The sequence below is a fragment of the Centroberyx gerrardi genome, chromosome 1 (genome assembly GCF_048128805.1).
Source record: "Centroberyx gerrardi isolate f3 chromosome 1, fCenGer3.hap1.cur.20231027, whole genome shotgun sequence".
Lineage (NCBI taxonomy): Eukaryota > Metazoa > Chordata > Actinopteri > Beryciformes > Berycidae > Centroberyx > Centroberyx gerrardi.
The window spans coordinates 13,088,207-13,216,350 of NC_135997.1; the positions used below are offsets into that span (position 1 = coordinate 13,088,207).

The window sequence follows — 128,144 nt, forward strand, 5'->3', positions numbered from 1 at the left end:
AAAACTCCCTGACATAAGCTTTTACCTTCTTGTCAATGCAAAGCTCCCTCGCATCCTCTCTGTATGTGTTTTTTTCTCTCTATCCTTTATACCAATCTGCTGGATCCGGAGTGGGTGTAAAATAAATGATGGTGAATTTGAAGACGTCTGTTTACTGAGGATGTATCTAACGACCGTCCACTAATCGCTCCCAGAACGGCTCCATGAAAAAGCCCGAAGCAGCATTTGGCTGGCAGATGGCTGAACTTAGGAACACGGGCAGAATCTGCCACAATAAAACTCGGATGCCCTCCGGGGTCAGATGGAGACGTACAAGGGACATATTCATGTGACATGGTGAAAGTGCAAGCGTTGGGATGCTTTGGCAAGTTGTCTCAGTGCTACATTCAAGTTTCAGGCTTCATCCAATTAGTTTTATGGCAGAACCCAAGGCTCCATCCCAGTTCTCAGTAATACGTTCAGCACAGGCTTCTTTCCCTGAAATCAAAATTAACATCTCATCAGGGTCTTTTTTCAGAGGGCTTTAGACAACTTTTTTGTCATTTAAAAACTTTCAGTTTGCCTAGTGTAAAAGGAATTTTTGAGTAATATGTTTTGATGGTCTAAATAGTTAAATAAAATCCAAATTAAAATGCACTCACCCTCACTCACTCAATCACTCACTCACTCACTCAGATGCACGCACGCACGCACACACACACACAGTTTCATCTGCTTATCCACAAGGGCTTCCTGTGTTTTTTTGATAGAGTGGTTACTATTCACCACTTTCTCCTACGGTGCATTAGTATAGCTCTATTAATTCAAACTGACTCCAAATTGGAGCGAGGCAAGGGAGAGAAGACAGTGTGCAACATTTCAGGGGAACCATTTAGTGTATTAGAACGGTCTAAATGCTGCCACCGCTGCCTGCCATCCTGTGTAATTAGGGAGCTGTGAAGAGACTCTATTATGGCTTAGGGCTCTGGGTTTTTATAACACTGTCAGTACTACTATATGAGCACATGTAGACACACGGATGCACAACGCATGCACACACACACGCACACACACACACACACACACACACGGGATTCTTAATACATGCACATTCATCAAGAACATGGGAGCACCACACACAAAGCTGCAGGAATACTGACATACACAATTCCAGATCAGCCTCCATGTTTGCATTGTGTGTGTGTGTGTGTGTGTGTGTGTATGTGTGTGTGTTGCCTCTGTCTCCCTCTTCCTCAGAGGCCTGTTATTCTCTGACTTGACCCAGATGGAGAGGCTTTAGTGGGAGGTGTAGCCTACTGCCGACTGAGATGGGCCCCGCAGGACCACCTGTCAGGAGCTGCTAAAGGAAAACAGAGAGAGAGAGAGAGAGAGAGGCAGTGTGTGTGTCAGACAGAGAGAGAGAGAGAGAGGGAGAGAGAGAGAGAGAGAACAGGGCGAAGAAATGCGTGTACGTATGTGTGCATGTGCATGTCAGCTAAGGAAGACTGAGCGAGAGGTGGTGTTTCGGGGTGGAGGCGAGACGCACTTCTCCGACATCAGTGGAGAGGCAGGGTACAAAGAACAAATCTGCAGGAAATGTCGAGCCGCTTCAAACGGAAGGAAAGCACTCAAAAATAGCTTTGGGAGACGATTACTCCCATTCACTCGCTTTTTCCAGTTCTCTGTAGGATTTTAGATTAGATTTTGTTTCCTGTTCTTTTAAGTTGGTAGGGGACCAGGAGGAAGAGAAGCCCCTGAAACGAGGGTTAGTCTGATGTAAAATATTATGACATAGCATCTCATTGCAGCAGTACTATGGGGATATACACACACACACAGTGTAAGAGAGAGTTCAACCAGAGCATCTTTTATTATTGAACTTTAGTGGTAACATAGTCCACTTGTAGATAAAAGCATGTTTCTGTCCTCTCAGGTCAGGAACACACTTCCAATAACACAAACAATCAAGACGGCTTCTTTGGACACGCTTGTCTCTGCTGTCACATGGGCTCTGGTCTCGTTCTCCAGGCTCCAGCACCTGTTGACAGAACAGGGACAGATGTAGGGGAATTAATGAGAATCAGGAGCCCTCCTTCACCTCTGTCTGTCTCCTGAACAATGCTCGACCTCGCCGCTTTCTTGCCACACTCATTGAGATCAAATTTTCTGTTTGTTTCAATCCTTGTTCTGTATATCGCAATTCTACACAAGCGATGTGCCAGTGCCATTAAAATGATGGATGCAACTCCCTTAACCAGCACACTCACCTCCCTACAGATAAACCTCCCTTTTTTACTCCAGCAAAAAGTGTGACTGGTGTATCAGACACTCGTTTACTACTGGTCCTATCACATTTTTAAATGTTTTAGGGAAATTACATCAGCTACCAGTGTGAGCTATGTTGACCTGGTGTAAATATCTGCAGGGATTTGACTGGGGTTTTGTCCAGTTGGCTTTGATGAGGACAGCAGACAAAACCAGCAGACAAACAGAGGTGGTGTTCGCTTAGAAAGAGGGAGACAATATGTTGAATGTGATACGAATGCTGCATTCATGTTATATGGGAAAAGGCATAAGAATGGGATGACATCTTGTTGCTACAACTTGGAAGCGTTCACATGTTTAACTCGTTGGAACGGCCACATTCAAAATATTTGTATTTATGAATTTAAAATCAACCATAAATGAAGTGCAGCAGTCATTACTCACTTTTTGTATGTATACGTGATTGTATTACTGTGACAATAACTGATCATTTTGATTTTTATTGTCTTAGACTGCCGAAATAGGTGGATTCCCTGCTATGTTTAGCACTTGTGTTGACAACACTTCTGCAATTAATGATGCCAAGTCGGAGGAATCAGAGACAGCAAAAAAGTCCCATTTATTCTACTTGTAATTACCACTAGGAGGTTGACGTGAACGTTTTTTCCCAGTCGGCGGGTCGTATTTACGGTAAATCCGATATGACATGAACGCAGCATTAATTGATCCCCACAGGGAGATTCTCTCTTTGCTCGCTTCACTACACAGGGAGGTCAGAGTGCAGGTTCAGCTGCAGTGCAGCACTCACAGAGCTGGTAGGGATTCAGTGTCTTGCTCAGGGACGGGACAGTTCAGCAGGGTGGATGCTTGCCAACATGGAGGCTTGAACCTGGACACTCCTGTTGAAGGATGGCTAACCACAAAGTGAGAGAGAGAGAGAGGGAGAGAGAGAGAGAGATAATTATTTCCTTTTACACTAGGCAAACTGAAAGAGACAGAACAAAGAGAGAGATAATACTTTAGTGTGTGTGTGTGTGTGTGTGTGTGTGTGTGTGTGTGTTTCAGGAGTCTGTTCCCTCTGGTCACAGTTTGCTTGCCACCTCTGGTCAGTCTGCATTAGCACTGCCACTCTCTATCTCCCTTGGGCCACACACACTGTTCCCCAGATCTCCTCCCCTCTCCTCTGCCTCATGTACTGCATATCTACCCAACATTCATTCAAATTACCAGGTCTGTCATATTACTATATATTGGTATTATTGAAAATATGCAGAAGAAAAACAGCCGATCTAAAATACAGAATAAATGTGTAGGGTATCTTTGCTCCACAAACCAAATTGATTTTTTAGCTGGAAGTGGGAAGAAGGAGAGACAGAGTGATTAAGGAAACTACTTTGGACCAGTGATTGCCACCCATGGGAGCATGCTCACATCCCCCAACCCCCCACCCCCCCGCAGTATGACTCTAGTGTGAGCTGTGTCAGCTAAGTGGCTCAGCCCCAGGCAATGTGGTGCTTAGTCTTTCTGAGAGACTGCTGTCTCACTTTTGCAGTAAGCTGTCCAAAAACGGTCTTTCTCTGTCACTGTCGATCTGGCTCTCTGTCTCTCTCTCTATCTCACAGTTTTTTTTATTACATCAAAAAAGCTTAATCAAAGGAGAATTTAATGAAGTTTACATTAAAACCTGAAAAAAGCACTGCAGCATAGGGGACAGGTTGAATTACAGGCTGATACTCATACTGAGTTTGGCTGGATCTCTACCTTGCTGTGTTCATGTTGCATAACGGAGTGATGCTGAGGATAGGCCAGAGATATATAGGCCTATATATAAAGAGAACGAAACAGATATGAGACACGATCTGCTCCGTATGGTAAGGTAAGAAAGAGAAGATCCAGTCTGCTGTTTCCCACACAAGATGTCCTCCTCCAGGCAATTTGGGAAGCTTTCTGAATCTCACTGTATCCTTCTTCCTCTTGATTCCTCTCCCTCGCATTTCTATTGTTTTGTTTCTCCTGACATACAGGCACTCACACACACACACGCGCGCACACACCTACCTGTCTTTGTTGCTTTATTTCTGTCTTTCACATAACGCTTATATTGTGTAAAATGAGAGGAAGTGAAAGCCAGGAGGGCAGACAAAGGGAAGGGCAGAGTGTGAGAGAGCAGCGCTGGCTGGCTGCAGGGCAGAACGGGAAGCTTTCGGCTCTGAGATAATGCCTGATGAATGATGTCCTCCCCTAGAGCCCTCTGAAGCAGGAAGTGTGGCTCCATATTAATTAGAATATGAATTAGATAGACCTCCTTATCTGATGGCTCATAGGAGAGAGAGCGGCATGATCCAGGCCCTAGCAGCAGCAGCAGTTTCAGCAAATAGTTTCAGCTGGGGTCACATTGCTCTCTTTCAGTCATTATGACTATTGTCAGATGAAGTTGAAGATGAAACAGAAGTTGGATGTTGTTATTTTGTTCCTTTTAAGCCAAAGTCTAATGGCTGGCTTGTTTGGGGATGGTTGATGGCTGAAATCACAATGAAACAGCATTTTGAGAGCATCTTGCGTCCTTAATGTGATTTATTTCCAGTTGAAACAGGATATTAGAGCGGGGCATAATAAACCAATGGGATATCAGTTAGGGAGAGAGAGGCAGTTTTATTTGATGATAGGGGCGGAGGGGCAGGATTGTTCAAAAATCTGTGATGGTTTTATTGGTGGGAATTTTTATGTACACCTCCTGGTACATGATGAAGTCACCAATAAAGTGTTTCTGTTCTCTAGGAAGTAAAAGTAATGAGATTTTGATATAAAAATACAATAAAGTGAAATTTTTGCCTTTTTGTGGCATGAATTGTCAAATAAGTGTATGGTATGATAGTTAGAATGAGCTAAAGGGGAGAAAAAAAATTCACTTCAGTGTGACTTTAATGTAAGCGATTTGACAGTGTTTTACATCATATCAGAAAGTTCTGGCTATTCCCCCGTGTGATGTGAGTACCTACTGGGACCAGGTTCATTATAGGCCTGTCTCATTACAGCAGCCCCCCCACCACGGGCCCAGGAGGAGCAGAGAAGAAGGCAGAGCCTCCTTGTTTTAGCTCTTAGAGGTCAGTGGCTGATTAAAATGTTGAGAAGTGGAGGTTAATCAGGTACTGACCCCCGGGGTGATATTGTCTTTCATGGTCTGTTTTAATCAATAAGTGTGAGCACTGGCTCAGGGATGAACTCCTCTACCTCCTTACCCACACATACATCTGTCTACTTGCCTATCTATCTCTTCCTCTCCCTTTCCCTCTCCTTCTCTATGAGGCTGTTGGGAAGTAGCGGGCTGTACTTCCAGCATGAGTGCACGATATTAAAATGTCAGAAGGTTAAAATGTGAAAAGTACTCCAAGTGTAAGATGTAATTTATCACTGTTGATGCCCGGGTTTCATGTCTCATCTGCCAATAAAAGGTGTTGGATTGCAACTTCCACATGACGCCCCTAACCCCAGGAGCTAACCATTCACATCCTGTAGAGATGCAGTCTGACATGCTGTCACCATGACTGCACATCAAGGCCTGCAAAGGCAAGAGGCGAGGTCTTTTCCACTCTACCAGTCAACAACTAAAACCCGCATGACTGGTGCGCTTATCTGGCTACTTAAGACACGGAGATATAGCCAGCAGGAGGCTCAGGTGTGCCGACACACCACAGCCTCCTTCCTTACTTCTAGTTTTAACGCTGTGAATAAAGAACAGACTATATCACAGAAAAATGAGCTGAGCGTATGGGTTTCAAACCTCTGCTGCAAGTAAAAGCTACAATATACTTGATGCGGAAGCAAATTTCGAGAGGTTCATACAGACAATAGGACACGTTTGCTTCAGACCCTGAAAGACCATCTGCAATTGGTGTAAAATATCACAGAATTTGCTGTGTTGCCTTGTGGAAAAGCATCTCCATTTCCTATTCCAGCTCATTGCCTCTGTTTACATCTCTGTGCTAACAGCTCCCTTCAGAGTGAATTGTTTTGAGACTAGTTTTGCTGAGCTTCTTAGAGGATTTCTGCACCTTTACGACTTTTCAGTGCAAGATATATTAAAACGGCTTCTGAATCCTCAGTCCTGTTCCCTCAGCCGCATTTGTTGTTCTTCCTCCAATGTTGTAATTGTGGTGAGTTTTTGTCACCGCTGCTCCTGGTTTCCCTAGGTTACAGTTACCTCTTTAATCTTCATGCACTCCCACTGGGTTGGAGTGTAAATACATGAACAATACGACGCCTCAGCGAGTATATAACAAATTTGTATGCGGCGCCGTGTTCAACTGTGTTTCTATTTCGGGTAAGTTCGACTTTGTTGTTAGTGTACCGCCACCTTTAGCATTTGTCTCTATTGGGAAAGGCGTGTTTTATAGTGTTGAGTTGACCTCCATGCTCAAAACTGAACTGCATTTACTTGGATCCTCATCAGCGTCTGTGTCTTTCTGTTGATTTATGTGCGTCCAAGTCTCGCTGAACACATATCGGTACATGAATGAGGGTAAAAGTGATATGCGCTCATGTGATGAAGCGATTCCCCAGCAGGATTAAGGGTCTGAGGAAGTCGTTACGTCTGGTTTAGTGTGATGTCCCGCGGGTTCTGCTGCTGAGATTTAGTATCAACACCTCCTCTGTTTGTTTGGACCAGCGCTGTGCTCAGGGTCACACCACTCCTATCAAAGCTAATCCTGGTGACGAAGCACGAACACATGAACACACACACAAATACACACACATGCACGTACACAAATATACACCCGAGCCCTCGGGGGGGAAAGGGAGCAAGGCAGAAAGGTACAGAGTGAACTCAGTTAGCTTCCATCACCTGCTATATGTGAAATGTGAAGCAGCTGTTGTAGCCCTGGGCTCCCCCGGCTAGCCACACCTTTATAAATCTACCCTAAACACTTTGTCTCCTGTGTTTATCAAGTCAGTAGAAGGAACAGAGTGGAAAACAGAGGGAGAAATTCTGTTTTCTTTCCTGATTCGAGGTTAGGTTGTGTGTATTTTGACATTTTCTCCATGAGTAGTCATAGCAACTAGTCTTAGCAACTAAGCCTGTTACTTTTCAAGAGTCAAAAAGTCGACCATAACTGAAAGTTCATAATGCTGATATTGCAACACCTATACCACAGTCAGAGCATTGTCTTCCTTTAGCCAATATTCAATAAAATATAAGCTCTCTTAGTCCTTGAAGTCCTTAATGTGTCGTGGTGAGAGGTGTTTCTAGGCGCTGCAGAGGCCTGAGGATGGATTTATCAGAAGGAAACCAAATCAGACGGGTTGTGATCTGCTGGGCAAGAAGAAAAACAAAACAACATTGCCCCCATCTCTCTCGGCTAAGGCATAATTGAAAATAAATAGTGTCTTGTCGCAGTGCTGCTGCAGACTAAATACTAATTTGTACTGCAGTCAGAGGATACAAACAGTGTTTTAAAGTCTCCCTTTACACTCCTGTTAAAACAGCAAATTCCCCAGCCCTTCCAAGCTCCCCTGTCCCTAGCCCCTCTACCCCCAAGGCACATATGCCAAGGGGCTGTTATTTTATGACTTAACCCCAGTTTTAGGCAATTACGCCTTTTCTTGGCTTACTTGAACCTTGTCGTATCCGCTAACTGTGGGGTCATAGTTGACGATGAGGATTGCAGCAGGCTGTCTGCAGCCTCGTCATCGCACCATATTAATATGCTCTGCTGAATAAATCATGTACACTATATACTTTTGTGGTCCTTTATAATTCAACAGGTACAGCAGGCCGCTAACATTGCCAGGTTTAGGTGTTCATTTCCCACCCATGCTAAAATTGTACACATTCATGATACTGTGAGGTGAATCACATAAAACTGTTCACTAAATAGCATGGGTGTTACACCCTGCATTTTTGATACATCTTGATAAGCATCTTACCATGCATGTGTGAATTTCATCCATCTGCCTTAAGACACAAAAGGAGATAATTTGGGGAACTGCTAAACGTCTTACGCATCAAGGTTATTTTAATACATCTGTATTTCAATGAGCGTTTGTGTTTGTCTGCCATACAGTCTGCATGTAGCCTACTAATGAATGTGATGGGCTGCTGTATGTGTATGTAAACAGTGTGCAATGCTAATGCTCCCTCATCAGTGTAATTACCATGGTCTGTGACACAGAGCAGAGCTTGTGTCAAATAATGGGCAACCGCAAGGCTTTCTGTACCCTACACCATTAACATGGAGAGAAAAAAGCTTTCCCAGCTTCTTGCAATGTTTATGTGTTTCAGTATTTAACAGTATATATTTCACACCATACATGCTGGTGCATTCTCTGCATGTGAGTCAGTAGATGTCTTGGGTGCTTTTTCTGTACAACACACTTCTACACACCTAGACACCTCTGTACGTATGTAGGACCGCTGTAGACCTGTTAATGTGAATATGAGCACATTTGTACACATCCTGTGTATTTACTGCAATTTTCATATAATGTTTTTCTCTATATTCTCTTGTTCCATATTCCATTATCAATACATATTGCATATTTTCATATTTTTTATTTTTTCATCTCAGTATGTTCTACTGTTACTACTGCTGTTATTTTCTACACCCTCTTAAAGCTGTAATCCATACATACTTAATACTTTTACTCATGCTTTTTTTACTTCAAATATGTGCATAATATATAACGCTCCATTTCCTCTGTTCTTATTTCTGATCTGTTTTTCTTTGCTGTTTCCTATTCCTACTTGCTGCTGCATCAGCACAATTTTTCCCACTGGGATCATTAAAGTTTCATCTTATCTTATCTCATCCCCTGACTCGTGCTTCTTCAAATAAACAGAGGTGACGAATGAGCTTGTTTTTTGTTTGTTTTTGGTTTGTGGCATTGACAGATGGCTAGAGTTATAAAGTAGAAACACGTTATGCGTTTGAATTAAAGGCATCTAGGCATTGTTATTACAAGCTGGACAATAATTAGTCCGCCAGCTGCCCAAACAGGAAACTTTCTTTTTTAAGAAGTCCATTTTAAGCAGCTATTGTTGCCTTGGAGCTGTGTGTTTGTTTAGACAAGTTTGTTGAAGGCAAGCCATAAACATTTTGTTTTGTGTTTGATTGGTGATTAGTTAGATCTAGGTAGGCTCGTTCTCCTTCGAGACATGCTTGTGATGAAGGGCTTTATTAATAAACTTGACTTGAAACATAATTAATGGATATTTTGTGTTACTGTGAAGGAGATTATTTCACAGAGAGACTTAAATCTGATCTCTAGATAGACATCCCTACTGTACCTCGGCCCGAGCCTCTCACTCTGGTCCAACCCCTTCCTGATTCTAACTGCCTGCATACGGCTCATTCAAAACATCTGCTTTTTCTGGGGGGCTGGATGAAGGATAGCAAGTGGCAATGCCAAAGCCAAATGATTTTCACCTCAACGACTGTTATGGAGAATAACAATGACACACATGAACCTTGGGTCTTATACTGTGATCTATGAATGTGTCTCGTGGAGATTGATGGTCATGGTATCGCGGTGTATTGTCCTCCACAGCGAGTGCTAAACTGTGATGATGACATGCAGTGTAAATCTGCCCTGCCTGCTACAGCAACTGAGTGGCGTATGCGTGGCTTTGTGTGTGTGTGAATGTGTGTGCGTGTGTGCGTGTGTGTGTGTGTTCCTCTTTGGCATGCAGAGGGCAGCGCAGCAGTAATTAATGACTAGCTGTTAAATGGCGCTATGTGATCCTACATGGTAATGAGAACGCATTGGTGTGGGGCCAGGCATGACAATCAGTTCAGCAGACAGAAAGCGCAGGACGCCGAGGTGACACACGGGGCGCGCGGGCCTACAGGGGACAGTCTGGATATCAAAAGGATTTATTGTGGGACTTTTTCACCATTGTTGAATAAAAATGAGATTTGATTCATGTGTCTGAATCAGCCGAATAGTAATTCAGAACCAATAAGGTTGGTGGCGCTGGCTTTGATGGCTTCATGGTTGTATGCTCTTTATTGTATCCGTTGATTAGAATAAAGGGAAATTGTAAGATCTGACACCGATTTCAGTAACAGTTATGCAAATACACACAACAAAAGGTTGAATGTGCTTTTATAGCAGCATCATTCTGTGGCAAATTACTCCAGCAGTCATTGGAGCTTTGATTAAGAGAGATTGTGTTTTCTCCCCAGTTGGAGTTGCAGCTGGTTATTGTTTGGGATGGAGCATTGTGTTTGACTGGCTGTGCTCAGCTGGCAATGAGGCAAACCCAGAGAGGTTTCATTAAAATACAACTTATGGCTGGTGTGATGGGAAAGGACCGTTCACGGTCTTTGTTTTCTGCATTCCTCACCATTATACTCATTGTCCTGGCATCATTCAAGCCTAAGTTAAACAGTTCTGCGCTCTCATGCAAACTAATAAAGATATTTTTCTTTCAGCTTGCTGTTCACTTCTGTGGCATGGTGTTGGATGAATGTGTAGAATAGCACACTGAAAATGTTGACTGTCACTGCCACACTTTGTAATTAATAACATCTAAGGTAGGCTGGATTTTTTTCCAGCATATGGCAGCAAGCTGCCATAAACTTGTGGTGAGGCACACACAAACACACACACACACGTACACACGTACACTCTCTCTCTCTCTCTCTCTCTCTCTCTCTCTCTCTCTCTCTCTCTCTCTCTCTCTCTCTCTCACTCTCTCTCTCTCTCTCTCTCACTCTCTCTCTCTCTCTCTCTCTCTCTCTCTCTCTCTCTCTCTCTCTCTCTCTCTAGGTACATATTGCATTATGGGATCAGTGGTATTCTTTTGCACCACCAGATTGATTTACATAATATTATTGAAGTGCATTCAGGTGTGCTGAATATATATTGCATACAAACAAACAAATCCAGGTTGGCAGGAGAAACCTATTTGAATATTTTTTATGTGTGAAGACATCCTTTCCTTAGCAATATTTCATGCCTCTTGATTTTCATGAATCTCAATTATATTTTGCCCATATAATCATCATGGACCTGTTTTCATCAGTTAAGCATCAAAAACATCTGTCACCATAAATTAATGTAAATTGTGCTATCTCTGTTAGATTTCAGCACAGTACCGTCAGTCAGGGAGAGAGAGTTCAGTCCTCAATACCTAGGTGCTACTTCATCACAGTTTACAGAGAATCATTTTCTACAAAAATGTCCTTTTCCGCAGTAACTAATTAAGAAAATGAAGTAAAAGTTGTATTATTGTGACATTCGCTTTAGCTAATCTGCATTTTAGCAGCAAGTTTTCACACAACTCCCTTAATCCTGTTTTCATACACAAATCACATTCACATGATGTCTTGCGACGCAAGAGACACAGCGATATATGGCTATATATTTGTAGCTAAATCATTTAATAATAAAGCACACTATTGTATAAGCAATGCTTCTGTGTATACTGTATATGTAATATGTTTACAGCTGCATTAGACAACTTCACACATAAATGGCAGCGAGAGGAAACTGCTTGAAATTGTTGAACTTAAGTAAACAACACACATCATGCTCTTATGTACCAAGGGACAGGAAAAAGATCCAACCTTGCTGAGTCCAGCTTGCTCTGTACACTCACTGTTGTTTAGGAGACAGTTTGCATTTTGCTCTTAAGTATTGATTTATCACTTTCTGTGGGTGGAGAAGTGCACATGTCCAGCACCAGAATTTCATTTGGGTAAATGGGTGAATCTACGGGTTCTCAAGTACAGCAGCCCCACTTTGTGATTTAAGCTGATAAGACGGACGTATTTTCACATAAAAATCTTGCCTAGTGAAGCTTTATGCTATGTTTACTAACATTAACTAGCAAGCCAACTAGCCTGACGTTATTGTATTCTCCATATTAAAGCAGCTGATCAGCTAGGGAACCAGACAGCTGAGATCATATTCAAATTAGGTGCTAATTAATCAGGTTTACACGTCATCACAACAAATGCACCATGGGACTGTGCATAGCTTGTCCTTGTTCTGTCTCTCTGGCTGCCTGTCTCTGTTTCTGCCCATTTCTTTCGCTGTCTGCTAATTTGATTGTCTGTCTCCCTTTTTGTCTTTCTTGTCCACATCTCTCCTCTTTCTCTTTCTCTCCGACTCTCCCCCTTGCCCTCCAACGGGGTTCTCCTCGGGCCCACCCATCGGCCTCTCAATCTTTCAATTTTCTACCACGGTGAAAAGCACTTAAACTTATCGCTCCATCTGTTTATTGCATCCCACCTCCAGTTCCTTCCATACTCCGCCCCCTTGTCCCTCTCTCCTCCTCTCCATCTGTGTGTGTGTGTGTGTGTGTGTGTGTGTGTGTGCTCGGCAACTTTTATATCAGTGAAGGCTCCTCCTGCTCGTGTCCTCGGTGTCCTCCACCCAGTGTTTCAATGTTTTTATCTAGCGCTTTGTAATGGGCGGGTTAAAGAGATCGGTCACACAAACTGCTAATTACAGTGATCCATGCTTTTAATTTCCGTTGGTCAAAATGAATTCCGAACTTGAAAACTTGACAAAAAGAAAGGTAGAAATCAAGCTGAACTATTCCGCTTGCCAGGTGTAGCCATTATGTGTCCATAAAGCCAAGAGCTGTGGAGGTACAGACAGAGACAGTATTATATTGTACTGTTATATATTATATTAAAGGGACTTTGGTATAGAGTCAGTTCTGATATACAGCTCTGGGGCCTGCCTTGCAGTCTACAGGAGAGGGAAGGCTGGTTGTCCACAGTCAGCTTTAATACCCTTCCCGTTACACTTGAACAGTAATTTAAAGCTCCTGATATGGTATGATCCATATTTCTGCCAACAGGATTGATATACACTGGAATGTCAGGTAGAAAATACAGAAAATACTTCACCCTGAGGACCGGGAGGCCAAGGGGATATTTGGAGTGAAAGCACATTACAAGACACCAGAGACCTAAACCATCAGCTCTATCAGCTTCGAGGTCTAGGGAAAGATTGGAGTTGTGTAGAGATTGGTGTGTGTGTGTGTATGTGTGTGTGTGTGTGTGTGTACATGTGTGTGTGTGTTTTACACTGACCATCACTCTATAGGTCTGAAAATGACATTAGCCGCTACAGGACCGCTATAATGTCAAGGAAAGCGTTGTAACTACTGTGAAGATAGAAAAAGGTCACCATGAGTAGAGAACTTTCGTCTGCCAATAAGTCTCTTTGTTGTTTCTTGTGTTGTTCTTGGAAAGCTCGGCCGTAATTATGATTTCATTCGCCCTCAGGCCTGTGTGGCGTGAAAAGAAACAGGTTATTGATCTCTGTTGACGTCCGTGCTGGTTTCCTCTCTGGTGATCTTGTGAAATCAGTCAGTGACTATTGATTAGTAAAGTACTCTGTCTCTGGTAATGCAATTGCTATCAAACACAATAAAAATATCAACAAGATAAAAGCTGCTGAGCGCTGAATGAACGGTAGCAAGCAACAACATTTTGATATTGTGGTTGATGTTCTCTCTTTCTCTCTCTCTCTCCCTGTCTGTCACAGATCACATTCTTCATGCTGCTGTCGGCAGTGTGTGTGATGCTGAACCTGGCCGGCTCCATCCTGTCCTGCCAGAACGCTCAGCTGGTCAACTCCCTGGAAGACTGTCAGCTGGTGAGACCGCCAGGACCTCAATCTTAACCCTCATCCCCTCTCCTACTTTAACCTCTACGCTGCGAAAAAGTTAATCTTGGGTTCTAAAATCTCATACAGACCCCATGAAATGGCATCTTTGCTTGATTGATTACCTTGATTTGATGCATTTCCAGGATGTTGGGGCGGGACATAATGCAGTGAGGGATCCTTCAAAAGTCTAAACCAGAGGAATGTGAGTCAGGGACAGAAAGGCAATTTTATTTGATGGGAGGGGTGCAGAGGAACGGGGTTGTTTAAAAATCTGATGGTTTTATTGGTTAGAAATTTATATTTATGTCTACTGGTGCAGCATGAGGTCACCATGAAAGATACTCTGTTTTCCAGGAAGTAAAAGTAATGGAAGTTCATTTCATGGGGACTTTAAATCTCTCTGCCAGTTTCCAATGCAGTTTGACTTCCTTCTATAATCAAGTTACTAGTTAATGTCAAGTTAATGTCTTGAAATAAGGTGGATTGTTTCATTAGTATTATGATGATCCAGGGCTGCTCAATCTCTTAAAATCACTATTATCCCTCCCAAAAAGGAGTTTGTTCCACCCCTTAATCTGTGACGTTGCACTAATGCACAGCTCTTTAGAGAATGACGTACAAAAGATGGGAAAGTTAAATGTGACGCTACATATGAAGATTTTCTGGGCACAGTGGTACATCCCCTGGTTTGTAATTGCTGGCACCAGCTTAAAGACAAACCAACAAACATCACATCATATGAATCCGTAAAGCTAATCTCTTGCTCATTGTCAGTGGAGTAGCTCCAGGATTTATATTGATACGACAGATTAGAGTTTGGAATAGAGTTCCCACTTTACACAGACAAAAAACACAAGTGAATTCTTAAATTGAATGGTATTCCTTTTTAATAATTATCTGCCACTTTAGACTAATGCCACCTATCATTTTCTTGGGCTTTATGGGGATAGATTTCCTGAGAAAGTTGTATGCAAAATGTTCATCCTGAGGCATTTGCTAACCCTATCGTGGGTAAAATCTCTCCATCTAGTAGAGTGCCTCACAGATCAAATAAATATCCAGCCACTCTGCCACAGTCCTATTAATATTGGGGCTCACTGCCTGTCTGTCTGACTGATTACCCACTGGAGCTCATGCTTTAATTATTAAGAAAAACATATTCATCCTCCATCTGGAGAGAGAGCTTGCTGGTTCCATTTGTCTGGTTTAGTAGTAGTTTTTTTTTCAACGCTGCTTTTATTCTGTTCATGTCACGTCAATGTCTGTGTCAAAATGTTTCATACAGCGGTGTCTGCCTGTTAGTTCACTTTGGGAAGGTTTTACATGAAAATACTACACACTTGTCTTGCCTATTTAGAATTTCATAGTAATAGTAATTCCCTGTGAACTCAGGGTGAAATAGATTAATACCAAATCTCCCTAAAAAGCCTGTTTTCCATTCATTAAGGACAAGCTTTTAATGTGCTGGCCTCTTACATCTTTTCTGTCTTACACTTTTTTGTCCATGTAGGCTATTTATGTGTTTTTGTGTGTGTAGTGCAGGCGTGTGCATTTCTGACATCTGCCTGTGCATGTGTGTGTTTATGTAAATGTGTGTAATGCATGCATGTAGCCACATGGCAGGCTGACAGGCAACACAGGCTGTAGAATTGAGTCAGCATCAAAAGTGAACTGAATTAATGGGCCGTGAGTGACTGCTGATGATTCATGAGTATCACTACCATCCCAGTCAAAATCAAAGATGGCTAAAACACAGATTAACAAGCTGATTAGCTGAAGTTTGATTTAATAAAATGTTTTTCATCAGAGTTTTTCACCAGACTTGAGAGACTGTACGCCCGGGTGTTTTCAACAGCGTTTTAATGCTGTTGAGAAAAAAGGGAGGGATCCAGCACACTTCAAAATGAGCTTATAAAGCTGATGATCATGAATAGTTAGACATAGAAAAGTCTTCACGTTCTCATAATGATATACTAAGCTGATTTTTTAAACCCCGAATTTACAGTGCCAAGGGTTCCCATCTTTTTCATGACTCAAGAAGCCTCTTTTTATTCACAGAGCATCCGACCCTACCATTTACACATTAGAAGCAGCTTTTCAGCATCCTATCGACTTTCTTGACATAAGTGAGACCAGCCGAGTCGACCAACTTCACTGCTTTATGTGGCTCCCCGGAGACCCTCCCCTAGTCGTGACTGAAATATTAATGTGCCTCATCTCCTCTCCCCAATGTAATTAACCCATACTTGTTGGGTTCACGTCCTGCTTTCTCTCAATCTGGGTCGCACAGTAGAGGTATCCTCTACCTCAATCTCTCCCTTGGTAGCTCCTCACATCTCACAGCCTCTCTCTTGTTGTACGCTTTTGATCAGCCATGTGCTACTGCCTCTCTCATCCCCTATAATATGGTGAGACATATCTCAGGTGTCATACCATCATATATCTGTCTTTCATCTTATGATTAAGCATTGTCTCTTCTTGCATTAGAAATATGTTTCATGTCAGGAGTAGATATATCCGGCACCACATCTTCTTTCAGGGAAAAAAAACATCAGAACACCAAGCTAGAGGCCCAGGTCTGATTTGTGTGTGTGCGTGTGTGTGTATGTGTGCTATATGTGTGTGTGTGTGTTTTTGTGTATGTGGCGTGCATGCATGAGTGTGGATGTGTGTTCTCCCCTGCTCTCCCCCAGCTCAAGTTTGACAGCGATGGAGTGTGTGTGTGCTGTGAGCTGCAGCAGCAGAGCTCTAGCTGCAACAACCTGGGAGAGACGCTGAAACTGAATCCGCTGAGGGACTGCAACACCATACGCCTGCGCCTCAAGGTGAGTGGGAGTGAGCATGTGTTTGTGTGACAAGATTACTGTTTCCACTTACAAAATACAAAACTCATTCTTCCCCAAAATTGTCAATAAAAATCGTTTTGTTACCAAAGTAAGTGCCTTACAGTAAATGGATGGAAAGTGTTATTTGATCAACTGAACAATGGATATTCATGTCTTGCTGTGATGGAGTGAGACATTAGCCGACATTTAAAATCAATGTAAATATTGTAAAAACAGGCCCACATTTATGATGTAAAAATGTAAAAAGCTTTATTTGCATCTTAACTTTCAAGATTTTACTTGATGTGCATGATATACATGATCACATTGACTTTAATAGTAGCTAATAGTCAATAATAGTCCTTCCAAAATAATTTTCTTTAAACTGTTAAAATCATCAGTTAAAATCTAAACTGATGTCCCTATGTTTCTTCTCCTGTAGTGTAGCATATCCGATCTGAGAGCTGATATGCAGCCAGACGAGGTAAAATGCAAAAGCAGTGCGAGTGTTCAGGCTCAGATTAATTGGACAGGAATTGGAGAATGGAGATAGCATTTGTCTTTCCCTAAGAGAAAGACCTTTTAGTATGCAGCGTGTATCTAGCCTGGGTTGGCTGTAGTTTGCTAGTGCATGATCTCCGTAGATTATCTTGACTCACCGTGTGTGCCAAAATGATATACAGTATATGCTACTGTGTCTTTATTGGATAACGGCAATCAAATGCATTCATTTCATGTCCCTGATTGATTATAAAACATTGATAACCAAATAAAAGACTTCTTAGGGTGAAGCATGGTTATGAAAAGAGGAAAGATCAAGCACATTTGTCATTGTGATCATAGCTCATTAAAGAGATATGGGAATTAGTGCTATAAAACTTTATTAAGTGCCAAGGAAGTCAGATGAGTTGAATTATGTCTGATGTTAAAGAGAAAAAGGTGTCATATCTCAGTCCCCAGAGTCCACGGCCATTTCAGACGGCTGTTAGGTTGTCGCTGGATCCTAATGAACTCATGATGCAGCTGCCATATAGTTCCTCTGGCACTAAAATGCCGAGCATATGGGGAATGGGGAATAATCAGTCAGAAGCAGGCCATTAAGACATCTACTAGGTAATAGTCCAGTTAGTTTCTACTTCACTCACTTCACAACAGCCGCTCTTTTCCATTTGGAACTTTTGTTTTCATGATAGCTTTCAGCACTATCCACATTTTCCTGCTCGATATTTGCAGTTCATTCTTTTCAGACACATTTAATTTCCATACCTTTTTTTTTTCCTTTTATTGCTGTGGGGCATGTATAATAGGTGTCAAGGAGTATTGAGATAATTTGTGATTTCCTGTGAGGAGGTGGATGTGTAACCTTGGCGGCGTAACACGCTAACCTATGAGCGGCCCGGGGCAAGGTATCGTTTGGAGGTTAAATATCCAGTGAAAAAGCATGTTAAACAGTTTCCTTAGAGGTGTTATTACATTTGTTAGCCTGGCAGGATTTATTATGCCATTATGAACATGGTAGTCACCAGGGAAATCACATAAATGTACCCTCTCACATCTGCAAGGCAGATGCATTACCACAACAAAAATGAGATCAGATGTAGCCTTCATTAAAGTTCCTATTCTTAAGTCATGTTTGCCACTCAACAATAAGTGATCACAAACCTCTTCACTGGAGAAGAATTGTTTGGAAAATTCTCCTTTTACTTTTTTCAGCCACCAGTAGGCACAAGGAATGACACAGTCGTTTGACAAACACAAGTTTGTTTCAATATGTAGTTTTAGTCCACTACATTCAATAAAGAATAGAATATAAACTTATGCAGCATAGATAGATGCACGATCTACAGTGGCTTCCATCTCTATATTGCATGCATATGAGGGGAATATGAAATACATTTCTATGAAACATTCCTCATAGCACTTGCTTTAAAGATTGGATAGAATTTTTCATACATTCACACTGTTTATGGAGTAAAAAAACATAACAATAAAACATCTTCTATCTGGATTCAACTTGCCCTGCTTGACCTGCTTAAAAAACATCAGTTCTAAGCTCAACTTGTTTATATATACTTTTGCTGCGACTGGAAAATGAGGAGTTGTTATTCAAAGGCTAGGACTTTTGGATTGTGACAGTTTGTCCCTCCTTTGAAATCATAGATGGAATCATTCACGCTGCATCCTCAATCTGTTACACTCTCAGAGAGCACGCCATTGATGCTGAGGCTTTTCTCTTTTTTACATTTCATGAACGAGGTGATGCAACAGGACTGCCGATGCAAATGCAAAGAAAAATGAATAATGAAAGAGTGTGAATAAGGACACAGGTCTCTTGTGTGGAGTGTGTTTTTTTTCATGAAAAACATCAAACACATCCTAAAAAGATGTCTCTGCTTTACAGACTGCAAAGAGGCTATCAAGTTACTAAGGAAGTGCGCTCCTGTTTGCATGCATTGTATATATTTTAATTTGGATGTTTTGGATACCTTTTAGACTTTGAAGTGAAAGAATGAGTGTGGGTAAGGATAGAGATTAGTGCCAGCAGAAATTGTATTTGAATTGCATACATTTGAATATCATGCTCATATTTAACCACTGTTTTCCAAAAAATACATTTGTTGAATTAATTAATTAAAAAATTGAATTTGTAATACACAATTTGAATTTGAATGCAATGGCTTAGAACTGTGATTAGTATTGAATTTAACTTTTCAATTCAAATTCAGTTTTCCCAATGCAAATCCAGTTTTCTTAATTCAGTTTCAGCTTCCTACGACACACATCCAGGCACAAGGGACTTTTGTTCCCTGAGTGTCGACAGGAAGGCAGCCGCCTCCTCAAAGGCTGCCAACAGTGGGCTAACACTCTTCACTTATCCAACCACGAGCCATGTGGCACTGTGCCTCGCTTTTCTCCTCAGCCAATAATCGAGCCTCATTCTCCCCACTTGGTGAAAGAGCTGCAAATCATGTCCCAGCTACTAGTACCAGGCTGCATAGAAAGCTCAGTACATCAGTTTGCTACCTTACAAACAGCTAGTATTGTTTAAAACCTGTGTATTGCGGCCTGGCAGGCCTATAGTTGTTTGCAGCATCATCATATTTGGATATTTAGCATTGAGTGTAGAATACCACTAAGGTATGTTTACATGCATAATCACTACAGCGAGGGATACAACACAGATATTTTGGAAGTAATCATGTAAATTATCACTTTTTTCAAACATTTAGCTGCCCAGCAATTTGCCATTAGCCTCTACCTAGCCAGCAGCTAGCATCTCACTATAGGACACATATTCACATGTTTAGACAAAAGTCAGTTTTAGCTTGATTTGTCAAGGTGAGATGATGTTCACTAACATATAACAAATGACATGATTTGCAACTCTTATTGTTCCAGTGAGAACTCCTCAGTAAAACACTTTCCTTGAGCCTGAAAATCATTAGATAGGAATGTGATGCTGGTAGCATGGAAGACAGAGCGGTGACAAAAGAACAAATCCACTGATTTTCTGATCTCCTGCTATATCAGATTGTCACAACTGTTTCTCTTTCTGTCTGTGTTTTGTGCAAGTGTGTTGAGGTGGGGGAGCTTGTGCTAAGCTGATGGTGGGCAGCACTGTCTGAAGGCCTGTAGCTCTACTGGCTGTGGATAATAAACTTCTTGGCAGTCATCTTGCTAATAGGCTTAACAGGCACATTGATCATTATCATCATCGTTCTTCACGGCTACCAGGTGGTCTGCAGTGGAGAGAGACAGGTGTTATATTGCTCGGGCTGTAGCTGAGATGAGAGGGGCAGGTCTAACTGGGAGGGGTTATCTTGGAAAATCGAAGGTAGTCTCTCTAATGCCAGGCTCAGACTACATGATATTGGCCCAATTTTGCCACGTTTCTGCCATCGCAGACAAATATTCTACATAGGTACAACTGAAGTGAGACTCCTAAATATCTCACTATGCCAACAGATCTGTGCAGCGTGAAGTCGTTATACTGTATAACCACCTCAAGTTCTCTTTGGAGGATAGACAGCCCATATAGCGTCCTCTTCCTCACATCCAACAGCGGGTCCATACTTGCTTTTTCTTGCCAACAGTGCCAACAGTGCCAACAGCACACACAGCACATCTTGAGAGGTCATGATAGAAAATGTTTTGATTGACAGCGGAGACCCCTCCTCCTCCTCGTTCCCTGGCAAACCTGCCGCTTGGTCTTAACAAACAGACTGCGTCGCCACCCGGAGAACTAGTGTGTCCAGCCCTTCAACCAGCACAGCGACATTTCACAAATCTGTGTGCTCTGACATAATCTAACATACATAAAAGACAAATTCTTCAAGTGGAAGTGGCTCCTCTCTCAGCTCTCATACAGCGTCAGGGTGCTAAAAGCAAAGAACTTACTGGCTTCATCCCTGTGGCGTTGCCTGGCTGTACCAACCCCCCCTGGCGGCTTTCTGACAGAGATCCAGAAGAAACTTGTGGACTTCTTTTGGTCAGGACATCATTGGCTGAGGGCTGCTGTCCTTTATAGGCCTCTCTAGGAGGGCGGTCAGGGCTTTGATTGACCTGGAGAGCAGAGTGGCAGCTTTCCGGCTCCAGGCAGCAAAGAAGCTGTTCTATAAAACTGACATCTGCTGGAGAGAACCGGTGTATGCATTGCTGCGGACCGTCAGCTTTTCCTCATGAAGTAGGTAGAGATGAACACTGCAGGTCTCTCAGGAGTCTATACATCTGTCTTGAAGGCCTGGCGCCTGCTGAGGAGAACATGTGTGGAGGGTGTAGGGCCGGGACTGTGGATATGGCAGGAGTTTCTCTTCCATAACACAGTATTTCCATTGGAGTCGGTGTATTCCGCCACCCTAAGGCAGTGCCTCATGAGAGGTGGCATCAGCAAGCTGCAGCATCTGCTATTTTGTGTCATGGGAGGTTGGAAAACCCCCCCAGGAGCTCGGCCAACAGACTGGACCTGCCGGATGCTGTGAGAGGCTGCTGGGCGATGCCGCAGAGGGGGGGGGGGGGGGGGGGGGGGGTGGTGTCCTGAGTTCCCTGTACTGAGGGTATCAGCAGAAACTGGGGGCTGGCTGGAGGAAGGGGGGCTGCTGTCCTTCGCTACTCCGAGCCTGTGGCAGTTTGGGCGGGCAGGGAGTAAGGCCGTGTACTTAGGCTGTGCTTGGTCTGGAACCTCAGGGTTTGAGAGACAACACTGAATACGAGTGGCAAGTACTGAGTGAGGAGGGAACTACAAGGTGAAGAGCCACTAAGGCGTCAAGATGCCTGCAGTGGAGGGTAGTGCACATGTGTTTTTTCAATGTCAGTGGTTTACATTTGTTCTGTACAACAGGCTAGGAGAGTTTCTGTGCAGCAAGCTTTATTCTATTCATGTCCACAGGAAAAATATGAGTGGAGTGGGTCCTACAGACCCTGTAGCAATGCTGAAAGGTCTCTGCATGCCTAAGGGTGGACTGCAGTACATGTATTTGCCTTTAAGGAATGATGTTTATGGGTGTTTGGTGGCTGCAGAATATGTATGGTGGAGTCTGCCTGTTTTTATTTCAATGTTGACTGTACCTGTGAGGGCTGCCTGCACTGTGGATATTGTTATTGTTGTGTGCCTGTGTGCAGGTGTGTGTGTGTGTGTGTGTGTGTGTGTGTGTGTTGGCATGGGAGTTGGTGAGTTATTAAAGTGATTTTAGTTACTTCCTGTAGTTTTGTTGTGAGATGTTTCATTAAAGAACATCAACCGTTAAATTCTCTGCCACATACAAACACTCCAGTTCCTCTTACTTCTCTCTCTCTCTCTCTCTCTCTCTCTCTCTCTCTCCCTCCCTCCCTCAACATCTTTTCACATTGTCAGACTGTTAATCAGAGTGATTGTATAAGTAAATGTGGAGTGACAGTGGCAGGCCGCACTACTTGTGTACTTATGTCAATGAGAATGTGAACAGATGGCAAGTCCCATGGAAGACAACAGCAAATACCTTGTGCTTGTTATTTTGGATATGTGAGAGAGCTGTTATGAATGCTGAACTAGATTACCTAGACCTATATGTTGCGCCTATATCAATAATATATTATATTGCTCATCCTGAGACGGCCATACAAGCTGTTCTCTCTCACACGTCCTGCATGCCAGATTGTTGCTATTCCGAGAGTCAATTTCTAGGCAGTTAGTGCTATCCTTCCTGTGATGTTCTTCACTGGCCCAGAAAATTAATTCATCCGGTACCGTTATTATAGGTTCATTTGGTAACAGATATAAACTTAATGTGGTTTAAAAGTAGAGGCACTTGAAGATTATTATTTTCCGCCTTCATGGTGGAATAACAAAAACAGCAGCATAATTGGAATGCAGTCATAAGTCTATTTTCCTGATTCAGAGCACTGGGCTAGTATTTCACCGGCATGCGCATTTATTTTTGCTGACAAATTCAATACTGGTTTGTCCCCTCGCTGTTAACTGCTTTGCCACAGTGTGATGCTGTATAACGACGCTTGTGCTTAACCTTGGATGTTTATGAGGTTGTTTTCCCTCTTGAGTGATGGTATTATACCTATTCATATTCATGAAGACTGAAATGTTTTGCTATCATGTGAACAGACGTTACATTATCGCATTTTTGTACATTTGCAAACTAACCTTAAGATTGCTTTATTTTCAGAAATGTGAATGAAATGGCAAGGGAATGCCAACACTGCAGATTTGATTCTCACTGAGACCAGAATGAGTGTTGTATGATCCTCCTCCTAAAGCAGCCACATATAGGAGCGTTCTCCCTCTGCAGTGCCACCCTGCTATGTGCTTTTTTTAACTTGGTTACCTTACTGATGACGTCAGTGCTGTTTGTGTCACCTTCAGTCCTTTTCTTTGTTTTCTCCTTCTGTTCCGCTCTTCCCTCTCTTTGTTGTGCTCTGGCTGAAGTAATTGCTTATATCCCTCATCTTTGCTGTTCATAATATTTAACCCTCTTCCCCTCCTCTCTCCTCGCCACCCTCTCTCCTACACTCTTGTGCTCGTTTCTCTCCATTCTCCTTCTTTTTCACAATCTCTTTTTTTATCCTTCACCTTCTCTCCCTTCTTTTGTTCATCACCCTGTTCCTCTAACAGTCTCCTCCTCTCCCCTCTGTCCTATAGGAGCTGCTCTTCAGCGTGTGCGCCCTCAATGTCATCTCCACCATCGTGTGTGCTCTAGCCACTGCCATGTGCTGTATGCAGATGGTCTCAACCGATGTGCTGCAGATGGTGAGTGTGACGGAAGGACTGAGAACAACAATGGCCGACTTTGTTTTTCTTGCAGTGACCACCCTGCGGTGGAAACAGCTAAGAAGCATTTTCTAGTCTTTATTTACAGAGAGATCACGACCATCAGGAAAGGTAAACACATGTGGCTCGGTAATGATGTCCCACTCATTCTCTGTTCCAAGATAATGTAGAGTTATGTTTGAGTTTTTTTTTGCATCCTTGTAAATATAAGTTAATGTCAACACAAACAGTGAAGGATAGTAGCCGCATAACCTCTCTCTGTGTCCTCCTGCATTTCAAAAAAATATGTTGGATTTGTGGCAAACAGCATAACGTCTCACTGGATTTTTCCTGCGAAAAGAAACACTGTCCTCAAAATGACCCTCTATTTATTTTATGTGAAACAATGAATCTGTGTCCAAAAGCTAAATGTTTCCAGCCATGAGGGAAATTAACATGGCCAAGCTCCCTTTGTTCTTCACATCAACAATGGTCTCCCAGTATAATAATTTATGCTTCTGAATAGATAACAACTGGAATGGTACAGTAACACTGCCAACTTGTTACCAAACATGAAATAAAGTTGCAGTAGATAAAGTTTATAATATTGGATACAAGTAGCTCTTACATGTTTTATGAGCTGTGCTGTAAATTTTGTAGCCCCCGAAGCGAGGAAAGGAAAGGAATAGGGAATTGCAATAGCCTGTATACTAGAACTGGAGGTCTGGGCTTGGCCCTTGTCCCGGGGCATGCTTGTGGAAATTTGATAGGAACTGATTGAAATTTGGAGCCGGAACAGCAGTCAGAGGTAGATATCATCAGGTTAAGGACTGAGAACTCGGTTTAGACAGAGCAGAACTTGGGCAGGTAGAGGCAGGACTTGGCAATAAAACAGTGGTTTCAGGACTAAGGTTATTGTTACATCAGATTAATGTCTGATCCTTCAGAGAGGGGGATTAGCTTCATTTTAGACAACAGAGTGGAAAGGCAGGAAGTCACTGATGATCACAGCTATACAATAACTGCTCATACACAAAGAGCCACATGGCTCAGACAGACATTGCATTAATTTCAGCACTTGGTTCAGTTGCCACAGCATTCACTAGGCAATAAAGAGTCATGGATGTAAAGCTTACATGCCCAAATGACTGCTGCAAATTTGTGAAGCTACATTATATCTTCAATCACTTGTTAATCTTTGAGTCAACAGGAAATGTAATGTTAAAGCATCCTGCACAATTATGATCTGATCATAATTATGGAAAACATAATCAATGATCTTATCTAATCCCTATGTTCAGTCAGTTAGTTATGTTCTGTTATTTCTTAAATAGGGCTAACTTGATAGATGCATGAATACTTTATTGATCCCTGGGGACAATTAGGGTGTCGGCAGCATACATTATAAGACACATCTTAACAACGATAAAGAGATAACAAAACTGCATCAATGAAGATTAATATTTGAACATTTAATCAATAATATTACAAGAAATATTAAGTAAGATTAATGTTTTAAAAAATATAAAGGAGCCATACAGACAATTTAAAGAAGAAAAGAAATTAGAATCTAGAAGCAGTCAAAAATTGTAACTGAAAAAGTATGCACATATTGACACAAAGACTCAATACACAGCAGTCTTCCCAGGCTTTCAGATGATCAAAGTTGTGGACAGACCGCGCTCAGCGCCTCCTCACAGGCTAAACCGACAGAGAGGACCGGAGAGATATGGGTCGATTTTGTGTACAATCCAAAACAGTTCTCAGCAGCCTCCCACTCGGCTAAGACTAATGCTGTTGCGGGAGGAGGCAGATGAAGACCTGAAGCGCTCCTTGGTGGAATGAGACACTAACTGAAGTTGCATTGACAGCAGGTCAGGGAGAGGGTGGAGGTCGCTGTCTACAGTAGCAGATACATTTTGTTAGCATCCGTTTCACCAAAACTGTTCTATATTTTAGATTTATCATTCTGCTTATAAATCTTGTTTAATCTTGGATTTTTTTTTAAGAAAGATGGTGATGCTATAGGAATGCATTTTGATCTGGATTAATTAATGACTCTCTTTTTGAGGCTTTTCACTGAGCAATGAATTGAGGTCAGTTTTCACCTCACTTTATCACAGCCAGCACAAATGTCTTTATATGTCTTTATGTCTTTGTATATGTCGTACAGACACTTAGTGACTGTATAAAAGTGGGGAATTATGTTATTTGAAAAAAACAACACATGCACACCAGCAGGAAGACATGTTTAAATCGGTGACTGAGCACAGCGGTGTCTAAGTATTGATTCACAGAGAGGTAAAGGACAAAGGAACCGTGTCTTATCTCCAACAGTCTTGTAGAGTTTCCAGGAGTGGCCTCATCTCCCATTTACCACAGGAGGCATTAACCTTTTATTAAGCCCAGCAAATTTAGCCAAGTCAATAACAGCAGTGGTAGCCTAGAGATTAGAGAAGCAGGCTGGTTGTGATACGAAGGTTGCACCGCTTGGGAAAATCTGGGTGAGGAAAGTGAATGAGAAACACTCTAGCCTCACTCGAGGTGCCCATTAGCAAGGCACTTAACCCCCAGAACAAGACTGGGTAACCCTTTAAATTATAGGCCATACATTACAGGCCATTAATTACGTAGAAATGACTGGAAATAATTAAGTAATTTGCAAGTAAAATAGACATAATAACTCTTTATAGCATTAGAATGACTGGTAATTACTGAGTATTATACAAGTAAAAAAGGTGCTTTTTACTGGGTGAGGCCCGTTCTGGTGTTTCTGTTGTTTCTGTTGTTATTTGAGTAGAGTTGCTATGGAGTACGTATGTATACCTATGTGAATATTGTACATCAGTATAGTCAGTAATTATATATCTTTTCTAAAATATATAATGTATTATTATGTGTATTCTATATTATAAGCAAATGAAAACCTAATGAAAAAACATGGATTGTTTCTGCACAGGTGTCATCATTTTCTGCAATAGATGGAAGAGAAATCAATGGAGACAGTGTGCTTCTAACTTTTTCAACTAGTTTTTGGGAAAAAAAAGTGTGTGATAGTGCCACTTATCTAATACAATAACTGGTAAAAGCAGGAACGGTAAAGCAGGACAATGCTAAAAGAAAGAGCATATGTGCTTAGTCAACTGTTCCTGGATAAATAATGGTTAAAATGATGACTAAATAACTGAGAGCTAAGTACCATGTGTAATAATGGCCTGATAATTTTTTTTTTTTTTTTTTGTTTCAGTTCATGCCTCACAGAGCGCGAGCCCTGAATGCTGACTGTATGACCCCCCACGGTACCATCCTGCACCAGACGCTGGACTTTGATGAGTTCATCCCTCCCATTCCCCCACCGCCCTACTACCCTCCAGAGTACACCTGTACCCCCTCAATGGATGGACAGAGGTGAGTGGGAAAAACACACGCAAAACATCTTTTGTCGTTGCTAAGAAAAAACCTTTGATATTGTAGACTTGCTGTTCCCAAACTGGGGTACAGATATACCTCATGGGTTATGTGGAAAGCATTGAATACACAATTTGAGCTTGACATTAGAAATTGTGTTTTACAACACCCTGTAACCACACATCAAATGTGTGTACTGGTTAGACAGAACCACCTTTAAAATATGTCTAAATATCATCTAATGTAGAATAGATTGATAATTCTTTGTTACTCTCTCATTGACGGTCTAAAATGAGCAACTTAGATTGTTGCCGCTTATTCCATGAACTGAGGAATTTATTGAAGAATCCAAAAGAGCATTATTGAGCAAGGTTATTTAAAATCCTTCAACATTTATTGAAACTATGATTCTGCTGGTTGGTGCAAGTGATGAGTTGACGCTCAATGCCCCTTCCTTGAACCGCATGCATGTGTGCGAGTGAAAGGGACAACTGAGGAGCAATAATCAGAATTGTGTACCCACATTTCCTAAATGTTCTAGTTTTACACTCACACATATGCACAGATATGATGTAGATATTTGGGTTAATTTTTCTGTAGTCTATAACTCTTGCTTGCTTACTTTCTGCCAGCCCCTCCCATGTTCTTTCACTCAAACACATAAAGTAAGTCAGATAGGCCTATAAAATCTCTGTCATAAAACTGGACTTCATTTCAGAAAATCTTATTAACAAAGTGTAATCAACCAGTATTGTGGAATCGTATTTCCTAAACTATTTCAAATGGCTCCCTGTATTTTTTATCACCCTTTTCTCCTTCCTTCATGGCCCTGCAGATAAATCATGTGACTATAAAACCTTTTGGTTCTGGTAAAACTGGTAAAATGCATAAACCAAGCAAATCAAAATGTTTGAAAAGGGTATTATCCTTGAAAAGTTTATGAACCATTGGCAATATTTTGACTATGGGTTTCCAACTCAGTGAATTGAGTGACCTAAACTGAGTCTTGCTTTGACGGCCACACCCATGACCCAAGTTTAATTAATAAAATTCAAATTAACCATCTTGAATTGTTATTTCGGTGGTATACTTAAGATGGTAGGCATAAAATGTATACTCATGTTGTCATGGAAATAGATGTGGCTTATTTCCATGACATTATAAAAATTCAACCATCAACCACCATATTTGGCACACTGAAGGAGTTTACCATGATGCACCGGGAAAAGGTCCTTTCTATTCTAATCCTCTGGCTTTCTCGGAGCTTCCCAGCTCTTCATTCCTGGCCTAACCTTGGCCATCCACAAAGCTCTTTAGTCATGGGGTAATACCCTGGAATTTGACACAAGACAAATTGAGAAGGGACATGCTGACTGAAGAAGCAAACACATCTGAAGCTGTTGGTGAGGACTCGAATGCTTGAATGACTAACTGCAGAATCTCCTTTGTCACCTGTCACTCCGTGTTTAATCCACCCACCATGGGCATTTTCTGCATTCCCTTACCCAGTGTTTTTATTAAACATCAATCCTACGGAGACTTTGTAGCCGATGAAGCAGCTGCAAAACATTACTGAAAATGTTTACTGAAGGCAGTGCATTAATATATTTCCCTGTCATCTTGGAGCATGAGATAATCCAGGGCTGAAGGAATCAAATCAAGTGCATTTTGCAACACATTTTAGACAGGAAAACAGGAGAGATGAGGAACGGGACAGGAGCTGCAGTGATTGCAGTGCCAGGGGAGGGATGGAGCGTAAAACCAAACAGACTAGGAGCAGGACAAAGGCAGGGATGGAGCACAGGACCAATAGGCTGGGCACTGGAAGACAGTTTGGAGGCACAAGCCCCCCAGGAGGACATGCAGCGATGAAAAGAACGAGGCCATTTAGTTAGCGGAGGGGATAAAAGGAAGAGGTCACAGATGAGGATATGAACCGTGGTTAGGGTAAGGATAGAGGTTAATGTCTAAAAATCTGGCTGCATAGCAAGTTACTTAAATTGATTTTTGACAGGGAACAATTGATTGGCTAATCCGGTCTTTCAGACTTCACTGAGAGATTCATATTTGAACCTATGCCTTTGTGAAAGCACATCACTTAGATGTATTACTTCTTGTCATTGGTATGGCTACTTGTCACTGGTGGGGCTTTATCAGATTCAATACAGCTTGACAATTTTTATGTGGTAGAGTGCAGTCAACCACTAGGCATTTCCTATGAGATAGCAAATGGGCTGCTGCAGAAAGCAGAATTGCCGTCCAAGGGAAAAATCAAAATCCATCACATTAAGCAGTAATGGCAAGTGTCTGATTAGGCAGAATAATCTGACTGTGATCAACACATGCAGTATTATCATCCATGGCCAGCTCTGAGCATTTTGCTCTGTTAAGCAGCTGTGACATCCATGATTCTCCGTTGTTGTTAAAGATCTGTTGAGCCCTCCCTCCGTGAAGAGCATCTCGTCCATTTTCTCAGCCTTGCGACAGAGAGTGCTGCTGATGAAGCCATTTGGCAGGAAGCCACATCTGTTTGTCAATTATGCCATAAATATAAACAAGCCTGAAGAAGCATTTATAGAGTGTCCCTGCCCAGGGCCAGGGATGTGTCATGACATCATCATGCCCGGGATGATTGGTGGAAGCTCGCAGGTTATGTTTCATGCTCTGCCACTTTAGAGGAGAATGGGGTTGTAATTAAAAGATACGACCGCTCGCATGACTGCTTATTCTTAATTGGCACCGTATGAAACGGCAGTAGTGCACATAGAATAATACAGTGTGTGTCTGAGACTGGATTGGAGCATTGGGGATATTATGGGACAAAAGGATATTTCTGGTCCTTAGTGTCTCTGAATATAGAATTATATAGAATTGAATATAGAACTGCTGTGCCAGTCCCTAAAACACAGGACTCTGCACCATTTGCTTTGTGCTCTCTCTACTCTCTGTGTCCCAGTTGTTTTAGATATGACTTGAATTGTTTTTCTTATTTGGGTGAACCTCTGTTGTTTTGTCTCTGACAGAGGTCTGCACCTGGACTTCCCTCATTCTCCATTCAGTGCCATCTATGGGGTGCCTATTAACAGCCCAGGGACTCTGTACCCAACTGACCTGCCCCCTCCATATGAGTCTGTGGTGGGACAGACCCCTGCCAGCCAGGTGAGTAACACCAGCCTGCTCTGTCTTCAAAACAGCACTGTACAGGCAACTGAGCACAGGACGGCACAGTAATTCAATATGGAGGTCAGATACCTTCAACCTTGAAACATACATTTTACATACATTTAATGTGACTTCATAGCTTCCTAACAGCTTGCCATCACAGTGCTTGCTGTTCAAATCTCCTCTTAATCATCCTGCTGTAAATTGCAGCATTTTCATGTTTGTTTTCAGCAAGTTTTTATGTTTTGAGAAGTTAATCAGTCAATCATTCAAACAATTCCAACAGCTTTCATCTAATCTGAGAGTCATCTGTTCAAGGAGGTCTCCTTTGACTGTCATGTTGAACTGATCAGAACTTTTCTCCGGCTGAAGAGAGGCTCAGATTATCACTCAATCTCATTGTTCACAGCTAGAAATAACTGGATGACTGGCTGAGGGAAAGTCTTGATCTTCAAGTGCATTTTTATTCATGTAACGCCTTTTAATCATGAACACCTTTGGACTCTTTCCCCCATATTTCCATAATACATGATAGCATGATTCATCGCTCCCATTACATACACTTTAAACAGCATCTTCTTATAAGGAGCTATGATAGAGGTCAAATCAATAGAGGGTTTTCTCACCTGCGATGGATTTGAAGTGTCAGTGGTTCTGCTGGTGGATGGCTGATGGAGGCAGGCAGTGCAGAGGGAGAGATTGATTGATTGACTGAAGGAACAGCCAGAGGGTAGATGCATCTTTGAAATTCAGTTGATTATTTCAGGCCATAGGCATCGCATGACATTACATTTGAAAAAGACAGTAATATGTATTCAGTCATACACTGTGAAAGGCATGGTATTAAATCTAATTAAAGCTTCTCATTCACCTGGAGATGATCCAGCAGTGTACCTGCCCCTTAAACTGAGGAATTGTTATTTGTTTGTGTGCTGTGGTCTTACAGAGCCCTCTACAGACCAAACTGTGGTATTGAGGGTGAGGAGCCAGACGTGAATTGTTAGTGCAAGAGTAGTGACAGAGGATATAGTGGAACTCCAGCATCTATAATTCAGATGATAGATTGGTTTACTGTCATGCCCAAGAGAGAGAGGTTTTACACTCTGTACACCTGCATTTGCCCTCAACTACACCACTAATGCCAGATGTGTGCCATAGCAGCATAATCAGCAAACAAGTGGTGTGAGACCTAAACAAACTCCTCTCCATCCTGTTCCTCCGTTTCTCACAGTCACTTCCTTTTACTCACTCTGAGCTATTGGTGTGTCCTGTAAAATGTTTCTTTTTCACAGGTAACTACCAGCATAGAGCAGCAGGCCACCGAGTCCAGTCTGTGTGAGAGGAACACCACTGCAGGACTCAGCACTCAGGGTAAAGTCCACTTCCTTTGTGTCCAACGAACGTTGCAGAGGTTTGTTCCCTTTGTCTACTGCTCTTGCTGATGTTACTTTGATCTCTGTTCGCAGCCTCAGTGGACAGTGCATCCCTGATTGTGTCAGAGGTGGCCGACCTGCAGGACCACAGCTGCTCCTCGGAGGACTTGTGCTCCCTGGAGGTCCAGGGCTCGGACTCCTCTCCCTACGGCACGCTCCACACTGCCCCCACTGATGGTAGCTGCACCAGCCTAGAGCTTTGTACGCGTGGCTCCTCACGTTGCCATCGTGGCCTACGTAGCTCTGCTGCTCGCCCCAGTGACACGGGGTACAGCGAGTCCTCCCACACCCACGAGTCTCTCGCACGCTCCCCGGACTGGTCCTCGGAAAACGTCAGCAATCTGGACCATGAGGATTCCACAGACATCACGCACGCATGCGAGGAGCTCAGGGCTGCCATGCACATGTCTGAGGAGCTTGCATCAGCCAAACATGTGCCAGAGGAGCCGCCTAAAGCATCAACACACTCCCTCATTAAAGCGAGAGCGGTGAGCCGGAAGCTCACACTCCCTGTCACTATCCCCCCACCACCTCAACCCTGCTCCCCCACCTCTGTCGCCTCCTCTGGGGGAACTTCAGCCCTCAGCCCTTTGGCCCCTTCCCCTTCCCCATCCCCTCCTGCCAGGCCACGTGGCCCCAGGCTGTGTTTCAGTGTTTGGTCGCCCTCCTCCACCTCACAACCCCCCTCTACCTCAGCCAGAAGTGGCTACTCACCCTCAGAGAGACCTCGGGGGCTCCGTGCGGCCAGGAGATACCGCAAGCTGGCACGCATCGTCCGCTCCACCAGTGACCCGATCTCCTGTTCCTCCACATCAGGAAGTAAGCATTGCAAGAATTAGAAAAGATGTTTGTACTACAACTTACATACCCCATCTAAATGTTATCAATGTGATCAACCTTTCATTGTCCATATAACAAAATAGTAGGTTCAAGGTTTCTAGCTAGTAAGAGGCAGTGTCATCATTTGCTGTCTGTAAGTTGGCTCTCTTGGCCCACATGAAGGTTCTTGTCTCCCTCTGCAGGTGAAAGTTGTGGCTGCGCCTCTGCAAGTAACCCTCCTGCTGAAGACTCAGCTCAAACGTCACCAGAGCAAGGTAGTGTTGAACAAATTGTGTATTCATGTGCTGGTGGGAAGGTCTGAAGTCAGCTGCTGAACAGCATTGCATTCACATGCTATTTTGTCTGAAAATCAAACCCAAAAGACAAACTATAAGCAAACATGGACATTCTGCAGCTTAACAAGCCAATTTAATGAACTTCATTTAAACAAATGTTAAGTTATGATGATGATGGTTAGTCTGGCAAACATGTAATAAAGGAGCATGTGTATATAAGTGTTTTCTTACTGTTGGCTGGCAACTGGATTTTTCCACCATGTTGAGAAGGTTAAAGGTTAATATTGCATCATAACTCAGAAACTCGGATAGCAAAATTTTCTCAGACTTTCGGACTTCATCATCCGACTTTGAATGGCGTTCATGTGAAATGGGAATTCATTTTTCTGACATATCCAATAGCACATGAATGCAGGGAAAGATTCCACAGCCATAGGTTATTGTGCAGTTTTAAATTGCGTTAGGACGTAGCTGATCTTGAGTGTGTCAGTGAGACCATGCTTAACTTGAATGGTTATTTTACTTTGCTCAAAACACTTCATCTATGGGACTGTTGTGTGATAATGTGTTTTGATCTAACAGACTGTTCTTTGTTTGTTCCTGGTGTGTCCAGAGCCAACAGACATTTCAGCAGAAGCAGGCGGAGCTAAACCCAGTCACGTAGGTGTCAGGAAGCAGCAAAAGGAGGGCAGAAAAGTGGATATACATCTCAAATCCCGAGCCCTGCACACACACTCCTCCCATGAGCGCCCACACTCCCTGGCTGACCTTAAGACATACAAAGACACCAAAATATTGGTGGCTAAGTTCCTGGAGCATTCAAGCTGCAGTCTACCTCCTGAAGTCCAGCAGGTTGTCAACAGCATTAAGTGTGTCATCAAGTCAGATGAGAAACACATGGAGGAGGCCATTTTCAGTGCCAATGTTATAGATCAGGTAATGCAGTTGGTAATGTTGGTAATGGAGACGTGTTTAATAGCCAATTTTGGAGAAAGTAGAATTATAGCTTATTGCAGACCATCAATGTGTATTCTGGTTTTCACAGAAATATATTCATATAAATTGGAACTAATGATGCTGATAGGAATATGGTTATAGATCTACCAAGTAATTCTCTGTAACACTTTTTGTCAAAGCAAAACAAATGAAAATCTCACACAACTGGCTTGACCTCTCCTGTGATCCCTTTTCTAAAGTCCAAATAAACCTATTCTGCTATTGGGCACTTGTGAAGCAGTTCGGGTACAAGTGAAATGCGCTTATGTAGATCTTTGGATTTTCCCTAATAATTAGCATAACATTCATATCATAGCTAGTTCCAGTCATGAAAAACAAATTATGGGTGCAGCCTTATACTGATTTTTCATGTGAGAGAACAGCATCAAAACTACAGTAGCTGTGGATTATTATGGTGATTACTATAATCCTCCATGTGTAACAAGTGACTGCCAGTGAAATTTAGAATTACATCATTTTACAAAGGCCAATACATACATACAGTACTGTGCAAAAGTCTTAGGCACCTTAGATTTTTTTATATAAATGTTGTCTTAGATGTTTATTTGTTTTCTGGATTAGTGTGTCAGTAGACCGCTCTTTATAGTAATTTTTTTTTTATATTTAGAAACTTTTCATTTCATTATTTTTTAAAGCATTTTCGCTTCACAGAATTTTTGTGCCTCAGACTTTTGCACAGTACTGTATATGGTAAAATACAACTGATTTTCATATTGATTTTCCATGTTAGTGGTGCTTGTTGGTGAATTGTATTGATTTCTCTCTATCTTTCTTTCTTTCTCTCTCTCTCTCTCTCTCTTTCTCTCTCTCTCTCTCTCTCTCTCTCTCTCTCTCTCTCTCTCTCACACACAATGTAATTCAGTTCAGTTCACCCACATTCAATTCACAATGGTAAACAATCCTGTAAACAATCCTGCCAAAGCATCTAAATACTGTTTTTTTCTCGGCCTCTCTTTCTTTCTTTTCCTGCACAGGTGATGACCCAGTCACAGCGCATCATCGGCAGTCCCAGGAAGCGCGGGCATGAGGATCTTCACCTCCAGAGCTGCGGTGCTTTGAGTTCTTCCCCTGCGTCCCTGCGCCGTCCCAAACACCCCCCACAAACAACCAGCACCTCTACCAACCCACTGGATTCTCCCTCCTCTGAACACAGCCTTGTGTGTAGAGAGACCATTCTCTGACCACTCTCCCAACAAGGACTCCAGTCAAACCTCTGAGGGCATTCCAGGGTGCCGCTGTTGCAGCCACGCTGTGCCGAGCTGCGCTGCGCCGCGAGGGGCAGCAGATTTCTGTACAGCGATTAATAGATATTCAGGCATCGTGAGATCGTTTATCTACACAACGTGACTGCAGTAAAGGCAATCTGAAATGGCCTCATATCTCATAGTGCCCTGTGAGACCGTGCCAAGACATCAGCAGAAATGGTAGCAAACTCAGACTGAGCCTGCCAATGTCTGTAGTGGCTTCTTTCTCATCAGAAAAACAACAGAATGTTCTCCCTCAGGGGATCTTTTCTACTTACTTTCATCTCTTTAAAAAAAAACAACAAAAAAAAACACAGCTGGTAATGAAGTTAGGACCTGGTGACTGGAAGACAAAGGAGACTGTGTTGTCAGTGTTCGACTTGTCCTCATCATAAACGGGAAGAAAAATGTTTGTATTAAACTGTGAACTGGACTGACTGACTGACTGGGTGCTACTAGCCATCTTTTGCAGACTTTGTGGAATTGTTACTGATAGGGTGGTGAATATTTTGTGGTGCCGCTGGTTCAAGAACTTCACAGACGTGGATTATTTAACTTACCTCAGTGTGTTACAATTCTTATCAGTGTTACAATAAAGTATGAGTTTGTATCTTGTTTGCTTTCTTTTCTTCAATGAACGGTCTGGAACATTTACGTCAATCTGCATGCAGTGGTGTTGTGAATATCTAATCAACTCATCACTATGATAATGAAGGAGAAACATATAACCTGACAGAAAGACAAAACCTACTGCATTCAGCTCTGTTGTTGCTGTTATCACAGGACACGGACTGGGCACTTAACACATTAAGAAATGTGTTAACTCTGTTCTTTGCCTCTAGAGATTAAGTGTGAAAAAATATAGAGTAGATAGTATTAGTGGATCTCACACTCTAATTATAATCATAATCATAATCATCATCTTTATTATACAACAGTACAATGTGCTACACAAACAACAAATGATTTTTTTTTTAAAAAGACAACAAGACAGAAAAAACAGTTAAATAAAACAATAGGTAAAAATTAAGCAGTTATTTTAAAGATGACAATGATTTTGCCAGTCTAAACTCCTCAGGCAGGAGTTCCCAAGCTTCAAACCTGAGCAGGATCTGAGATGTACTATAGCTAGACTTGGCTGATCAGTAAAATCTTAAAATCAAATACAAACTAACAGGCAACCATTGCATTTAAAGATTATGTGTGTTGGCATTTCTGCTTTATTGGACATTTGCTGTAGGAAAGAGAGAGGGGATGACATGCAGCAAAGGGCACAGACGGGACTCAAACCTATGCCACTGCAATTAGGACTTGAAAATGAAAATTCCCTGTAATATTCAGGTAATAATTCTATAAGACTTATTGGCTGTGGTACTTAGTAGTGACATGCACAGGTGCTGAAAGGGGCAAAGGCAAAATTGGACTGGTGGAATGGAAACTGGTCCTCTTGGGTCAGTTGACTTAAGTGCCTATATCATATAACTGCAACGTCTTGGGTTCGAAATTGGCCTGGAACCCATGTTGCTTCTCACATCTCCCTCTCTTCCATCTTTTGTCTGTTCTTGCTGTGCACTCTCTAATACAGCAGAAATGCCACAGAAATAATCTTTAAAAGGGCACTTCACCAGAAATGCTAGAGGGGACAAGGGGCATGCAAAGGAATTTTTAAAAATCTCCTGTTAAAAATGTATTTCTGAGTTTTGCATAGTGGCATGCACATACCCTTTCAAGAGAGAAAACGCAATATACTTGCATCTCTAACCTCTCACAGAGATTATGTAATCCAATCTAAAAATTACAGGTATGAAATAAGAAATGAAACACCTTCGAAATATCAAACAGAACCAACCAAAGTAGTTTCTTTGTTTAACAAGATAGTTTCCATTTTCATTTTCCAGCAACTAAAAAAAATGTTCCCATACAAGGTCATCAAAGCATTCAACCAGAATTAGTATTTATGAATGTCACTTGATTTATTAAAAGTTGCTTACGTTATTCAGTACTTGAAATTTCCACTTTCATTTATTTATTTCGTTTTTAATCTAAAAAAGCAACAGCTATTTTATCTTCACACACCGGATAAGAGGAGGCAAGTGTCTTATGATTTTATGGAGAGGATGAAAACATTCATGTACATGCTCTCTGCTGACCAATGTAAGCTCTTAAAGGTAAGGTGTGGTATGGAATGGTCTGGTATGTTATGGTAATGGCATGGTATTCAACATCAGCGTTGAATAGTCTACATATAGTGGAAATACTGTGCTATAGGCATAAATGCCCTTCAGACTGGCTATTTGCCCCTTTTAGCTCCTCAGGTGATCAGTGTCCACAATGCCCCTTAACCCCTATCTCAGTGTTTCAATCTGAAAAGGGCAGCTAGGGACAAAAGGGCATTTGCCCCCGTGTACGCTTATAGAGCAGGCATGGGCAAGGAACACAAATTAGAATCAAATGATTGTGTTTATGAATATATTTTACCGGCGAGGAAAATTATCTTATTTGTCGTCTGCAGTAGGCCTAAAGGTAAGATAATGCAAAAACAAGCCAATAGGCTGCAGCCAGCTGTAGGCTAATGTGTTCATAGTAAAATAACAGTAGGCTAGATAACAAATAAGCCATAAAAAATGGGCATGCTCGATTTAATTCACTTCATCATTTGATGAGCACATCACGATCCCGTGCCCTCTCTCTCTGTGTGTTATTTGTGTATGCAGCTATGTACAATTTGCTGTCTGCTTTTGTCTCTGTTCTTTTTTATTTTTTGTTATAGGGCCTACTTGTGGATGTCTTTGAAAGTGGTAAGCAAAGTATAATAATAATATTATTATAATTATTATTATTAAAAATGTATCATAATGGAGTATTATAACCTACTGATACCGTAGTAGAAAAAAAATACCATGAAGCACAATACTACACTTCTCTATGGATTACCACAGACCCACTGTATGTGATATAATGTCTCTAAATGGGAATATTAAAGCCTAATGATTTTTCGTTTGGGTAAATTTAACATTGAGATATTTCGTAGACAACTTGTGCACGGCTGTGGCTTCCCGTCAGGTGTTCAGTAGTTTACAGTCAATCCGAAAGCCATTAAAAGTATTTTAGACTAAATATCACAGTTAGGCTACTACTCATTCCCCTTAGCTATTTCAATTTCCACACTCCACTGATAGTGGTTCTTGGTTACCCACCCACCAGTATCTTACACTGTGCAGAGACCTCGCGATATTTGAGTCGCCATCTTGCAATATTGATTTTTAGTGTTGATCTTTACGCCTCATTGAACATTTTGGATACATAAGTCCATCATCTGTCACCGTCGTCAACCCACCGGCATGCAAACGGTCACAGTTTTATAAGTTACATGTTTTACAGCAGATCCACATCCACGTCAACCCTACACGAGCCACGCCGAGCTTGGGTGTTCCCATTCCCATTGAAAGAAAACAAAACCACATGCAGCCAACCACTGCCACCAAGGAGCTTTTGACTGCCACGCTTGCTTTGTGCTGCAAGACGCTCGATTGGACTTTTATTTTGAAGGATATTTGCTTTTTAGCAGCAAAGATCGGAAATAATGTGGACTGTTGCGGTTAGCTTCACAGCGCAGACATCAGGCTGGGCTGCGAATCAAGGAGGAGAGTGGAATAACGGGAAAATCGTGTCCTTATAATTGGTGTTTGACAGGGCTGGGTTGGTTTCATTTCAACAGGATGAAATCCGCCCTCCGTAAGAAGAGATTAGCCTTTTCTGTTTTAAAGGAAATGTGTCTCCTCTCATCTACCTAGCTAACAAGTACAGTAGTATGTTAGTAACGTTAGCTATCCAATGTACTAGCTAACGTTAGCTCGGATATCATCAACGTTGCTTTGACGGTGATGTAATTAATCCAAACGTCAGTATATGCAGACCGACAGGGTTTGCTAGAGAACCCGGAAATATATATTTTTTTTGCATTTGCACTTCTGACTGCCAAGGCTTCCTTCGGCTGTCCACGTCCAGTGTGTTTAACGTTGCCAGATGAGCTAGGCCACGTCCCTGCGGGTGTATTTCATCTATTGACATTGGATGAATGCAGAGAGGATGACTAGTGTGCGGATGGAGGAAGGAGCGTAAAGAACAGAAGAAACAGAGAAGAATGTGAGAAATATTTAACATTCGTGACTGTCTGTCTAGGTGTTTTTACATTACCGAGCGCTTGCCGCATATAAACGGCATGTCACGTAGACGGATGTGTTTTGTACTGGGAGAATACTCGTACCGAGCTCAGTAGGTTGCGGTTACAACCTTAACTACTTTCTGAAATGGTTGGTTTTGGTGCAAACCGGCGGGGAGGCCGCCTCCCGTCCTTCATTCTCATTGCCTTGATGGTGATCATCGCCATACTGTCTTTCAACTACTGGACAGTGTCCAACAAGCACGGCCGCTTGCTGGATGAGCTGGCGGAGGTTCAGACGCAGGTGAAGCGCACGGACGCGGCGCGGAGCCGGTTGGAGAAGCGGAACTCGGAGCTGATGGTGCAGGTGGACACGCACAGGAAACAGATCGACCAGAAGGATGGAGACTACAGCGTCCTGGAGGGCAAGCTGCAGGCCCGCGAAGCACTCATCAAAAAGTGCACTGATGATAAGGTATGTTAGAGCAGTGGGCCCCAGGCTGAGGTCCATGAGAGGCCCCGAGCAAAATGTGAAAGAGTTTAATTTCACTGTTCATTCACTAGAAGTTAGCACTAGGGGGGATTTATAAGAATGACTGCTCTGATCAGAGGCTGCCCTGCCTACAATATTGACAGAAAACAAAAGTTTTCTCAGATGGGGGTCCTCGTTACAAAACCTTTGCCAAAAGGTCTGTGGTGTAAAGCATTTCTATCTGGCGGAGAAGAAGTTTGAGAGCCTATGTTAATGGGAGATGTGGTTTGAACTATTTTGCAGTTGTCAAATGTGGCTGTATCCACTTAATATTCATCCACTTAATCCGTCACTGTCATCCAGTTGCACCCTTGCTCCCACCCATGACTCCCACATTGGCCGCTATCACCTGTATTCTGCTCCATCACTCCTTGCCATCTGCTCCTGTCTGTTGAATGGTTTAACCAACCTCTTTAAAGCATAACTACACATTGAAGCAACTTTTTCATAGTAATATTTTTTCGGAGAAAATCACAGCTCAAGGCTCCCTTAAGTGTTTTCAATAGCCTATCCCTTTTAATTTTGAAGGAAATCGTGTTCTTTCTATACAAATTACATCTTAGATATTGGAGTTATCAGCCCTGCTCTAGTCTTTAATAACAAGCCCCCTACTTCTACTCCCTTCATGCCACTGTTGCATATTTCAAAATGGCCTAGAGGATTGAGGCCAGATAAAACTGAAGGTGGCATTGTGCTTTGACTTATGGATCTCTGGGTACATTGGTCAATGGTATGCGTTATACATGGAGGACCTGCAAAACTTAGCTATAAGGCTACAATTTTGGGTGCATGTGCTGTCAATCAAACTCACATGCTAAATTCTGTGATGGGCTGAGGCGTAGTGTTCATTCATTCACTTAACACAATACTTAAACTAGTCAGACTAATAGTGAGTCAGTTTGTTAGGTTGGTGCACTTTTCACTCCATTGTAGATTGTGGGTTTAGTTGTTGACAAGCACCATGCTGCTACATTACTGCCACCTACTTCCCATAACTTAGAGTGAATAGAAAATATGGTCGTATTTCCATGCAACCCTATTGCATTCAACCTGTTTATGCTGTTTTGATCGTGCATTTTCTCAGCACTTTAAGCATTTGTTGGGCTTTATGTACCGGCTGAGAGGGGGGCCTCTGTAGGAACCAGAAGGCTATCTTTATTCCCTTGTGTCGTTCTGCCCAATGGCCCAGCCAGCAGTTCGCTGTCCGTCTGCTTCCCCTCTTTTGTGTCCCAACACCGTCTGATGAACACTGGTGTGTGTCCAACTGCCCTGGGAGACGTTTAGAGAACAGATGAAGGGGAGGGTTCCTCTAATTTGCATCCAGTCTGCCTGACTGACTTCTCATGGACATGCATACATGCATGTTTATTCTGTGTGTGTGTGTGTGTGTGTGTGTGTGTGTGTGTGTGTGTGTGTGTCTGTGTGTGTGTGGTTTGGCCTTATAGTCAATCCACAGCTGAGCTGCAATGAAATCAGGAAGTCCATCCAAGGGTGCTAAACTTGCACAGCACACATATGAGACACATCCAGTATAGCATAGCAGTAGCCTAAATGCCTAAATCAGGATGGAAAAAGGTAACCAGTAACAATCTCCTCTCCCTCAACAATTGCTGACAAGCTGCCCTTGAGCAAGGCGCTTCAAACTCCTTCCAAACTTCTGGCCTGGATGAGTAGTTACTTACGGCCAGCAGTATAAGATTGTTTATATTGGGCACTCCCAGATGTGGATGTGTGTAACTGTATGAATGCAAAGCAGGGCGTTGCTGGAGACGGGCATATATGCTCAGCAAACAAGGTCTGAAATTAACACCCGCCGAGTGCCAAATGCTGGGAAAATTTGTCTTGGGTGGATAAATCAATAAGGGTCACCCGCCACACTGGCTGGTGGCTTTTGCAACAACCAAGGCGTTTGACTGCCTTGGTTGTATACAGTCTTTGATCTTGGCCTGTTCTCAGTCTTTGTCCCTGCTGACCACCGAACACTCTGACCATGAGTCAGATCAAAGCAAATCTCTCTGTGTTAAACAGCCTCCTGATTCGTTGCCTGTTAGACTGGCTGTATGCAAAGCTTCAGCATCTACTAGTAAACCTTCTTTGGATAAATAAAGGTTAAAGAAAATGTAACCAATGCTTAAATATTTTAATGAAGATGGAAGGTATTGTGTGGAATAGAAAGAGTTCACACTCCCTGGTTTCCTGGTGTTAACATCAGCAGTATCCGGCTCCCTGTTCCCGTCTTAAAGATCAAGGCAGGTGTTGAATAGCAATGGTTCCACTCCTTTCTTTGTCAACAGCCCAACCCTGTTTCAACAGAAATGTATACTGCATACACACAGTGGCCTGCACTGCAGTGAAAATAGTGACAGATCAAATGTAAATGGCTTTCATACATCATAGACTTGTGCCCATTGGGTGCAGAGGATTAAACATGCTAGCTCACAGGTGGAAAGGGAGACTGAACTGTGTTTAGGCCCTGGCCCATAGTCTGTCCCAGTAGTTCTTGGATCTTTAACTGTGGCTGTGTTGTCATCCTTCTCCATATAGCCAATCTCAGCAGGCTGCAGGGAGAGGCTGCCCCACCTCTGAGCTTCTCTCTTCAAGGAGGGTAACAGGGTGAAGCTTTGATCTTCACAATGTTTGACATTGATGCTGTAATTATTGTCCCCTCTCTCCTCAGTGCATTCTGCCTCATTAAAGTCCAGGATCTATGTCTCCCTCCCTCCCTATGAGTTTTATTAAAGCCCTTGATTTCCCCCAGAGATTCTGAGGCTGCCTGATTTGATTTTGCTCTTGTCCAGGAGTTTGTGCTGCTGATGAAGACCGCATGAGTCTGCATTTAGCACTGAAACGACATTGGGTGGAAAATTCCGGCCCCAATTTGTTTCAACTTCTCTGATCTGTCTGTAGCTTGTCACAGAGAATCTGGTGTTGAAGAGTCATGACGATGATGAAAATAATTTTATGTACAGTAGGACTTTGTCAAGTGCTTTACAACAAAAAGGACAAACAATAATGATTATTACCCCGTGGTCTAGTTGAATACTTGATTTTCGACTGCGTGGAGGAGTTTGCAGTGATTTCCAATAAATGCATGGCTTTTATTATTTAAGTGGTTCCAACATTTATTGCCTAGTCACAGTTCCAAATTAGCTGGCATATGATGGCTCAAATATGTTTTCAAGTTGCCTACAAAATGCCTATGTTGACTAAAAATTCAGTTAGCAGCTTAACAAAAAAACATATTTTCTTTTTTCTTCAGCACATATTTGAGTAATGGCAAGATAGAGCTTGCAAAGCAGGTTTGTTTGTATATGTGCAGTATTCATTCAGCATTGGAATGAACAAAGGTGAACTTACATAAGCTCATCAGCCGGTTAGAAGGCTGAATTAGAAAAGGGGTTTCATTCATTGCAAAGTGACTAACTAATAACATTTACTCTAATATTTAAACATATGAATGTTTTATTCCTAGAAAAGAATGAGAATTTGGTAAAGATGACATCACATTTGGAAGGCAAGATATTACAGTCTCAGATCTATTGTCATTCATTTAACTGAAGTTGTGAAACGCCAAGCATTCCGGTTAGTCAGCTCAGTGGAAATGTCACACTGAGTACCATCAATTTGTTCTGTACCCTTACACACATGAAAACTAGATAAACCTGTCCCTCCTCATGTTTCTGGTGACTTTATCTAGCACCTAGAGAACCTGCTGTACGATGCATTCTATTGAATGGCTTGTAGTAGCTTATAGTGAGCACAGAGGCTGAATTAGAAAACGGGTTGCCAAACACTGCACTTCTACAGTAATTACAAATGGACTAACTAATAACATTTACTCTAATATTAACACATGAATGTTTTATTCATACACATTCAGAAGGCAATATATTACAGTCTCAGATCTATTGTCATTAATTTAACAGACGTTTTGAAACACCAGACATTTCAGCTACATTCTGCAAGACTGGCTAACTTTGTCTAAATTCTGCAAGACTGTCAATGATAAGTTATCTCTGAACCCCTTTCTTCTTCCTCCTGTCAGATGAAGCTGCAGGGTGATGTCACAGCCCAGATGACAGAGATCCAGAGGCTGAAAGGTAAGTGATGGAGTTGTTCAGCCTGGCCAGCAGAGGGCACTCTCAACCAGACTGCCACGGTCTTTCAATAGAGAATCAGAAATTCACTTCAGGAAGAATTACTGACCATGCAATAAACCTCAAAGAACTAAATCACCCCAAAAATGTGTGTGTGTGTGTGTGTGTGTGTGTGTGTGTTTGCGCTGCTGTGAGCAGAGCAGCTAAGGGAGCTGAAGCAGGAGTTCATGAAGCAGGAGGAGCAGCTGAGGGAGGTGAAGAAGAATAGCACCACCTTGGAGAGAAGACTGGAGTATGAGAGGTAAGGCAGATCCTCACCCCTTCCCTTTCATCCTTTGAGACAGAGAGGCTAGTCTAGTCCCCGAGTTAAAGAAGAATGTCACCATTTTCTCTCATCTCAAGAGACTAGTGATCATTCTGCATCTACCTGGTACAAGTTCAATTATATCCACTGCCTCTACAGAAGTTGAAACTTAGCTTGTTGCTCTTGCCTACAGAGACTAAAACACTTTCCCAAAATTTGAATTTGTGCTTATCTAATCATCATTGTGACAATGATTTGTTATTCTAATTGTTGGAAATTGTTACTTGAATTAGGTTCATGGGTGGAAGTGCCCCTAAATGCTGACATTAGGTCAGCAATATGAATGATCTTTTTTTGCCTATTTTGTTTTCTAAATGTGAGTAGATGCTGATCTAACAGCAACCTTAAAGTGATATTTTTAGACATTTTCAGTTTTAAGTGTACATACCTCTATAGAGGTTTGTGACACCAATAGTGACTTACTTTGGGGACCTGTTGCCACCACCGCTCACGATCGGTTTGAAAACCTGGTTTAAAAATTATACTTCTGACAAAAACAATAGACCCTGGTAAATTATTTAGTCCTCTGTCCAGGGTCATAGTTTCAATAATTCAATTTTGTTGTTCGTAATAATCAATTTTAATAGTAGAGATTAAAACGGTCCAAATTCTGGGGGTGACACTTACGGCTGTGTGTTATAATTGTAGTTTACAGTGTGGACGTCAAATTGCACAACTGAAAGAAGAGTATGAAGAAACAAAAAAGACCCTGGAGGAAGAAGCATCAAAGCTAAGACAGGTTAGTATTGAAATTGAAAGTAATAAATCTTTATGACAAAGGTAATGATTATGCTTAGGCTCCTAAACCTGCCAAAACCCGATAGCCTCCTGCCCTCTCTGGTATACATCACAATCAGCAATATAGCATTTCCTCATTACTGTCATTGAGACATTTTTGTCAGTCCAGCTCTATTGGTAATGCCACCCAATCTCCATAAAATCCCTTCTACATGCCTCTGTTCCTCATTCCTTAAACCCAATCTCTTCCTCTCTCTCCCTTTTCTGTATCCTCCTCTCTGTCTGACTCACCTTTGGTCATTCTTCAGAGTGTTCTGGACAGCAGAAAGGCTGCAGTGGTGGGTGGACATGTAGAGGGAGCGACTGGTGTGGAGGCGGTGGGAGAGCGCCACACAGTGGCCACTCACCAGCGTGACAGTCCAGATCTGAAAGGTACAGCAGCTATCACAGTGACAGCCAAGGCTTGTACCGTCTTGAGTGTTCTCCCTTCTACTACTGTGCACTCGGACCCTACATCGTAGCATGTGATTAGTTACAACATTACCAGAGAAACTATGAGAAACTGCACATAGTCAATATAAATCTTGGGGAGGTTTCCATTATGTGATTATTACTTTCTCTTTATGTACACTACCAGGCAAAAGTTTGGACACATGCGTTTTTCTTTATTTTTTTAATTTTTTTCACATTTTAGAATAATAGTAAAGAGGTCAAAGCTATGAAATAACACAAATGGAATTATGCAGTGACCAAAAAAAGTCTTATATTTTAGATTCTTTAAAGTAGCCACCCTTTGCCTTGATGGAAAGGCAAAGGCTTTGGAAAGAAATTCATACATAGGCATCAACTTCATTGTTTATATTTGTCTAAAAAAACGCGTAAAGCGTAAGCTTTTGGATCAAAATGGCTTTAAGATAATGAAAAACAGTACATTCAATCAGTATCAATGTCCCAACTTTTGACTGGTAGTGTATCTTTGAAGAGCTCATTTGCAAAAACAGATAACTCCATTTGTATTCATTTCTATAAATCTTTTTTGCCAAGTAATATCAATCAAACAATCAAACTAGTAATGTATTACACCAGGCAATAATAATACTAAAAATTTTGTGACAAAATGGGTTTCGATTCAGAAAGTCCGTGAAGCATTACAAACTGTTCTACAACAGTCTGTTCTATTTTTTCAGGAATGGTGTTTATCTGTTTTGCAAATGAACTCGTATGTTTCTCAAGAACTGCACCCTCAACTGTCTAACAGGGAATTCATGCATCCATACTAATGTCAGCTTATCATTTATCTACCTCACATTCCCTCTCCTCTTTTACAGAAGAGATGGGCAAGCCTGGCAGTGATGCTGGCATGCCTGGTATTGAGGACAGTGAGGTGGGAAAAATAGATGATGTACAATTTGGTAAGTATTGCACTTTCACTGTCATTATTGACAGTACCAATAAATTGCTGCACTGGAATGTCCTGGTTGTGCTGTACATCCACCGAAGCTGTCTTGCTGTCTAAGCTCTGCTCTCTTACTTCTGCCTCCCCCTTTATCTGCAGCCCTTAAGAAACCGTCCATCACTCAGAAGCACATGGAGGCTCCTGATGTGGTAGTGGGGGCCGGTGCCGGGCCTGGCGTGGGCGCAGCTGACGGCCCTGGGGGCCGGGGCCTGTCTCTGGACCAGCCCAGGCTCCAGCAGGACAGAGTGGATGGCCGAGCAGCAGTGGTCCCACCTCCGGGTCTCCTCCAACAGCCGCTCCCCCAGGCAGTGGCAGACAAACCGATTCTCATTGATGAGGACAACAAGGCTGGCATCCAGGCAGATGAGTTTGGAGAACAGCACAGACAACTCCGAGGTACATGATGCACCTCCCCATGCAATTAGCATAAAAAAATGTTTCTTAGCCTTTGGTCATTTATACTCAAGCTTCCTTGAAACATTAGCTATGCTGATTTTCTACTTTCAGTGAGGTTTCTCTCACTGAACATTTAGTGACTGAGGGCAAGGGAAGAGGATCGTAATCTTGGCACAGGACTCCTTGGCAGCTTCTCCATTTTTTGGGGGGGGATTTCCCCTAGTCTTGGGTGGATACTGAAGACGTACTCCTTCAAAACTGGTGGTGCCACATTAAAGACCACACCCAGTACGGCTACCACACTGCACTTTATGAATGTTAGTTTCAGTTGGGAATGCAAAAGTTCAAAAGGTATTCACCAGACATTGGTTGAAAAGTAGGAGTCCATGCTGCAGCTGATTGCCTTTTTTTCCTAGCAGGGGTGGAGGGAGTTTGGTCATTGTGCCACGTTATTGATTATTCAAACAAAGCACACCTAGAGACTTCTGGTATTTGGGCGTAGGCCACACATCCAACAGAACTTAAGTCTCTTTCTCATTCTCAGCTCCTGATAATGTGAAAGGAGATGGTGGACAGCTGAAGGGGCTTCCTCTGCCCCCCAACCCCGCCCAGGTGCCCAACCCCATCCAGCCTCACCATGCCAAAGACCAAGTTCCAGCCGAGCCGCTACACCACCGCCAGAGTGAGTGCATCCAAGACACTTAGAGGAGGGAATAATTGGCGAGGGAGGTTGTGGGTGGAGGGGCGTTTGTTGGTAACTGGTTGGTCGGTGGTTGATTTGGAAGGGGTGGGGAAATAGAAGATCTTACATTACGCGTGTCAACTGAAAAAGAGCTTTAAGCACACGTATACTTCCTGTTAGCGCTGTCTTTGTGCTTAGCTGCTGCCTCCCAGCGCTCTGTGATGTGTATCAATCCCACGCAGAGAGTAATACACAATGTGGTGTGGTGCCATCTGGTTGAATTTTGTTTGGTTTTTCCCCATTCCTAATCGGTTACCTCCCTGCTCCTGTATAACACATTTCCATGAGAGTGAGAATTTCTAACCGAGGATTTGTTTGAATGTGAGGCATGTCTGAATATGGGTAGAAGCACTGCCAGAGAGTAGAGAGAGGGCTCAGTTGCAGAGGAGAGGAGACAAACGACACGCTCCTGGCTCCCAGATGATCCTGTCCTGCTGCCTGGCTTCTGCTCTGCTCTGCTGCCTTTCTCTCCCTCCTTCTCTTCTGTTTTTAAATCTTCCGTTCTTCCCTCTCCCGTTACACATCCATCCCACCCTCTTCAGCTCTGCTGCTTAAAACATTGATTATCCCCAGTTTGCTCTGTTGCGTTTTTCCTCAAATCTCCTGTCTCTGCTTCGTTTTGTACTTACACTCAGTGGGAAATTAACTCCCGTCAAATGCATCTGATTTTTGGCAGTGGCTGGTAAATTTGTTAGGTCCACCAGCCACTGTGACGGGTAAACAAAGTTTGCTCAAACTGGGGGAAAAAAATCGAAGTGTGCTCTCACAGTGACACTGATGCACTGTAAACGTCTGCTAAGTGTGATATGCCTTCGCCTTTCCAATAACCACTCCCGGGCACCGTACTTAGCAACGTAGTTTCAAAACAAATTGTTTTGATATGAATTCTCGTTATGAAGTAATGCTTTAAATCGGGCAGCCTCACGCCCACTATGTCAGTTTAGCTTGTCCACCCTGAGGCTAAATAAAACTGTCAAACTGGAAACAGAATGTGGCGGCGACATATTGTTGGAGTTAAGCAGACACGGATAATAAGACAGGTGGTGCGCTGCAGTAAGTGAAGGAGGAGATTTTGGAGTCAAAGAAAAAACAGCGATGTTTCAATGAGAAGTGGCGACACGACAAGCAAGGCAAGATGTGCGACTGGCTGGTTCGGTTCTGCTCTCTGTACTCTCTCTGTCTTAATTTTAGATTTACGTAGCTTCTTTTAGTCATATTGTCAATATTATCTGCTTTAGGCGTTCCATCATTATCAGCATACTTGAATAAATACATGAACTATAATAGCCTATGACATGCGCGGCTTATGTTTTTATCATATTCAGCTTTTTAACATTGATCTTAAAAAATGGCTGTTAAAAACTGTGAGTGGCTGGTCGAATTTGGGAATCTGCCAGACACAGTGGCTAGTGGCTCATAAAGTTAATTTCCCACCCTGCTCACACTGAAGGATGTGAGGGGAATCACTATGCTTGAGGAGGAGGAAATGTGCTTTTAAAACTCAAGCAAAGACTTTCACAGTCCCTCATAATCACCTTGACTGACCGTATCGAAGTCCATGGTTGACTTTGCTTCCCTCATCAGAAACACTCTTGCATTACTCTTATGCCAAACTCAACCACCTTCTTGATACATCCATTCACCCATCTTCCTTATCTTTCGTCATCCTCTTTCATGCGATCAGTCATTCCCTCATGCATTCGTTATGCAGTATTCACCCATTCCTCCCTCTCTCCCTACAACTGCCTCCGCTTCCCTCCCTTCCTGATGAGGCCCTTCTCTGCCTCCTGCAGGCCGGTTCTTTGATGAGAACGAGTCCCCAGTAGATCCGCAGCACGGCTCTAAGCTGGCGGACTACAATGGGGATGATGGGAACGTGGGTGAGTATGAGGCCGACAAGCAGGCCGAACTGGCCTACAATGAGGAAGAGGATGGTGATGGTGGGGAGGAAGACGTCCAAGGTGAGCCAGGCCAGGGGACTGGACTGCCTGTCCAGATGTTTATCCACCATTCCTCCCTTGCTCCCTCCCTCCACTCCTGTCCCGCTGCTGCCCCCCTGCATTTGTCCCAGCAGTTCCCACATTAGAGTAGCTCACAGCACCCTGAGTTTCGTTCTTGAATCCACTCTTAAGAACAGAAACTACAGATATCTATAGACTTCCAAGCATTGTGACTTAAAAACACCTACAGGGTCAAAGCAGGACTGCTACGTATGCAATTCAAGATGAGTAACTGCGTTAGGCATTCATCACTGTGTAGGCACAGTAAAAAATCTTAGGACCCTGTTCTTCCATGTATGGGGGAAACCTGACCCAGGAACTTACGGTTCTGTGAGTGTAACTTCATTTTCCATCCAGCGTTTTCTCTCCTGCCTGTGCTTCCCTTTAGCTATGCCACCTGTCTGTGCCCACCAAACATCTCTGACCCACATCTAGACCAGTAGATAAATATAGCCTACTGTGTTTGTGAATGTGTCCGTGTTCTCCTTGAAAGATTGAAATGCATGCCCGTGACTTTTTTGTGATCATGTGTTATTGTTTCCTGCCATTAATTTCTAATTGCCTATTAGATTAGAATTTTAATATGTGTTTTGAGTGCTACCATGCCATGTTTTAGAGAATATTATTTGTGTGTTTTCATCCATTCAAAAACTTAATTTTAGTAATTTCAGCCCAGTGATTACAGAATGCAACTGTGATTGGTTTTGTTGCAGAAAAGCGCAGTCATTTCCATGTATTAATCTGTGTTTATTGTTCAGTCTGTATACAATGGAATTGGATTCTCTGGTTTAAATGACTAAACTCAATCAAGGATTACCTTGTGTAGGTCATATATTGATGGCCAACAGGGACGTAAATATTATGCATAAATATATTAAAGAGTTTCATCCCAAAATGAGATATCCACCATTTGAAAAATATGGCATTGTTGCTGGCTAAATTGACTGTGGAATATTATTAATATATCGACAAGATATTAAGTTACTTGCTGCCTTAAAACCTGTGCTTGCAAAATAGTAACATTTAGAGGGTATGGTGTTTTTGGAAATCCTGGTTAATAAATATCAGAGAAAATGTTCTTCCCCTTATGGATGAAAAATGTTTTGGAATGAAGCTCTTCATGTCTTTGGAGTTCCACTGTGATTGTGTTTGGTCAGCTAGCCACAGTAGGTCATAGTTGAGACGATCGATATGTAATAACTTTTTTCTATAATAGCAAGCTTACTTATGTGATAACTGAGTAGTGTTACAGTTGTTAAGAGTTTTGTCAAATACCAAATCTCTAATGTTCTGCTTGCTTTCTTTTTCCAGATGATGAGGATCGAGACATGCAAGGAGATCGAGCCGTGGATTATGGGAAACGACATCAAGCCATTGACATTCTCTGAATAGGAACTCATACACTTGTATCTCACTTTATATTCAGACCTTCCTCTATACTGGGACAGCCGGTTCTGACAACCAAGGTCTTTCTTGGCAAAATAGTTTGGACATCAATATGCTTAAGAATTTATAGGATGCATCCTTAATGGTCATGGACTATTTTGAAAAATAGACAATGCAACTAATGAATCAGTCAGTGCAGAGTAACCTAACATCACAGAATATAAGAAACAATTCATGATGGCAATGTCCTGAGCTGCTGTTAATTTGCAAATGTGGATTTAAGTTATGACATTCAACAGTAATAATGATATACTGTACATTGACTGTTCAGTTTTGTTCTTTGTTTACTGCCTCTGAATGAACATGAAGGTGGCAGATGGTTCACAATGGAGTATCTGAAAGAGCCCTGTTGACTCATCCATCTGAACCTCAAAGTCAACCTGTGTTTTGTTTTGTTTTTGCTCTTTCTTTTCAGGTTGCTGTTGCTTGATAAAAACAAACTTTTTACCTGAGAAGCTTGTCAAAGAGACTGATTGGGCACTCTGCCTCTCTCACACAATTTTGGGACATTATATGGATGCCCATTCTGCGTTTAGAGCAATGGGAAAACGTTACTGATGCCAAGGACTTTGCTTATGGCCTATTAAACCATTTTCTTTTTTTTTCTGACAGACACTAAAAAGTGCTCCTCATTCTGTTTTTTAAAGGATGCCATTGCATGCATTTGGAAATCTTTATTAATAATCAAACTGAGCAAAATACTGATGCTTAAGCAATATTTAGACCAACGTTAGTATCCTCCATCATGTGCAAAGATGAAGCAAGCACATATGAAACTAACTGACAGACACCTGCTTCCATTAATTAGGTCTCTTGTACATATGTAGTTGAACTGTTACCATTTGTACTGAGGAGACTTAATTCTTTACATTTAGGGAAATCGCTGAACATGAAATCAATTCTGTTTGTGTAGCCAGGAAAATTGATTTCTCATGGAAAGGCATATTGAATGTAATTTAATTTTATTAAAGGTGATGCTTCATGTCATTTGTCAATTGTGATACAGTGCATTGTAATCCATACAGATGTAGAAATGAGACAGGTTTCCTCCTTATTCAATCGTGTTACCAGGAATCTTATCAACTACAAAGTGAAGCATCCAGGCAACATTTCTTTCTTCTTTTTTTTTGCAATAAGCGCAACTTACATGGCTGCTGATGCTTGCAGATTGTTAGGTTGTTTAGCTTTTTAGTTCGTTTTTTTTAATTATTATTTTATTTAAAAGAATCATGTACTTTTCTCTCAAAATAGTGATAAAAACATGTATGTTGAGTATATGCCGCATGCAGTAAGAACTATCTTTTTAGATTTTATCACAATCATTCGTTGACATTTTGTCTCAAAAATTACACCTGTATGTTCAGTCATTATGAATCACTCGTACAAAAGACCAAACACGAGCAAGAAGCTCTTGGCTGCAGACTGTGGCTTGTGTTTTTGAGAGGCAAGGGGGTGTGTCTGTGTCCCATACGGGTATCTGCCTTGGAGAGAGTGAGCAGAGGCGGGAAATGGCGCCTGGTAACACAACGGAGTGTCATTTCGGAGACGGCCCTTGAGTAGCTACACAGGAAAGTCGGATCAGATCACGAAAACAACCGCTGCCTATGTTGTGGTGGTTAGTCGCTCTTGAATCGTTATCTTCAGACACTGCGGATGTAAAGTAAGTGGGTAACTAACGTTATTCGTGCAAATGGTCTTCAGCGTGCGGTCGATGTAATGTTAGCTAACGACAGAATAAATATTTTCCTTTCTTGCCTATGCACATCTGTTAGCCCGAAGCTGTTTTGCAAGAAAGCTAGGTATGGTTCATGCTAATTGCTAAGCTAACGTTAGCTAAAACATCATGGCCTATGACGGACCTGGCTAATCCCCGGAATATTTGGTTGGCTCGTTAATCTTAACGTTAGCTAATTTTAGCTTGCTGCTACGATATGTTATTTAGTAATATGCGTGCCATATAACTACTTACTAGATTGTTAGTCATTCGTCAACTGTAATAATTCATGTCGTGTTTGAACGCACAGTTACCAGTTTACATCGAGTCTTTTGGCTAGCGTTAAGGCTAACATCGTCCATTGGCATTCCATAACTTTCCAACTTTGCTAGGTTAGCTAGCTAACGTTAGCTATCGTTTTCCATCAAATATCGATGTCCCAGTGGCTAGTTAGCCAGACATGTCCAGAAATCTCTCCATTAGCGGTAGGTAGCGATAACTAGATTATCACATAAAATGGGCATCATGCTAATTTGATTAATAACTGACGTGAGGTTCACGTTCAGCTAGCGTAGTTGACTTAACGTTAACTTGGTCAGTGATCCAAGACAGCAAAGTCAAACTGCTCAGTACAGTGTAGCCAGTCAACGCTAGTTAACGTTACGCTGGTTTCGTTTAATCGCATTGTTACTTTGCTAACTAAGCTAAACTAGCTATCGTAGTGGGCTTGTCTTGTTAAAACGCTAAACGACGGCAAACGTTTGCTAACATCTCGTTCCAGTGCCGAGTTGTCTTGACAATGTATAAATGCCACTCATACAGCCTGAAAGTTGAGGGTTATCCAAAGCTATGCTGCATAGCTAGCTACATAAACTCCCGGCAGCTAAAGACTTACACGACCTCCTCGTAGTTCCTTCACGTAGCGCTAGCTAACTAGTAATGCGAGCTGGTAGACATTACTAAGCTCCCTAGTCGTGGTTTAAGTTGCATAATAAGATAACTCGCGTTGAAGCAATACAACTTTTACAAACGTTAGTGTGAACACGGTGGGGGCAATTGGCTAGATGCGCCAGCTGGCTAGGTTGTAATGTTTGGTTAATTTTTAATTCCGTGCTAGAACCACAGTTAAAACCAGATAACGTTGGCTAAGGAGTACATTTTACAAACTCGACGGGCTTCCGAGAGGGCCTTGTTTCCCTCAGATGTGTTGCCATGGCTAACGTTTGCTAGCCCGCTAATAGTCGTAGTGGCATGCATGTTCTTATTTCCCGCTCACTTGATTCGTACCTAGCTATGTGCATGATCCTTGGTTGCTGCTGATTGCAAAGAAAGATGGATATTCTTGGGTAATGATGTTGCTGTCATGCCAACTTTTGCAATGTGTGATCATATATGTTTTAGTACTTTTTGTTTGACAATTCTGAAGAGACACTGCTTTGAAATTGTAGTTATGCTGGCTACCTTGCTAACTAACCAAGTTAATAAACGTTAGCACAGCATAAATTGCAAACCATAAACTCTGACTCTGAAGATGTCATAAGTCGCAATATCTGTCACATAACTTGTTAGGATGACAGTGTTATTTAAACCAATGCTTTCAGGTAACAATGACACTGTTACATGATCTATTAACAGCTCCGAAGTGGAGTTTTATGCCACTGTTACTGTTATTTGGCCTCTTCACCACAAAGGTGTATATTTAATACATTGAACAAGCCCCAGTTTAAAACTTTCCCCTGTTCATGCCTGCCTGTTCCTTTTATGCTAACGTTCACTCTGGCACTCAGGCTGTTGAGGTGCCTCCTTTAAAAGTGTGTGTGTTTGTGATTGAGCAAGAGCATGCACACCTCCTGTGTGTTCATGGGTACTCCCCTGTGGAAATGTAAAGCAGATGTAGTGGATGAGATGTATGTGAGATCTGTGGATTGAGAGGGTGCAGTTGTGAGTTTGTGGTTCCTGACAGGTCCTGGATATGTCCAGACACATTTTCAGCCAGTTGTTGTTACGTAAGCACAAGGGGCTGGTATGCTTGACTGAAGATTTGCGCTTACTGTGAATAGTTTTATTTTTTTCTGTTCATGCACCAGGACAGCACTGACCAGTTATTTCCCTTGCTGCTGGAGAATAATGGGTGTATTTCCCTCAGATATATTTCAGTTCAGTTCAGCCAAATTTAAATCTTTGTCAACGCCTGTAATTTTTTCAGATGTTGTATTTTGTTGTCTCAAATTTACCACTGATCTTGCATGTAACTACAGGGAGTATTTCTGTGATATGTGTAGAATAAGATGTTGGGTAGATTTTTTTAGTGTACAAATGGGACTGAAGCCAGCTGTGGCTGCCATGATCCGCTGTGATGTAAGTGAAATGGGATCCTGAATGCAACCAGATGTTGGCAGCAATTTGTGTGCTAGTATTGCCCCACTACACATCCATACACCACACCAACTTCGCCATTTTAAAACAATTGAGGCCTTTAGAATAACCTGTTTGTCCACCTTGAATGTACATGTAGCAGTATTGCTTCAAAACTCGTCAACACCAAATTAATTTGTTTCCTTGACTTATTACTTAACAATTGTAACATTTTCTTCTCTTCTCTCCCATGCTCCTTACGTCTCCCTATATCTAATTTTCTACAACAGCCTTACATGTGACTGCTAAAAACAATGAGGCTGAGAATGCGTAAGGCGTCTCAGCAGCCAAACCCCAGCCTGGCAGCCCGCCCATCCCGGACCAAGCGGAGGCATTCAGAGGTAGAAGAGGACACTCCTACTAGCGGTGGGAGGGGCTTGCTTTCCACCATCAAGAAGTTCATCAGAGGAAATGCTGTTAAGGTAACTACTTCTGTGATCACCTCAATTGACTCTGCTTTTGAATGGGGTCAATTAGAAGGCGGAGTGTTGTGCCACTTCTACAATGACTGCCACTCAAGTCGTTTTGGGAGACGAGTATTGTAGCTGAAGAAGCACTCTTTCAACTCCCCATGTGGGTTAGTTTAACATTAATTCATGTAAGCTTTCCTTTGGTCAGCCACTTCTTCTTTTTAGCGCTATGTTCTCCCAGTCTCAGATATAAATCCAGTGTTTGTCAGTGCCGAGTGTCATGTTTCCCTAGAAATGTCTGGTGGAATGCTGCAGCTTGTCTGAGAACTCGGGCTTCGTTCTAATTTTAGCCACTGGCTCACAGAGTGGGTGTGCAGGGACAGGAGGTAGTAACTAGTGGAAAAGTCTAACTCAGCTGAAAGAACATTTTCCTCTCACAAAGATGGGGGGGGGGTTCTTTTGTCATTGTTTTAACTTACTAAATATTGTCATTGAATGTGCTGTAAGGGAATGGGATGGAAAGTTTTACCGGAACGCGTGCTTCTTGGCAACTCCTCGCAAATATTTCTCAGCTGTGGCTACTGTGAAATAAATTTTGCTAGACAGAATTTAGGGTCTAATGGATGCTGGTCTAGCGCACAAACTCCTTGGCTCCATTCCTGGCTGCAACTAACCCATACACAGATAGGATTTTGATTGTATTTTAATTTAGATTGTATTTTAAAGAAGTAGCCTGATTGTCTGCTACTGTCACAATACAGGGGAAAAGGGCAAATAAGGCCAATTAATCAAATGTGGCTGATGAAATTACAGGACAAAAAGGTTTTGTGAAGCAAGCTTGTGGCCAGAAGGTTGGCTGGTTTGAATCCCTGAGTCAGCTAGGAAAATCTGGGTGGGGAAAGTGAATAAGTAATGATCTCCCCTCCCTAAACAACTACTTGTGGTGCCCTTGAGCAAGGCTCTTAACCCCCAGCTCTTCCAGTGGAGCGGCTCAGTCACCAACAACAGAAGATGATGTTTATACTGGGAAGTTCCCAGGTCTGAATGCGTGTAACTGTATGAATATGAAGCAGGGTGTTGCTGGAAAAGAGTGTGCATGCTCAGTCGACTGTCCCTGGATAAATACGTTTTAACAAAGGAATTTGGGGTTGTGTTTCAAGTTTGTTATGTTGTTGTCTTTTTCTATTCTTGGTGGCTTTCTTTAAATAATTCTTGCCTCTTTTTGTTAAACGAGAGTTGCCAGATTTGAATGCCTCGGCCCAAGTCGTTATGAAGGTGTAACTCGTTTGATCAATCCAGGGTTTCTGGTTAGGACAACAGGGCATTGTTTTTGTAATTATGTGGTCCTCCCTGTATTTCCTCATGAAGTCTGTGACCACTGTTGCATTCTTCTTCAGGTTAGATGAGTCTTTGATCATGCCTTAGTCTAGAGACCTTATGCAGTCTCACAGTAGTTGTTCTGTCATCCTGGGACAGCATTGTACCATTCTAGTCACTTGTTCCTCACATTTCAACTTTTGTTTGTAAACAGGAGGACGCCACATGGAGAGTTTATCTGATTGGCTAAGAATCAGGTGGTAGGTTATAGATGTCCTTGATGGGAAAAGTACATGTAGCAATAGTCAAGAGTGTTGGCACCTCTAATATAGCATTAAATATACTGGTAGGATTTTGGCTGTGTCTTTCTGAGGTTTGCTTGATTAAAATCTCCAACTACAAAAACTCTAGCCACAGGACGGTGGTTTAGTATTTGACAATAATGTTGTGTAATTTATTGTGTGCTCTTGTTGTCTGCATGTACAGACAAGCGCACACACACACACACACACACACACCATACACATAAACTATGCATGCAACATCTCACAAACACACTTAAGTCTAGGGATGGGAGTGACTGGTAGAATCCTCAATTCCCCAAAATTGACAATGAAATTGACTTTTGACATCTGGATACTATTTTTTTTTTTAAAGAAAGGTAATGCATAATGATTACTTCACTTATTTGTTAACTTCAGTTAGAAAAACAAAGTTGTTTTTTTTCCCGACTCACTGGCTTTACTCACTTTTTCCTTCTCATGGGTCACGGGGGGCTAGAGCATATCCCATCATTCATTGGATGGAAGGCAGGGAAACACCCTGGACAGGTCGCCAGTCTATCACTGGGCTAACATACGGTTTCAGAGCAAAATCATGAACTTTACTTAAACATGTATCCCACCCAACCAAAAGCCAGAGGAACAAAAAGCATTTCCAGAGTTTTTGTGTTCTTGCCAAGCAGTACCTACCTTGCTTTTCCTGTGACCTTAATGCCTGCTGAGGGAGTGTTTTCCACCACATAGCAAGTGGTTAACAGACTGTACACGCATCACCCCATTACATAGGCTTGTTTTCCTTCACAAAAATTAGGCTCAAAGATGGTAGGGTTGTGATTTTTCCCCCCGTGTCTTTAAATGATTAAATACAAAAATAAAAAAAGATTTGCCCTTTCTGTGTAATTGGATAGTGATAGCATATAACTCACTCACATAGGTATATTCAGAGACATCTGTGTGACTGTTCTCAACTATTTGCTATTTGAACTATTCAATTTGACTGTAAACTTCATTCAGTTTCAATTTATGAAAAATATTTAATTGATTCTCTATGGTTTTCTTTGCAATAATAGTTTGTTAATGTTTAGTGAATTTGGATCCTTAAGTCACTTGATGTTGGTGGCTGTCTGACTATTCATGAACTTGAACAGAGCTGTTAATAGAAAGTGAAAATGTCCTACCAATGTGAAATATCCCTTTAAATTTAATGCAAGGGCATTTAGCTTTAGATTTAAGTGTGTACACAAAGCTTCTGCAATGAGTCAGAATGTACAAAGAATAATGTAAATCCAATAATGAATGTGTGCTGTTAGAAGTGCTTGCATGTACATTCATTTTTTATTTCTCAAATTGGTACAGTGATAGTTAAAAAACAGCTAGCATAGAATCCCGCCTGGGCTACAAGGCCCACAACTTTTATGTAACCTACTGTACAAGTTTTTTTTATTTGCTCTGAGGTATGGATACAAGTCGTTGTTATGAACATAACAAAAGTGCTTCAGAATTTTACAATGACAAGAGGCATCAGGGACAATTTCGCCCCAAGGAATTTTTCTTTGTTCTTTTGACTGTTTAGCTCTCTGCTAATTAGAATGTTACAAATGATCAAGTAATTACGTGAAGTCTTTTTCCAGCTTACTTAATTGTCTTTCTCTGCTTGCCACAATGCCATCCTTTTTTTTATTTTTTATAAATGTGGCCCCTGATGTCTGTTTCCTCCTGTTTCCTTAAGGTGCAACAGGAGAACCCAGCCAAGAAGACACGCCTCCACTGTGATGTGGACAACAACCTGATCACCTCCACACCCCACGGCACCAACAACCCCCGTAGGACTATCAACAGGGTCAGCAGGAGAGGCTCTGTCAATGGACGTGAGTGGCACATGATGAGAAAGATTAATCACTAGTCGTTATTTTACATTGTGCTCTAAGTTTAACCCTGTTAACTTTTCCCTACAGAGGCAACCAATCATGACAGGAGTAAGGAGAAGCCCAATGGGAGCCTGGAGGAGACGACAGCTGTTGAGGTGCCCACCAGCCCTCCCAGGACTACCCTTCTTGGGACCATCTTCTCCCCCGTCTTCAACTTCTTCTCACCAGCTAAAAATGGTAAACAAACCCTATGTGAAAGTGTGGCCTTAATCTTGCTTCCTGTACACAATAAATCATGGAAGGGTTTGGTCATCAGCTCCCCGTCTTTCTCCTTTCGTTAGGGATGTACCCATTGGTTGACTACTTTTCATTCTTAATTATTTGATTGATAGTCTCTAAATTGGTTGATCAGAAGAGCAGATGTGGCGACGCAGACTTGGCCAAGTTACTGATTTACACTGAGGTAGCCTATCTCACTCCTAGCTAGGGTTACAGAGACCCAGTTCCATCGAGGAACTGGTTACAATGTTGCAGAATCAACTGGATTGAAACAAGTTTGCCATATCGATTCCCAGATTTTTTCCCCCTGCTCTTTTTTTTAAGAGCAGACACGTGACAAGATGCACCGTTTTCTTGAATTGTTTCACTCTCGATTGAAACAGTTCATATTCAGCTCAATTCTCTGCACCACTGGAGCAGTTGTCATGTAGATGAAGCATGTAGGATGGCCCTACGGCGATTGTGTGGCCAATCAGAATAGCTTAAAACATCCTTTTGCCCCCTTCTTTTTTCTGGTGATCTAATGTCATCATATAAACCTCACAGTGTGTGGTTCCCAGAGAGTTTTTATCTACTGAATTTGATTTGTTGAAAGTTGGTATGCCACTAGAGCTGATATGTGACATTGTGCTAAACTCCATCTAAGATGCTTCTCTTGTTAAGTGGCTTTTTTTAAATTGGCAAACATCCTTTTCTGAATGGATAGGATCCACTGGTAAATTCAACATACAAGTGATGCACCAAGCATCAAGTCATATTTTAATATAATCTCAACTTTCTAGCCCCGATACTTGCTGTGCTATGCCACAGCAAACTCCATTCAAAAATCAGTATGTTGCCTCGCTTATTGGCAAAGGACTGGAAGAACATATTTTAAGAGCTTTTACACATCGTTAGGGTCTTCTGGTTAAGTCGACATTCATCTAATCCGCCAAAAGCACTTTATTCCAGTAAAGTATCAAATTTTAGTTCACAGTGCTTGCTACCGCCCACCACAGTGTATGTTGGAGGGAGATGACTGTGGAAATAACACGTGAGCCAAATGTAAAAGTTGAGATTAAGTTCTGTTTGGGGAATCACTTGTATGCTGAATTTTCCAGTGGCTGCTAGTGATGCATAAAAGGTCTTAAATAATTTTCTTTGATGTTTGTATCTTTTACTCATAAGTATGGCAACATTAAATTACAAGATTTTTAAATGGGGCAAGATGTTCTTTCCAAGAGAATGAAACATCTGGTTTAGTTGCCTGCCAATATTTAACTTGTCTAATCCAATGTGATAAAAAGGTGATAAAACATAATTTGCTGTGAGCCATGTTTTATGTGATGAACTCTGTATGTTTTAGAACTATAGGAAATAGCTGCTTTAAACTGCTCTCTTCTCATGATTTGACCACACAATTGCTGTAGGGCAGGCAAGTTTTGCTTTGATGCAAATATTAACTTGCCCATTTGTTTGTCACATGTTTTTTTTTTTTACTTCAAATTTAGTCAAATTAAGTTTTGTGAATATATTCTGAGTGTAAATTACACCATGTAAGTCCTCAGGTGTTTTGCAAAAAATACCATATCTTTCCCTTCTGTCACTCTGCTACTACAGTACGCACTTCAACTACAAGAAAACTCCTGTGTGACAGAGAACTGACTTGAACACATACTCTCCTCCCTGAGCTCATTATGTCATGTCACAACCTCACAGTCGCATACACATAGTTTACAGTTGTGTGCCTGTTTTGTTTTTTTTCTTGGAGAATCATATGTTTCACTGCTGAATTTGTTAAGTCTTATGTGCATTACATTCTAATCTGGAACATCTGGCCAGCCAAGTGTAGAGGGCTGAAGTTTGGACAGAAATGTGCTGCCATACAGGCTTCTCGATACGACTACGACCATAGCTATAATGTTTTGTCTGTCCTCATAAAATCTGAAGTCAGTCTGGTGGTGGCGTCTGTCTGTGTCTAGACAGATTTTTGTGAACACAACATCTCAAGAACAATGCATGATAAAAACTTCATATTTACACCACATGTACCCCCTATAGAGTAGATCCGATTGGAGCACCTTGCTACATAGCTTTGCATATTAATGAGGAAAAATGGTGGGACATGTTGGCAGCTCAACTGCATCTTGTCTTTATTTGTTTTTTTGTTCCAGCCTCTTCTGGCTCGGATTCTCCAGACCAGGCGTTGGAAGCAGAGGAGATAGTCAAGCAGCTGGACATGGAGCAGGTCGTGGAGACGCCCACCAGCACAGCCACATCCACGCAGGATTTGTGTACCGCCACTAACCTCTACTCTAGTGCATCCCAGCTCCCGCCCCTGCGACCTCCCCACATGCCCGAGGTTCCCCCCACAGCGGAGGAGGGAGAACTAGAGGCTGATGCTGACCTTCCACCCCTCACAGGTAGATGGTGTAGCAAAGGAAATAAGGCTCTGAATTGTTTGGAATTGTATGTTACATTGGGTTAGTAATAAAGTATGTGATAATTGCTTGCCATGCTCATCTTGATATTTTGTGTTCCCCTGTCTCATTTTGTTCTCCATATCAATCTCTCCTTGTTGTGGTGCAAGCTCCAGGCTCCAGTCCAGATATGGCGTATGTGGACGCTCCTCCCACTGCAGTACCAGCAGAGGCAACCTATGAGGAAGACTGGGAAGTCTTTGACCCGTCAGTATAACATTTTGGTTATAAAATGCATAGTTTCAGTCTTGTACTGAGTGGCCGAGTCACATTTGAAACCCTTGACACCTGTAATCGCATTATTGTTCATTTGAATGATTTCAGAAGAGTTAAGAGGGTTTTAGGCACTCTGCTTTACTTCATGCCGAACAAATCTTCTTAGCTATTCTGGAGTCAATGTAAAGAACGACCTCTCGTGGCTTATTGCTTAAACTGCACCCTTTATGCATTTACTGTAAGGGTGCTAACAAACTAAATTTGAAAGTCTACTGTGTCAGTCTACTGGATTCAGAATGAATGCATGTTGCATAAGATTTTGTTTATAGGATCTGTGTGAGAACATATTTCAGTCTGCAAAGAATAATGTGGTTTAAATAGCTTTTTTAATTTGACAAAATGCACATGTGATGTTTCTATGCATAGGTATTTCTTCATCAAGCATGTCCCTCCGCTGACAGAAGAGCAGCTCACTCGTAAGCCGGCCCTGCCTCTGAAGACACGCAGCACGCCTGAGTTCTCTCTGGTCCTAGACCTGGTCAGTTACCACAGACGCGGTGGCCTCACACCTCATTCCATATCATAAGATTTTTATTTGTTTGTCTGTCCTTTTGTTTTTGTTTATTTAAAGTCTGTTGTAAAAAGATGACTTCTTACAGAGGATCTTGTATTGTTTCTTCTACCAACTGTTTTCTCCCTTCTGTTCATTCAGGATGAGACGTTGGTTCACTGCAGTTTAAATGAGCTGGAAGATGCAGCACTTACCTTCCCTGTCCTCTTTCAGGATGTCATTTACCAGGTAAATGCTGCCTCACAGGCGTATTGCTCCTCTTCAGTTTTAGGTTTTCCATGTTACCACTAGAGAGGGCTAAAGTAACGTTTGTGAAATGGTGTGGAGCCCAACCAGAATCATGTAACTGATCCAAAGATCTCAAAATGTGCCCTACAGCAGTGATATGTATCCAATGTAACAATCATAACCAAATTTAATATTACATATGCAAGATGCATGTTGCTGTACTTTGTTTTAGCTCCATTCACTCACAATGATGTTATGTGCAGTAAACCTTATATTGATCAGAAATGTGTGGTTACCAATGGCCTGTCTTCTTCTCCAGGTCTATGTGCGCCTGAGGCCATTTTTCAGAGAGTTCCTGGAACGCATGTCTCAAATCTATGAGGTAAATACAAGTTCTCTGCTATTGTTCTTATATTAAACTTAATTGTGTCAAATCGGACTATTTTAATGCTGTTTTTTCCCCTTCTAGATTATCCTCTTCACAGCCTCTAAAAAGGTGTATGCAGACAAACTGCTGAACATCTTGGATCCTAAGAAACAGCTAGTGAGGTAAGCTCTTTTTTTATTAGTGGGTCATATTTACACAACAAACCCCAAAGGCAATGCAAGCGTGAATGGAAAAAGAGGAAGAGCTTAAAAAAGCTGACTAGCACCGGTGTGAGCAAAGAGGTGTCAGTGTTGTGGTTTTGTTGAATTATTGATTACCTAGACCTGGTCATTGATTTGTTTTTTTTTTTCTCCTCTGTTTTTCTTTCCCCTCCCCACTGTAACTGTAGACACAGGTTGTTCCGGGAGCATTGTGTCTGTGTCCAGGGAAATTACATCAAGGACCTCAACATCTTAGGCAGAGACCTGTCAAAGACCATCATCATTGACAATTCACCACAAGCCTTCGCATATCAGGTGAACACTTAAACTAAACATTAACACTATGGAAGGTTTAAATCTTCAACAGTAACAGTAGTTGTCACCAAATTCAAGCAAAGGGAGAAATGTTTTAGAAGATAAAAAATTGAGGGAAAATATACATATAGTAGACAGTTACTCACTTATGTCGTCGCAACTGACAATTTTCTGCCCCAACAGCTTTCCAATGGGATTCCCATAGAGAGTTGGTTTATGGACAAGAATGACAATGAGTTGCTGAAGCTGGTCCCTTTCCTGGAGAAGTTGGTTGAGATGGTAAGATGTCTTACTCACTAATGACTGATTTAGCTGTTGTAAGAGGCAGTAAAACTGCTCTGCAATATTGACAATGTTAACATCAAGTAAGATCTTAGCATTTCAAGTCATTGATAAAGCTTGGTCTCTAATCTCCTTCTCTCTTGCTGTTGATTCTCACGCCTGCCGGACTTTTCAGAACGAGGATGTGCGTCCGCACGTTCGAGACAGGTTCCGCCTGCACGACCTGTTGCCCCCCGATTGAGCTTGAGTATGGACTCTCATAACGGGACAACAGGAAAAAAAAAAGACTGAAAACAACGAACGTGTAAAAAGCCCCTCTTCGGATTACAAACTACAACATTGCCATTACTGTTAAAATTTTAGCCTTTTTTCCTCATTTTTTTAAACCCACGTTGCTTTTAAAACTACGACAACTTCAAAAGAAAAAGGTTTTTGAAGCAAGATCTGGGTGAAATTTTCTAAATATCCACATGTATAGATGAAATCGCATTTACTATGGACAAGCCCAGGTAGACTCCTCTTTTTGACTGACTCTCCAGTTGTGGAGCTGGATTTTGTCTCCATGCTAATATAAAGAGGTCTTGGTGCTGGCTGAGTGGATATGAACATGCCACCTGGTAAAGAGGATCTCCAACCTACCTAGTCCCGAAAACCCAAACCAACCCCTGGTGCTCACGCTGTTGAGACTGACTAATAATGACACTCTTTGGCTACAGACCAATTTCAACAGGAATGACTGGCCTGTAAAATAATCTGTATGTGTGTGTTTACTCCTGCCCCTCCCCCCCACACACACACACCGATTTTGTGTTTGTCAAATTTATAATCTGTAGCCTTTAAAATCATTATGCATTCCTCTGTAGCTGAGTCAAGTTTCTATTGTTGGGCTGTTTTTTCTGGTAAAACTGGTGTTTCATTCTTTTTAAACCCATAGTGTTTCAAATTGTTTTTTCTTCTGTTTGTAAGATGTGATATTTAAAAGAGGTCATCTAAGTTTATCCTAAGCCTTTTTCCGAGTCTGAGAACATGGATGGTTTTAATGGCGATAGTCCACTACATAGTCAAGTCAAATGGAATGAATCCAGGACTTAAAATCTTGTTTGTTCTTGGTCATATATCGGTTTAAAACAATGTGGTGGCTTCACTGTGGACAGAAGATGGCTTTTTAATTATACATGATAGGATTGAAAATCTGCTTACCTGTAATTTGACATATTGTAAAGGTTTGAGGGCATTCATTTTCAAAGTGGTATGTGTCAAAGTTAACCTTTTTTTTTAATAGTAGTATTTGATTTGTCATTTGTAATCAGTATTGTCTTTACTCCTAATCAAGTATTTTGGCTAAATCAGAGCTCTGTTTCTTTTTGTTGTAATGTGTAATTTGATGGCTATGTCGGTAGCATTGGAGTATGACTAATGTAGCACATCTCTGCCAGTGTGTCATGAAGTCTACCCAGGGTAGAAATCTATGGCCAGACCCTGTACCAGCCATATCTGGCACCAGCAACATACTGTTTCAAGTCAGCCTCACTACTGTGGTGTACATCCTGACTGCCCCTCTACCTGTCTGTTTTTGTTTTATATTTTTACTCTGTACTTTTAAGCCTTTTTCCCTTTTTTAATGCAGTTTAAAGCATTGCTTTTAAGAATGGTAACTATATGAATGTGTTTCTGCCCTACTTCAGCCTGGACGCCCTTGCCAAATTGACATTTTACTCCTCTGGTGTTTCAACTTAATTTATTCAATTTGTGAAAACAAACAATAGGCAGCAGTGTGAATTTAGTGTTGGTCTCCTTACAGGCCTAACTCTTGGAGGTGTAGACTAAAACCCAACCATCTGTCATCACAGAAGTCCGTTTTCTGTCATGGGCCCAACTCTACCCAATACACCGTTGAAACGGTTCTTAAGAAAGTTGAGAACAACCAGGAGTTATTTTAGCCTCCTCGTAACCATTTTGCCTTTTGGCTCCGTGTTCATTGTTGAACTGTATTTCAGGTCCTGTTCGGTTAGGATCAAATTGTGTTTTGAAGTTCTAGCAAATGTGAGTGTTTGGGTCTGCCTGGGCTGCCTGCACGGTGCCATACGATTCCTCTCCTTAGGTTTTTTCGCTGTGGCATTTCCAATGCTCTCGCCCCCAGTGTTTAGATAGAAAGAGACAATCAGGCCTCAAAGCTCAGCAGATACTGAAATGTGGAGATAATCCAGATTATTTTGGTCTGTGTGCAGTATATGTTGCAGTTGTACTGTGATTCCATTTAGTTGTGCCCCATGAATAAATTTTGTCAGGTGTTTCCTGCTGTGCCCTGCCCAAACCTCCCCTGCTACTCTGCCGGTTGTATTCAAGAGACGCTTTGCAGCTGTTCAATGCCCTCCTGTCTTGCCTTTCTCACCAGAAACCAGTAGCTCTCCAGAAACTATAATTCGTTTGTACTCAAGTTAAATTGTTACAGGGCACAATGTTGTTTATTCAGACATAATGTTATGAGTAGACATGTCCAGACTATGAATGTAAATTATACATGGGGGTAAAGTCTTAAGTGTCTTTCCTGAATTCCCTGTATCTTCTCTCCTCGCCACCTAAAACAAATTGAAGAGGAGGATCAGTTTCCTCTGGTAAATAAAAAAATAATACTCTTCTAAAAAAAAAAAAAATACTCTTCACATTTTGAAGATGAGGCAAGAAAGGATGTGCATGGAAGAGGAAAAATGTCTTGAGACCCCACCATGGTAGCTCCCCCTTTCCCCCCACGCCCTCTCACCATCCTAACTGCCATACCATCTCCAAGTATGCAAGCCTCACCTACACAGACTGCGGTGTGTGAGAGTCGGCCTATGCAGCCCATGTGTGGTCATGTCCTCAGCTGGCTTACTACTCGATGTGATTGTGAAATATCAGTCAGGGCTTGTTTTTGAAGGATTGGTGGGAGGTATTTGATATTTTTAATCCAGCTCATTTTTTATGTGCATTACCAGTTTATTGTACAATGAGTGTTGTACAATACATGCAGCTTCATGTTAAAAAAAATCCTTAAAGTAAGGAAAATCTTTTGTATTTTTGATTTCAAAAGGCATGTCATATCTACTTTTTAAATGTATTAATGAAGATTTAACTTTACATCAGATGGAGTGTTTTTTTTTTCTTACAAATATCTGTATGTATGTTTAGTTTAGCGCAATGTCACTGAACTGTTAAACTTAGCATGTAGAGAATACAGCTTGCTTTGTGGGAAAGTCCTGAATTAAATTTTAATCATGGCACTTTTTCTGCAGAAAAGAGCAATCGTGTTAATGAATTATTTTTTTTTCCAATATCTGTTAAGCCATTTTACTTGCAGGAATTGCTATTTGTGCTGAAGATGTATTTAAAAATGCTTTAAGACATCTTTGTTAGCCAACGGGCTATGCTATTGTAAAGTGTACATACAGTTACAATGAATTTCTGAAACAAAGTTTTAAAGTTAAAACCCTCTTGCATGCCCCTTGTTTTCATTTCTTTCTTGACTGTGACACTGAGATGAGGGAAGAGATGCTGGAGATGTGACATAAGCTATTTAATGCAAAGGGGAAAAATACAAGTTACCTAATGTCTTATATTTGTGCTATTTTGAAAGGCCCAATAAGAAATTTTAATTAGAATATGAATCGAGATAGTCACACCACAGGAATTTATATTCCTTTATTCCCCTCTTTCAAAAGCTGCTGTCCAGTTCTATTCACATATCCATAATTACCATCTAAAAAACAGAATTTCGGGCCTATGTTTTTCATTGTTTTAATTAAGTAAGAATAATTTCACTCATTATTTGTGGACTATGGTTTTTTTAATATTTGGAATGTTCTTCTCAACTCCATTTCAAGCAAATTCCAGTTCACAGGGTTCCTACACAGGTCTGCAAAGTTTGGAAATGTGTGGGACATTTTTTTTTAGTAATTTCCAGGTCTTGATAAGTTTGGAAATTCCACAAAAAAATTGGAAAAGTATGGAAAAATATTGTACTACTAGGCTACATACGACTTCAACTTCTCACACATTCTTCTCATTTGTCGATGTGAAGATGAATGTTCATCTAGAGTTAGTCTGTGTACTATGGACGCCAAAATCTTAAAATCACAAAATCAAGGTCTGGAAAATTTGCAATGCAATTTTGAAATCCAGACTGTGTAGGAACTCTGTTCAGGTCTTTTCAGGCTGTTCTGAGATCCATCACATCCCCTTGAGTGACCCTCCAGCATCTAAAGATAGGATCTTATGGTAACAATATTACATCTTCATTTAATTAACCCTGAATGGGGGCTGAGACTCTTTTCACCAGATGTCATGTAAAAGCAGCAGCAGTCTGCCGGGTGTCTCTGGCTCTCTGGAGGCCGGGCTCAGGTTTCAGACGGAGCACTGAGAGGAGTTAATCAACACGCTCAATTAATATTTCAGAACTAATGGCCGTGCTTGTTTGCGAAATCCGTTCTGCGTTTCACAGCCCTCATTTCGCACCTACTTTTTTACCGGTGGCCTTAATTACGCTACTTTAGACCAGGTATTGCGTTGCAGGTGGACACTGGAGTTGCCGCGCCGCCTTGCTCAGAGTGGCATGTAAGTGGGATCGGCCCGGCCTATTTGGCAAAGAGGAAAGAAAACGAGTTACAAGAGTGGGAGATAGTTTGTCACTGGGGTAGTGGGAGATCGTCGGACAGATATACTGTTGAATGTGTTTTCCTGGGAGAGGGGGAAAGGAAGCCTGTCCCAGTACAGTTCACCAATATGAAAGTCGTTATTCTGAGCCCGGTTCCTCTGCCTGAACTGATTTTGTGCTCTAAATCAACCGGATAAGCAAAGCGGACATTTATTTTGAATTTTGAGTTTTTAAGTGGGTTTTTGCCTGCTGGAACGACATTCAGGAGAGTCAAGAAAATGTGGTCGACACCAGCTATTTTCCTGGTGTGCATCCTTTTTGGTAAGTACAAAATACGAGAGGTGTGCTGTAACTTGAACTTGTCTGAATCAAAGCCATAATCATATAGACCCATATTATAATAGAAATTAGAAATGACATGACAAATGATACAGAACATTTCCATGGCATTAACAGAATTTGATCAATCATATAGCCTATATGCGTATTTATTGAGTAAAAAGTGGTTCCTAATGAAGCTGTATTAACTGTTCATGATGAGTAAGGACTGGTTGTTGCAACCTTTAAACCCTGAGACAATATTTTTGGTTATAAAAAAAAAATGCTGCTATAATAATTTTAGTTGTGACATAAATTTGAGTTCATTTTTTAAGACAAGAGTAGGCCTAATTTTTTATTTTCTGACTATAAACAATAGGAAAAAAGTAACTTGTATTTGTCATATCACATCATTGGAGCCTGTAATTTTAAACAATTTTAAAAATTTCAAAATAGGACCAATATGGCAGATGTACAAAGTTTCTCACCAATGTCATAGTGATGGTGAGCCTATACTAATATTTCCTTTTTTGTATTATCCACAGGGATTGTATGTGACGTCAAGCAGGTGTGCTCGCAAACCCAAATGGTACAGAGAACTACTGATGAGTCCATCAAATTAGACGAAGACATCCAGAAACTTATTGATCAAATTCATTCATTATCCAATGAGGATAAAAGTACACATCCAAGGGCAAAGAGTGGCACGAACCTGAATTCAGAGGAGGCCACTTCCCAGCCCGGTCCCTTTTCCATATTGGAGAGTGTTGACTTGACTGCATATTATGGTGTTCTGAGCAAATTGTATGCAGTCTTCAGGCCGATGCTGAGAGAGAGATTCATGGAGAACCTTCCTAAGACATTAGTTTGTATTTCGTCTGGGAGAGAGGACTGCGGACTGGAGGCAGAACTGACAAAGACAGTGTCTCTGGAGTTGGGTAAACCGTTTCTGACTTTCCTGTCATCTCTGAGATCCCAGACATGCGCTCCACTGAAGACGGGCAGCAGCGATGAAGAGCCAGTTAGCTTCCTGAGATCCTACCTCAGGATGGAGGAACTGCCAACGGTGGACCTAAGTGGTTTCCAGGAGATGTTTGTGACTGCGTTGTCAAGTCTCCCTCTGACTGGGAATCTGATGTCTACTCTGAATAGCGTTGCGGATGTGGCTGTGACATATTTGTCAAAGATCTTGGTGAAGTTACTCCAAGCACCAATGGACTATGTAAAAATAGGGTTACAGTTTGGAATTAAAATTCCATCCTTAGATGAAAGCGAGCACTGCCACCAAGGTAACAGTTTATTTTTCAGTAATATGATATTTTAATGTGTGTAAAATACCTTGTGTGTTTTGTTATGCCATATAATATATACCACAATTTTGTGCTGCAAATGAAATTGTTTCCTCACTTGTTCTGTAGGGGATCTCAAGCAGCTCCTAATGTGGTAAGCCATCACATGCAATCCAGCAAGGCATTTTTGTAAATGTCACTGTTATTCAAAGAGCGCTTAATCATTTCCATATTTATTGAACATCTATTTTGTATAGGGGATTGAACCACAACGTGAGCTGGTCCTTTGGTAACTCAATAGTCGACATCTTCCTGGCTCCAGAAGAGTCTCTGTGCAGCTACCCGGGTCCAGACTGCCAGACCCCACACAGCGTCTCCTTCAGCCGCACCTTCGAAGGGGGGAATAACGACAGCGACGACGCCCAAGACATCCTGTTTAAGTGCGATCGCCACAATCTGGCCGTGCTCAATGATACGCTGTGTGCTGACATCATTACGAGTTCGCGAGAGGGATCCTCCACATCTCTTCTCGCCTTCTGCCAGGCGCTGAGCTCCCTCACCCCTACGCAGTTAGAGCGGGTGTGGAGCAACACCTGTTATGCTATTCAAGCTCTGGTGTCTCCGCTCCTCAGCAGCAGGTCGTCGGACTGCAGTTTTGGGGACCCAACACCTTCCCCTGCTGTCCCCCCTCCCTCAGAGACTCGTCCCCTCCCTCCTCCTCCTCCTCTCCGGGTGGCCAGGTCGGCCCTCAGCCTCAACCAGCTCCTCTGTAACTACGTCAACTGGTCAGGAGGCAGTGAGGTGGACGCGGGCCTGGTGACGCTGTGCAGCGATAATGACCGTGAGGAGTTTGTGAGGCAGGTGTGTAACAATGGTGAGCTGATGAAGAAGCTGGTGTCAGACAAGAAGAACAGCTGGCTATGGGGATATTGTGCCAACTCCTCTGCAGACCCTGGGTATATGGTGAGTCAGTTGTGCCGCTATGAGAGCTGGATGGCCCAGGCCATGGTGCCGGTGGACTTCTCCCTACTGGCCTTCTGCTGGAGCCTGGACGGTGACAGGCTGAAGATGCTCGTGTGTGAGAATGTGGGTTTCTTCACCATGTTATTCTCCAACCCTGACAATGCAGCGCTGATTCCTAACTGTACAGAGGTCCCACCACCCACACACACCAACATCAATACCCTTGTGGCTGACTCTTGTCGCTACTCGCAGTGGCACGACGTGATGCTCATTACCATCGATGTCATGTCGCTGTGTATCCGCCTCGATCCTCACGGTTTCGTTACTGAGGTTTGCTCTAACACAACCTTTCTAAATGAGCTGCTACGTAACGATGCGAATGCCTGGCTTGAAGAGCACTGCGCCACCTCACTCAGCGCCCTACCCACGGACCCGCCCTTGGTCTTCAACATCACAGACTGGTGTGACTACCACACGTGGGGGGAGCGGCAGATGGACCCTTCAGTGGTCGGCCTGTGTTGGCAGCATGATCAGCTTGCTTTCCAGAAGAATGTCTGCTGCAACTTGCCTCTGTTTGAGAAGCTGACGCTGGACCCCCAGAACGCGTGGATGATGTCAGCCTGCACAGACAAGGAATCCATAGAGGTGATACCACAGGTTGGTATTTTAGCTAGATCACATGGATCTATGTACCTGAGCCCTATGCGTCCTGTATGCACAATAATGCACAATAATTACATAATGTTATTTTACAATCCACAACAGCATTGAATTTGTATTCTGATCTTGTATTCATAATTGCCTCTGCCTTAGGTGTGCAAGTACTCAGACTGGACCAGGCCCATCATTGTGGACATGACTGAGCTAGCTCTCTGCGCTGAGCTCGACCCACTCGACTTCACCTCCAAGGTCTGCTCCAATGCCACAGTTCTCCAGAACCTCCTGGCCAATCTGGACAACACCTGGCTGCTCCAGCACTGCGCCAACCTTTCCAGTACTGGGGGACCTTCTGCCACTAATGGGTCAGAAGGAGACGGCCTGATGGGATTCAAGCCTTCAGAGCAGTGCCAGTACTCCAGCTGGGGTGTAGCCCTTCCAGATGCAGCACTCCTGGCTCTCTGCTGGGATTATGACCAGGTCAATTTTGTTTCCTCTATCTGCCCTAATGCTAGACTTCTGTCTTTGCTAGCCCGTGAGCCCTCTAGTGTGTGGGTGAGCACATTGTGTGCCACCTACACCAACACTACCAACAGCACTATTCCAAAGTCTCGGCCCTGCCTGGCTAGAGAGCTGGTGAGGCGATTCAACTGGACCTGCTCTGCTGACTTCACCTCAGTCTGCCGGCCGGGGGTTGCTCCGCATAAGGCCCTACAGGTGATTCTGCGCTGCTGGTTGGAGGCTATGAGGCCCAGGGTGGAGGAGCTGCTGACTCAGCGTATGGCTACAGTTTTGGAGCAGGCCTCCAGCATTACTGTGGTGATCTTGGTGGCCTTGGAGGAGAGCCAGATGACCACACTGCGCATCACTGAGAACATTAGACTCAGCGTGCTAGAGTCTGTTGTTGTCTATCTTGAAAAGGAGACCAACTTTGACAACAAGAGGGTCTTGCTGCAGTGCTTTGGGGTAGGCATTTGGATTGTACAGCCATGCTTTGAAAAAAGAGAACAAATCAATCAAAATGTGAATATGTTATTTTTACAATTTTTGCCTTTGGATGATTGAATTCATGAATGAACAGGGAAATCTGTTGGGGAATGAAGACCAATGAAGTAGGTTGCAGTGGTTTCTTGGAATCAGATTAATTCAGACAGTCTGAGTAGAATTTCTTCCTCATCTTTTATTCAGAGATGAGCTTACAATACCCAGTCTCTCTGGAGAACAATTCATGGACTTTATATTTTTATCTAATTAATCATCCATATCAGTTCCCAATAGTGCTATTGTCTTGTAATTGACCTCTGGTCTGCGGCCAAGCTACTGCTGGTGTACAGTTGCACTCCTGCCATCGATATCGACATAATAAATCTCTTCCTCTGGGTGTAATCTCAACTGGCTGACACTGGATTTGACAATTAGAATAACATGTCAACATTGACTTTCAGATGATATGGCTTCCTTGTATGATTAATAGTGTCACAACTGTGTTTATGTGTGTGTGTTTTTCCCCTCTGCAGAAAGTGCTAACCAGCTTAATGCAGACAGGAAGGGATGTGACCAGTGATGGATTCTTCCTAATCAAGGTGACATATACCACACCCTTAATGATGACTACATAATTGTGTCTTCAAGATCTGTACATGTTTGGTCTTACATATGCATTCATGTTTTCATGTTATTCGTGTTTCCAGGAGTATTTCCGTATCCCACTGGGCAGTTTAAGGCCAGTGCTCAGTGCAGTTGACATCACCACTGTCAGGCAGATCCTTCAGTACTACAGCAGAAACAAGGATACTCTGCAGGTGAAGCAGCTGGCTCCATATGCAACTTACTTAGTTTTATCAGTGTTGCAGTCTGCTTCTGTTTCTTCCTGGTCTTTTTTTTAGCACTGTGTCTCTGTGCTATAGCCTCTGTTTAGTCTCAGTTGATTACACAGTACACAGTAACAGTAACAGTGTGTCCCACTCTTATTGAGACAGGACTTGTGTTTGCTTCTGTTTCCCAGCTGTCAGATGAGTACTTGTCCACCATGGTGTCAGTGCTGTTCCAGACCCACCTGGTGAAGGATGGTAATCTCTTCCCTGAGCTGGCTCCCCTGCTGTCCAAGGCCAGTCCTGCCGACATCCAAGCTTTGCCTCCACTGCAGAACAACATCAATGTGTGAGTGACAGTGCTGTTGTGTGTCAGCTAATCCTTAGCAGTGTTGGGCTTAGCACTCAAAAGAGTACTGTGTCACTCATTTCAAAAGCAATATAATTACTCCTGTGCACTGCTGTGTGAATGATCAGGATAGTCAAATAGCACAGCGCGGCAGACAGCAGCACAGTCAGAAGAAAGAATTTCAGTATCTAAATTACACATATCTGCATACATTTGCACACTTAAGAATACTTAACAATTTGGGGTGCTGTTTGAATGGTATTTGAAGTAGAATGATTTTTTTTGTACCTGCATACAATTTAAAATTGACAGCAATGTTCTTGTCATCCTTTTGCGCAACAAAATCAAGGTAGTGGGAATACTTCCACCTGGGAAAAGTGAAAGTTTCTGCCATTTGCATCTGAGCTACCTCAGTATGTGCCAACATACTAGTATGTGCCAGTATGTCAACTGAGAGGAAAACTAATTATGATGAAAAAAAAAAGTGGTATATAGCTTTTGGAAAACTCAACTTTCAGAGGCAGTGATAGCAAAAGTAACCACTTTTATTTGTAATTGTAATTTTCTTACTGAAATCAAAATAATGAATTACACTACTTACACTACTAAGAAAAGTAATATACAGTTGGTTTCTACTTTATGTACACCTCCCCATTTATGCACAGCTTTGACGTCCTCCTGGGATTTTTGTGCACTACAGTATCTAGAATTGACAGAGAATGATATGATAAACAAAACACATCCAGTCAGTGGAAGTCCTGTGTGGAGGAAAAAACATTATTGATGAGGCAGGTCAGAGGAGAATGGCGAGCCACAAGTATGCAAATAACAGCTCAGTACAACAGTGATGAGCAGAAGGGCATCTCAGAACACAACAACTTGTCTAGTCTTGAAGCAGAGGGGCTGCAGCGGCAGACGACCTTGCCTGGTTGCACTTCTGTTGGCTAGGAACAAGAATGGTGGAAGAGTGGAAAAACACTGCCTGGTCCAACGAATCCTGGTGTGTGGTTGTGACACGCCGATAACACGGTCAGAATTTGGCGCAAGCAACATGAACCCAGAATTTGCCGTAAGCAACCTGAACCCATGGATCATCCTTCCTGGTGTCAATAGTACAGGCTTCTTGAATCCATGCCTCGAAGAATTCAGACTGTTCTGGAGGCAAAAAGGAGTCCTGCCCAGTACTAGATAAGTGCACCTAAGAAAGTGGATACTGAGTGTGTACCACTCAATTTTGATCTTTAAGCTGCATTTGCCAAGAGAATGTAGTGAACAATATGATTTATTCCAATGGTGTACAATCATGCTCTCTCACTTTTCTACACTTGCTTCCATCTGAACACACCCCTGGTGTCAGGCTTCTGCAAGAAGTGATGTGTCACTGTGCCCTGAGGTGTTAGGAGCATGCATTATAGATACAAAGTGAAGGAAACTAGCTAGCTGGCTAGATTTAAATCTAGAAAAGCCATAATTTGTGTGCAGGTATTTGCTGTTGAGTCAACATGAATGAATCACAGAATATAGGTAACAGATGCCCACTATTTCCATTAAGAAACAGAACATAAAGTCTATATTTCAGTTTGATTCAGGTATGCTATTACAGCAATCTCTAGAGCAGTGCAGATGCATTCCCACCCCAGTCCAGTTTAAGTCTTTACCATCTGCTTCTAACAGAGTACAGTTCAATTCAGTTTGGTTTGCAGACAGGATTTACAGTAAAAGCACACAAAAATAACACCTAATAAAAATACAGCACATAACAGCATGATAAAACATAAAAATCTCCACAACATATTCCATACAGCCATCAGCTGATATGACTGGACAGGGAGTCAGCAGCTCAAAACAGTGCAATAAAAACTAAATTAATAATAATAAATAAATGTCTTATTTATACATGAGATGCTACATCAATTCCTGTGCAAATTAAGCAATCTGTTTGCAGTAGCGATAAATGAGTCCCTGGTTCCTTTAATCTTGAGTTTAGATACTATGAAGCGGTGCCCAGAGTGTGACTGGGACAGTGGAGAATGGCATTGGCCTTACTCATCACTTGTCTCTCAAAGATTTCATTTGTGTCTGGCTCACACCAGTAACCTTACTGGTTATTTTCACCAAGCTCCCCAGTCTTTTTATTGTTTAAACTTAAGCTGCCAAAGCAGGCTATAATACAAAAGGTTAAAACACATTCAATAAAACTCTGATAAGATCATAATTTTACCAATATATGAGACCATTGCGTCCAACCGACACCTGTCTGTGTGTATTTATTTTCCTCTAGGAGGGAGACCATTAACAGGAACCTGCTGCTCATGTCTGTGGAACAGCGGCAGGCGTTTGGCCAGTGGTACGACCAGGCTATAAGCCCCCTCAACATAACCAGAGGTGGTCCATCAGTCATCAGGGACACCGGTAACCTGATCGGCTACCTGCCCTTCCACAACTTCCAACACCTCTCACCTGCTCAGGTATCAGCCCTCTGAGCTCTGACACCTGGCTGGGAAACCCGAGAAGCCGGCGCTCTGTCAGTTCGATTAGCCCCGGGGCACAGCAAAGCTACTTGTCACACTGGTCAAAAGCATAGCAAGCCACCTCCTTCTCCGTCACCACCATTGTGTCTTATATGCTTGAGCTTGTAACTGACGTTCAATAAGTAAAGATAGGAACACATGAATTAAGAATGGCCCAGGGATACAATGGTGACTGACCTGTCAGTGCTCGCATATGAATACAAAAGAAGGTTTTAGGAATGCATCGTTCATATGATAACGCTCAAGGGCGTGAAGCAGCAGACAGCTGAATTATTTCTTATCTCTTACATTTTGACCACCGGTGAACTTGAATATGTGACCTTGTTATTGCCATGTTCAAATAGCACATACTTACTTATTTCCAAAATGTGTTCAACGTCACATTATATTTAGACAAAATTACTACAATTGTATTTCTGCCTCATGATGATTTAATGGCAGTGTTTTGTGTTGTCATGTATCCCCAGCTGTTGCAGGGGCTGGATGTGCTGCAGATCAACTCCCTGACTCCCCTCCAGCAGCAGTTTGTAGCTCACAGCCTTATAGGCAGCTACAGAAACCTGACAGCTGAGCACTTCACCAGGTCAGGAGCTATGGAGACACCTCAAACTCTTCTGTCCATGTAGACAGTTTATAACACATTAGCTCAATAGTTATGGCCTTTCGTAAATGCTTTAACACCAAGACAACCCACTGGAAAACATATTGTTATATATTTTGATTTTACATTTCTGAGTACATTCTTAGTGTATAAGTTGAAAGTGTTAAAGTTGTTATATACATAGCATTAGCATTTAGCGTTTTGGAAGGAAGCCCCTCATCTGCAGCCAGGTGTGTGTTGTTGAACTAGTGCTTATACTTTTAGGCTGGGTAAACTGACCTGCCTGGCAGAGCCAGAGGACCTGCTGGTTTACAAAGACACTGAGGCCTTCTCAGTCATCCAGGAGAACATCATGACCTGTGTCCGCCAGGGCCTCAGCCTGCCCAGCCACATGGTAGGACCAGCCAAGTTAATATGTGCTGCCTTCATTGTTTTTCATGGTGTGTTTGTGTGTGTGTATATATTAGGGATGGGACAATATATCGAAATTCAATATATCGCAATACAAAAAGAATTGACAATACGTATCGTGGGGCAGAAAAATGAATCACGATATTAGCGACATTTTATTTTGCTGTACTTGCCCATCACAATTTCACAAGCTCTCCATCAAAATTATATTATTTGCACTTTGTAATGACATTTTAAATTGTACATCCTAGCAAGCCAGTGCCATTCCTAGAAAGATTTATGGCTAAGAAATAAAAATAATTCTGCACAGACAGACTTTGTTGTCACTGAGCTTTTATTTTTTACATCGTATCGTGGTTGTATCGAATCGTGAACCCCATATTGCGTATCGAATCGTATCGTAAAATAAGCATATCACCCTATCCGTAATATTCTGTATATACAGTATGTAGGTGTTGGTGGGTGTGTGAATGAGTTTTCATTTAACACATATTCTCTCCATTCTTGTTCCTATCCTTCTATCCAGATCTTCAGTTTGTTCCTGAACAGCACAGAGTTCAGGTTCCCATCCCCACTCACTTCGGACCGGCTGGCAGAGCTGGCCCCCTTCCTGCCCTGGCTGGGTGTGCATTTCCTGCAGGGGCTCAGCCAATCACAGCTGCGCCCTGCCCTCCATGCCCTTTCCTCTGTGTCTTTCACTCCCGCACAGGTACAGCAGCATGCTCGACCTGTGATGTACACCTACATGTACAACATCTAGGAATTGGCAAGCACAAGCATCACCTAGCTCTCAGTAGGACCAGGTCCCATTGCCAACACTCCTATTGTCTATTTGACAAGTGAATTGATACGACTCAGATGAGAAATGTCTGGTGTCAGTAAGCTTTGGTCTAGTCAATCCCTTTCACTGCACAAGCCCTAATTTGTCATACATGGCTGGGTTTGCTGGCAGCTGGTGGGGGTTGTAGGCTGGAAGAACAGCTGACAGGCAGTCAGTCCTCAAGACACTGACCTGAGGTGAGGTGATGCATGAGGCCAGGACCTGTGCGTTACTTCACCCTCAGCTAACATCTGAACTAGAGCCTCTTACTTTTACCTCAGCCTCACAGCTGCTGTCTTGCCTTCATATGCCATAAGGAGTCTTGAGTAGATTAAAAGAGAGGGGAGACAGCAGGATTGGAGAGGAACAGGAGACAAAACCTTCTTTTTTTTTCACCATTTGAAAGGTTAACCACAAGCATTTTTACTTACCCTTCTAAATGTTTTTCAGGCTGCAATAATTGTCGACAAGTTGACTTCAGGTGACACAGTGAGTACTTTCCTAAACATATGAGAATGTGAGTTTCGTGTGGAGATGCTCCCCTACTTCTTTGCCCCTTTGTCCAACATCTTCCTCCTTTCTGCCCAGCTGAGTGCTCCAGGTGTGCTGCAGGGGCTCGGCTCCCTCGTTATTGGGGTGAAGGTAGAGACCTTGTGGACCCTGACTGCCAACACCCTGCTGTCGGCTTTACCTGCCATGGCCCAACACAAACCAGGCCTCAGCCCTCCACAAGCCAATGCTATTGCCACCAAACTATGGGTACAACACACACACACACGCACACACAAAGAGTGGTGGGAGTTAAATGCATACATATATCGATTGAAGGGTTTTTACACAGAAATATATCTTGTTTTGAAATTCTATTGGCCTAAGGGATATTTAATGGGCTTTTACTGTACTCAAATGAAAGAAAATTAGAATACGTTACGATAAATTGCAATATTGAATACCAAATTATTATTATTATTATTAATAGTATTAGTAGTAGTAGTAGTGGTATTGAGGCCAAAGTATCTTATTACTGTCATAACTATCAATATTCTCACTCCTAACACACACACACACACATTGACTACACACTGTCCATTTTTTTACTTGAATTTGACAAATATTCCCTTGTTGAAGATGGTTGTGACACGTTGTCTTGTGTTGTTTTGTGCAGGGTTCTCCAGCTGTGATCGGCTGGTTGAATAACGTGGAGCCTCTTCTCTCCAGCACACCGCTGCTCAGTGTAATGTCCAGGACTCGTCAGCTGGTGGCCAACAGCACCTCCGTCTTCACACGACCCTGGAACACACAGCAGGTGCAGCCCCGCCTTCCCACACACACACACCATAGGAGTACAACTTTACTTGTCCACATGGCTCGACAAACAAACCAACAGCTATGAACCTGTCTTCCCCCACAAATGATGCAGGCACCCTTTGGGCCAAGCAGTAACAAGATGCAAGTTTCATCAAAATTGGACCAGTTTTGTAGTAGTTATGGCCTTTCAAAGTTTGAAATTTTGACCTTCAACTATAGCGCCCCCATTATGCCAGTTAAATAAAAGGGCAAATGCACAAATTAATTAAAACAAGAACAAATTAAAGTTTGCCCAGAAGTTTGGCCAAATTATAGAGTAGTCCATTGGTTTTAAGTCCATATACAAATGCACACACACACACACACACACACACACACACACACACACACAGACACACACACACAGACACACAGACAGACACACACACACAGTTTGTATTCCGAGACTGTGAGTGTTATGAATGATGTCACTTCATGCTTCACACTCTACATTGTGTGTTTCCTCTGTTGTCATGTGAAGGTGTGTATGACACTGTCTTGATTAGATGCTGAATTATTAAGCCAAGAGAAGCAAAGGCTGCGTCACCAGTGACAGTATGAATAGACTTGTCTGTGAATACACAAGGTGCACACATCTTTACATGCAAACAACACAGACAAAAACTATCCTCATATCAGATTTCCATTGTCTCTGACCCCATAAAACATCTGTGCATAAACCATACAGGAGAAGAAAGCTGCTCTGAACCAGCAAGTTACAAACTACATGATGAACCACAGCTCACACAACATGCATAATATAATGTACACTAACATACACTAACTATGTTTTTTCCTGGTTTCCTTCCCAGGCTAAAGCTATATTCACAGAAGTGGATAATGCTAAACCAAAAGTAATTAAAGAAGACTTCCTGTAAGTGCAATTAATGTGTGTGTGTGTGTGTGTGGTGTGCACATTTGAGATGAATGAGCATCCTTTCTGTGCTCATTCCTATCGTCCTAGATCCAGAGGCTCTGAATGCATCACTGTTAGTCTCACATGGCTGTTGTCATGTGAAAACCCTGTAACTCCAATTTTAGTGATTTTCATTTTTCTACTTCAATTGAAGGATTACGTGCTTCTCCATAGGATGAGAAGATTCTCTGACCTCTTGGTCTAATGAAACCCTTTCAAAACCCATTGGATAATGTCAAAAATCCAATGCCATCAAGCAAAAAACAAGGCTGTTTTTCTTAGTTCCTGAAAAGTTGATATTTTGGAGGTACAAGGCTTTTCAGAGTCTCCGTTGACTATGTTGGTCCTTCATGGTGTATCAGTATTTTACAGCTTTATGTGTACATGCTATGTGTATTCACTGACACTTTGTGTAACCAGGACTCTCGGGACGGTGGGTCAGGGTGTGAGCTGCAAGGTCTTACGGCAGCTCTTCCAGGCCGATCCCTCGTTTTCAGCGGTGAAAGGAATCCTGGCCTTCCTCAGAAAGCAGCCTGTTCCCCTCCACACCTCACTGGTAAATAACACTCAACTTTTTTTAATCTATTTTTATCCATCTATTCTTTCTTTATTTAGACAGAGCGAAAGTAGCGAGGGAGACAGAGTAGAGAAAGCTCTGGCGCGATTTGATCCAAGGCCAGCAGGGGCACATGTGGTTCCAGAGGTGCTGCACTCAACAGCTTGTTTTAAGAGAAAGTTAAAACCTTTATAGCAGCTATCATGTTGAATGACAGTGAGTTTCACACTAGGTTAATAGCAGATACCAAAGCCTCATCTGCAACATATCTTTTTCTACTAGAAGAAGTGTGATTTTGACTCCATTGTCGTTGACAGCATTTGTGGTGTTTTTTTGTTCCTCTGGACAGAAAAAGTGTGTGATCAAGGAGCTGTATCAGTTTGAGTTCTTCTCTGAACTGCTTGGAGAACTTGGAGCTGAGATCGCCCTGGCCCTGCCGTGAGTCTGCAGCTGTCATCGATTAGTGCACTACACATATTTATGTTACATGTTACACGTTTTTCAGGCATGTCATCATGATCACAAAAAAAAACAAGGAAATGGTAATCTCACTAGAGATGATCAAGAATTATATGTCAAAAATCTTCCCTAAAAAATCACTCCACTCACTCACTCACTCACTCACTCAAATATGGGAACTCCCTGTGTATTTGTTTTTGGTCTATTAAAGAAGACAATATACAGATAAAATAGATTTGAAAAAAAAATACTATAGCTGAGTGAACTGCTCACTCTCCTTGTAAAAAGAAGATATTTGATCAACTTAACCAAAATTGGCTCAGTGACAAAACAGCCCATAACCATCAAGATCACACTTCATATTCATGAGGGGTCTAAATGGTATTTTATGAATAGAGATTTACTGATTTCTTAGGTGCTTAATGAAAAGAAGTAACCTTTATATAATTTTTATGTTACATCATGCTATCTTCCTATATATTTGTTATTTAAATGTACCAAAAACAAGTAGTTTGCTCATGGTTCCTATATTATTTAACACCAGTGTATTTTTGATTTTCACGCGATTGTTTTTTTTGTGTGTTTGCTCGCAGGGTGAGCAGCATCAAGAAGTTCCCTGTGAACATGATGGATACTCTAAGGAAGATGATTGTCCAGGACCCGCATCACTTCCTTTTGCTCTCTAGAACCAAACAGGAGCTCCTGGTGGACAAGATAGTGCAGAGGATGGTCAGTGGAACAGCATATGTGTTACTACACTTTTAGAAAGTTAAAAGGAATGGAAAGGAAGGAGTGCGAATGAATGAAGAAAGGTTGATCAATGTTCAGGTATTACTGGTTTGGTCTGTGGTGTTGTGTGGTCGACGGTACTTGTGTTGAAGCGTACCCTTTCCCCCAGGGCATGTACACAGGCGAGTTCACAGAGGAGGAGTTCCGTTCATTGGGCATTATGGCGACTTTTGTGGTGGATGAGGTGTTTGTGCAGCTGGACCAAAGCTTCTTTGTCTACAATCTGGACTTGCTCCGGGGGCTCTGCTACACCTCCACCAAGAGGGACCTGGTGGCTCGCATCCTAGAAGAACCTGGCACCTTCGGGTAATGCAGTTATCCAAAGAAAACCGTGCGTCTCCAAAATGACAACTTCTCAGGAACTAAGTAAAACAGCCTTGTTTTTTTTGGCTTGATTGCAATGCATTTTTGAGTTTGTCCAATTTTCCAGCCCAAGAGGTCGTAGAATTTTCTCAACCCATAGAGGAACCATGTAATCCTTCAGTTGAAGTGAAAACATGAAAATCAAAATTGGAGATGTACGGTTTTCACACGACAACGATGTGCAAACACCTACTGTTCACACACTATGGCTGTCTTTGCATGATGATGAAATGTTTTGTTCCCTCACAGCCCAGTCCAGAACTGGAACCACGTAACACTCAGTCAGGTGGACAGGTTTCTCTTCTTCTTGCCCAAAGACAAGCTGCAGCAGATTTCCCCAGTGAGTCTTTTGCGCTACTTTTTTTCAGTCTACTCTATTCATTTAGCATCATATTCAAATTGCCCCTGAGAATAGTTAAAACATATTGTTACGACAGATTCATTGCACGTCCAGAAATCCACAGTGGGGTGTCGGGATTGTTACTTGATGCCAGGGCAGGAGAGGCTGTAAATGAATCCCTGAGGTGTCACATCTCCAATAGGTGTCAGGATCAGGTGGTGGAGTTCCTGTTGTCCACCTGACCATTCATTTGTGTGTGTGTGTGTGTGTGTGTGTGCGCAAAGGATTCGATGACCCTGGGCCGTATAGAGCGGTTGTTCCTGAGCCAGAGTCAGTGGGAACATGGGGATGTGGGAGTCCACTGTATGAAGGGCAGAGACCTGGAGGAGAGGAGGAGTTTGTTTGAAAAGCAGCAGTTCGTTCTTCAGTTTTTCCTTGGCTTCCTCAAAGTGGGTCATCTCTCATGTGAGCAGCACTTTTGTTCTTAAATCTCTGGAAGAACACTAATGCCGAAACTCAACTTTCTATCAAGCAACTATAATGTGTCACTTAAAAGTCTACTGAGTTTCAAGTGATGCACATAATTGTGTGAAAAGCAGATAGACATTCAGTGTCTGGGCTAGGGTTAATCTTAGGGTTAGGGTTAATGTTAGAAACAGGGTCAGGGTAGGGTAGGGTTGGGTTTAGGTTTAAAAATGGGGTCAGGGTTACAGTTACATAGTAACAGTTACAGTCTATGGAGATGCACCAAATAGGCAAGTGACACTCTGTTGAACATCTACTTTTTGTCACCTGATAGTTAGTTGAGTACATTGGCCTATCCAAACAAAGTGCTACCAAATTATCACTACAGAATAATGACAAATGTTTTCACTCAACACTATGTAATCAACACAACAAAGTAAGACAAAAATAACTAAGTAAATGAATGATACTTGTGCTATATGCTAGATGTCTGCAGCATCCCCTGATCAGATCCATCTCCCTGTTTGTCCTTGGCCAGCTCCTGCTTTGATTCCTAGCTGTGCGCTTCTGCACACGACAGCTCCCTCTGCCTGGACCACTAACAGTCTGACAGACATGTCTTCATCGGCCTTCTCCAACTGTCTGGAGTTGATGGGCCACGACCCGTTCCTTACACCCTACCAACGCACCCTGCTGCTCAAGAAAGTCAAAGAGGTGAGATTCTGTTCCATCCATCCATCATGCAAGAACTGCCACAGCGAGGAACATCACCGATGTTCGTCACAGATGCATTTAATTCAAGGCTCCTACTGTACTGGGGAATTTCCATACATCCTGTTTATTAAACCCCTCCTTAATCCAGGTGTTAATATATCCGCTCTGTCTTTTTTTTTTATTGCAAAACATGTGGTACAAATGCACAAAGGTGATACTTAAGTAATAACAATCTTCTACATATTTGTGAAGAAACAGAGCAAGGGGATGATAATTACATAATATCTGCACATTCACAAACATATATTTAAAGAAGTGCACTGTGTACTGTCACTGTCTTAATAGCTTTTTTACTGTTTGAAGATGATACTGTTTTAATATATTGTTTGGTACTGTTTTCAAAAACAGTAAATAACGGCTTTGAGTTGGTGAATTTGATTTTATGGATGTGAAATTTTGTTAAAATAATGATGTCTGCCCTGTTTTAACTGGGGTCCCTCTGGGATGGCGTGTTTGTGTGTATGAAGGTGTATGGCCCCATCTACTCCATGTCCCCGTCCCTGATCGCTCAGCTGGGCGGACTAGCGGTGCAGCTGTCAGTAGAGGAGCTGGGCACCCTCCGTCTGTCCGAGCTGAGGAGTATCTATGCCATGGGAGCAGTCAACACCTGGAGAGACAGACAGGTAGCAGCTTTGGTCACAGCCATAGACATATTACATACGCTGCATTCACTAGCTTTCTGAAACAAATTGTACAAGTAGCACTGGCATACATCACAATACAGGGTGAAGATACAGTACATGTTAATACGTCCACCATACAATCCTGTTTTACAGTATTTTACGGTCACTCGTTCTCTCCGTCTCTTTCATCCTAGCTGGCTGTGCTGTTCACCACCTTGTTAAACTCGACCAAGCAGAGTCCTACCCAGCTAGACTCCAGCACACTGGTGGCAATGGGATACATTGTGTGTGGAGCTAAAGCAACAGAGATGCGCGTTTTCAATGCTGTGGAGTTCAGGTGAGACAAAACAAATAAAATATATAGTAATCTCTTTGAGCCCTGGAGTATAGGCCACATTTCAGGTTCAATCATAATATTGTAAAAGAACAGGAGGAGGAAGTCTGTCCAGACTAATTTCTACCTTCCCTTTCTTCTGTTCCTTGTACTTACTGTGACCTGGTGTGTCTCCCCCTGGTGGCTGCAGTAAGGCCGTGCTGTGGCTGGGTCAGCTGAGGCTGTCCTGCTCAGAGGAGCAGCTACTGGCTCTTGTTGGCCTTCTGACCCACAGCCTTGCTTTTGGACCCACAAGTTCATGGGGGACTGATGTCTTCATTGAGATTGGAGCTCTGGCAGGTACGGCACAGTCACTCTCCTCATGTTGAGGGTGTGACATTCACTTTCTGCATCACTCACTGATTTGTTGAGATCAGAATTCTGGCTGGTATACAATTCAAAAGGTTTGAATCTTTGACAGAAAGTTGCCCTGGTTTCAAAGTTGCGATCACTTGTAGTCCTCTGTCTGAAAGTATGTTACTGTTTTATATCCTATTTCCGCATGCTATATATGCTCGCAAGCTTAAGGTGAAGGCATCCTGATGTGAACATCCTCACTCAGTTATGGTTGGATCGTGGTGTTAGTGGCTGTTAAGCTCTGGGAGCATTCTTTTGTGCTAGTTCACTCTCTTTGAAACATTTCCACTTTGTGCAGCTGGTCTTCCAGATATGTCCATGTCAGCTTTGGTGAAAGAGCAAATTGAAGGAATCACGCCTCTGGCTATCTCACTGATACCACCTGAGAAGTTTGCTGTAAGTCTTCCCCAAAACAAGTCTATGAAGTTCTATAAAGCTTTTGTTCTGGGGCCCAAAATATCTTGTCCTATGTCTATGCATTCATCTTGACAATTCCTAATCTTGCCTCTCCCCATTTCGCTCATGTTTCCGTCTGTTGTGTCACTTTCTCAAGGTGGTGTTTGACCAGAGCCAGATCAGCATGTTCTCCTATGAGCAGGCTGTCGCAGTAACAGCTGAACAGCGAGCGGCCCTGTCAGATGTCCAGCGGACAGCGCTGGCTATGGTGCTGACACCCTGGGAGGACAGGCCCGTAGACTTCAGAGGTAAATCACTGAAACTTGGACAATTTGGTCTGTTGATAATTAGAAACATGTACTTATGTTCACAAAATTCACATAATTCGTATGATCTTGGGACAATCCACCAAAATTAGTGAGCATGAACAAACCTCTCTCAAAGCTCAAAAACAAGACTCTTATCTGTGCTTGTCATTCACTTAAATCGCATTTGTCAATGTCTGGGAGGTTGAATTTGTGGAGTCATAGCATTTGTAAGAGGTTTATTTCATAGAGGCCCTAACTCTCCCAGCTCTGAAACAGAAAATGTACCCATAATTGCTGGAATATCACCCCAGGTACTGTCATGTTGTTTACAAAGCAGCTCTCCCATTCACTCGTAATGGAGCAACTCCAGAAAGTGTGACGGCATAATCCAAACTGGCCGAGATCATGTGAATTTTGTTTTACGTTGCCTTTTGTTTGCGACATGCCCAAATACAAAGATGTACAGTATAACCAATGGGCATTATATTTTGCACAGCTCTCCATTTGTATTGGTTTGACCGCAGTGTCGTTGTTTGTGTGTGTGTGTGTGTGCGTGCCCAGGGAGGTCATCGGGGCTGGCAGTGAGCCCCAGTCCTCTGTGTCTCCTGATGGGACTGCTGATGCTGCTGATCCTGCTGCCCTGCCCCGCCATGCCCTGATTTGCCCCGTTCGGCCCTGGCACACGACCTCGCTCACCCCTGCTGGACCAGGAGAAATCTCTTCCACCACACTGCGAAGATGATCTGATCTATCTGTGCAATACTGTATCTCTTTGAAATGAGCAGCACTTCAGGATTTCTATTTGTTTATGGGTTTGTAATTTATTTTGTGTATCAGCCCTCAAGTGAGTTGTAATTTATTTGTGTAGCTATCTCTTTTACATATCAGCATACAGCACTGAAGAAACCAAAGGAATATTGTGTAACTTATAAAAGAGATTAAAAAAAAATAGAATTACACAGTATATATATATATACTATACTATACTATATATATATATATATATATATATATATATATATATATATATATAAGCACCCACTGTATTTAACCCACACCTGCAGAATGAGTTTCATTACACTTAGGCCTCATTTTATTTTTGGGAACCTGAATGAAAACCAGCTGTAGCCTTCTCAGGGATGCGACGCCATACCCAGAACAGCAACCAAAATACTTTAAAGATTAAAACAGAGTTATTATGAGCAACTCCTTATGCAATACTGTGTTGTGAACCTGAAAAATTTATTTTTTTAGAAATGACAAAACGTTTTTGTCTGTGTGAGAGCTGTAACATTTGGTACATTTATATCTATCCTGAATGATCTTGTTTAGATATCCAAGTACATAAAGCTTAATAACAACTGATCCACTTGGACTGGTTTATAAACTACTGGTCTACTTGTTGCTGTGAGTTTTGTATTGTTGTGCAAACATTCTGGTATGATAAACATGGACCTAAATTAATAAACGGAACTATTCTGCCTATGCTTGAATCTTGTTTTCTATTTTTACTCTTATGAGCGCTCAATGCAGAGGTTCAAACTATTTTCACATTTCACATTAAAAGTTGACATTGCAACAAAAGACAACCAAAAGACAACAAGAAAGAAACCTGTAATGGACATGCTGTAGTATAATTTACTAAAATGATCACCATCTAATTGTGAAAGGACTGAGGAATAAGCAAGAAGACACAACCTCTGCTTTGAGCTATAGCTAATTATCAGATTTTTGATTGCCCTGATCCACCCCATCTATCTGGGTGTCTTTCATTAAATGAAGCAAAATATGCCCATTGGTCTGGGTTGGCCAATTTTAACAACCCATATTGCTGAGATTGTAGGTACAACCCCATTCAATGTCAAACTCTTTCACATTACATACATCCCAAACCCAGGTTGCCCAACACAAGATCAGAGCAACAACCTCTACTTAACTATTAATAGAAAACACAACAAATGAAACACATCCACCACTCACTGCTCTGTCTGTGCTACAACTCAAATTGCAGGGCAGGTGTTTGCATATTTATTTTACCATTTAATGAAATACACCCAAATAGATAATAGATCAGTTTCCTGTCATATTGCTTGAAGCCATCCAGTGAAGTCAGGTCACCAGATCGGCATAAAGAGTGGAGTCTAGAAAGTAGGTGTTGTTTCTGAACGGGGCCAACGGGCTGCTGCACTGACTTCGATCCTGCTGTCAAACACTACCAACACAGCCAACATGGCGGACTGGGGTGAGAAACTAAGTTGGGAACGATACCCATATATACATCAACTGGCGTTTACATTCCCTGTTATACATGTATAACATAGCGATATTGTTAAATTAACACGTTAGCGAACGTTAGATGTAGATTGACTATGTACGATTTTGATTATTCCTGTTTTTCTATAGACGCTGACAACTTCGAACTGGAGGAGCCGATTAAAAAGGCGGCGGCGGCGACGGCGGCAGTGGCAGTGCTGGACAAATGGGAAGGCGAAGACGAAGAAGAAGATGTTAAGGTAATTACCTAACAAACGCTTGTCCAGTATGAGCTGTCATGAAACCAAACTACAGTTTTTCAGTGAGCTGTCGGCCCGGCTAAATAACGTTAGCAAGCTAGCTTCCAGCGTTGTCGCCTAGGTTTGATGCCATGCTTCGGCGCGGTCGCTTGCTGCCTGTCAATCGTAACACAGCCCATGTTAGCCTTATGCTAGCTAACGGTAAACTCATGTGGCTCTGGCAACCAGCGGCTGCGATAGCTGTGCTGCTAGTCGCTTTAACATAGTCCTAACGATAGCTAAATCAATGTCACCATGACAACTGACGGCTGTAGATTAAAGTTAATTTCTAGCCGCTATGATTGTTTACCTGTATTTAGAAGTTGTCGGTTAATTAATCCTTGGATGGTTGGTTCAGCTAATGTTGGTTAACGTTAGCTCAAAGCTAACCACTTGTCGGGCCACTTGGCTAGCAAACTCGCAAGCTAAATTAGCAAGTCAGCAAGTAACTGGCTAATGTTAGGTTAATGTCGACGATTATGTCATCACCTGAACTTGTCTGCATCAAGTGATTGTACGAGATTAGTATTTATATCATGTACTGAATTATCTCTTAACTTGGTTAACGTTAGTATTGGAAACATGAGGCAGCGTTAGCTTGCTAACTAATTTTAGCCACAATCAGATGAAATCATGAGCTGGGGATGACTCAACTTAACTGGGCCTAGAACTTTCCAACTTTGACAGACATTTTGGAGGAAACTGGTGTTCGATTATTCCTCCATCACACTTGGTTATTACCTGATTATTCTCATGGCTTCTGTCTAGAAACCTCAGATAATTCACCAATGGAAAGGGCTGGTAGAGGCCTCTTCAATTGTTCACCAGATTCTGTGGCATATGGTGCCCAAGCCAAAAAAGCTACTGTTGATTTTATGTCCACAGTACAAAACAGATTGTTTGTTTGTCCAAATGGAGTTAAAATGTTAGTGGCTTGTAAGGGATACACTCTGGTCATTAACCACTAGCCAATTTTTAATTTGGTTTCATGTCTAGGTAGTTGATAATTGCTTAATGTATGTTATGTCACTATAAATGCTGCTTTCCCCAGCTCGTTGTTTTCCTTGTACATGTATATTAAGTAAGCCCATTTAGTATGTCCATATTTGACACTACAGTCTTTATTTCCTTGCTATTCAAACTCATTAGGCCTTGTTGCCTTGGCACATTTCCATTCAACTGATTTATTATGTAATGATATTAAATTGAAATGTGCCTTTTTGAATAGTGATTTGTACCCCAGTTTACCAGTGTAGCTTGCTAACTCTATAACTGACAATTCAGTCCCATCTTTCTCCTTTTCCCCACAGGACAATTGGGATGATGATGAGGAGGAGAAAAAGGTGGAGGTGAAAAAAACAGGTGTGCAAGTAATTGCCTATTTCACAAGGACGTGTAATAGCTGTGTGTTAATCCATGGCTAAGCTATGTACCGCAATAGTTCACCTGTTTATTATGCCATTATTTTAATTTTCAGAGACAAAGGTATCTGAAAAGAAAAGGCTGAGTGAGAAAATCAAAGAGAAAGAAAACCAGTTAAAGAAAAAACAAGAGGAAATGCGTGAGAAAGTAAGTATTATTTCCTCTTCTGCCTTTGACCAGTTCCTATACAATGCCACAGACATTGTGGCCCTCTCTGTCACCCGTACTGATGTTCTGCATTTTCATTTTGTGGAAACTGTTACTAAAGGAAGAAGAGCTTACTCCTGAAGAACAACAAGCAGAGAAGTTAAGAGTGAAGAAGTTACAAGAGGACGCAGACTTGGAGCTAGCAAAAGATGCCTTTGGTAAGACCGGTTCAGATTGTGCAGGAGAATATGTAGTTAATATTCAATTAAGAATCTTATTCTAGGGCCTGGATTGTTAAAGTCTGTCCTTGATTCCTTATAATCTTACCCTTGTATTCCTCTATACATTCAAGACACATATATGCCGCTGTTTTTAGAAGAAAGTCTGAGATCCAACTGACTGTTTTTCCTTTATTTTGACTAGAATCTATTACGTTTTTTTTGTTTTTTTTCAGGTATCAGCAGCAGCACCCCCACCACAAACAATGTCACTGGAATTGATGCCATGTGTCCATCTTCCAAAGATGACTTCACAGAGTTTGAAAAATTGCTGAAAGAAAAGATATGCCAGTTTGAAAAATCTGTGCATTATTCAAATTTCTTGGATTCATTGTTTCGGGAACTCTGTATTTCATGTAAGCTCAACATTTCATATACGGTCATTTAATACTGAACAACACTAATGATCACCGGTGGCCACTACATTACCTTAACCTTTGTACTTGCCACACCTGGCCTATACAAATTTGTCTTTTCCTTCTTGCAGTGGAAGTAGAAGACTTGAAGAAAGTCAGTAATTCCCTGACAGTCCTACTTAGTGAAAAACAGAAACAAGAAAAAGTAAGTGACTGCATGCTTGCCGTTTTTTCCATAGATGAATCCTGTGTGTAGTTTATATTCAGTAGAGGGTGCTGTCTGCCTAGCTGTTCTCCTGAAGTGCGTTCACAGTAGAAACTAACTGCAAAATCCTCATTCTGGTAATTTTGTGTTCTGAAATGGTCTCACATAGTTTTTATACCAATTATTGTCACCTGCATAATATTTATCTTAATATATAATTGTCAAATGACCGTCTATAGCACCTACGCAATGCTTTCATTCAGCGTATTCCTTTATGTCCCCTCCATGCTGCTTTTCATGTGCAACATACCAGTGTAACAGCTAACAGATTGCTTTATTTATTATTATATATTTAGTTTTGGTGGGGAATTGAGCCAGAGAACTCTCAATTAGGCCAAAGCAGGAAGCAGATAATGGGGGCTGCTATTTTTGTTACAGTGTGTAATAATAATAATAAATAGTTTCAGAGTTGTACTTAAATGAGAAAAACCTAAGTGTAACACCTTTTTGTAAATGGCTTTTATTTGTTTTCACAGCAAAACAAAGGAAAGAAGAAGAAGAAGACAGGAGTCCTAGCCGGTGGTGGATTGAAAGCAAAGATGAGAGATGACCTTGACTATGCAGAGTTTGATGGTGGCTACGCCCAAGACTATGAGGACTTCATGTGACATTGGCTCCATCACCACTGCCCTTTCCCCCTCCCACCCCTCAGAAATGCAGCTGTACCTTCTCATGCTGTCCAGTGCCATCCTGGAAAATCTGAACTATGTGTTGCCCCCTTCATTTTGCTTCAATGACCAGAGGGACTATACCAGGGAGCATCCAGTCTCACCAACTCTTTATGTTCATACATATGGAATTGCCTTTTCTCTGTCTCATTCAGCCTCCAACACACTCACACACATCATTTACTATCTGTTGGGTAACCCAGCTTCAACGAAGAATACATTTTAACTGCTGTTGTCCGTTTTTGTAGGGCTCATTTTGGATTAAATGTTGCTCCCATCAAAACGGCAAATTAAATACTGCAGTTATAAGTGTAGTGACATAGAAACATATGAGGTTCTATGCAAATTTCTTTACCCAGAATGTCTGTAAATATTATAGGTATCTCACTTTACCTGTGGATAGTTTTCTTACAGGAAAGTATATAGTATCTATAACTTTGGTTGCCAAATACTGAACAGTTATTCCATACATCTTTCATCTTTATCCTCGGGAAGTCACATTGTTGATACTTTGAAACTGACGCTACGTGTAAGTAGTAGTTGTAATTTTACAGAGAGCACATACATTCACTGTAAGATAAAAGGGATAGACAAGTGTAATAAATGTGACTTCAAACCTCACAGCCATTTTCTGGATACATCTCTGGAATATCCTTGAAAATTTGGAGCAAAGAGTGCTTATAGGTATTTTTTGTGCATGACAAAAATGTAATTTACTAATTTGATTTCTACTAATGCAGATAAAGTATGGATCAGGCAAGTTGATTAACTTGCTACAACTGGTCTTCTAATCATTGCTTCTGCAGGCTTGTATCAAGTGTGATGAGGAGCGGGGGCTTATGGGCTTCACCCCACCATGTCTTCATATGGGCTACCAGTTAGTAGAAAGGGGCATATTTCTCCTTTTTCCTAGCAATTGACCAGTTTCAATGTTACATGGACAATTGGATAAGTACAATGTGGAAGATACCAGCATCTGCAGTGTTTTATATGCATCTAATTTAATAAATCACTGGTCGAAAGGATGAACATTTGTGTTTCTGTTCTTGTTTAATACTCTTACGAAAGAAACCTGTAACTTACACAGGGACATGTCTAGGTAATATTTCATAGTGCTTATACTTCATTATGTTATAACTGATACAGCAGCTATCTCAAAATGAAAAGCAGCATTGCAGTATGCACAAAGGCAAAACGTGAATTATTAATGAAACATGACTTTTTTCTCGTTTAATAGGGGTTACACCCAACTCGATGCTTACCAGCTTCTGAGATGTGTGTAATAAATATTCTATTTACAGTTTCAAGTAAATATTTACCACAGTACAGGTGAAGATGTATAGTAAGATAGAAAAAACAAGTCCTCAATTATTCCCTGGGAAGAAGCTGCAGTATAGCTTTTTCAGTTATAAACTTATATTTCAGAAAGTTATTCACTTAAATTGGGTAAAAAAAATCAGGACTAAGTCGATGTATAAAACACGGTTTGAAATCAAAACAAAGGGCTCAACACTGTCCACTCCCATCTCCACTGTGACTTGATTTGTGTTGTAGTGTAGAGCCTTGACCTGCAGTATTGTTATTCTGTCTAGCTTGTGGTTTGTGTGCGTCTTCCCACAGGATTCCTGGTGCTGCGTCTACGACTGCTGCGGAGTGCATTGGCCCCTCCTGCCCTCTGCCGGCGTCGGTTCTGCCTGTTTTCTCCTCTCACCACGCTTTGTACTGTCTGACCTTGGGGATTCTGCAGGGCCTGGAACACACTCTGGCGTGTCACCTCACGATCTCCACATGTGAACGTCAGCGCCACGCCCTCATTGCTCTTCATGACACGAGACGTACCATCAGAGGTGCCATCAAAGCAGCGTCCAAGTGCGATCTCTTTGGCTGTGCGGGGATCCTGGTCTGTCACTGTATAGATGCCGTAGTTATGGCCCAGAGGATCAAGGGGCGCCAGCATGGTGAACTCGTTGGTGTCGTTGTTGACTGCTAGGGGCAGGTGGTTGACCAGGTACTCCTGAAGCATGGCATTGACATTGTCTCTCTTACAGCTTCCCTGGGGAATCACCTTCACCAGGGAACGGTCTACACGATCCTGATCATACAGCATCCCGCTGCACTTGAACTCGAGGCACACAGCTGACACGGTTGGCTGGTCCATGTCACGGATGCTGCGGGTGTCACGGAGGCCATACAGTTGGCCCACTGTCTTGGGGTGGGTGCCGCCCATGTTGCGGGACCGCACATTGATCTCGTGTGGGCTGTTGATTTTGACTTTGATGTAGCAGGCTCGGTATTCCATGGGCTTGGGCCACCAGCTCAGGTAGTCCTCTGTCCAACTCATTGGGTCATCTTCATTAAACGGTACTGTGTTGTAATCGTAGCGGTCTCCTTCTACCCTTGAGAAGCGGAAGTGTGCTGCACTGAATGGGGCCTCCTCACATTCTTTCAAGTTCTCAAATGAGTACACTGGTCCATTGCCTTCCTCAGCAGTGTTGGGGCTTGGTTTTGCCACATTGATGCTGAACGCTGTCTTCTTCACTCTGGGGTCTTCATGGTCAGTCCGTCTATAGTTCAGCTTTCCCAGGTAGGGCTGAGGGACGCCGACGAGGTTGGGATTGAGTTTGGGAGAAGATGGGACAGCATCTAATTCTTCTCCTCCCAGGTTGGCCATGACATATGCAGAGTAAGCATCAGCTTTCTGTTCATCACAGAAGGCAGGAAGACAGGCACCGTTAGGGCCAGTGATGACACTATCAAAACGGCCCCAGGCACGTGGGTTAGTGGAGTAGCCAGCAGTGGGCTCCATGTTTATAAGACTCACTACAACTCCCTCCACCTGCTCACTGGGCATGAAGCGTTCACTGCGGAAGGCCCTCACTTTCACATAACATCTCCGGTTCTCTGGGACATCCAGGTTAAATAGACGTCTCTCTCTGATCTCCATGTTACCAATCAGAAAGGTTCTCTCCTCCCTTTTCCCTCTTCTTTTCTTCTCCATCTGCAGACTTCCCTCCTCCTCCCAAAGGCCAGTGTCAGGGTTCAGTGACCAAAGCTTCATGGTATTGAGGTGCTCAGTCATCTTCACCTGGGCAGAGTCCAGGAACACCTTCACCTCACCTGCATTCAGAGGCTCACCGGCTTCCTCACCACTGAAGTCGACTGAGAACATCCCATAAGTTCTCAGTGGAAGGGTATCACCCTCATTTCCCACAAAGTTGAGATCACTTTGAGCTGCTGCAGCTGTGGAGACATCTCTGGGGTCCAGAAAAGTTACACTAGCCTTGACATTACCTGTGAAGACTTCGCCATTCTGCTTGTAGAAGGAATGGGGAGGAATCTGGATTTGAACCATAGGGTCCTGGCCCTCTGCCTCCCCTAGCTCCAGAGTGTTGGTTTCTGTGGAGCTGATGGTAACTGGAGCTTTCTTCCTAAGAAGTTTGATCTCATGATAGACAGCACCCCCTCTGGTGTTAAATGGGAGTACCTTTGTGGTGTTGACAAATTTTTGCATGTTGTCCACAAACGTCAGGACCAGCCTCTCTGTGTCTGGAGGGACCTGGATGGAGAAGGTACCTTTGTAGCCTGTGCGGCTGACTCTCACTCCATTCATGAAGATATGACCGAACCTCATCGGCTCACCAGTGTCTGCAGCAATGGCTCTACCACGTACAATGGCTTTGGTGTCCACACATTTCTGGCAGCCACACTTAGTCACCACCATGGTGGGCAGTTGGTAGCCCCGGCATGTCAGCTGCCTCTCCTCCATCTTTGCCACCCCACAGCAGTAAGCCACGCTGTCCTTACACCTGATGCCATTGTCCAGCTGTCCTGCACATGTGGCTGTGGGGCATTTGCCCACATCATAATAAAATGAGTTTGTGCTGTTTTGATAGCAGTCATGAGGAAGACGGATGAGGTGGGATTCAGGCTTGGGGTTACATGAAGGCTCGTCTTTACCTGTGTAAGAAAGGTAGAAATCAAAATGGTTATAATTTTTTTTATCATATTCCCATCCTGTATCTTGTTTAAGGATGATCAATGTTAAATATTGTTTACCTTATTGATACACTAATGCCCACTAAGGTTTGTTTTTACCAGATTTCTGGCCATTTAATCTATTCTGTGTTTTGTCCTGCTGTATGAGTTTGCCATTTTTTTTTTGTGAGAACTGACCTATGACAGTGAGAGTGGCTGGTTTGGTCTTGATGGCCCCAGTTGGGCCACTTGCTCTGCAGTAGTACTCCCCAGCCTGCTCAGGATGCAGATCTTTCAGAACCAAAGTGCTGTCAGACTGCTTCTGCAGGAGACTGTTGTTATGGAACCTATTGTTTCACAGAGAAAAAACAGTTGAACCAAAGGTATCCAAAATACTCTCTACTTCATCTTTTTGACTGATCCAATATCAATGGTTTGAGCTAAATGTGTCTATGTGATATATGGATATATTATCAATATAACGAGTCTTACCACTGGTACTGATCTGGCTGTGGTGTTCCTGCCACTTTGCAGCAGAAGGCAGCAGTCTGTCCCTGCCTCCTGGCCTTGCTCTCAGGGTTGTTCAACACATGAAGCTTCTCTGAGAAATCACACAAATTGCAATTCAAAATAAGAAAAATAAATTACCCTTCAGCTTCGTTACATGCTTAACAAAACCCCTCTCAGTGAATATACAGCTTAAAATTAACTTTTTTTTTTAAACTTATCTAAAACAACCGCAATGCAGTTTGCAATCAAACGCTTTGGTGAAAATCCAAATGATGCTTCAACCCCCATCTGTTTTACCTTACAGACATCTACAGTACCTGCTCTTTCCAGCTGGACACTGAGGACCGAGGTTTGTTGAGTGCTGTGGGGCACGATGACGTTCAGGGGGGCGTGGCCCTGTAGGCTGACTGTCAGGGTGGTGTTGCCATCAGGGCAAACGCCAGGGATGCGGAAGTGTCCGTTGTGGTCGGTGAGGGTTAGGAGTTTACCGGAGCGGAGGATGGTTGCCCCTACAGCACTGAGACCCCCAGCGCTGCGCACAGAACCCAGCAGGGTGTGTTCCTGACACATGCAGGCGTCACACTCAGCATTCACCCTTCCCATCACACACTGCAGGGTGCAATCTAAAGAGCAAAAAAACAAAACAACCACCACAACAATAATATGGCAGTTTAGTTAATTTATTTCTGCATGGGTTATCTATTCCTGTGCATTGATATGTTGCATATCTGATAAGGTTATATTATTGATCATCTGAAAATTTTAAATTAAGACTAATGGTTGTCACTGTCAGTTAATGATCCCGGTATGTTGTCTGAAGTCAGGACTATACTGAATGAATAGAAAATTGTAGAAACTGTATGACTAGATCAAGGCGAGCCCACCTGTTCTAGGGCACTCAGGTCCGTTGCATGCCTTTCCCTCCACTTTAGGGCCACTGCAGGGCAGAGAATGGGATTGGCAGTTTCTGGTGCGCACCTGGACCCCCACCTGACCACAGAGGGCAGGGCATGTGCTCCAGTCTGACCACGGACCCCAGGTCCCCTGAATAGTCACACTGTTATCTGATGAAAAATAGATAATCTGTTATAATAGTTCTTATGTCTGCAATGCCAATTTGATACAGTCATTTGACTCACAATGTATAGAACTGTACTGATGATATAATGACAAATCAGCATCTTTGGTAGAGGGCTTGCAGTACGGGGTCTTGCTTTTACAAAGAGACCAACTTTTGGAATAGAAAGATTATGAAACCCAAGGCGTTATTAGACCGACCTTTGGGACAGAGGAACCGGACTGCATAGTTGGAGCAGTTACGTCCGGGACCCTGCTCTTCATTGAGGCACCAGAAGCCAATGGTGGGGTCAGCATGGACCTTCTCCCCCGTGTCCCGGGCTGGGATCCAGTCAGTGGTTCTGGCCTCGAGGGCCCGCGGAGTGTCACAGACACGTGCACGGTAATAGAAGCGAATGGCGTCCAGCTGCTCATAGTCTCCACGGCCTCCAGGGTGATCAACATTGAACCATGTGGTCCAGTCATAGTCTAGACACAGAGGACAGAAATAACCAAAGTCTAAATAACAGCTCATATTTATTGTGTTGGTAATGTCTACTACATGTTAGAAATAGGACTCAAGCCACTGAAAACAAGCTAATGTACTATTAACTTGATATGAGCCACATACACAACTATCTTTGGTTTTTAATGCTTGGAAATTGAAAGTTACCTTCAGAACTGTAAACAGCAGGGACTGACTCCCTGTCTCTTCTCCATGATCCTGTAAGAGACACACACCAATAAGACTGATTAAATCCTTTACTAGAACTTCCATGATTATTTCACAGTGTACTAGATTAATATCTGACAATATACTTATGTGTAAGTGTCGATACACTTATTCTGCATGTTGTTCTCTTGAAAGCAATAAAGCTAGTGAATTGTATTTTACCTGAAAATCAAATCAAGCCATTCTATCACTGAAATAATGTTAATCTTTGTGAACTCTATTATAAGTGTCGTTTTGCTGTATTTGAAAGTTGTGGTCTTGAAAACAATTAAGCTAACAAATTATATTCTTTCCTGAAAGTCAAAGAGAGACATTTTAGTCTGAATCAATAAAATATTAATCTTTGTAACATCTATGAGTGTAATTGTGCTGTATCTGTAAGATCTGCAGACTTTGCAACTGAAATTCAACTATAATATTCCAACAATATCTTTCTGCTCAACTGCCATGTGGACTTTGGACGTAATAGCATAAAAATAACAGTCTTGACACTAATGGAGAATTCCTACTGGTTAGGTAAAAATCCATTGTGGGGAAAGAGTGATTTAGAAAACATGAAAGGTCGCAACCAGGCTTGTTCAAATGATTATTTCTGTCCGTTAACACCCTGACAGTTACCCTCCGCTGCCAGCTAACATTTGTAGGCATATTGACGCCAGAACACATTAACAGTCACAGTCTCATTTGTGTTTTCACATGTGTTTTCTTGCTAACTTGTAAATGAAAAAAATGAAAATGAAAATGGAAATGAAACAATTCATTGAACTCTTGCACTGGGAAAGTTACTGAAGGTTGCCACTGAGTCTCATAAACCCTGATGAAGGCCACAAGCCGAAACACGTTGGTTTTGCTAATAAACGTTTGTTCCCAGTACTGCAAGTGTTGCTGGAATCTATTCTTTTTCACTGAGTCTCATGTCCCATAGGATATCTATGTTTTTTTTTTAATGTAATGAACTCTAATTAAATTGCGATCCAGAATTAAATTTCCACACCCAGAATATCATCCGTTTAACAGAATACTATTTTGATATGTTCATGAAAAATTTCACTTTTCTCAGGCCAAGTAATGTGTATTGTAATGTGGCAATTGGTAGAGCCTCCCCTGTGTGTGCATGTGTGTGTTTTCATGTGTGCACAGGCATCTGCATGTGTGTGTGTGTGTGTGTGTGTGTGAGAGAGAGCGAGGGGGGGGGCTGTGATGCTTGTGCATATTTGCCAATGACAAGAAGGGACACAAGAATCCCAGCATCTTCTTGAGAGACCCACCTTGAGCTGTAACAGCAGTAGTTGTGGTGACTCCCAGCACCAGGAGGAGAGGCCACACTGACATTCTGGCACCCTGCTGCTGTTTCTGACCCTTGAACTTTCACCTCTAGTAACGACCGTTTGACACCAGGAACTCCAGAGAAGATAAGAGTCCAGCAGCAGAGCTTCAGAGGCGGGAAGATGAAGACACAGAAAGATTCACCAAATGAAGCAACATAACAGAAGCCAACTCTTGACAGTATACTGATATACTATTCACAGTGTGGCTTTATTTTGTTTTATTCCACAATACAGTCCCCTTCAAAGCTTTTCTGTTAACTTTTTGAAAGTTTAACATAGACATTTTGCACCATGGTTCCAACAAATGGATCTTAATTGTGCTATATCAGACCAATTAATTCACTAATATTAGTATCAGTGATGATTAACACAGAATCCAAATAGTCAGCTATCTTAACACTCCTATGTTAAAAATCTACTGATACTCATATGGAGTTTTAATATTGTAAGTAGGATCAATAAAACTAAATACAATAGTTTAAATCTAAAATAAAAATGTTTCAAAAACCAAATCAAAAGGATAGATTCCATCCTCAGAGCAGAAGAGGGGAGAGCCACACAGTGAAAGGACATTATGGCTGCACAGAGCCCCACTCAGATTACACATCTGTGTTAGCCATCACCATTTATCAGGGGAACACTAAAACATTTCTGCATCCACTGACGAAACACTGGGCTACACTGTCCAAACACCCACACACACACACACACACACACACACACAGTTTGCACTTGTAGGCTTTGATAAAGTTTAAATATACTTATAAAATTGTGCATGCCGTGTTTTGAAATGAATACATTATGATATGTAGCGGAATTAACAGTTATTCATTAAAGTTACTAAAACAGTAATCACATCATTGAGTGATGTGATGTGATGTGAAGATGATACTGATTACTTGTGGATTACCCTCAAAGTTTTAAGGGAACAAAATAATTTCATTGTGAGTTCATAGACACAAGTTTATATAACTTGAAATAATGGTTAATCAGATGTAGATTATGATAACACTATTCAAATTACAGTCTTTAAATTGGAATGAATTATCCATTTAACTTAATTTAACTGAAACCACTAAATCAAAGGATTACTGTACTAATTACATTTTTAATCATGCAGGTAATCAGTATTGGATTACATTTAGAAAGTCATATTCCCAGCTATGCCTTTATTGGTTAAAGTGCATTGATAGCAGATTGATATGAATACAGATAGACAGAATGATGTGAATTTTCTTACCTTTTTGCTGAGTGGAGTGGAGAATCTTGGATCTGAGCTCCTGGGTGCAGCTTTTTGTGTGGGAACCTCCTTCTCTCTCTCTCTCTCTCTCTCTCTCTCTCTCTCTCTCTCTCTCTCTCTCTCTCTCTCTCTCTCTCTCTCTCTCTCTCTCTGTTTCTTTCCTTATTTCTCTCTCACCTACTTCTCCTTCTCCCTCTCTTCTATACTGTGGTTGAACTTACTCCTCCACCGTCTCTTTTATGCCGCTCTGCCTCAAGCACCCCTCCCTCCTCTCTCGGCAGAGTGCCACAGGGACTTTAGATTACACTATTATCCTCATAATTTATCAAACTCATTGTACAACTATGACATCCAATGGTTATTAGATGGTGCTACATATGGAAGGAGGACATTCAGGTGATCTGAGTAACAAATGCTGATGTTAATAGTTTGACCCCATGTGTCTACAATCAGTGCTGCTTGAGTCAAACTGGACATTTGTCTTCTACTCTGCCCTCAGCCTGTGTTGTGGTGCGTGACGTTATGTGCAGAATGTAAATATTGATCACAATCAGGAGAGAAAGACATACAGTATGTGATGAAGAGACAAAAGCACTGGTTTTGCTGTACTCACCTGTTGCCTGTAGCCAGAGTTATGAGACGGGTAGTAACAGTAATGTAACTGTAATGTTATGTATTTTGAAATTGTTTTATTTTTGCCATAATATTATGACATTTGATTTAAACCATTAGAAGAAGCAAAGAATACTGATTTTATTGTTCTTGATGATGCAGCTACTGTACCATGAATATTTGGATATCTCAAAATATCTACTATCAAACAAATCGATGTTGTCGTGTAAAAACCTTGTAACTCCAATCCTGGTGATTTTTATGTTTTAACTTAAGTTGAAGGATTTCATGCTCCTCTATGACCTCTATTCCAGTCTCATGAATCCCTTTCAAAAACCCATTGGATACACTCAAAAATGTATGGTGGTCAAGCTGAAAACAAGGCTGTTTTTCTTTGAAAAGTTGACATTTTGGAGAAATTAGGTTTTCACTGGATAGTGACGAAATGTTGACCCACCGCCTCTAAAAAGTTAAAGACACAGAATACAAGTGGAATTTGAGCATTTGTCCTGACTCCAATAACATTCTGTTTATGGTCATTTTCATCCTATGTGCTCCTATCTACATTTTGTAATGCAATGTTCATAGACCAAAGACATTAGTCTAAAGGTCTTCATCAGCAGATTAGAGGCCATGTGGACCATTCTTGAGTAGTACAATCACATGGGAAATTGAACACACTGATTCACACTATCTACAAAACCTCATTCAGCCTCACTATCTCAAATGTATACAAGCAGCGCCATTGTGATTTTTTCCGCTAAGGTGCTTCAGTGGTAATACATGTGATCTCTACTGAAAGATGACATAATTTTAAGTCCAAATAGGCAAGATCATAGTGTTTATTAGATAAATCAGTTGACTTGCTTGGGAAAAATAATAGAAAAAATACTGAATACTTCAAAAATGAATAAAATAAATCACAAAGACTTCGTTCACCTGCACAGATGTAGGCTACAGTAAGTGTCAAGCAAAGCCCCAAGCGATATTTCAGTAATAGCATTACATCAGGGCTATTACATCTGCTGCCTACTGAAGTAAAGTAGGAGTGAGTGAGGGTGAGAGAAAGAGAGCGTGAGAGAGAGAGAAAGAGAGAGAGGGGGAGAGAGAGAGAGAGAGATAGAGAGAGAGAGGTTGTCTAACAGTCTAAAAATACACTAGTCGTGTCTCACGGAGATCCTGGAGAGTCGTCAGTGTCTGTTGTTTTTCCATGCAGCATTCATTAGCTGACCTCATCGTGTAAATTACAAAGCAAGGAACACACAGCAGGGGGAGAGTACAGCCGGGCCCTGCACCTCGTCCTTTCCAGGCATCTTTCAATTCTCAGGCCAGAGCAATGGATATATGAGTGCTATCAATATGCTTTGTGATGTGGTGGACTATTGGATCCATGTGTCCTGCTTGTAATGCATAGATGCTGCTAACTACAGCACACAAAGAGAAGCTCAGACCAGACCTTGAGGAAACTGGGACAGAGGGAAAAAAAAACTCCTGTTCCATAAGCGTAACCTTTCTCCACGTTTACCTTGCACCGATTACTGCATTTCCCCTGCAGACGCGGTTTTGGTTTGGTTTGGTGTGAGGTAATTAGTGCGGTGGAATCAGGAAGTAGTTTGGGAATGATGGAGACAACGGTCCAGGGAAGTCTTTCTAGGTGAAGCTTGATGTCTTCTTGCCTCAACTGTGTTTCTGCTGACAGGGTTGTTTATTCAGTACAGCAGAAAAACTGCAGCCAGTCAAACGACAGCTTCTACTGCTATACTCACATTACAGACTTATCTACAGAGAATATGTCCAAAGATTGGTCATGTGAATTTGGTAGACGTCACGATTGAAAAACTAACAGATAGGATATTAATGTTCTTCCATTCTTGCAGGTTCAATCAATTGGTCTGTCTGTAAAATTCATTAATTAATTCATTGTTCTTGTTCTTGTTCTTGTTCTTGTTCTTGTTCTTGTTCTTTTTCTTCTCCGTATTCTTATTATTCAGACATGTGCAAAAAAAGAATAAGATCGAATATTTATACATACATTGCAGAGATTTAAGACTTTGGACCCTTTGGACCCTTTCAGTGTCCAGTGCTTTTCATGCCACCTCAGTTCCAGACAGAAAACACAGCACACAGCAGTTTTCTGCTGCAAAGGTGTATTTTGCTAACATTTACAAGCAATTTAGAGGCGACAACTTTATGAGATTCTGTACGTCCTCAAAGGGACTTTACTTCTTCATAAACAAGGAGGACAGAAGTTGTGGGTAATGATGTGAGGCTGGGAAAGTGAGACAAGTGGGAGAACGGACACCACACACAAACACGCAAAGTTTGGTCTCTGGGCAACAGAGTAAAGCACAGCTGACGCTCTGCCACACAGGCCATAACTGGATTCCAGACAGGTAAATCACGTTGGGCAATGTCCCTGGAATTACATCAAACAAGACTCATAATTTTCTATGAATGTGAAAATGATGTAGAGTTTCATTAATTCCCTATTTTGGTGTACTTTTTGACAAACTGCCTATTACCTTAGTCTGAATTATGTCATGCAGAAGGTGTAAGTTGGTTCTCATCAGGCTGGTATTCAATAAATAGTTTTGACAAACTGAAATGTTTTTGTCTGTTTTTGTCGACCCGTTCCACTACTTTGGTTGGTTGTCATAGATTTCATCTTTCATTTTATTTTAGGCATTTACCAGACACTTAACTAGACCCGAGGTTCCAGTGTCTTGCTTCAACAGGACAGATGGCTGTTGCAGGAATTGAACCTGTGACCTCTCAGTTACAAGGTTGTCAACCATTTTTTGCATGTATGGAACATAATCACCACTTTATGTAGTGTAGGTGACTGAAATTAGTTGCTCAAGCGGCTTACATCATAAGGTTAGTATACAGAAAAGTATAAAATTATAAAGTAGCACTGTGCATTGAGGTTAATTCTTTATGAGACCATAAATTCCTACAATTTTTGTGGTTGACAGAACAGAATGTTTTATCACATACCTGCCAATCACGTTAATGGGGGAGGCGGGTGATGTTCTTTCATGATAAATGTGTAGGTATGCCCTCGCAGCTCTAAACCATTGTTACATGAGCTGAGGACAAAAACAAAAACAAAACCAATACTCTGACACACTATCAATTACCAGGATGGAGTCAATCCCAGGAGGGAGGTAATGTAACCCCAGCAGCAGTGGTAGGTCAGACCAGAACAAACACTAAACTACAACCACGGCTCAGATGAGACTTGACCAGAAATTATTAGACCACATCATATCTGATGGACCCAGAACTCAGACTAGATCCCATTAGAACTCTAGATCTGGTCTAATTACAGGCTTAGGGTTGACAGTTTAGACCAGTGAACATTCAGATTTAGGGTTAGGGTTAGGGTTAGGGTTAGGGTTAGGGTTAGGTTTAGGGTTAGGTTGGTTTTGTTTTGATGTTTACCCAGAGCTCTGACCACAACTGTTTCACAGAACAGAGGGGCTTTTTATCAGAGCTATCCAGGTTAGGCACTGGCCATCCACCGTAAATAGATTGCACCTTGCTCCTTTTGTCTTTGAAGTAGGAAGTAGATGGAATACCCTGGGCTGGGTGTTAACTTGTATGGTCAAGACTATTGTTATTAATTTTATTACTACCAAGGGGCGAGGAGAACTTCGAGAAGAACCCCCTGGTCTGGGCATTCAACTCGTGCGCCTGATCTGGCCTCCTTGTTCTCCACTCCACCCCAGTTAATATTATTATTTTTATTTTGGTAGAGGAAGAAGAGAACTTCGAAAGGTTAGGTTTAGGGTTAGGGTTAGGGTTAGTTTCAGGGTTTCAGGGTTTCAGGGTTTCAGGTGAGAGCAGTCAAGAGACATACGGTCTTCCACCCTGCTTTCCAAAGATACCAAATATGTCATGCTGAATTACATGGACATGTGTTTAAAATGATGCACAGGACATCCCAATTTTTTTCATTTGCTGTAATGATGCAGTCATAAAAAATGACATCTTGGGTATCTTTGAATATTTCACTCAATATAAGCAGCTTTAGTTTCAATGATGCGTTAGAACGAGCAGATACAGAATATGTATTTGACATTGTCGAAAAAAATCTTTTGTCTATGTATCTTTGAAGCTACTACTAGGAGAAATTTAAGGGGAAAGTCGGGGTGCAAGCGGTGCTGTGGAGCAGAAATACAAAAGGCATAGCTCGGTGTTGGTGACTGCTGATAAAACAGAGAAGGTTGCTGTAACACAGGGTGCAGAATATAACAACCAGGAGACGGGGGCTGAGCTTCATGAAGTTTTATTCCAGAGCAGACAAGGACAGAGAGGAGACAGAGGTTAGGCACGGAGCGCTGGGGGTTGGTGTGGATCCTGCCTCTAATGACTCTACCAGTGAAGGTATGCAGAGCAGCTTCTGCTTCTGTCGTTAGGGGCCCAGCGTCACACAGAGGGAGAGAGACCCTCTGCCTCCTCTACGCTTGTTCAGAAAAACCGCCATGATTCAGATTCGGGGAAATTAAAAGTCAACATATTTGACTTTTGGGGTAAGACGTCATGTTTCAGCGTACAAGAATTATATCACTTATGAAAAGAGACAACCTGTATGAGCAGGAGAGGTTTTCTCACTGAGTGTGAAGTTTTAATGTTGAGAGATTGCCCAGTGAGAAGAGCAGGAAGCTTAGCTCCACATCCCAGCACTAGCAGATTGTTGTTTGGTTGAGGAAAGCATATGATATATATGGTTATTTTTATGTTTATATTGTCATGCAATTATAGTATTAAGCTTAATGTCAAACCTAGCCTATATAATCTCACTAATAGGACTTAGTGGCTCTGGATCAAGGTAACACTTAACAGTTTTACAACATACCAAATGAGTTTGGTTGTGACACAAACCCCTTATTTTTAGGCTGGGTCGCATTACTCACAGTCAAAGACCTATAAAACAGAATTTGTTATGTCTGTGCCAATGGTGGGAATGTTAATGGAGATTAAAGATGGGACACTGTGTGTCTGGGAGAGAGGTGCCTATTTGAAGCGGTGCCACCACACAGTCATGTCTCCAACACAAACAAGGTGAAGATGGATGGACTGTTGTTTGACACCCAGACATGATGATTACAGAGTTTCAGATTGAACAATGTATTTTAAGGTAGAACAACTGCTCTGCACTTGAAGGCTATAATGATTTTAAGTTGTTATTAATCAGTGCATGCCTTCTATAGCAACATGTAAAAAACATTAAATATATTTTAATTTTTATATATTTTTTTTATATTTTAAATTGTATTTAATAATATTTTTTTACAGTATGTTTGTCAAGGCCCAAAACATAATAACTGACCAAAAAGTAATAACTGCCTGTAATGTTCAATAAAATAAAAGTAAAATCAAATAGTAAGTGAAAATAGTAAGTGAGTAATAAAACTCATAACGTAATAAAAATCCAACCACGTAATAAAATCTTGAACCTGTAATGCAATAGCTTTTTTGCCCATAAGCTAATAACTTATTACTTTATTGACCATTTATTACATTTATATGAATACCAATTAATCAAGTAACTTATTTCTACTCACACTAAAGCATTGCTAAAAAACAAAACAAAACAAAAAAACTGATACAAACACTATTCATGTGATGCAATGGGAATGCATCTCATATGTACCACAAAATAGCACATGGTGTACCACAGATGATCTCCAAGTGCCACAAAGCATGTTACAAGAATCACAAAGCGACTCTCGGTCAGCCAATGGAAACCACATTGGAAATAAGTTTTGGAAACTTTATGTGTTATCCTCAATGATTTTAATGAATGCATGCCTAATGGCTGAGCATTATTTTTGATTATCAAATAAAAAAAGCATTCCTTAGTGTTTTGGGCTGTGTAAAGCAACACACCATATTCATACATTAGACACATAAAACAATCACATAAATTGACTTGGCATTTGTGCAAAAACTTGACAACATTGCATATAAATTTAGGGCCTGGAGGTGAAGATGACACATGCTTAGTTCTTTGGTGGGGCAAAGTGAAAGAGATAAGAAACATGCCATAGTTTCTGGATTCTGGCCACCATATGACCTACCCATTCTCATTCACACACACAATCAAATGCAAACCTATTTCCACTTACATAACTATAAACACACTTTAACGTGGATACATGCGGAGCGGGCGGACATGTGGTTTCCAACATGAGTAACATTCATTTACACTGACACATTATGGAGAGCACATGTAAAGGTTGTGGTTCGTCCTTCATGTTTCTGGCCCGGCAGCAGCCCAGTAAAGCATGAAGACATGCAGAAAGAAGGGCTAGATTAGAACCATGTGGGGCCGACCTGGAAGACAGATGATATGCGCTCCAAAGATTCAGCAGAACGAGGTCGTCCATGTTCCTCCTGGACTGTGGTTTGGCTGGAGACCTCTGCAGACCCCACTGCTGAAGGCCTGGAGGAGGGGTGGAGGGGTGGGGGGAGCGACTTCTGATTTAGGAGATGAAAAACAAAAAGAAAGACAAAGTGCTCAGGTCTTTCCTGTTTACACTACTGTACCCTGCTCTTTACTGACTTAAAAATAATCTCTAGTTCCCCCTTAGTAATACTAATCAGAGACCTTACTCTAGAGTACAATTTTAAAATAAAACTTAAAACACATCTATTCAGCCTTGCTTGTCCACAAAAGTAATCTGGGTGTTGGTTTAGTATGTTTTCTGAACTGTTGCGCAAGCTAACTAGCTCAGGTTTCCCATTCCACCAACTCTAACCTTAACCTACCATTAACCCTCATTTTAGTGCCTCACTTACCTCTTTCAATCCATAAGAGGAAAATCTATCTCTTGAACAAGCCTCCAAAGCCACTTTCCCACTACAACCACTGCTCCACAAATAACCCACTGTATGAATGTTGTCTGCTTCGTTCTCTTGTCCATCCTGTTTTCCGCTTGTATTATTTCTTTTGTGTGCTACTAGGGTTTCATAATTGTTTATACTTAAAACCATTTTCCTGCTTTCTATACTGTTCTCAATGTCTGTGTAAAGTGTATTGTACTTTAACAACACTGACAGCAAAATACTATAAAGATATACTATTATAAATTTAAAATGCATGAAGATGACTGTCCTTGCAGATCAAAAGACACGCTAGATTTCTGTTAAAATTCTGGTAAAATTCATATGGAATAACAATAGGAAGACCCATATCATGCCAAACTCTGTAAAGACAAAATCTTTGTGAAGATAATCCTTTATCCATGCTCTCTGTCCCAACATAAGTAAAAGACAGGAAACCTTAGGCAGTTGGAAGATGCACGGTTGGAAGAGAGTGAGTGTTCGTTTCAAGCTATTCAAATAAGATAGTCCAGTAACAGATTCAGCTGTGACTCATCAGCGGAAGACAGGAAGAGGACTCGCACAAGGAGTGTTAACATATTCCCAAATCCGATGACTCATTCATAGGCAGCGGGTTTGATCCAGACAAGAAAAGGCATGAGAAAGCTCCCAATGAAATCTTTGTTTTTCTAGTTTTCTAGTAAAATGAAAAGAAATGCCTTGAAAGTTGTTCCAAACATAGTTTTGTAAAGTTCATTCATTCGTTCATTCATTCATTCATTCATTCATGCATTCTATCATTCATTCATTCATTCATTCATTCATTCATTCATTCATTTAGTTTACCTGCTTATTCCTTTTCAGTTTTATGGGGAGCTGGAGCCTATCCCAGCATGCATTGGCTGGAAGGCTGGGAAACATCCTGGACACATCGCCGGTCCATCGCAGAATTATAAAGTTAAATCCTGCAAAATCACTTCCAGCTTTGTGACATGGTTCCCCAGCAAGGCTAAATGTTAAATGTTGTCAAAGGTGCAGTCTAACATTTTATTACTGTTTTACGACATGATATAACTGTTCTGCACACATTGGCAATTTGTGCATACAGGTGAGTGTTGCTGTAATGTAAACCCTACACTCAAGTAACTGGCTGTAACATAGTAGCTGAGTTCCAGTTATCACCTGATACATCGGTGAGAGAGGGGAAAAAAGGAATATGTTAGTAGCCAGGACCACAAAACCCATCAACTTGGCACGAAAGAACAATAGTTATATTGGACTGGATTTCAACATCCCATCAGAGGACTTAATGACTAAAACTGTTGCAGGTTGTAACACAGACAAAAAAAAAGCATTTTGTCCTCGTTCCAGCCAAGAACAACAGAGGACCGGAGCCAGTCTCAGCCAGAGCAAAGTACTGCTTGAAGTCAAGGTACAAAGTTATACTGTGAACTTTGACTGAATGTGAATATTACTTGCTGAGTCTGTCATTTATACCCATCAAAAATAGCCTACAACAAATGTCAAATAGCTTAAAACAAATGTCAAAATTTAGTAGCTGGAAATGTCATTTAGGCTATGCTATATTTTGGATGCTTAGAATAGAGTGAAGGTAGACTGGAGAGGCAGGGTTCGGGAAAAACACATTACAAAAATGCTGTGATCTGTTACACTTACTGAAAAAATACCACAACACAGCATTCAGATTACAAATCTTTCATTCAAACCTCGTGCAAACCTTTCTTGTTAGATTACAACCAGAAACATGTTTGGAAGGCAAATCAGCAAACAAATCATGTCTCAGCACCATGTTTGATCGAACTTTTATTGAACCATTAGTCACATTGAGATAACAAGGTTTTTTCAAGAGAGACCTGGCCAAGAAAACAGCCTCAGAAACATAAGTTGCAGACAAACAACAATGTACATACAACCAAAATCACATGTAGGGTAAGGACCAAGTCAAAATTCACTTTGTTAGAGGAGATCTCAAAAGGCAGTAGTCCAGTAGTCAAATACAGAGGAAGAGTTCGCCAGTATCCCACAAAACCCCCAGTGACCCCAATGGGAAGGAGATGGCGCAATCACCTCTTGTGTATGTTTTTCTGAGACGCATGACATCACTGTCTAGGACCTCCTGGACAGCCTTGCTCTCAGTTCCTTCCCTCATCAAACTCAGCAGCTTATCAAGCCAGCTACAGCCACAGTGGAAAACTGGAAAACTGATATTTCCCACTGGGCAGTGATTATTCACTCTCACAAAATAAACAAGAGCTCAATCTCGGGTTCCCTCAACACGGGACATGGTGACTTTCCCAAAAGCTGCACTTCAATAAGAGAGATAGACCTGGTAATGGGGTATTGTGCTAGGCTTTCAACTACTGAAGTCATAACATTTTATTCTGATAAACAGTTATATCACACAATCTACTGCCTGTAATTACTGTGTAAAACCTGCTTTGAATTAACATTTTTGGTAAATTGGCAACAGAATGAGTTGGTTGATGTGCTGGTCTGTATGCGCTTGAATGAAAAATTATCTTAGTGTTGCAAAGCACAAAACTAATCACTGAAGGATAACATCAAACTAAAGATATAAAATCCATTGTTGTTTCCTCTTTGGACCAACATCTGTTAGCAATCTGAGCAGCAGTCTTGGCTACTAGGCTGGGATCATGTCCGTTTCCCCGAAACATGTCCAGAATATGTTTGGAAACAAACACAGTTTTAGAATCTTTGATCATTGATTTTGAATTTTCTCCATGTCTGTTAAATGCTACAACACCATCACTAATCTTTAGATACTTGTCAAAGTGTAATAGAGATTGATCTGTGTGGAGGCACGGTTGAGGCAGTAATGTGTTAGTTAATCCTCAATTGCAGATTCATCCTCAGCCCTTGGCTCAAATTTACACAGTCCATAATCTCCCTATTCAAAAGCTCAAAGCCTTCCTGTCCAGGTCCAAACACACAAAGTCTTCCTCTCCAGCCGCTTATACTCTGCAAGCAGGAAACAGTGAGGCTGGGAAAGCCATCAGCGCCCCCTCCCATCCCCAACAAACACACACACCTGCACACACACTCTTCAGTCTCCTTCTGAAACTCACCTACTTCAGCAAAACAATTGTCAGACACTTTGTAAGAACAACTAATACTGTATATGACCAGTACAATGCCAATTTGTATGCAGTTGACTGGACACTTCTCGTGCACCTGTGTTTCATACAGGTGGTTGTGGTAATTGGTCTCCAGAGGAACAGTGATGAAAATCCTTTGCTTCAGATCAGCTCAAAGTCCCAAACATTTATTTGCAGCATTGTGGACAGTTGAAATAAAAATCTTGTCCTGGATAAAACATTTTGAATTAGATGACTCATGATTCTGCTTGGCCAGCACCATGTTTCACACAGCTGTGCAGTCACATTCTCTCCTCTCTCTCTCTATTTCTTTCTTTCTCTCTCTCTTCATCTCCATTTCCCTTCACTGATGATCACTGAGGTTTGTTCTTCACTCAGATGGCTGCAGTACCATCCTTCCACTGTGGCTGGTACTAAAGGTCGAAATCTACAGTATAAGTTCTGTAAGTAAGTTGTAAGGCTGCATGCATGACATGACCGTATAGAATTTCATGTTATGTTTTGTCTGAAATAGCAATTTAATTCACTTTCAACGTTAATTTTTTTGGAAGGGGGTTCAAATTAGCAAAACAGCACTGCTGCTCTCTAGTGGCTGCCTGGTTTTCATCTCCATATTCAAAATGCCTACCAAAAGAAGAGAAAATTACTGATATTTATAACACGTTGGTCAAGGCTCTTCTTTTTTCTTTTAGGCATTCTCTACTGAGTTGTTTCCATATAGTCAACTTGTATCCATTCTGTAATTAATGATTGGCCTTCAGTGGTTGTGGCTAGATGTGAATGGACAAAGAGACAGGAGACTTAGTGCTGGCCACTTTAAGCCATGCTAGAAAGAAACAACTGGCAGTTGTACAGTAGAAATAGTGGAGGTACTCCAATGCTGTTTTCCTAACAAACTCATTCCCATCATAACATTAGTCAGTATTATGTAACAGGTATGTTGTGCAAGTAATATTCCAACACAAATAATTCTAAAGTGGCATAATATCAATACTTTCTATTGTTTTGCCTGTAGGTGTCACTGTTGAGCAGTGGATTTCTGCATTCATCACCAGAACACCTACTGTATGACTGATGAGAGCTGAGATGAGATCCATCAACCAAGCAAAAAAATCATTTTCGCTCCCAGCAGAGTTCAAATACGGAGCTCTCGGAGGAAACAAAAGGTTGCACTGAGTGAACGTACACAGCTACATAGCCAGTTGGCCTCTTAGAAACCACATTCACATTAAATCATGATGGCTTTTAAAGGTTAGAATGGTCCACTTTAAAGGTCAAAGCTGGCATAACCTATAAATGGAAATGTTTTCAGGAGAAGAAATGTCTTTAAACATTCGGTAAAATGGTTTTACACAGTTAGAGTAAGCTTATGGAATCAATCAGTCCATTCTAAAATGGCTGCGATAATCAGTCTTTGACCAGCACCGGGAAATAAATAATGACTGGGAACAGCCACTTCCATATGTAAACATATGTAGACTATTTATCCTTGTGTGTGTGTGTGTGTGTGTGTGTGTGTGTGTGTGTGCGTGTGCGTGTGCATGCACGTACATGTGAGCGCAAATGTGCACACATAGTACTTGTGTGTTTCGCTGTGCGTGTGTGTGCATGTGTGTGTGTGCGTGTGTGCGTGTGTGCATGCATGCGTGCATGTGTGTGTTTCTCCAGGTGTGCACTTGCCACCCATCCCTGAATAATGGTTGTAATTAGCTGGTCACACTCGGTGCTTTGAGACCACTGTGTAGTGTAGAGCTTTTACACGCCGTAAGTAATAGTCATGCTCAAGACAATCACTGGGTAATGGGCAATTCTCCTCCCAATTGGGATGCTTAACGCCTCAGCCCCACTTTCCCTAATTACCCAATTAAAGCTTATTCTGCAAATTTGTTTTTCGTTATCCTCTTCTCCTTTAGCTTGACAGTTTAAGGTCTTTTTAGCAGTAAAATGTCATGATCACAGCAGAGAAAGATTAAGAAGACAGAGAAAGAGCAGCACATTGTACAGACCACATACCATCATGTATATGCAGAAAAGCTACTTTCACATAAATGGAGACAAGAAATCAAGCTATAGCAATTATGTTGCATTTTTCTGTTCTTCGCTAAATATCAATTTGGGTATGTTTATTCAAATGCACTGCAAAGTGCATAGTCTGTATCTGAATTTTTTTCTGGGCCCACGAAATAACATATATGATATATTTGCAGAGCAATATCAATAGGACAAAGATAACATACACATTTTCTGTATAGTCCAGATGAAGACGACAACTTCAGTCAATCCCCGTGTTATTTTATCAGAGAGAAGGAATGGAAAAGCAGAGATGCGAGACTGGATGGGAAAGAGGAGTGAGCGGCGAAGCATGGGCTGGGAAAGCAAATGGAAAAGTATATCTGAGAGGGGAAATGGGAAGTATATCTGAGCAGGAGAGTGGTGAAGCATGGCTGGGGAAAGGTGATGAGAGAACACAGAGGCTGGCTGAGAGGCTGAGGAGATCCCATATGTTGTTCGGGGCTTGTTACTGACTGTGTAGTGAAGTGTGGGGCCTGCGCGTCAGTGATAATAGACGAGTGGGGACTTGCGGGGCAGGAGGCCGGGCAGCGGGAGGGGTGAGGTGCACAGGGGGTTAGGTGGGCTGGAAGGAGGCCCTGGTATACCTGCGCAGGGTCTGGGGGAGAGGAGCAGCTGGCAGACAGGCAAACACATCGGCTCGCGGTCAGAGGTTGCAATGATGGACCTCTCGTCTGCCTCGTCTGTTTGTCTGCCAGGACCGTTTCAGGCCCGTCCTTTCAAGATGTGGGTGGAAATCCTTCAAACAGCACTGGGAACAGACCAGAATGAAAGAGCTACGGAGCTTTAATCTGTACATAAATGTGACAATACGCGCACTCGGTTGCAGCATTCCCGTAACTGGTTTGAAACACCTCCTGCCTGTCTGTCTGTCTGTCTGTCTTTCTATCCTCCCCACGGGCCGTTAGCTATGCTGTGCGTCTGTCACGGTCCCAGCAGTGTCTTGCAGAAACAGAGAAGAGGCCATCTGGACTGGGTCACAGTGTAGCAGCGACCACACGGGACGCAGCCAGAACTCCTCTCCAAATCACAATGACCGTCTGGGTGGGAAGAAATAACAACAGACAAACACAGAACGGCTATGGGAACGTTTCCCTCTCACACGACTACTTACTTTTTCTTTTCCCCCTTCCCCTCGCTCTCTCTCTCTCTCTCGCTCTCTGGATCTTACTCTTTCTCGCCACCTCTTGAGATAGTTCTGCTTACATGAGTTTATAAATCCTTTTTTGTGTTGCTCCATTTCTTCACGCTTTGTCTTTGCACTACTGGCTTTGCCTCATTCAAAAGGAGAGCCGTGTATCTGCAGAGGGAACACTGGGAAAAGAGTCTTTTGTTGCTGATTTGAAAGAGCAGCTTCCAGTCTGACAAACGGCAGCATACCGATAGGGACAAACAGAGGTCTGTACACACACACTTACACACAAGTCCTGGCAGACACGCATACTACAGCACTCATCACACACTCATACACACGCACATGCACACACACACACACACGCACAGAGGGAGAGATCAACTTTGGTCCCGCTTAGCTAAAGTGTGTCTATGCGGGGTGGATAACAAAGCTTCACCACTCTTGTCAAAATCTAAATGAGAGCAGCGGGAAACACAAAACCCAAAATTCACCTTTTGAAACGTGCATTTCCATAACACTGGAACAGTTGCTGGTACAATAAAGTACACTTCTTTTTCCTCTCTGCCATTGTGAGAGGTGTCCGCCTGCTATGAATGCTGTGTTGTGTCGTGTGTCTGACACTCTTGACCTGTATTTTTTGGGCCAGTGTCCCCCCTGACCCTCTCCACAGCTCCGAGAATTGTCCAACCTGGATGGGATCCCCGGAGGGTCTGAGTCCTCATGAACATCTCTCTCTCTTTCTCTCTCTCTCTCGCTCTCTTTCCCTCCCTCAGTGTGTACGATAATGAACTCTCAGAAGGGAGTGGATGACCCTCTTTTATACACTTTCCATCTATCTCTACTGTGTGAGAGAGCGAGAGAGAGAGAGAGAAAGGGAGGGTGGAGGAGAGTGAAAGAATGAACGACACACTGGCAGTAATATAGAGACAAAGATTGAAGCCCTTGGACTGTGCTGCCCTGTGCTAGTCTAGATAATGGACGAGGTTGAGGCGCGAGTGGTCCCGTCTCTAGCAGATGAAGAAGGAAAATGTCTCTCCTCTGGCCTGCAAGGTCCAACCCAGCATTGATCCCTGCCAGCTTCACAGCTACGGCCCGGCGCTGGATACAGCAGGAGTCCATTATCTTGGAGATTACTTTCAAAGCTTTTCATTTTGTCCTCATGCCATCGGATCGGCCGAGGCAGTGAGGACTGATTGAGTGTCCTGCGGCCCCGCAGCCCTGACTCTGACCTGAATACAGACTGGACATCGGCCTAAACCAACCGCAGCTTCCAATTCTCAGTTATGTTCACCCCTCTGACCTCCATTCTCTCCTCTCTTTATCTCCTTCATAAAGCGGGCCTCCCCTCCTCTGTGTTCACCTCTCCAGTCTTCTATCAGTCTCCTTTAACCTCTCAGACTCCTTTTGTCTCCTTCTAAAGTCTATTTTCACTTGATGAAGGTCCCCGTTTCATGAGCCATCCTCTCCCTGCGTTCTCTTCCTGAATACGTTTTTATTTTCCTTTTTTCTTCCTCTGTCCACTTGTTGTCTTGGTGTTTAATAGAAGTCAAAGCTGAGAGTAAAGCACAAGGCACTACTAACTCAAAATCTTATGGTATATTGGATGCAAAGTCAATTAAGAATCATTTTCGCTTTGTGTTGACATATGAAGCTCAAGGAAAATTTCATTAGTTTTCATAAAAATGAACATAAACATGGTTAAACTAAAAGTGGATATCAATGCTGTAATATAAGTACTGTATATTGTTCCTCCTCAGTGGATTATTTCAAATACTATTTATCTGACAGTCAAATTTACTGCCTGAAAAGGGAAAGAAGCTGTTTCTATAAAAGAAAATATGCAAATGCTCAATTCATGTTCCACTAGGCCTATTAATTTGTGGCAGAGTGTTATATTTGCAGTCCTTGACGACGGTTTCTCTGACAATGAGCTTTTACCATGCTCATACTTTGACCACTTCACAGACATTAGTTGTGCTTAGTTCATCTACAAATGGCACAATGGCCTATTTCACACACAACACTGAGGAATGTGTTGAGGATGCAGAGTGTGAAGTCCAACCATGGGAAACCACTAAGTCGTACACAACATCGCACACCAAGTAAACGACTATCGCCTTGCTTGGATCACAGTGACCTGGCTTACTAGGGCAAGAAAGCTATGAAAATTGATGTTTGTTCATTAATGATTATTAAGATATTATAAGATTCTGAAAGCAGAAAACAATCATCTACTGACAATACAGTGTTAATCTTCATCAAAGCAAAAATATCATGCTCTACAAGTAAATTCACAATTCAATTCAATTCAATTCAAGTTCAATTCAATTCAGTTCAGTTCAGTTCAGTTCAATTCAATTCAATTCAATTCGATACATTAATTAGGAAAGCAATTCCATGTATCCATAAAAATATTCTTCACTAACTCAAACTGGACTCCATCATTGCCTAAATATATCTGAGTGATGAAGACTCACTTTAAGTTACTTGTAACATAAATGGCTGCACAGAAAGCGTTACAGTGTAGAAACTACACAGAGTTCATTCTGTATCTATGCAACGTTTCACAGAAATACACAGATTTTAAAGATACTTTTCTACCACTCAGTACCACTCATATTAGTTCAAAGGGTGAATGACTTATAGAACTGCAGCTAGTACAGTTTGTTCCACAGTGACCCTATGACACACACACACACACACACACACACACACACACACACACACACACACACACACACACACACACACACACACATACATAAACACACATAAACACACAATAGATAAGCTCACCTCAAACACTGTCTTACCTCTGTGAACCCATTACCCATTATTGTTAAACAATTCCTTTCCTTTCCTTTCCTTTCCTTTCCTTTCCTTTCCTTTCCTTTCCTTTCCTTTCCTTTCCTCATATTCTCTCCTCCAATCCAAATGCGTTTGCTCTGGTTTTTCCGGCCATCTGTCCATCCATCAACCGTGTACTTTAGATGGATCTTCCTCTCAGGAAGAACATTAGACGAGTATTCCTCTTGGCTGGGCAGATGGATGGATTGGTCCATCATCACAGGTGCAAGTGTCATGCAGCCAAGCACCATGATTACTTAACGAGGTTGCTGACTGACCTGCCATTACAGGCAGTCATGGAAATTGAGCACATAATTAATCTGTATGGCTCCCTTCCCTTCATTTTGTTGCCATTTAATTTTTCTAATTGATTTAAAGTGGGTTTTGCAACTCAGCAGCCGAGGAAGCCAAAATTAGGTTGGTCAATTCCTGTCCTGCTCTGGTCTTGGCCAATTGATTCCACGGCAAGGTTATATTCCCTGGACCATATTGATCAATTAATCATGATGGATTTCCAATTGTCAGAGGCCGTGGTTTGTAAGGTCCTCCTTTAATACCATAGAGACTGATGGAATGACCTCTGCTGGCCTTGACAAAGCCCAATACAATCAAGAATGAATTTTTTTTTTTACACTGTCCACACAGTCAGAAATATTTAATAGGGGAGAAGGAATAAAATGTTGATCAGTTTTATAGCTCAGAAAATCTTGTTTCAAAAAGACTGTGACTGTGAAATGATAACATTGATGGCTGTTTCTATCCAGTTCCTCAGAGGATAGGTGTAAATTTAATGTGACTGAAAAATGATGAGTGAATGATGGGTTGTGACAGTGGCAGTGTGATCGGTCTCAGGTGCCACATTAAAACAGCATGAAACGAAGAAGAGTCCCCGACACCTCATTAAAAGAGACGGCAACATTTTCATATTCCGAGAAACCAAATACAATTCTCCAATGCTTTTATTTGATAAATGACACTGGGGGCTGAGCGTCTTGTAAAAAAAAATAAATACACCAGATTCTGTACAGTGTGTGTTGAGGCACCTCCCCCTCTTTGATTAGTGTCTGAGTGGTTCAGATGGAGGGCAGAAGGTGAATTGATCCGAGCGGTGTCCTGTTCCTAGGCAGCAGCATGGCCAGCATGGCTAGACCATTGGCAGGGAAGCGTGAGACTGAATGACATTACTCTGAGGTGGGGGAGGGGAGGGATGGAGGGAGAGAGAGAGAGGGAGAAGAGGGAGAGCGGATCTGTTGCTAAGCCATGCTTTGTCCTTCAGCAGACCTTGGACAGACAATAATAACCTGGCTGCCACGCCTCCCTCTGCTCCTCCAATGTTCTGTGCTTTTCTCACAGCCCTTGTTCACGCAAGCACTCATCATTTCCAATTAACGATGTACCCATGTGAAGCTGAAGTCAAAGAGGTTTCATTAAAGCCCCATTTCTCCATTTGGAGGCCCTGTGTGTTCCTTACTTCCAGTGATGGAGGCGTGGAGGATGGAGGGATGGAAGAACGGTCGCCGAGGTCACAGCATCTGAAAAAACACAGAGCATCTCACCAAAGAACAAGGCAGCACACACAAGACGCAAAATACAGACAAACAAATTCATATGTACATACCCACATAACCCCAAACACACACACACACACACACACACAGTCAATATGCTGATCCACATACACTGCACTGACCCAAGAGATTGGATGGCTACCCGTCTCATTTCCCTTTTTTAAGGATGAAAACCTAATTCAAACTTGATCATGCAAATACAAAGACGAACACACACACATGCACGCATGCACGCATGCACGCACACACACACACACACACACACACACACACACACACACACACACATTTTTTCCCCCATTCCTAAGGCATATTCAAATCAATGTTCAACCCAACCATGACGCATTAGTGACTAATTGAAGACTTTGTAATTATGAATGCTCATACATACAGAGCAGAGGCAGATAATCCCTGAATGTGTCTCCAGCTGCTGAATGTGCGCTGGCAGTTAAGTGGCTCTATTCAGAGCCTGAACGAGGAGGACTTCCTCATTCCCTATTATTGCCATGTGCTTGACAGGCATTATCTCTCCCTAAACTACATGTGGCACCGCAGTTATTGAAATGCAAATACGAAAAACACTACAGGGGTGGCAAACATCAGCATATTTCCCATATTAAAGCTGGATGGCTGCATGGAACGCTTTGTGATCGGTATCCTGCTGTGCTCACCCCAGAGGAACAGTGAGGAGACTGATCTAAATCAATACATACCCAGCTACTTCTACAGTACCTCTGATTGCCACTTCTACACAAGTACATGTCACATCCCCCCCCCCCCCCCCCCCCGAATTGTCTATCTGTTTTTGTATTTGGTGACAGGGAAGAGGTTCTGGAGAGGGATGAAGAGACAAGGAAGAGAGAGAAGCGGCAGGAAACGAAGAGAAAGAGAGGGAGGGAGAGGGCTGGAGAGATCAAGAGACAATTGAAGAGTGAGATAGTGAGGAGGTTGAGAGAGAGAGAGAGAGAGAGAGAGAGAGAGAGAGAGCGACTGGGAGATTGGAGTGAGTGGGCATACAGTCATCCAGAGATAAGATATATGTCGTCTTTATTCAATATGTGCCCACGAAAAAATATCAATTTAAACAAACACAGTGCCAAACAAAGAACCCAATAAATGCCTATACAGTTTGCTTTCCCCTTATTTGTACTCTGGTGATACTCTTATACATTTCTCTCTAGTATAAGAAATTGCTTTGGGCATTTGAATGTGGATGATGAGACCTGCTGCCCTTTGTTGCAGTAGTATATGCAGATTTTTTTTTATTGCACACTGAGAATTAACAAGTACACTAGGCCAGGGAAGCTTTGAATTCCCATTTTCCTGCCTTTCCATCTCCATATGAACAGCGCTGCCTAAGTTATGCATAATGAATTATTCAAGATGTGTGTGTGTGTGTGTGTGTGTGTAAATTATAGGAGATAGTGATGATAATTGAATAAAGGTGCAGGACCTTCTTTGTGATTGTAACTGCGTGTGAGGGGAGGGACAATTGCTTTTTATGGCACATCTCACCATATTCATTTGCTCATTATTCAAATTCACTCGTGGAATCTCCTCCACTTTTTTTTGCATGCAAGGACCCCCCTCACACACACACACACACACACACACACACACACACATAATTGCGTACATACATAAATGTTTGTACATCATCTAGTCATTTAATTGCTCAATGTGGCTGGCTTTGTCGCTGCGTTAGAGAAAATTAGAAGTAGTATCATGTGTGATTATAATGGCAAACAAGTGGATATGTGTGTGTGTGCGTTAGTGACTGATTAAGCGAGTGTGTGTATGTGTGTGTGTGTGTGTGTGTGTCTGTGGTGTGTGTGAATGTGTCCATGTGGGAAAAGGCTTCTCATTACTATGACATTCACAGTGACCTAAACATCCCCCACAGTGAGAGATGGTGCAGGAGGAGAGTCTCTCCCGGGGAAAAGGGTCTTGGCAACAGATGATCTTATGGAAGCAGGTGGGAGAGTGGAGAGGGTGACAACCACTAGTAAAACACTGCATCGGCTTGAGATAATGTTGGAGCACCCATTCAGCACGAGGCGAGACGTGATCACAGCCTTATCAAGCCCTGCGGTGGCGTTTGCGGCGATCATCATGTATTTATCCTGCAGCCATCTATCTAGTTGCAAGATCATTCCTAATACTCTCTCACATCTGAAAATACTTTTGAATTTAAGCTCCTCTAAGGGAACTGTCAAGTAGTAAATTAAATCACTGTTGGATGCAGCTCATTCAGTAAACAAAGTGGGTTACGTATAAAATGAGATAGAGGGATAGAAAGAGAATTATGTTGATCTATCCTATCCATGCAAATAGATTCAAACAACTAATATATTAGGCACAAATATCATGCTCAGGTGTATTGTGTGGAATTCTCCTAAATTCCCATCACTTGACTATTCTAGATGCGATCTAAAATATCACCAGGAATTCACATTATATGCAACAACTAGAGCACAAGATAGGGTAAGAGTGATAAATTTAAATCTCTTTGTTGTGCTGAACCAAACAATAGCCATTAGACCAAAAGGAAGCCATAGCTGTGGCAGGCTTATAGCCAACGTTACAGTATTGTTTCAGAGCAGCGAATCGATACGCGCCGCAGAGTCAGTCAGTTTATCATGTAGCTGTAAAGAAGCGTCCACAGGTTACAGGTAGGGGTTAAGTCGGAGGATGCAGAATGGGGGCAGGGGCAGCTGAACGGCTGCTCAGGGGAGTGTTGACAAATCCCCACATATTGATTGGATGCAGGAGCTTCTGGACATATCTGTCTGAACTGATCCCCTCAAAGCTTGGGAGAGATGCTGTTAACTGTGAGCAGAAGAGGAAGCTGGAGGATATTGAACGCTGTGACAGAGACGTATGTGTTGGAAATAGAAAGTGTGTGTCTCTCTGACAGCCTTATCGGTACTTGGTTTACTATACACAGCAATATGCAGCACTAGATGACTGATTGCTCTGTGAGGGTGTACGGTTGCTCTGTTTGGAGTTTGTGTGTATGCGTGTGTGTGTGTGTGTGTGTGTGTGTGTGTGTGTGTGTGCTGGTCTTGCCGGTCTAGCCAGAGAGACACAGGTCTGTTTGTATTGACACAGTGGGGTTCTGGCCAGGAAACTGCACCCATTGTCAGCAATACTTAGCAGGACAGTCAATTACCACCCGGCAGCCTGGATGCTCCCTGCTTCTGGTGTTCAACACACACACACACACACACACGCACACCACACGCACAAAACCACACACATCTGTACATGATCGAGTCAATTTCTCTTAGTCACTGGCTTTTTTTGTGTGTTAGAGAAAATGAGTTGGTAAGTGAATTTGTGAGTTTGTAGGTGAGTGTGTGTGTATGTGTTTGTGTGTGTGTGTGTGTGTGTGTGTGTGCATGCATTGTCCAACTTGGTACCCCGACCCACAACAACTTAGATTGGAACTTGCTTTTAAGTCAACAGACGCTATCCACTGCATGACAGGCGCTGACTGATCCTGATCCCATTTCTGATAGTATCGCCTCTATCCAACACCTCTGAGTCTGCTGCATTGATCAATAATCTACAATAATGAAATCCCATATGAAGGATCACACATCTAGGTTGTGAATTAGATAGAGTGGAGGATTGATCTCATTCCATACCACAAGACTACACAGATGGAAAGATGGAAAAAACCCTAAACTTCATAAAAATGAAATGGTTTTGGTGTTGGGACAAGGGTTTAAAGTGTACGTTTAAGGTTTAAAGTGTACATTTTATCAGGTGGTTTCCACTGATTCAGCTCTCACTGACTGGACAGATGGAATCAAGCGTTGAATCGATCAGAGAAATGTGATGTGAACTTTCGCTGTAGTAACTACATCTGACCATCAGATGGCAATGCCTTTCTTCCCTGTATGATAAGAGAGTTATGGTGTCGCCGACCTGTGTGTGTTTCGTCATCTATACATTACCATGCATGCACACTGATAGCCCTGTGCCTATAGGCTGAGACAACAAAGGAAAGGCCATTGTAAGATCCTCTGAAATGGCTACAACAATGGGACAAAGGCCAGCTTCATATAATGATTGATAGGATGGACCCAGAATCATACAGTAAAATGATTTCGAACCACAAATGTCATTTCAAAATTGTGTAAATCTTGCCTAGAACAGAACATGAAATATATATAAGCCAATGAGATTATGTGCTATTCCTCTGTTGTACTCACTGCCCTCTTGATATTATTACATAGTTACTATGATTCAGTTAGCGTTACATTCTTTATACTAATAGATCCCACTGGCGAGCTCACTGGTATTTTATGGTCACCTATTGATTGTGTGATTAGCGGCCCAGTGGGGTCCACCCACTGCATGTCCAATGGAGATTAATGGTTATTGAGTGAGCTGTCAATGGTAAAGCAGGACATTGACCAGAGGAACATGGTGGTGTGGGGGATGGGCTTGGGTTAGCAGGAGTCAACCTGACCTTGACCTCACCTCTGTACCAGCCCATCGAAGACAATGAGATTTGATAGGACGAACCAGCGGCCTCCTTCTGTGACCCCCCCATCTCTCAACCCTAACCTGACTCTTTGACACATGACATGATGCTTGGAAATGGGCCCCGTGTTTCAGCCGAGAAGTAGGTCCATCCATTAGGCCGACTATCCTTCATCCTGCAGGTGATGATGCAATTTGAGAGCAATACAATCATTACACAGATCCAATCTCAGAGTAAAACCATGGGATTAAAAGACACCCTCAGGCCAGTACTCGTTTTTATATATTTCCGTTCTCATCAAAACAAGCTCAGCGACTTCATGTTGGTGTGCCTGAGGTTGTAAAGCTTCAGTCAAAGACCTTGTAAAGATCCTTGTGTCCTTTGACCGTCCTTTGACCGTCCTTAACTGTTCACCACCTCAAAGCCTCAAAATGTCTCAAAAAGAAAAAAAATAATTTGTAATTACTTGCATCTTGAGTCTTAATGTGACCAATGTAAAATCTTGGAGGAAGTCGTGACACACATACTGTGCTTCAAGAAGTGGCTGGTCAAAAGCGGGCTCTGATGAGATGCCTTCCTCCTTTAGTGTGTACAAAACATACAGTATATATACTGTATATAAAGATATATGTGAAAAACTGGCACTCAGAAGTTTGATTGCACTGTTTATTTATGTTAAGTCCAATATTTGCCCTACGGCACAGGAGCTGTTCTCCACCACCCTATGGTGCATGCCAATGCTGCCCTAACACATGCATAACAAATTTCAGAATAATAGTGACATGTGGAGTAAACAAACCCAACAAACCCAATAAATAGCCTTGTATGGTACAACATTAGTGATTTGTATGATTGGTTCGCAGGATTTGGTGAGGCAGATGAAGCAAAATAAATGATATTCTCCTGGGACTCCTGGGTCAGAGGGAGGGAGAGCTGGAGGAAAGGGAGGAAAGGGAGGAAAAGGAGGGTGCCTTTGACAGGATTACAGTGACCTAGTATAGATGTATGGATGAAGAAGAGCATCAGAGCAGTGAACACCACAGAACACATACAGTAGTCAGCCACGAGACGAGCACTGAGTCCTCTAATCCACAAACTACTGTATGAATACTGTATGAATGGTAAATGTATGTCCAGAAAACAGACCTCTCATTACTCGCGTGCATAAACTGCCAAGTGAAAGACTATAAGACCACAGAATTTAAATGTGACATGTGCAAGACAACAGAAAATCTCACCGAATTGAAATGAATTGAGTTTAACTGAATGCAGGGGAGAAGAGTGGGTAGAATAAATGTCCTAACAGGGTTTAAATCACTCCCTTGCTGTGCTCAGGCACTCTTCACCTGTCTTCCTGTCCTGACAATTCCCCAAACATGAACACCCTCCCCTTCAGCGCCCTCCACCGCCTCTACCTCCACCTCCACCTCCACCCATCTCCGTCCAGTAACTTCCTTTTCAACATGGCCAGGAGACAGCTGGGCAAACACTGACCCGCATCGGCCCCTTTCCCCACGACCCCTTAAGCCGACCTCGCCCCCCAAGCTCCCCATTTAGCCCCCCCCCCCCGTTCCCTAAGTTGGCCCCCTAGTTCAAGCGGCCCACCTCACCAGCCAAGCAACTGGACCTGGTGCCCACCCAGGCTCTGGGTCCCTCAGCGGGAGCGGAGTGTGAGGCTCAGGAATTTTAAACACTTAAGAGCTCGGGCAAATACAGAGGGTCGCTCCAGACAACGGAGCGGGGTCAGCTGTCTGAATGTGACGCTCTCTTTGGACAGAACCGGCTAACCAGGCAGTCCTGCCAGAGCCGGGGATGGGGGGCTGGATTCTCTCTCTCTCTCTCTCTCTCTCTCTCTCTCTCTCTCTCTCTCTCTCTCTCTCTTTCTTTCTCTCTCTCTCTCTCTCTCTTCTTTCTTTGTTTGTTTCTTTCTGTCCTTGTTTTTCTTCTAAAAATTGATATATGCGCAATAACTGTGCATACGAACCTTTAATCCTTTGTTCTTTGGGTACTACTGTGCTCTATAGTGGCCTGACGAAGGATGAGGCTTAAGTGAACACAGGCTCTCTCTCTCTCCCTCCATCTCTCTCTCTCTCACTCTCTCTCTCTCTTTCTCTCTTTCTTGCTCTCTCTCAAACACACACACACTTGCACACACACACTCACACACAACAACCCACGCCTGATTTATTCCCCAGTGATTGCTCTCCTTAACCCTTCCGAGGCTTGTTCTCGTACAGTGAGGCTTATATAATCTGCAAAGTACACTTTCACATACATAATATATTGAGCTCTCATCCTTTCAAGAAAAAAAAATCAAAAAAAAATCGGCATTAGGAGCAGAAATGTTCATGCTGTTTATTTGAGCATTACCGCAAAGTAAGACAGTGCAGCTTTGGATATGCTTGGCAGAACATTGCTGCTAATAGGCAGATAATGTAAACATGGGTGAAAACACCTGTCACCTAGGGGGTGTCGGGGCGATTTGACGGGGAGTAAGAGGTGACTGCATCCCCTTTGTTCACACAAAACGTGTTTGGTGTCCCCTTTGCTAAATATGGATTTCAGCAGAGAAGTGAGGGGAGATAATATTCCCCTCCGCTCCACCACAGTTGTTAAATTTTAACAAATGACTCACCACTGTTAACCAAATACTTGAACAAGGCCAACCATCCCATACTAACAAAGATATTCTAATCCATTTCACCATAAACCTCTCTAACAGGGTGCTACTGTAATGTGACAAAGGCATGTTATTCCGATTCAACTCCAGCCACATGAAACAGAGAGTATCCAGCTCACAGAGAGACATCAAACCGTGACATATTCTCATAATCAATGACACGGTCCAACCTTGTAGCTAGAGGAACAGCTTTTTTTTTTTTTTTTATCTATGCATAACGTAATAGAATCATTTCCTTTTTTAGATTCATCTGATTAGCTGAGGAAAGAAGTAATCATTGTAATGGGCAAACACCACACTCCCATGTCAAGGCAACATGCAACCGTAACATTCAACCTTAACCTTATTGCTGCCTTGTTTTTAACTTGTTTTATTAACCTTTATTGTCTATTAGTCTCTGTTTTTTTGTACTGTTTTGTACTGCTTCTTTTATTTTGTAAAGCACTTTGTAAGCTTTGTTTTGGAAAGGTACTATATAAATAAAGTTTATGATTATCATTATTATTATTATTATTATTATTATTATTATTAATAAGATACAAACAAATATTGGGGTGGGGACTAAATTTAGTAACCTCTGTCTAAAATGGTTATATTTCTATTTAATAAATTTGTTTGACTTGTTTTTCATCTAAATCTTCTGATATTCAACACGACTACCTTGAATTGTGATGTTGGGATTTTACAGTTGGTTCAACATTAGTGTTATTCCTCCCTCGTGGGTCTCTGGACGTCCTGCTCTGATGCCCTGCCAGGCTTCCCGAAGCAGCCAGCCAATATCAGTGTTGCCTCCACCAGCCGTAATTAGCATGCCAACACAGCTGATCTGAGGCCACATTTGTTGCTGCTTAAAAAGACAACTCTTCATCCTCGTCGTGCCAGAAAAGAGTTTACCAACCGCTACATGTCACCCATCCGCAGCCCACCTATAGGCCCATCCTCCCAGTCCATGCTGGGTAGGTAGACTCTGCTCCCAGCATAGCAACTGTGGGAGCCACTCAAGTCCCCCGTGTGTGGCCACGCCCTAGGGTCTAATTAATACAACACACTGTGCATCCATATGGCTGTGTGTGATTAAACAGATAGAGTGGAGCAGAGATAGAGGGAGAGAGAGGCAGGGTGAGGTGGTGTGTATGTGTGTGTGTGTGTGTGTGTGGGAGGGGAGGGGGGTGTTGAAAGCAGGCAGGGTCTAGCCTACTACAGTACATTAGTCCTTTCCTCCATTGATACAGAAGGCTATTGCTGTGTTAGCTGGTTCCCTCTGCCTGCAACAACAGCACTCTGTTCAGGGCAATGAGACAGGAAGCCAACCTTGGCATGAAGAGAAGTGTGATTAGACCCTTAAAAATCAATACGGAAAATGTTTGAGTCAATCAAACAGACAATGAATTACATCTTTTATCATGTCGTTCATTATGAAGCGATTTCTCCTCAAGGCCAGATACAAGCATGTGTTTAGCTCCTGTTGTTGGAACAAAGCCCTGTTTGCAGACCACAATCCCCCCGGTGGTTTTCTTCCTGTGTATGGATTAGAGATAGGTGAGGGCTGGGGGGGTAATGGAGAGGGACAGGGGATGAGAGGCGGCGAGGCAAAGGCTAGATAA

General features: G+C 42.1%; 6 protein-coding genes across 11 annotated transcripts; 5 read left to right on the forward strand and 1 right to left on the reverse strand.

Moving 5' to 3' along the window:
- Positions 1–13,749: 13,749 nt before the first annotated feature.
- fam189a1 (family with sequence similarity 189 member A1) lies at positions 13,750–35,870 on the forward strand. Its single transcript, XM_071905929.2, has 11 exons — positions 13,750–13,860; positions 16,566–16,697; positions 23,827–23,934; positions 27,182–27,342; positions 30,366–30,501; positions 31,797–31,875; positions 31,971–32,273; positions 32,379–32,756; positions 32,960–33,072; positions 33,728–33,988; positions 35,044–35,870. Exons 1-11 carry the CDS (start codon positions 13,762–13,764, stop codon positions 35,248–35,250), a joined length of 1,977 nt encoding a protein of 658 aa, XP_071762030.1. The 5' UTR covers positions 13,750–13,761; the 3' UTR covers positions 35,251–35,870.
- A 3,024-nt stretch (positions 35,871–38,894) lies between these two features.
- golm2 (golgi membrane protein 2) lies at positions 38,895–52,228 on the forward strand. Of its 4 annotated transcripts, none has more exons than XM_071905917.2 (10): positions 38,895–39,950; positions 44,053–44,107; positions 44,303–44,405; positions 45,117–45,207; positions 45,515–45,638; positions 46,535–46,618; positions 46,762–47,058; positions 47,603–47,740; positions 49,594–49,761; positions 51,112–52,228. In XM_071905917.2, exons 1-10 carry the CDS (start codon positions 39,624–39,626, stop codon positions 51,186–51,188), a joined length of 1,464 nt encoding a protein of 487 aa, XP_071762018.1. In that variant the 5' UTR covers positions 38,895–39,623; the 3' UTR covers positions 51,189–52,228. The 4 variants fall into 4 exon arrangements, with proteins under 4 accessions (XP_071762018.1, XP_071762019.1, XP_071762020.1 ...); XM_071905918.2 differs by having other exon boundaries at positions 46,538–46,618; XM_071905919.2 differs by lacking the exon at positions 49,594–49,761.
- A 515-nt stretch (positions 52,229–52,743) lies between these two features.
- ctdspl2b (CTD (carboxy-terminal domain, RNA polymerase II, polypeptide A) small phosphatase like 2b) lies at positions 52,744–66,820 on the forward strand. Of its 3 annotated transcripts, none has more exons than XM_071905923.2 (13): positions 52,744–52,910; positions 55,606–55,797; positions 59,113–59,251; positions 59,339–59,488; positions 61,684–61,932; positions 62,100–62,196; positions 62,632–62,743; positions 62,918–63,004; positions 63,324–63,386; positions 63,474–63,553; positions 63,781–63,907; positions 64,091–64,186; positions 64,365–66,820. In XM_071905923.2, exons 2-13 carry the CDS (start codon positions 55,630–55,632, stop codon positions 64,428–64,430), a joined length of 1,434 nt encoding a protein of 477 aa, XP_071762024.2. In that variant the 5' UTR covers positions 52,744–52,910; positions 55,606–55,629; the 3' UTR covers positions 64,431–66,820. The 3 variants fall into 3 exon arrangements, with proteins under 3 accessions (XP_071762024.2, XP_071762025.2, XP_078139504.1); XM_071905924.2 differs by having other exon boundaries at positions 61,708–61,932; XM_078283378.1 differs by having other exon boundaries at positions 52,744–52,906.
- A 2,903-nt stretch (positions 66,821–69,723) lies between these two features.
- On the forward strand, positions 69,724–87,294 carry strc1 (stereocilin 1). The gene is made up of 28 exons (XM_071905930.2): positions 69,724–70,426; positions 70,556–70,580; positions 70,684–72,046; positions 72,203–73,012; positions 73,564–73,629; positions 73,738–73,848; positions 74,052–74,206; positions 76,488–76,674; positions 77,205–77,320; positions 77,603–77,732; positions 78,276–78,458; positions 79,020–79,058; positions 79,158–79,328; positions 79,735–79,875; positions 80,729–80,790; positions 81,253–81,388; positions 81,738–81,826; positions 82,441–82,576; positions 82,746–82,942; positions 83,249–83,339; positions 83,624–83,804; positions 84,343–84,518; positions 85,046–85,201; positions 85,396–85,538; positions 85,726–85,874; positions 86,230–86,327; positions 86,485–86,635; positions 87,197–87,294. The coding sequence occupies exons 1-28, from the start codon at positions 69,724–69,726 to the stop codon at positions 87,292–87,294; spliced, it is 6,063 nt and encodes a 2,020-aa protein (XP_071762031.2).
- Positions 87,295–88,769: 1,475 nt separating this feature from the next.
- eif3jb (eukaryotic translation initiation factor 3, subunit Jb) lies at positions 88,770–93,348 on the forward strand. The gene is made up of 8 exons (XM_071905927.2): positions 88,770–88,877; positions 89,039–89,148; positions 90,498–90,549; positions 90,665–90,756; positions 90,878–90,974; positions 91,211–91,390; positions 91,522–91,595; positions 92,132–93,348. Exons 1-8 carry the CDS (start codon positions 88,865–88,867, stop codon positions 92,261–92,263), a joined length of 750 nt encoding a protein of 249 aa, XP_071762028.1. The 5' UTR covers positions 88,770–88,864; the 3' UTR covers positions 92,264–93,348.
- A 72-nt stretch (positions 93,349–93,420) lies between these two features.
- On the reverse strand, positions 93,421–101,229 carry cilp (cartilage intermediate layer protein, nucleotide pyrophosphohydrolase). Its single transcript, XM_071905926.2, has 9 exons — positions 101,166–101,229; positions 99,866–100,029; positions 98,538–98,588; positions 98,083–98,353; positions 97,693–97,865; positions 97,126–97,431; positions 96,791–96,899; positions 96,497–96,645; positions 93,421–96,280 (listed from the first exon to the last, which is right to left on the reverse strand). The coding sequence occupies exons 2-9, from the start codon at positions 99,927–99,929 to the stop codon at positions 93,912–93,914; spliced, it is 3,492 nt and encodes a 1,163-aa protein (XP_071762027.1). The 5' UTR covers positions 99,930–100,029; positions 101,166–101,229; the 3' UTR covers positions 93,421–93,911.
- Between the last annotated feature and the right edge of the window lie 26,915 nt (positions 101,230–128,144).

Coding starts and splice junctions, on each gene's coding strand:
- strc1 (XM_071905930.2), top strand. CDS start 69,724: ATGGTACAGAGAACTACTGATGAGTCCATCAAATTAGACGAAGACATC. Junction 73,013..73,563: donor TCTTGCTGCAGTGCTTTGGG/GTAGGCATTTGG, acceptor TCCCCTCTGCAG/AAAGTGCTAACCAGCTTAAT. Junction 79,876..80,728: donor GACCCTGGAACACACAGCAG/GTGCAGCCCCGC, acceptor TTTCCTTCCCAG/GCTAAAGCTATATTCACAGA.
- fam189a1 (XM_071905929.2), top strand. CDS start 13,762: ATGCTGCTGTCGGCAGTGTGTGTGATGCTGAACCTGGCCGGCTCCATC. Junction 16,698..23,826: donor CCATACGCCTGCGCCTCAAG/GTGAGTGGGAGT, acceptor TCTGTCCTATAG/GAGCTGCTCTTCAGCGTGTG. Junction 32,274..32,378: donor CTGGTCCTCGGAAAACGTCA/GCAATCTGGACC, acceptor AACATGTGCCAG/AGGAGCCGCCTAAAGCATCA.
- eif3jb (XM_071905927.2), top strand. Junction 91,391..91,521: donor TCGGGAACTCTGTATTTCAT/GTAAGCTCAACA, acceptor TCCTTCTTGCAG/TGGAAGTAGAAGACTTGAAG. Junction 91,596..92,131: donor AAAAACAGAAACAAGAAAAA/GTAAGTGACTGC, acceptor TTGTTTTCACAG/CAAAACAAAGGAAAGAAGAA.
- ctdspl2b (XM_071905923.2), top strand. CDS start 55,630: ATGAGGCTGAGAATGCGTAAGGCGTCTCAGCAGCCAAACCCCAGCCTG. Junction 55,798..59,112: donor TCAGAGGAAATGCTGTTAAG/GTAACTACTTCT, acceptor TGTTTCCTTAAG/GTGCAACAGGAGAACCCAGC. Junction 62,197..62,631: donor GACTGGGAAGTCTTTGACCC/GTCAGTATAACA, acceptor TTCTATGCATAG/GTATTTCTTCATCAAGCATG.
- golm2 (XM_071905917.2), top strand. CDS start 39,624: ATGGTTGGTTTTGGTGCAAACCGGCGGGGAGGCCGCCTCCCGTCCTTC. Junction 44,108..44,302: donor AGAGATCCAGAGGCTGAAAG/GTAAGTGATGGA, acceptor TGCTGTGAGCAG/AGCAGCTAAGGGAGCTGAAG. Junction 44,406..45,116: donor AGAAGACTGGAGTATGAGAG/GTAAGGCAGATC, acceptor TTATAATTGTAG/TTTACAGTGTGGACGTCAAA.
- cilp (XM_071905926.2), bottom strand. CDS start 99,929: ATGTCAGTGTGGCCTCTCCTCCTGGTGCTGGGAGTCACCACAACTACT. Junction 98,589..99,865: donor TACTGCTGTTACAGCTCAAG/GTGGGTCTCTCA, acceptor TGTCTCTTACAG/GATCATGGAGAAGAGACAGG. Junction 96,646..96,790: donor CAGCCAGATCAGTACCAGTG/GTAAGACTCGTT, acceptor GTGAAACAATAG/GTTCCATAACAACAGTCTCC.